The 143,126-nt window shown below is 40.6% G+C and overlaps 19 protein-coding genes across 19 annotated transcripts; 10 read left to right on the top strand and 9 right to left on the bottom strand.

The window, feature by feature from the left end:
• Positions 1-9,951: 9,951 nt before the first annotated feature.
• K441DRAFT_606333 (uncharacterized protein) lies at positions 9,952-14,478 on the bottom strand (the record flags this gene model as incomplete). The annotated part of the gene is made up of 1 exon (XM_067645399.1): positions 9,952-14,478. One exon carries the CDS (start codon positions 14,476-14,478, stop codon positions 10,180-10,182), a length of 4,299 nt encoding a protein of 1,432 aa, XP_067506845.1. The 3' UTR covers positions 9,952-10,179.
• Positions 14,479-14,976: 498 nt separating this feature from the next.
• On the bottom strand, positions 14,977-17,367 carry K441DRAFT_547796 (oxidosqualene:lanosterol cyclase; the record flags this gene model as incomplete). Its single annotated transcript, XM_067642929.1, has 4 exons — positions 14,977-15,067; positions 15,118-16,563; positions 16,620-17,080; positions 17,140-17,367. 4 exons carry the CDS (start codon positions 17,365-17,367, stop codon positions 14,977-14,979), a joined length of 2,226 nt encoding a protein of 741 aa, XP_067506844.1.
• A 465-nt stretch (positions 17,368-17,832) lies between these two features.
• Positions 17,833-18,651, bottom strand: K441DRAFT_675376 (uncharacterized protein; the record flags this gene model as incomplete). Its single annotated transcript, XM_067650848.1, has 1 exon — positions 17,833-18,651. The coding sequence occupies one exon, from the start codon at positions 18,649-18,651 to the stop codon at positions 17,833-17,835; it is 819 nt and encodes a 272-aa protein (XP_067506843.1).
• A 3,685-nt stretch (positions 18,652-22,336) lies between these two features.
• On the bottom strand, positions 22,337-23,080 carry K441DRAFT_606325 (succinate dehydrogenase subunit C; the record flags this gene model as incomplete). Its single annotated transcript, XM_067645398.1, has 2 exons — positions 22,859-23,080; positions 22,337-22,775 (listed from the first exon to the last, which is right to left on the bottom strand). Exons 1-2 carry the CDS (start codon positions 22,951-22,953, stop codon positions 22,337-22,339), a joined length of 534 nt encoding a protein of 177 aa, XP_067506842.1. The 5' UTR covers positions 22,954-23,080.
• Positions 23,081-23,837: 757 nt separating this feature from the next.
• K441DRAFT_656105 (WD40 repeat-like protein) lies at positions 23,838-25,732 on the top strand. Its single transcript, XM_067647958.1, has 5 exons — positions 23,838-24,311; positions 24,371-24,479; positions 24,543-24,953; positions 25,011-25,188; positions 25,248-25,732. The coding sequence occupies exons 1-5, from the start codon at positions 23,978-23,980 to the stop codon at positions 25,476-25,478; spliced, it is 1,263 nt and encodes a 420-aa protein (XP_067506841.1). The 5' UTR covers positions 23,838-23,977; the 3' UTR covers positions 25,479-25,732.
• A 141-nt stretch (positions 25,733-25,873) lies between these two features.
• On the top strand, positions 25,874-26,485 carry K441DRAFT_656104 (uncharacterized protein). The gene has a single exon (XM_067647957.1). It carries the CDS (start codon positions 26,023-26,025, stop codon positions 26,269-26,271), a length of 249 nt encoding a protein of 82 aa, XP_067506840.1. The 5' UTR covers positions 25,874-26,022; the 3' UTR covers positions 26,272-26,485.
• Positions 26,486-27,593: 1,108 nt separating this feature from the next.
• On the bottom strand, positions 27,594-30,351 carry K441DRAFT_548154 (uncharacterized protein; the record flags this gene model as incomplete). Its single annotated transcript, XM_067642947.1, has 6 exons — positions 27,594-28,896; positions 28,951-29,033; positions 29,134-29,227; positions 29,282-29,384; positions 29,441-29,507; positions 29,560-30,351. The coding sequence occupies 6 exons, from the start codon at positions 30,349-30,351 to the stop codon at positions 27,594-27,596; spliced, it is 2,442 nt and encodes an 813-aa protein (XP_067506839.1).
• A 10,975-nt stretch (positions 30,352-41,326) lies between these two features.
• On the top strand, positions 41,327-42,195 carry K441DRAFT_548639 (uncharacterized protein; the record flags this gene model as incomplete). The annotated part of the gene is made up of 2 exons (XM_067642968.1): positions 41,327-42,061; positions 42,130-42,195. 2 exons carry the CDS (start codon positions 41,327-41,329, stop codon positions 42,193-42,195), a joined length of 801 nt encoding a protein of 266 aa, XP_067506838.1.
• A 210-nt stretch (positions 42,196-42,405) lies between these two features.
• On the bottom strand, positions 42,406-44,063 carry K441DRAFT_606312 (terpenoid synthase). The gene is made up of 2 exons (XM_067645397.1): positions 43,869-44,063; positions 42,406-43,793 (listed from the first exon to the last, which is right to left on the bottom strand). The coding sequence occupies exons 1-2, from the start codon at positions 43,980-43,982 to the stop codon at positions 42,870-42,872; spliced, it is 1,038 nt and encodes a 345-aa protein (XP_067506837.1). The 5' UTR covers positions 43,983-44,063; the 3' UTR covers positions 42,406-42,869.
• A 183-nt stretch (positions 44,064-44,246) lies between these two features.
• On the top strand, positions 44,247-46,565 carry K441DRAFT_694501 (cell division cycle protein-like protein 23). The gene is made up of 3 exons (XM_067652726.1): positions 44,247-44,425; positions 44,492-45,191; positions 45,246-46,565. Exons 1-3 carry the CDS (start codon positions 44,325-44,327, stop codon positions 46,443-46,445), a joined length of 2,001 nt encoding a protein of 666 aa, XP_067506836.1. The 5' UTR covers positions 44,247-44,324; the 3' UTR covers positions 46,446-46,565.
• Positions 46,566-49,347: 2,782 nt separating this feature from the next.
• On the top strand, positions 49,348-51,358 carry K441DRAFT_548304 (uncharacterized protein; the record flags this gene model as incomplete). Its single annotated transcript, XM_067642954.1, has 4 exons — positions 49,348-49,425; positions 49,488-49,499; positions 49,555-51,122; positions 51,178-51,358. The coding sequence occupies 4 exons, from the start codon at positions 49,348-49,350 to the stop codon at positions 51,356-51,358; spliced, it is 1,839 nt and encodes a 612-aa protein (XP_067506835.1).
• A 12-nt stretch (positions 51,359-51,370) lies between these two features.
• K441DRAFT_656098 (tRNA methyltransferase-like protein subunit GCD14) lies at positions 51,371-53,204 on the bottom strand. Its single transcript, XM_067647956.1, has one exon. It carries the CDS (start codon positions 53,134-53,136, stop codon positions 51,556-51,558), a length of 1,581 nt encoding a protein of 526 aa, XP_067506834.1. The 5' UTR covers positions 53,137-53,204; the 3' UTR covers positions 51,371-51,555.
• A 249-nt stretch (positions 53,205-53,453) lies between these two features.
• On the top strand, positions 53,454-55,985 carry K441DRAFT_685560 (cysteinyl-tRNA synthetase; the record flags this gene model as incomplete). The annotated part of the gene is made up of 5 exons (XM_067651898.1): positions 53,454-53,555; positions 53,637-53,745; positions 53,829-54,584; positions 54,625-54,732; positions 54,784-55,985. 5 exons carry the CDS (start codon positions 53,454-53,456, stop codon positions 55,983-55,985), a joined length of 2,277 nt encoding a protein of 758 aa, XP_067506833.1.
• A 26,846-nt stretch (positions 55,986-82,831) lies between these two features.
• On the top strand, positions 82,832-84,847 carry K441DRAFT_656094 (uncharacterized protein). The gene has a single exon (XM_067647955.1). The coding sequence runs from the start codon at positions 82,876-82,878 to the stop codon at positions 84,535-84,537; it is 1,662 nt and encodes a 553-aa protein (XP_067506832.1). The 5' UTR covers positions 82,832-82,875; the 3' UTR covers positions 84,538-84,847.
• On the bottom strand, positions 84,835-86,534 carry K441DRAFT_631478 (tRNA-guanine transglycosylase; the record flags this gene model as incomplete). The annotated part of the gene is made up of 3 exons (XM_067646317.1): positions 86,184-86,534; positions 85,098-86,133; positions 84,835-85,000 (listed from the first exon to the last, which is right to left on the bottom strand). Coding segments are annotated over exons 1-3 (1,443 nt in total), but the record flags the coding sequence as incomplete, so codon positions are not given.
• A 2,869-nt stretch (positions 86,535-89,403) lies between these two features.
• K441DRAFT_685558 (MFS general substrate transporter) lies at positions 89,404-93,531 on the top strand (the record flags this gene model as incomplete). The annotated part of the gene is made up of 4 exons (XM_067651897.1): positions 89,404-89,884; positions 90,171-91,141; positions 91,917-92,831; positions 93,019-93,531. The coding sequence occupies 4 exons, from the start codon at positions 89,404-89,406 to the stop codon at positions 93,529-93,531; spliced, it is 2,880 nt and encodes a 959-aa protein (XP_067506830.1).
• K441DRAFT_711382 (uncharacterized protein) lies at positions 93,359-95,450 on the bottom strand (the record flags this gene model as incomplete). Its single annotated transcript, XM_067653903.1, has 6 exons — positions 93,359-94,430; positions 94,592-94,754; positions 94,843-94,910; positions 94,995-95,054; positions 95,230-95,290; positions 95,346-95,450. 6 exons carry the CDS (start codon positions 95,448-95,450, stop codon positions 93,790-93,792), a joined length of 1,098 nt encoding a protein of 365 aa, XP_067506829.1. The 3' UTR covers positions 93,359-93,789.
• Positions 95,451-96,961: 1,511 nt separating this feature from the next.
• K441DRAFT_694492 (UPF0075-domain-containing protein) lies at positions 96,962-97,857 on the top strand (the record flags this gene model as incomplete). The annotated part of the gene is made up of 2 exons (XM_067652725.1): positions 96,962-97,051; positions 97,102-97,857. 2 exons carry the CDS (start codon positions 96,962-96,964, stop codon positions 97,576-97,578), a joined length of 567 nt encoding a protein of 188 aa, XP_067506828.1. The 3' UTR covers positions 97,579-97,857.
• Positions 97,858-99,000: 1,143 nt separating this feature from the next.
• Positions 99,001-101,198, top strand: K441DRAFT_704055 (FAD/NAD(P)-binding domain-containing protein). Its single transcript, XM_067653515.1, has 2 exons — positions 99,001-99,213; positions 99,264-101,198. Exons 1-2 carry the CDS (start codon positions 99,180-99,182, stop codon positions 100,949-100,951), a joined length of 1,722 nt encoding a protein of 573 aa, XP_067506827.1. The 5' UTR covers positions 99,001-99,179; the 3' UTR covers positions 100,952-101,198.
• The last annotated feature ends 41,928 nt before the right edge of the window (positions 101,199-143,126 follow it).

The raw sequence follows: 143,126 nt of genomic DNA, 5'->3' as shown, positions 1-143,126 counted from the left end.
AAAAAGTATAGTATATAAGGTAGACCTAAAGATATAAAGATATATTCTACTTTTACTAAACTAATATATCTTTATATCTTTATATCTACCTTATATACTATATTTTTTAGGTATATTAAAAGATTTAGGGGGGGTAGTAGAAGTATCTAGTAATTCGCTAGCGTACTACCTANNNCTAGGTAGGGGTATTTAGTCTTTAAGGGGCTAGAAAAGGGCGTACCCTTTANTATCCTNCTATTAGATCTTATATACTATTTAGAACTATTAAAGAACTTCTTAGCCTATAAGCTATCTTATTACTACCTATAGGCCTCTACTTATAGAGAGTATTTAGGTAATATTATTTATGCCTATACTAGTAAGTAGCTAGTCCCTTACTAAGCGGTAACTATAGAATAGTAATATATAGCGTACTAACTAAATAGGCCACCNGTATATATATTAAGGTAAGGTATTTAAAATATAGATACTTACTAGCTATATATTTAGGCCTAAAACCTCTATCTATAGTAGAAAGGCAACTATAGATTTTACCTTTATTAGTATTAACTATAGGGTGTTCTTTATAGCTGCGTCTTATATTTTCGCTACTTCCTTCTATTATCGCTTCTATTTAAGATCTGCCTATCTTATAATTAGTATAGTAGATTTCTATCTATATTAGTAACCTTTTATCCTTTATTACTATAATAGCGCTCTACTAGTATAGCATTAGGTCTTTATCTAGTAAGCTAATAGTTTCTATATTTCCTTTTATCTCTTTATTACTTATAGGTAGTAGGCTTCCTAGCTAGTATATTTAGGCATATTACCTCTTTAAGGGGCTATCGCTTCTTATATATATCTCGTTCCATATATACATTTTAGTATTTAGTATATATTTTCTTCTACTAGGTAGCCTTATACTATAACCACTCTCTATATAATAGTTAAGTTAATATATAAGTCTAGTAGTAAATCTACTACTTCGCGTTCTAGTATAGCGCGTAGTATTCTTCTATAGGCCCCTATAGTTCTATATAGGTACTAGTTTTATAGCTTAGCTAATAGCGCTAAGGAGCTTTTTACTAATACCTTACCGCCTAGTCCTAAGCCCTAGATTTAGGAGCCGTATAGTATTATTAGCCTTACTACTACTATATATAGTAGGCGTATATATTTAAAAGAGAGTCCTTATATTAAAGTAGTAATTTATAATACTACCAAAAATACCACTACTTCTCTATAAGTCGCCTATATTATATACTTATTTTAGTTTAACTTAAAGTCTATCTAAATCCCTAGGACCTTAAGGGTAGCTTCTAGTTTTACTTCGCAGCTCTAGATATTCACTATTAAGGCTAGGTNNCTACTTANCCTTTTTTCCCTTATAAAGTAGATAAGCTAGTAATTATCTANTANNAATTTAGCGCTATATTGTTTTGCCTATATAATGTACCTATTATATACCTAGTTTAGCCTAGCATGGTTTTTTACTACTATATTTCCCTATATAATTAGGTTTATATTATCTATAAATTCTAGGACTATTATATCCTAGCTATTATTATTATTATTTATTTATTNTATTTATTGCCNAATTTAGTCCCTTTANTAGGTCTATATAGGCTTCTACCTTCTATTTATAGGAAAAATCCCTAATAAGGGAAAAACCTAGGTGTGTCCTTTTAGCTAGTCTTACGCGCTCCGCCTACGCCTAGCCTATTTACCTTTTATACTATACTTCTAAGGTATCTTAAAAGGTCTAGGGGGTAGTAAGAGGGTCTTATAAGTCGCCTATAAGCCGCCTTTAGCTTAGTAGGGTTATTTAGTCCCTAAGGGGCTAAAAAGGGACGTATCCCCCTATATCCTCCTATTAGATCTTATATACTATCTAAAACTACTAGAGGACTTCTTAACCTATAAACTATTATACTGTTTTATATAGGCCCCTTCTTATAAATAGTATTTAGGTAATATTATTTATACCTACCCTAGTAAATAGCTAGTTTATTACTATATAGTAGTTATAGAAGAGTATTATATAGCGTACTAACTATATAGGCTATTTATACGTATAGTATAGTAGAGTATAGTATTTAGGATATAGATACTTACTAGATATACGTTTAGTTTTAAGACCTCTATCTATAATAGAAAGGCGGCTATAAATTCTACCTTTATCTGTCCTTTATATAGGGAGAAAGTTAATATTATTTATAGGGTGCTCTACGTAGTTCCTCTCTACGCTTTTACCGCCTTTTTTTTAGCATCGTTTCCACTTAATATCTACCTATCTTGCGATGTATATAGTAGATCTCCACTTATACTAGTAGCCCCTATCCTCTATTATTATTATAGTGCTCTACTAGCGTAGCGCTAAGTGTTATAGTAGCTCTTATATTTCCTATTCTCTCTCTACTACTTATAGATAGAGGGCTTTTTAACTTATAAGCTTGGGCGTAATGCCTCTTTATAGGGCCCTTGCTCCTTATATATGCTCTATTATTTAGCGTATCTCCTTCTCTACTGGGTGGCCTTATACTGTAAATGCCCTCTATATAGTAGTTGCTTCTATATATATATCTAATAGCAGTACTACTACTTTATATTTTATTATAGTATATAGTGTCCTTTTATAGGCCCCTATAATTCTATATAGCTATTATTCTAGCTATTATTATATATCTCTAGTAGTTTAGATATAAAAAAAGAATTAGAATTAGAAATGGGGGTAATCCCTATATAACACCTATAGGTATTAGTATTAATTCGCTTTTATAGCCCTTAATTATAATTTTTATAATACGCCTTATTAAGAAGGCTTAGATAAACTTAATTATCTAATTTAGTAGGCCTTTATTTCTTAGGATTTATAAAAGTCTCTTATATAATATATTATTAAATATTCTGCTTAGGTCTAGGCTTAGTATAAATATAATATATCCTAGGTATGCTTACTATACCACTTAGATACTAAAGGTAATTAGGAAGAAGGCTAAAGGGGTTAATCTTTTCTTTCTTACGCCTATTTATATCTACGGTAGTAGCTTTTATACTTCTGCCGCTTCTTATATACGTTTTATAACTACCTTTTTTAAGAGCCTTTTTAGGGTTAGTAGCTTTCTAAAATAGAGTAGTCTTTTTTTATACCTTTTATAAAACAACTATAGTTATTACTTTAAAGTATTTAGGTAGTTATCCCTAGCCTATATAGGGAAAGCAGCAAGAGAAAAAATACTAGGATAGTGGAAAAGCAACTAGCAACAGAAAAAAAATAAAGGAAAATACTATACTAGGATCTCTAGAGGAAACTACTCTTTATCTCTTAAAGCCCCTAAGGATAAATATCCTAAAAGGTTACAATTAGCTTTCTATCAACTAAAACTAGGAAAAGGCTTCTTTAAATCCTTCTCTAAGACAATAGGGAAGGATAAAGAAGGTAGATGCTTTAAGGACTGTAGAGCTATATAGACTTCTAAGCACCTATTACTAGAATGCAGACTATATAGGGAAGAGAGAAAAGAAATGCAAAGATAACTAAGCTCTTCTCTCTCCCTAGAGAAGCTCTTTTATACAGAGAAAGGAAGAAGGGCGCTTTTCCTATTTCTAAGTAAGACAAAAATAGTTACTAGAAAGTGGCTAATAGAAGCAGAAGCTTTAGAAGAAGGTAACTCCTACTAAACTTCTAGTAAATAGATAGTAGTAAGTAAAAGGATAGAAATAAACTATAAAATGTACAGGGGCAGGCGTTAGGATTCGTTTACCGTTTCTTTTACCGTTTTTCTACTATTTTAATACTACCTAATAGTTGTTATAACCTAGTATTTTACTAGGGAGCGGTAAACCTCTAGTTTAGAGGTTTATAAACTACTAGGACATAGCTACTAGTATATATTAAGCTGCTTAGAAAGGATTCATATATATAGAACTATAGCGCTATAGCCCAGAGGCTTCATGCGCAGTATTGTACGTAGTATAATACAATAGATATAAAATAAAATAAAAAATTTAGGTAGTTCGCCTCTCTAAAGGTAGGTAGTTACGACGTTAGCAAATAGTATTACTACCACTTTTACCACGGGTTTAATTGCCTTATTTAAGGTCTTATTTAGCCTTAACGCTTTATTAGTAGGAAGCTTTTATATAGCGTCCTTTATTTCTTTTACTACTATTATATAACTTATATTAATAGGTAATAAATAAAATTAGCTACTAATATTCTATAGGTCTGTTTAGCCCGCGCCTAAAAAGAACCTCTATTAATATTTTAATATTTTCTTATTATTATTTATATACTAGTCCTATTCTATCTAGTAAAGTATAAGTAGGTAAAAGTCCCTTAGCGTCTCTTTAGCAGCTTACCTACTTTACTTTAATATACGTTAGAGTCCCTTATTATATAGTTTAGTAGGGTTTAAGGTAATTTCTTCTAGGAATTAGCGCTAGCTATTTTTACCCTCATTTTATATTATCTTCTTAGGCCTATTCTTTAGGGCCTTATAGCTCTATTAGTAGTAGGCTTTATTTATTACGCTATACTATTACCTTACCCTTTTTGCGCCTATAAGTAGTTACGCCGTTCTAGCGACTATTTACAGTAGGCGTATTTTCTAGGCTAGGCCTTTAGGTAGTATTCTTTTAGGTAGTTACTTATAATCCTTTAGATGTTCTTTAGTAATACCTAAGGTATAGCTACTATCCTATTAGTAACTTCCTAGATATACTTTTTTAAGTTAAATTTCTTAGTAATATATCTTTAGTGGGTTTATTACGCTAGCGTGGCGATATTAAGCGTTATCTATATAGGTATATAGTCTAAGATAATTACTAGCTTATCTACTTTATAAGGAAAAGAAGGGTAAGTAGTAACCTAGCCTTAATAGTAAATATTTAAGGCTATAAAGTAAAACTAGAAGCTACCCTTAAGGTCTTAGGGGTTTATGTAAACTCTAGGTTTAACTAGAATAAGTATATTATATAGACTACTTATAAGGGAGGAGTAGTACTTTTAGTAGTATTATAAATAACTACCTTAATATAAGGACCTCTTTTAAATATATACGCCTACTATATATAGTAGTAATAAGGTTAATAATACTATACGGCTCCTAGATTAAGGGCCTAAGACTAGATAATAAGGTACTAATAAAAAGCTCCTTAGCGCTACTAGCTAAGCTATAAAACTAGTGCCTATATAGAACTATAGGGGCCTATAGAAGAATACTACGCGCTATACTAGAACGTAAAGTAGTAGTTCTACTACTAGACTTATATATTAACTTAACTATTATATAGAGAGCAGTTATAGTATAAGGCTACCTAGTAGAAGAAAATATATACTAAATACTAAAATATATATATGGAACGAGATATATATAAGAAGCGATAGCCCCTTAAAGAGGTAATATGCCTAAATATACTAGCTAGGAAGCCCTCTACCTATAAATAATAGAGAGAAAAGGAAATATAGAAATTATTATCTTACTAAGTAAAGACCTAGTGCTATACTAGTAGAGTACTATAATGGCAATAGAGGATAGGAGGTTACTAATATAGATAGAGATTTACTATACTAATTATAAGATAGGTAGATCTTAAATAGAAGTAATAATAGAAGTAAGTAGTAAAAATATAAGGCGTAGCTATATAGAATACCCTATAGTTAATATTAACTCTTCTCTTATATAAAGGACTAACAAAGGTAAAATCTATAGCCGCCTTTCTACTATAGATAAAGGTCTTAGGTCTAAATATATAGCTAATATCTATATTTTAAATATTTTACCTTAATATATAATAATATTTATTTATTACTTAATATCTAATTTAGATCCCTATTAGGTCTATACGGACTACTTCTTAGTTACCTTAATATATATACCGGTAGCCTATTTAGTTGGTATATTATATACTACTATTCTATAGCTACCGCTTAATAAGGGACTAGCTATTTACTAGCGTAGGCATAAATAATATTACTTAGATACTCTCTATAAGTAGGAGCTTATAAATAGTAGTAAAATAGCTTATAGGCTAAGGAATTCTTTAGTAGTTCTAAATAGCATATAAGATCTAATAGGAAGGACACTAAACAACATACGCCCTATTCTAGCCCCTTAAGGACTAAATACCCCCGCCTAGCTATAGGCGGCTTACTAGCGAATTTCTAGACACTTTTACTACTCCTTTTAGATTTTCTAACATACCTAGGAAGTATAGTATATAAGGGTAGACTAGAAGATATAAAGGATATACTTAGCTAGGCGAAGGCGGAATAAATAGGACTAGCTAAAAGGAAATACTTAGGGTTTCCCCTTATAGGGCTTTTTCCTATATAGACTAAAAGGACCAAATTGGGTAATAAATAGAATTAATAATAATACATTATATAGGGGGTTATATAGCTAATTTAGAACCTTCGTAGTATATTTAGTGCTGTATAGTAGAGCTTTAAAGCTCTATATAAGGTTTTGAGTAGAGCTTCGGAGCAGAAGCTTCGAGGCAGAGGCTTCGAGCAGAGCTTCGAGCAGAGCTTCGAGCGGAGCCTCGCCAGAGCCTTGACCAGAGCCTTGACCAGAGCCTCGACCAGAGCCTCAAGCAGAGCTTCGGCCAGAGCTTCGACCAGAGCTTCGACCAGAGCTTCGACCAGAGCTTCGACCAGACCCTCGAGCAGAGCTTCGAGCAGAGCCCCGAGCAGAGCTTCGACCAGAGCTTCGACCAGAGCTTCGACCAGACCCTCGAGCAGAGCCTCGAGCAGAGCCCCGAGCAGAGCCCCGAGCAGGGCCTCGAGCAGAGCTTCAAGCAAAGCCTCGTGAAGAGCTTCGAGCAGAGCCTCGTGCAGAGCTTCGAGCAGAGCCTCGTGGCAGAGCTTCGAGCAGAGCTTCGAGCAGAGCTTCGAGCAGAGCTTCGAGCAGAGCTTCGAGCAGAGCTTCGAGCAGAGCTTCGAGCAGAGCTTCGAGCAGAGCTTCGAGGCAGAGCTTCGAGCAGAGCTTCGAGCAGAGCTTCGAGCAGAGCTTCGAGCAGAGCTTCAAGCAGAGCCTTGTGCAGAGCTTTATGTAGAGCTTGTATTGGGCTTGTTTTTGAAGGCGTTGTAAACAACTTTATATAGAGCTTTGTGTAGGCTTTCGTGCAAGCGTTCGTGCAGACGTTTGCGCAGACGTTTGTAGAGACATTTGTACGGACAACGTATGGGCAATTGTAGAGACGTTTGTAGAAACGATTGTGAGACTTCCTAGTATATTAGTGCTGCGTGTTAGTAGAGCTTTGGAGCTCTATAGGGCCTTGAGCAGAGCTTTGAGCAGAGCTTCGAGCAGAGCTTCGAGCAGAGCTTCGAGCAGAGCTTCGAGCAGAGCTTCGAGCAGAGCTTCGAGCAGAGCTTCGAGCAGACCCTCGACCAGAGCTTCGACCAGAGCTTTCGGCCAGAACCCTCGACCAGAGCTTGCGAGCAGACCCTCGACCAGAGGCTTCGACCAGACCCTCGACCAGACCCTCGACCAGACCTTCGACCAGAGCTTCAAAGCAGACCCTCGACCAGACCCTCGAGCAGAGCTTCGACCAGACCCCTCGACCAGACCCTCGACCAGACCCTCGACCAGACCCTCGACCAGACCCTCGACCAGACCTTCGACCAGACCCTCGACCGGAGCTTCGACCAGAGCTTCAAGCAGACCCTCGAGCAGAGCTTCGACAGACCCTCGAGCAGAGCTTCGACCAGACCCTCGACCAGACCCTCGACCAGACCTCGACCAGACCCTCGACCAGACCCTCGACCAGACCTCGACCAGAGCTTCGACCAGACCCTCGACCAGACCCCGACCAGACCTTCGACCAGACCTTCAAGCAGACCCTCGTGCAGAGCTTTATATAGAGCTTTGTATAGGCATTCGTGCAGGCATTCGTGCAGGCGTTCGTGCAGGCGTTCGTGCAGGCGTTCGTGCAGGCGTTCGTGCAGACGTTCGTGCAGGCGTTCGTGCAGGCTTTTGTGCAGGCGTTTGTGCAGGCAGCGGAGGAGCAATAAAGCAGGTAATAAGGCCCAGGGTTAGTCTAGATACAATATATTAGCTATTTAGGTGTTTATCTACTATAAATATTAATATAGGAGGTCAAATGTTAAGAATTAGTGGCTCTAGCTGAATGTTTACTGTTTTGGTGGTAATATTTTAGGCGAAACGTAGCGGTAACCACCAGGCCGTTCGCAATAATTTTGGCAGCATTAGAATCGCCCTACAGAGCTCTAGAACATAACGTTGGCCGATTATTTATAAAGGTGTTGGTTCGTTGTTGATTAATGGCTGAAAATTTAGTATGGCGCGCGAGTTTGTATGAGAATCACATACAAATTAGCGCGAGGGACTAACAAATTTCCGAACCGTGTACCAGACGACAACAACATAAGATGATTAATCTGTTATGTAAGCAGCTTATAATTGGCTGATCGTCTGGGACCGAGATAAAATCAGCCCCATGATTCCGATTATTATATAATCAAAGAAAGTGATTATGATTTGGTTATATAGTTATATTGATTACGTTTTTTATGCACGGGCCTCCACGTGATGTTATCTACACGTGAGTCATCATGTGTAGATAACACAATTGCCCCATAGCTTACCCAGAGCCTCCTCCTGAAGCTCTACCTCTCCCTTTTTTTTTTTCCGCTATTTCCGCAGTTGATTATATAGTTATATCTACGTAACATAATCGGGTGCGATTACGATTAGGTTGGTTATGTTCCTATATAATACAACATAATCGTAACTAACTGACTGATTATTGCCATCACTGCTTGAAATGTTACCCCGGTTGGTATCCGAGGAGGCTTCACATTCTGGCTTAATCTCTCACAGCTTCAGTATACCATGCCAAAATCAACTTTGGAGCGCAAGTACTTGCCAGATATTTTTCTTACTACTCCTCGAACATATCACAAATACGCGCCTTCAGAGTTGAATGAAGTTGATACGTCTGCGCTGCCTTCGTTTGGAGATATAACGCCCGTGAACGACTATAACGACTGCTGAGCTGTGCTCTCTTAATCAGGCCTGTTTCAACACGGGTCAGACTGTACCACACTAAATATTCCTGTCTATATCATAGACAATGTCTGTCCAAACCTGCCGCTCGGAAAACCATGACTATCACGAATTCGGATACCGAAGAGCATCTTAATGCATTCTAAGGTCTCATACAAAACAGCTGGAACAATGTCACTATGTCAACCCACCGTCCCTGGAGCTATTGCCGTAAAGTTACTACCGTTGTGCCATCGCATAGCGCAGTGATCTTTTTTGGATCGTGTTAATTCTGGAGCTCCGTGGTGGAGCCATAGTTTGATTGGAGTAGATATTATTAATTTGATTAGTTGGATGGAGTGGATTCGAGAAAGCGGAAGATGCGATAACACGTGAAGTGAATAATTTGATAAGTGTAATACAGGATCGATTCAAACGTCGTTCCTGTATGCTACAGCTGTTCATGGCGTGGCAGTTCCCAAACACTGAGGAGATCGCGTCAAGAGTCTACATTGCCGTGCCCTCTTTCCTAACCTCATCACCCTAACCGCTCTCATATGAACCCCATTCTCGAACCCACCCTCTCTGACCCCTTCACGTACACGCAATCATATGTACCATCCCTATGACACCGCCCGCGCAACGACCCTAGGGCAACACGCAGCCAGCTCTAATGGAATACCGCTTCCGCTTTGTCTCCGCACCTTCTGAATCGCAAGACAGCAATGAAAAGTACTCATATCACGGCACGACAGAATGTTGCCCGCTGGAGCTGCTGAGTTGAACTGTCTGTTGGATGCGTTGATGAGAGGAAAAGAGATGGAGTTGGAAGAATTTTTGTAGGCACAGAAGCGAGGAAGAAGCTAGTGCACATTGGGGATGGATAGGGCTTGGCAAGCGAAGAGGCCCCTTGGACGATCCTGATCCAGTTCGGTTTTTGGAGATGGTATTATTTGATGTTTGTTATGTCATTGTTGATTTCTATCTATTTTACGTATTGTAATTACCCCTATTCAATAGGGTAAATGGCCCAGTGTGAAGTATCAACTCTTCCGCTGCTAATTTCCCCGCTATCCAGTAACACCATGCCCGCATACAAGAGCTTCATGCATCACAATACGTGACGCGACAAGATACACACGTACCACCAGAGTGCTGAACTGCGCTGCCTACCCCCAGGAGATACTCAGTCTTCAGCCAACGCCCCCAGAATCAAGCTCTGCACAACAAACTCATCTCCCGCAACCTTGACCCTCTTCCCGTTCACAATTCCCTGAGAAACAACCCCTTCCTCACTACTCTCCCTCTTTCTCTTCCTCCCCTTTTCTTTCCCACTATGTCCATTGAATAGCGCTCCCTCCGCCTCACCCCTGATCTCCCCATCCACATACACCCAATCCCATACCTTCCTCTCCAGCATCTCCCTCGCAGTCTCCAGATCCCGACACTTACACACCCTCCTCGCACCCAGCGCATGCGTGAGGAACAAGTACGGCCGCTTGCGCTCCTCCCTCCCCTTGCCCTTCCCCATAACCAGCAGCACGTTCTGGCCGCCGAGCAACAACTCCCTGCGCGCTAGCACGTCCGCGAAGCGCGCGTCTGGGCCAGCGGGATCGTACACAGCCATCGTGCGCGAGCGCACCACGCCGCCCAGGAACGCGGACGCACCGGCCGGGAGGAGATAGCGCTGGAAGGGCAGGACGGCGCCCTGCGCGATGCAGTCGCGGACCCAGCGCGAGGCGAGGCACGGTATATTGAGCGCGAGGGCCTGCATGTACTTTGCGCGCCGCGAGTGCGTGTCGGCGATCAGCGCGACGAAGCCGAGGCCTGCCGCCTCTGGCGTTAAGGCGAACGGCTCGTCTTTGCTCGCTCGGGGCTTCTTGGGGGATTTGGAGGGGCTTGGGTGGTTGTTGAGCGCTGGGGACTCGGAGAGCTGGAATAGCGTTTCGAAACCGGGTTCGAGGATCAGGCCGCCTTGGGTGAGGATTAGTGCGGAGATGGAGTCGCGTTCGGAGTCCTGATTTGTGAAGGAGACGGCGAAGGCCATATTAGTGAAGAGGCCGCTGCTGCGGGCTATCGAAGTAACAGAGGTAGTGCGATGCATTGAAATGCCCATATTGATAGCACTCTCCCTGCGAGATCGAGACTTTGGGGTTCCTGGAATAGAGGCATTTATTGACGGGGTTTGCAGTCGCGGCTTGTTTTGGATTGCTGGACCAGGAGAGTGCGTGTAAATACGGTCTTTGAATCGAGGCCACATTATCGAGGTTACATAGATGCTCGTAATAGGTACATCTACGGTTTCAGCTCTAGTCTTTACATCCGACTTAGGAAGACTATCTCGCGGCTTGACTCCCAATACAGCAGTTCTATATCCATGTTGGTCGGTACAGGGATACTCATCCTCACCAGGCACGACCTTATCTTTAAAGCCTGCTACCACATACGTCTTCACCCGCATCTTTGGCAGATCAACCTTTACCAAATCCCCAACCTCAAGGTCAAGCCTCCTGACGTTGTGTGGCTCCAGTTGGTCAATGGTTCCGTCATCAAAGCGAATACGGAAATTGGACCCTTCCACAAGACCTAGACAAGTTGCAGGGTAGTAGGCAATGTTGCGTCCGCGAAAGTGAGCTAGTACTCTACTGGGAGTGAGAAAATCTCCCATGGGTTTTTTTAACATGCTTGTTTCTCCCTTCAAAGCAGCATCAGACTGTGGGGCCTTATTAGGTATATCAGCCTGCGGAACATGAACATGTGCCTGTTCTACAGAGATTTCTATAGAGTCCTCTACAGGGGCAGGAGGGTGGGTTGGCGGCCGCTCTTTGCTCCAAACCTCGGATGGCTTCGATTGTGGAGTTTCAGCAATTTCAAGCGGGCGATGGGAGGCATTGGGTATCACCCGCTTGATGCTAGGACTCGATTTTCCCTGAATCTTGTGAGTCGGGCGGGAGAGCCTGCCCTTCTTCAGTACTGCCGGTTTGCTGAAGATAGCCGTTTCTCGAGCCTGCGCTGCAGCAAAGGCACCTTCCCCTTCCCTCTTCCGTGCGGACGGAGGCGTCGCTGTTGGTAACTGATTCGCCTGTTTTGCCGGCGATCTTAGTGCTTTGGCGCTGTAAACTTTGTTACGCTTCCTAGTGGGCTGAAGAGGAGATGAGCCAGAAAGAATCTTGTTGAGCTTGTCGAAGTCTTCCGTTATCAGCCCGACATCTATATCAACTTCACCAATAGACTGCTGGCTTTCTGGTTCAGCCGCTATGTCGGTGAGTCGGCGAAGTTGGGGGAATCCTAGACTCTCTCTCGTTGAAGGTGGGTTTTGGCTTAGTAGTCTCTTCTGGGGGGATAGTGATATTTGAGAACGTGCTGTTTGGTACACTTCGGTACTATTTGTGTCCGCTTGTACAATACCAGTATGACTAGTTGTAGTGGAAGCATGTATCTTAATAGCCTCTGACTTGTTCATATGTGACGTTTCAGGAATAGAAGATTCTCGGTCGCGTGCTGCATCTGATTCAGGTACTGTAGAATGAACACGTTTTCTAGAGAGCTCTCCGGTAGGTTCCTCTCGAACTACCTGATCGCCGGCGTGAGTCGGGCTGGAATGTATCGGAGCGTATTCCTCAGCACCCAAGGCATTTTCATAGTCTTCTGCGTTTTTGATATCATCGCTCGCAACAAGTTCCATATCCCCATCAGTGTTTGCACCCACGTCGACCTCGCGGTCTTCCTCGCCTCCTGAATGCTCGTCAAATACTATCGGAGGGCTACTAGGCATCCGCTCCGGGCTATGTTCGCGAATAACTGGGCTTGAATCTATTGGTGGCCTAGGAATTGAAGACGTGTCTAATGCACTACGTGGCACAGGCCTTTGGCTTCGATTAGAAAGTTGTGATTGGGAGATATGAGGATTCGACTCGAGCGACGAAGGCTCGACAAGGCGAGGTGGGAGGGGAAAGCTATCTGGGTCAGTTCCTTTCTCCGACTGAGAGTCGGCCACTGCGACATTCTGTGTACCGCCGAGCGCTTTCGATCGCGATTGGGAGAAATTCTCCAGCTGAGACATGGAAGTAGTGACTTGGCCAAGCTTGCTCCCGTAAGGCCTACGTCTTCGAATTAAACTTTCAGGAGATGGACTGCTTTGAGTTTGGTTACCGGAAGAAGTCTTTTCAGGGCGGGAGGAGGTCATGGGGACTTGTATGCCGTTGGCCTGCACTGCCGACAATCTTCTCGATTTGCCAGTGCTCGGAGGTAAGTCACCTAGCTCATCGGTTGATCCGTCCTCAGAGAGGTCTTCTTCTGGTATGTCATCGGATATGTCAATTACCCGTCGAGTCCTTGAGGACCGAGCGGGAGTGATGTAAGCTGAATCGCTTGATATAACCATTGGCTTGGCTCTACTATTGACTAGTAGGTCTCTCCTTGGGGCAGTGAGACTAGCGTATGATCTCAGTGCTTCTTCGTCGATTCTGGCCTTTAGTCTGCGACGAGCAAGTATCTCTTCTGCAACTGTTGGCTCATCGTCCCAATCATCGTCATCTTTAGCCCTCAGTCTTTCCAAATCCGCCTCAGCCTGCATCTGATGCTCTCGGAGCTCCTGCGACTCTTTCATTGTCATGTATGTATCTCGGGGTTCTGTAGTAGCACGCGAAGGATCGCTTCGAAGAAGCTTGGTGGGCGAGGATGTCACTGCCGGCGGGCTCGAGTGCCGTACAAAATTGGGAGAAGGTCGCTGGAATATTGGGTCAGAACGCGGAGCATCTGGTAGAGGAGATGTAGCACTCTGCGTTGCGTTGAAAAGCTGTGTCAGGGACATGGACGGCCCTCCGGTTCCAGCACCGTTAGCAAAGAAGGTAGTTAGACCAGATCCTGGGGTCTTGGTTGTTGCAGAACTGAGCATCTCGCCACGACTGTTGCGTTTCCTACCTGCCATTGCAGGCGTCTCCGGAAGCATGAACTTGACTGGCGCCGTAGTTTGCACCGGAAACTGGGTGTCAGGGCTGAGCTCATCCACATCATCGTCGTTGAAACTTGTTGGCGATGTTGGATCGTCCAGGACATCCTGCTCCCAACGATTGACAATGTCCACATGGCCTCTGGGACCTTCACTAGCACCGTCTAACCCCAAGCCGTCTGATGTGCCATTGTCTCCGCGTAAATGCGATATAACGGTGCTCGTGTAGTGCTTGTATATTTGCGAGTCCGCTTGCGTGTCACCGGGCCTATCTGCGAAGCCTCCAAATGATCGAGCCATTCTAATTTGTGCATGTGGTTGCTGTTCGGTGGCCGTAGATCTTGGAGCAGTATTCGAAAAGTTCAAATGCGGTATGAGATGTTTGTAAGGATTAGTGGCGCGTCTGGCGTTCTTCGGGGTGAGCGCTATGGTTGGTGAATAATTCGTCCCCGTCGGTGAATTTGGAAGATCGGAGACTGAGGCAACATCCAAGCAATCTGCAGGCGGAGTGTTTTCGTTGTCAGCGCGTTGCATGAGGGCCAACGAAAGTTGTGATGGATCCTGTGGCTGTGTCAGTATAATTGTTTTTCTGCACAAAACAGGCATAAAAGCGGTTGGCGAGAAGCTCTAAACGCGCTTCGATCGCCACAACCAGGCATATTCTCACCATGTAAATGTCGTCATTCAGCTGAGCGATATGACCTGGGCTCATATAGTCTATGGGCACGCTCCAAGACATTCTGACAGGCGAGTTTTGCCTGGGATTAAACCTTAGGCTAACACGCAGTTATACGAGAAACTCGAGTCGCGTGAGCATGTGATCATAATATTAGTTTTTCTGCCTCTAAATATCTTTGTCCTGAGTCATCTCCCCGTATGAATTATAGAAAAATTTTCGCAAGACCATAGTGCAAATTATTCTCACGCAAACATTCGTTGAATTAAAACTAATAGATCTCGCTCGCTATTCAAATCTATGAATCGATTTTGTTTACACTAATGATGCCTTTGTTCATATCTTTTGCCCTCTCCTTACAGCAATTTTATGTTTCCATGCCTCTTGGCAAACATACCAAGTGCTTTAATCGGAAAGATGAACTTATAGTTCGGGTATGAAATCATACTATCAAATAGTTAGTACAAGATTTTGAATCAGTGATGACTGGAACTTACCAAGACTTATTGAACACACCCTCAATTGCCTCCTGTTTCCACTCACCATTACTTCTCTGGCGTCCCATGATCATGTTCAGGGCCTTCTTTAGGGGCTCAGGATCCGGATACTCGGCTTCCATCAGGGCAATGCACGCCCAAGCCGTCTGCACCACCTGGCTTTGCTCATGCTGGCAGTACTCGCCCGTCTCACAGCTCTTATAGGTCTCTCCCCAGCCGCCATCGTCCATCTGGTGGTCAAGGAAGAATTTGCACGCGCGCCGCACCCGCTCGCTGTTTTCGTACGACTCGCCGACCGAGGCGAGGGATTCAAGTGCGAACATGCCAGCGTAGGTGAAGCAGATGCCCCAGCTGCCATACCAGCTGCCATCGGGCCTCTGAGCCTTGCGGATATAGTCCACCGCCCTTGCCTTGAATGCTGCAATCTCGTCCTTCCGGTACTCCGGATAGTGCTTCGTGAACATTGATAGTGCACCAACTACCGCAGTGGTGCACTCGGGGTAATCGTACTCAACCATAATGCGGCCGAAGACTTCGGCGGCGTTAAGGTATTCCATGTATTCCGACCCGCGCTGAGGCTCATATGAGGCACAGCCGCCCGAGGCATTCTGCATCGTCAGAATAACATCGATGGCGTCCCCAAGTCTGTCATCGGAGATGAGTTTAGGATAGCCGGGGACCTCTTGAAGCATCATGACTGCTTTGGCGCCTTCTGATGTGCAGTCGCTAACAGTGTAACCCTGTTTCTTAGTGCTAAAAGCCCATGCACCCTTTCTCTGCTGTCGATAGCAGAGGTGTTGGTCTCTGCACTCCTCTCTGATTTGTTGGTCTTCAAGAAATTCGAGAGCTTTAATCAGCATTGGCTTCCACTTGGGATCTGTAGCAAAGCCAGCCTCGATAGCGGCTTGTATGAGGAACGAGGTATCCCAACTTTGCACACCATTCGTGCCATTCATCAGCATTCCCTCACCCTTTACCCATAAGAACTCCTCAAGCGTTTTACGATGCTCTCGTACTGAGTACGCGTCAGGGCCTTCCTTTATGTAGCAACAAAGCGTGTTCATTGGTCCATTGACCGGGCCAAGGTTAGAAAAATTGGTATTCTCATCTTCTGCTTGAATCAACCACCAAGTCCAATCTTCTGCCTTCCTTACTAGAGCGCTAGTGCGGAGATACGGATTCCAGACATTGACGAGTGCCCAATTAACGGTATTCAAGAGCCATAATTTGGGATGGTAGTTATCCCTCGGAGAAATGCTATTGCGATGAGAGAGGAAGTTTATGCTTTCGTAGGGCTGGGTGAACAGCTCTTGGCGTAGCTGACGCGTCAAATCATTGGGTGGGTAGGACCAGCGCTTCGAGTAAATAAACGACATAGGGAGGAAGACCTGGCGCATGTGTATCCACCATCGCCATGGGGCGATTGGTACCCAGTCTGGTAGTAACCTGCACAAAAAGTCTGTTAGCACTCATAGACAGTCTACAAAGGCTAGGGATAGTACCAAAGCTCCGGAGGAACAGGGTTGACAATATCCCATTGACACACACCCAACACACTAAGCCAGAATTTCGCCCAATGTGGTCCGTTGACTGCTCCGCCCATTTTATGAAGTAGACCTCGTGCTTTCACCACTCTTGGTTCCTCAGCACTTGCCCCAAGCAGTCTCAACACTGTGTAGTTCATGGCAGTCCCAAATACTGAGCTCTCCCCTTCAATGTGCAGCCCCCAGCCTCCGTCCTGATGCTGCCTCGCATAGAGGTAGTTCTTGATCTCGATCTTGTATGGTTCTGGTATAGGCGTCTCCGTGACATACCAGGTAATGACGAGGCCTGGTAGAAGGAACATCGGACCGCCATATTCACAGGCCCAGTTTCCTGGAGGCAGTTGGAGGTGCGAGAAGAAGGATAGAGCATTACGTGCGGAGTCGAGTGGAGTTTTAGGAGGAGGAAGGTTTGGTAGGCCCTAAAATATACATTAAAATCTAAAGCCTACTTATACAAACTATAGAAGTGGTCAATTACTGTGTCCATGCCTAGATGGTACTTGTCGGCGATAGTCTGAGGCCATTCTTTGACCTCTTCGTCCGTTTGAAGGTAATGCCATGTCTGGCATCCGGCCTCATCTAGGAGCCTCCACCTGCTGTAGTCTGTCCGCTGGTTGCCTGTTTCGCTAGCAACAATGTTGCCATTTGAAGCTTTTTCCTTCGCAGCACCGTTGCCACGATTCTTGACACCGTTACTGCGCGCCATTGTCGTTGGGTCTAGAGAAAGGCTACGTTGGCGGCTTTCAGCTATATAGAAGCAATCTCGTCCCAATTGGGGTGGGATTGAATCCTACTATATGGCATGCAGGTGTATTCCTTTACGGCATGCGATCGGAGTCTTGGCAGGGGAACTGCTCGGTAAAAACCCTCGAAAGTTATACGGACTTTACGCGTTCGCGAGAAGTGCGAAGACCTCCTCACGTCAGCCAGCGGACTTTATTAAAACTGCAAAGTCATGGCTGTGAGAACACTGCTGCTAGCGGTGTGCTATTTCGCACCCGCTCCCAACCCAGTACATGTACATACATCCAAGAGGGCGACCAGGCCCCCACCAAGTCCACCTCCGGTAAAATAGAACAGGCTATGCGCTTGCTAAATAGCATGTGGACATGGCAGCTGCGAATATGCAATGCCAGAACCCAAAAAAAGATTACGCCGTGTAAAAAATTCCTTAATCGCTCAAATCTGGGTTCGCGATGAACAACCGTCCCGCCCCACTCATCGTCATAGTCCTATCGTCCACGCTACCCCTCCTTCTTAGCTCATCCGACGTTTTTCGATCCTCGTTAACCTTCCGTAACTGATGCTGTGGCATCTGTCCAGGATTTCCAAAACTGTTCTCTCTTTCCCCAGAGCTGCCACTACCTCCAGAGAGGCCTGTGCGACTTGTTTTCGGGAAGTAGTCTCCGCCTCGTCCTTCATAGTTCCCAGGCACAGGTGTCTCCTCTGCCAGATCCTCCATGCCCTCTGAGGGACTGCTTCCGCGGCCGCTCGGTGGTGTACTGCTGGAGCTCATTCGGCCTTGTGCATTCGCGTATGGCATTTTCCTCTCTGATCCTAAAGAGCTCCTCCCACTTCCTGACCTATGGTGATATGGACCGCTTGCATATTGGCTGTCGGCGTCGCTGTCGCCCTCGTCGACCTCGCTGGCGCTTAGCCTCATGGGCACTCCACCACCAGGGAAAGTTGCAGGTGCATAGAGTGATGCTTTAGGTGCACCGTGGTGCCTTATCTTAGACCGTACTCCTGATGCTACACCTGATGAGGACATTGATGTCCTTCCCGCCTGGTTCCCGCCAACAACTTCCTTATTTGCCCTTAGCTTCGCTGCTCGTTGTTGAGCTAGGATCCGCGGATCCTCGTGTTGGGCTCGATCGCACCAAACAGTGGCCTTTTGTTTTCGCATGAGCGCGACATAGCTTGTGGGTGAGTTTCCAGAGCGCGATGAGGAAGATCTTCGAATACCCGAGTTTGATCTAATAGGTACCATATTTTGTCCGCCGCTGGTGTTTGTAGACGAGGTAGAGGCGGTGGCGTTTGAGAGTGTTCGGCGCGTAGATTGGTAATATTGTGTGCCTCCTTGGTATGAAGGTTGTTGTTGCTGCTGCTGCTGTTGTTGTTGCTGTTGCTGTTCCTGCTGCTGCTGCTGCTGCTGCTGTTGCTGTTGCTGTTGCTGATATGTGTATGTAGTTGGAGACGCTGTGACTTGTGGGAATAAGGAGGAAGAGGAAGTGCGAGTGCGACTGTGCATGCTTTGTGTGTGGTCAGGGATGAGGTGAGTCAGTGTTTGGGGGTTATTGATGCTGGCGGCGCCTGGCTGAGCGAGGGGCTTGCGGTGTGGAATCTGCCCATACGGCTGCGGGCGGTTGTCCAAGATGGTTGACATCTTAAACTAAATAAAATAAATAATTTTTAAAAAGAGCAGATGTTTAATAGCGACAGCGAGAGTGGTGCGATAGTTTGGTAGAGAAAGGAGGGAGATTTTAGTGATCTGCTTTTGAGGCGTCAAGGCTAGAAGGGCTGCAAGGTCGAGATATCCAATTGTCCGTGCTTTGTTTCGTGCGTCTATTAGATCGCCACTTTCGTATATGCCTGGATCACTCAGCTTTGAGTGATGGCTTGGGAGTAAAAAATTGCCCACGAGCAGGTATAAGCGGTGCGGGTCTGAGCAAAGGGGTTATGTATCATCGCAGAGGAGAGTTGCAGCGGGAGATATTGATGCCGGCAGCTGGATTGGGAGTGCGGTTTATGTCATGGGTAAAATCGATAGGTAAGGGTTTCGCGCTCACTAAAATAAATCAGCAGGCGGGCGTAAACGAGCAGCCTTTGCTGCGAAAGGAAAGCTGACGGCCGCATCGAGACGAGCCCGTGCTCACACCAACGAATCTCGGAGTGGGAAGGAAGAGGATAGAGATAATTGAGGCCAGCCTTCTACCTTGTCGGATGAGGAATGCCACGGAGCTTCTACGACGGCGTCTAAAGACACCCAGTGCAGCGTGTGCAAGCCCTCGACCTCAGGTGAGGCGCGATTTACGAATGCGCGGACGGCACCCCGCTGTTGTTGTTGTGGATTTGTAGATGTAGCTATTTGTATGTGCTGAGTGCGATAGCCGCTATTGACGACGGCGGCCACGGCAAAAGTAACAAAAATAACCACAAGGAGGAGCAACAGCGAGCAATCCACAGGCTGAAGAGAAGCAAGTCCAGGTATGTACTCCACACTTCGAGAGTTGAAACCGTCCAGGGTTCCACAATAATGACGACGTTGGCCTTGTCCTCAACAAGCAGTCTTCGTGTTCGGTCTGGTGAATGGTAGGTGCAGGCCAATCCACTGCTCGGCGAGGCCGGCCTCAAGGCAAACCGTAATAAAAAAGCGACGTTTCCTTTATGCTATTAATTGCCTCAGGGAAATTGGGAATCTACCAGAAATCCCACTATGAATCCACAAGCGTAGTGCTGAAAAAGCTGCACCACGCCATCATGGTGTCGAAACCTTGGCCGTCCAAGGTACCTCCAAGGCTGGGCCTGGTTGCGCGCGCCTGCAGCCGCCATGAGCGATGTTTTAGGGCCGCAGGCATAGGCAGTCTGCTGCTGTGAACGGTGTGAAAGGTCGTGCATGTTTTGGCGGCGTTTCTCGTAGCAATTGCGCTCGCATCCCGCTATCACGAGCAGCATTTCATGCAATTGGGGGAATCGACTCCGTTCACGCCAGGGCTAGAACTATCTCGCCCCGAAAGCCGTCATGTTTGAGCCGCTGACAGACGACAGGACATGCATGATAGACGCACGATTTCGGCACCCCCGCAGCGAAAATGCTCTGCTGCTGCTTGTTGCTGCTTTCTGCCGTGCAATTTCCATCTCGATAAGCCAAGTATCTAGTCGCCTACAGACTTTATCCGATTTTCCCTTGAACCACGTCCCTGTGCTCGAAAAGAAAGCCACCAACCGTATATACACCACCCTGGCGCATCCGGTAGAAAGCGCGTGTTGGTCACGCTAATCAAAATGCGTAGATTTATACCTAAAAATGGTAAAAATACGTTAAAGTGGCCGTGCGTATTACTTCAAAAGGTACAAACTCTGCCGCGCTTTCAACCGGATGCGCCAGGGTGGTGTACTTCCCAAGCAATAAGAAGAATCAACCAATCAGAATGCCACTGGTGCAACATTGCTCAGCCACGAGGTCTTTCGCCATAGCTGTTGGGCCTATTACATATCACCAGCAGAGACGGCCAGTTCTTGGGCTGTTAACCCCGAGCTTCCAAAACAACAACCATTGACAATTCCTCACTACTGCACCCCACCACTTACACCGATGTTGTCTAGCTTAAAAACGTACGAGTACAGCGATCTAAAATCTAATCTCCTCGCGGCCCCAAGATACCCGCCAACCACCACCACGATGCAAAAATTCTCCACACCCTCATGATTCTCACCGCGGGTGGGGAACCGAAAGAACAAAAGCTGCGTTGAGGAGATCGTTTGAACGCTATCTGTTCCTCAAAAATGCAATGAGTAACAAGAAGATATCACCGTCCTCAGCAGTGTGGCCGTGGTCGAAGATTGGGCAGCAGAGGGGGAAATCTTCACACCGACACTGGAGTGATAAACGTCTGTTTCGGTTAGTACGACTTACCACTTTTGTTTTGCCCTGTGCACTGCTGCACTCATTCTAGTCATTGTATTACAAATTTGGAAGTAGAGAGGCCTCCTGACCGTGGTACATACATCTGCAAAATAAAATCATATAGGTAATCGTATATATGCTCTTCGTTATCTTTTGTGTAGCGGGAAATAGCAATGTAACGAGGCTGGATTTGAACAAGAAAGACACTCTCTTGCCCACCTTCTTCCCCTATCCCATGACACTAACGTTACTATTGGCTACTCGAGATCTTGGCCACTCAGGATCAAGTAGTTTTACTAACCTTACGAGATCCATTCTGGTGTCGAAAGCTTAATTAAGTTGTGAGCGAGTATCTACAAGCTTCTGTCTGGACATATATCTAGAGCACCGTCTTTACGTTATTTCTCTATGAACATCCTACAAATATTTTTCCAATTTAAATACTTGCCAAATAGTCTGGAAGAATCAATACAAGTTGGAACGAATTATGCGTAGCTATCCAAATTGACTCATTAGTTTCTCAAAAATACCCTATATGGAAATCAATAAAACCTGGTCGGGAAATTGCTGATCTAGCAAATATGCATTGTCGATCACCTCTTCTAGAGAAATCAATGTAAAAACAATTATAATTACACTACTTCTCCCTCTTTCGCTTACTATGAAACAACGCTGGCTGGCAATTTAGCTACTGCAAAGGGTCCAAAGCTTGATAAATGAAAATATTGACGTGGCATAGTATGACGACACAGGATGACATTCGTGAAGTCAGTCATTGACTGACGTTTTCGTTGGGTATGTCTTACCGTTGAAACAGAGCATCCAAAAATGACCATGAGGGAGGGTTTTGCACAAATACTGCTCGTCGGTCATGATCTCATCTGATATCCTTACAACTCTCAAAGCAAGAATCAGATAAACCTGAACGGGACCACTGGTCCTGAATTGCCGCAAAAATATACAGTCTAGCCCAGCTTACCCAGACGTAGTAACCCCCCTCAATTCCATCATTCCTCCACAAAAATCCCCAGATACGCATCCATTTCTTTTATACAAGCGCCAGATAAAGCGAGCTCAACACACTCAGCCCCACCACCGTCCACCCCGTCCTTATAACCGTCTTAGTCGCATACCCCACCCCCAAATCCCATATCAAATGCCTGACACCGTTCAAACTGTGGAACGTAAACGGGAATGCTATCGTCATCTTCGCAGCCACCTTCGCAGCCAGCGGCAGCGATCCGAACGCAGCGACCAGCGACGGCGTCTCGAGATGCCAGCCCAGAGCGGGAGCGGCGAGGTATGCCAGGCCGAAGACGTAGAGACCGCCGGACAGCATGACGCCAGTAATGCGGTTCAGCGAGGAGGCGTACCAGGTTATCTGGGGTTGGTAGATGCTAAGGTGGGGTGAGACAGGGCGTTGCAGGCGCTGCTTGACCAGAATTTTTTCAGCACTGGATTCTGGGGCGTGTTCGGTGGCTACGAGTCTGTGTGCGGTCAGCATTGGCTGCGTTGACCGTGCAATTGAGGTGCCGTGAAGGTAGTGGGGGATGGAATTGAGGAGTCGTACCTCTGCTGCATGAAGCGCCCCGCTGGTGAGAATTTGGTCAGGCCAGGTGCCGCGGCCCGGCGCAGCGTGAGATGGAGGGCTCGCTGGGCGGACATTGTGATGAGTGTCTGCCTGTAATGTCCTAGAGGGAGAGGGGAGTGGTGACGATGTCAGGTCGGAATGGTTCCTCACCATGACCTGCTAGCGGCGAAATGGCCCGAGGTCGGTTGTGCGCCAATCAGCACACCCCCAATTGTTATGTCGGCTTCGAAAACTCAACTCGCGGCTTTCCTTTCTCTTCTCTTCCTTCACATGCAGCCTCAACGCCGTCACTTTCCACCGCAAGGGATGAGGACGCGGCGGCTATCTTTACTTGTTGGCATTCTGTTGATGAGTGTAGATATGGAGGCTTCTAGAGGGATGAACCCGTCGTTAATCGCGCATTACGTCGTTTCAATGATTCGGTGCGTTTCATATCCAGGGTAACATTGACTTCATGAAGTCAGTTATACAGCTAGAGTTTGCACTTTCTCCAGATGCATAAACAGCCTTATCAGCCATGGTATATGATTACCTACAATATCTCCGCCAGGCAGTTCTTGAACGGCAATATGAGTCTCAGTGTGGAAGCTTTTTCAACAAATTGTGGACGAAAATAAGGGTATACAGGAAGAGCTAAAGAAAGCATCCGAAGCGACTTATTTTGCTCTTCTAAGTAAGGTTGTTAAGCTGAAATGAAGTTCTATCCTAATGCCCTTGTCCGCGTGCCCCAATATGTATTGCATACGGCCTAGAAATATTGGACAGCAAGATGGCACAACAAGTGTTTGTATTAGCTTAGAAGATACCTCCAATAATATTAGCATGATATGCCTAGAGTTTGACTACATTTAATGTATTAAAGTACTTCATAGACGCTGCAAATGGAGCTCGAAAATTATCTTACAACTTGACTTGGCCCACAGTCCACAATCAGATGCATTTCCATCAACTCTCACCCCCCGATCCTCCACCCGACATGCTCCTAATTCGACAGAGGCTTTTGGCAGCTTGTTTTGTAATAAAACAAGCAAAGTAACTTGTCAGCATTTATAGAAGAAATACACAGTAATCCCACCACTCCGGTATATTTTGCCCAGGATGGGCCTTCTCGAACAAATTGGTTCCTCAGACCTCTCTCTGCCACCGAACTCATATATCTACAAAATACTCTCGACCGCTCGCAGATATGACTCCATCTCATATACGGAAACCAGTGAGCTCGCTGCGATCTCCTCAGACGATTCTCTCCGCTTCTTCGACACGTCCTCGCTCAGGTTATCCCCGAACGGACTGCTTAAAAATGTGAATAAAAGCGTCACGTGCCTTGAACGATTCGACAATGAGGGGCACGTATATGCTACAGCAGGAAGAGACGGTCTTATTCGCTTTTGGGATAAGCGGACCATGTCTCTTGTCATGGAGCTCCAGAGCCGTTGAGTTTCCTGTTTTCGCCGCAGTACTCAAGAAGCTAACAGCGCTATCACAAGTCAGCTAGGAACCAGCCTCTTTCCTCACTTGTATGCAGCTCTAGCAAGAACGCCGTAGCTGCAGGGGTTGAGTTGGAAGGAAATGGCCCTGGCGATGCGCCTGTATTCGTGTGGTATCCAACCCCGAACTCGGAACCCTGAGCTGTGATAATATACTACACTAACCATTGTACCAGGGATACTAGAAATGCTTCTTCGCCAAAGGTTGAGTTCTTAGAGAGCCACACAGATACGATCACAGAGCTTCAATTCCACCGAAGCGAGCCATCCCTGCTGCTCTCTGGTAGTACTGATGGACTCGTCAATATCTTTGATATCGCAAAGCCCGATGAAGAAGAAGCGCTCTATCAAGTTATTAATCACGGGTCAGCCGTCCACCACGCTGATTTCCTCAATCCGAGCAATGACATATACGTTCTCGGCACTGACGAAACACTATCATTCTACGCACTCCAAGACCCGGATGAATCAGCTGAAGAGCCAGCGCCGAATAATTACGGCGATGTGAGGGCGAAGATGGGGTGCGAGTATGTTGTGAAAGTGGTGTGGGTAGATACTGAACCGTATCTCGCTGTTGGAAGTCATAGGTATACCGAGCTCTGAGCCTACAATAGGAAGCTCCCGTTAACTATGCATTCTCTCAGCTCTCAGCACCTCAACTTAGTGCCACTTCAGCAGCCCTTCCAATGGGTGCAAGGTCCGGATGGGGGTAAAATACCTGAAGATATCCGGCTTAATTGGACCTACGATCTTTCTAGGAGTACCCGGCTTCCGGGTGGCCATGGTGAGGAGATTATTCGAGATGTCTTCTCAGATGTCCATGTTAGTTCTCTATCACATTTCCTCACCCTGGTAGTCATTTGGTTGCTCACTCCTTGTAGAGCGGTACCGCATTTACATGTGGAGAAGATGGCCAAGTTCGAGCTTGGAAGTTCCCACAAACCGAAGAAATGGATGTCGAGCCAGAAGAAGAGTCCAATTTTGAAGGATATGAGGTGCCCCTCGAATTTCTCGTACAGCAGGCCGCCCCGAAGGAGAGAACAAAGAAGATTGAACCAAAATCAGCCTCAAAGGGGAAGGAGAAAAAGAAGCAGCGGTACAATCCTTATTAGGATCACTATGTGAAAATTGCATTTTTAGAAAATAACAGCGTCCTGCAGATAGTCAGCAGTAAGGACGGCAGTTACTCAATACCGCGAGCTTACCTTCTTGCACTGGACCTTCTGGTTATCTTCAGAGGCTCCAGCACATTCTAAATATGAGTACGAAACTTTCAAGGGGTCAAACGTTTAAGCGTATACTAGATTCTAAGTCGTGAAATACTTCAACGCCCTTTAAAAAACCCCCAGTGGACAATATGAGATGCAGCCTTCCCGGCGAACTACTTATTTATATCAAGCTGCTCTGAGATATTCTCTATTATTCAAGTCACGTTCAGTCTTAGTCACTCTGCATGACCACCTCAGTTATTTTCGTAAATCACCCATGATTCGCTAACAATGACAATAGGGTTATGTGTATTACAATTGACTGATGAGACTGCTAGGTATAACAAAAATTTACAGAGACAGACCCAAGCCGCTCCTCTGAAACCGAGTATATCCAACCATCAGTATCTCTAGGCGATAACAGGCTAATTCCCTATACTACGAAAGCATGTCGAATCGCTCAATAGGTGCTCGATCCTCAGCGTCACTATCTTCGCTAGCTCCGCGAAAATCCAGGCTCTCCTCATCTCCCAAGTCTACCCCACCACCTCCTCGTCCTTGCAGTAGTAGTGACGCATGCCCATACCTTACCGTCAGGCCTCCTGCTCCAATGGTACCGCACAGACCTGATACCCCGAGGCGCGCTCCCCTTCACTCGCCCTCCTTACCGCACGGACTCAACGACGCCGCCGCATAGGCACCTCTGGTCAGCCGCTTGACTCGATGGTCACCGCAGCAGCACGCTCGCCCACAGTGCGTATATTCCTCACCCATCCGCGCAGGAACGAGCTCCGGTCCTACGCTGCTCTTGGGGGGCGTCTGTCTGGGCGGCGGAACTGCTTTGGAACAGTTGTAACGTGGTGGTATTTCGAGGCTCCGTCCGCTCCAAAAAGCCCGCGTTCGTCATGGTGTCTATGGCGGGCGTGATTAGAGCGGTGCGCACGGCGATCTCTGAGATATCGTGGCCAGGAGCAGAAGCAGCAGCAGAATATGAGAGGTGGTAAAGAGACGAGGACCGGGTGCGTCACCGACAGACTTTTTGTCTGCAGGAGCGGATTGTGAGTTTTCCCCGTGCTCCATATCGCTAGCCAGTTCATGGTATACGGAAACGCCGTGATTACCTGTGCTAATACCCGCGGCAGGAGCCCCAGAAGAATGGTCGGACTGGTCTGCCGCCCAGCGGTAGGCATAGGCCTGGTAAGTTGGATGATACCCGTACTTGTACGCTGCTGGAAAAGGTGCCCGGATCTCGTGTGCGAAGATGTATTCTCAAGCCACTTAGCCCCAGGCCGGTGCGTTTAGATGGTCTATGATATCAACAATATTGATAAGAAGTGGGTCACAGCCCAATAATTCTAGGGCTCCGACTGCGCAGTATCAGCCCAAATATAGCTAGTACAGTGGTATTTGTATAGTCCTAGCGGGGAAAAATCATCGATTCCTGGTAGTAGAACCAGCCTTTCATTCGGGTAGGTCGTTTTAGGGTAATAGTTCTGAAGAGAGGATCGATCGTGTGGATGTTTTCAAGTTGCCTGGAAGTCTGAGTGTTAGTGGTGTTTGGAATAGTGAGTGAGTTTATATAATGTTGAAAGTAGCAGTAGGGGGAAATGTAGAGGGAGGAGGTTAAAGCTTAGTACGGTGTATGTGCTGGCTATGGGAGCACGTTGCCAAAGACGAAGGTTAATTTTTTTTGAGTCAGAAGACTAAGCTATCATATCATTGAGAAGCGAGTCAAAGACATTGACTCCTACACTATCTCAGGCTGGAACACGGAGGTGATTGGCACCCGGCGTAAATATTTGATAGCAGTTGACACTATAGACTGTCGTGATATACGCCATAGTATAGCATTTGCTCCCTTAAGCACTGTGTATAGTGCCGGTTGCGGCTAAAGCAACGTGCTTTTGTTTTGCATCGGGATATAAGTGCTGGGGAAGAATAAAGTTTTTATTGGAATTTGTAGATGGTTGCTAAGGAAACAGTTCTTTGAGATGTACTCAACGAATTTTGGAGATCGACTTATTCACTCGTCTTGACCTCGTAAGGATTTTCAGGGTAGAACTCAACTACTTTTCTTTCCAAGTCAAACTCATATATCCCAATCTGACGATTTGTTTGAGAGTCTTTCAGCGGCGCCTGCAGCTTTGCTCTTTTGGCAGGAGCAACAAGCGCTGGCATTTCGCAGCTACGCTTGCGCGATAACAGTGGGGAGACATCATCTAGTGAAGATATCGGTGGAGTTGGAAGCGGTCCCGCCTGCTTACTTGGTTCTGTGAGCTCCTCAGCGTCCACGCGAATAATAACGGGCGCAGTTCCGGTAAATTTTCTACCGCTTCTTGGGTTTCTCGAAGACTCCTGGGTTGCGGGGGGCGATGAGGATTCCTGCGTCGTTTGCTGTGATGCACTGTACGTCCTCTCAAACCTAGCAATCCGCAGTGCCACCTTTTGGGCGGCACCATCTAGCTCTTTGCTGATAGTAGGGACTTTTCGCGCTTCATCAGCCATTCGACCTAGTTCCTCCAAGCAGACTGTATCTTGCCACGAACGATCTAAGTGTATCTTCTTGATACGGGGATGACGTAGCATGAAGAACTTCTCATTTTGAGGTTTGTCGAATCCACTTCCTAGGACTTCTGCGACGAACGGCTGCCTGAACGCGACGGTCATGGTTGTATCGTATCCATAGCTCCGTAATACGTTGAATTCTCTGAGCTCGCAACTATGCTCATAAGGGACAGAGCGAAATTGGCCATGGTCATTAAGAAATTGGAGATCTTGCCTTTGAATGCAGCTTTCCTGTTTTATAATGGAAACGACTTTGAAGACTGGTTTTGCTCCGAATCGGAGAGCTTCCTTGTTTGTCAGACAACCTAGATAGAAGTTCGTCCAATGGATATTCTTGAGGCCCGATTTCAAGGCCTGCTGAGCGTCGTAGCTCGCACCGACTACCGCAAAATCCGCAAAATCCCGATCGCCACCCATGTCCGTCATATAGTCCTTTTTCACTTTAATGAAAAAATTTGGATCGCCTTTAGTTCCTTCCAGCTGGAGAGAGAAGTAAGGGGAGTCCGCAGGTTTCAATACGAGACCCTCATACAGGTGGTACTGAGAGATTGCGAAGAGCTGAAGAAGGCTATTCTTTGAGTCGGGTCTGGAGAAGTCAAATTTCTTCCAATCCGACCGTATTGCTCGCCCGGCTTCTTCCTTGACAAGCTCTCTTAATGCATCTCGCCGCTCACTAAGAGGTCTCCGCATGATTATATCGTCATCAATCACGAGTACATCGAAGAAGACGATCATGAGATGTTCGTGTTCGTGGGCCCTTTGCGGGGTTAGATTATCTGAATTTTCATAAAATGGTCTGAGGTTAACTTACTGGGAATCCTGATTTGCCCCGATGAGGACTCCTGAGCGATATATATGCTTCCTGATCTTGTGAAACTCCAAGATCTTCTCTTCCTTGGACGTGTCAGCACTGATTTGCCCATTTATCACGAAGTGTCAGGACTATTAGTGGTTCATTATTTTTCGTAACTGTTCAGTAAATATGAAGACATACCTTATCACTATATACTACTAATTCCCCAATCACTATACACTTTCTTCGAAATCTGCAGTCCGACTGCCTAACTCGAAGGCTTTGTCGTATTGTCCTATTCGCAATTAAGGATCATTGCAAAAACATTAATCAAGAGGAGCTCGCTAACTTATGAAGTGCTATGCGGTCAATAGTGGAGTCTTTGCCACTCTTCGAGAATATTCGAAGATCATTCTCCCTGTTTGCTAGATCGATGTGCACCTCGCAATATTCTATAATTAGTTAGTGATTACTACGGAATATGAAATACAAACAGGAGGTTGCGTACCGCCGTCATACTTCCACTCTATAATCCAATTTCGGTTGTCGAGCATGTCAAAGCAGTTTTTCCAGGACTGTAAGATTGATCAGCAAACAAGCTTTTGTCCACCCATATAATATACTTACCCAAGCTTTACGGAAATCCGGACGTCCGATTTTCACGCCAACCACCGGATGAATTTTCTCTGCTGCTTCATCCCTGAGCAACCGCTGAGAGCGCGCGTCCGGTTTTGAATGGTATTGGCTTAGTGGCCCTTTTAGCAGCGCAATCGCCGCACCAAAGTTGTCTTGAAACTTTAGTAGCTCTGGAAGCAGAAAGTGGAATTCTCTCAACACCATATTTACGTCCAATACCACAAGCGAAAATTCTTTAAGTATCAAGCGGATCAACCATTTTACCTCCCAGGAGCGTAGTCTGATGAAGATACTCCCTAGCAGCTTTAATGGACTTTCTGAACCTTCCTGGGCCTGAACTTCCAGACTAGAGAACTTGCATTGGGAAGCCATTTGCTGTAGTGCGTTGTCAACGTCGTCCACAGTGACAGAGGCATTTCCTAGAGACGCATCGACATCCCTTTGCACACGTTCTGCACAAGCACCAAGATCACCGTTGCCTGCTTCGTTCCATTTGCTAAGCCGAGCAGTTTTTGCCTTGTTCAGTTGAAGACAGCGACAAACGATGTTCTCAAGACGTTTGGATCGAATCCCATAAACACGATCAGTTCGACGCTCTGGAAACAGCGTTGAGAGTATGGCGACTCCATTGGCATCCGGCGCATCGAGTGTGCTTCGATGTTGCGCGAACCAGTCCATAACGGTCTTCCTAGTCGCTTCCTGTTTCCGGGATTGTAGATCGTGGCACTTGATATTCTCGAGATTTTCGAGTAGTAGACAGATGTGGTTGAACTTGAAAGGCATGACGACGGAATATGAGTATCTGGAATTAAGAAATTATCCGAATTAATATATAATAGGGGTTTAAGATCTATCGAAAGAGAGGAAGATGATGATGAGAAGTAAATTCGTTAGATTTAGAGCGATAGACCTTCACTGCAGCGCACAAAGGTACTTCAAATCACAGAAGTGAAAGAGGTGATGCGGTCTCAAAGATTCCCACCGACCCTTTCACCCTGAATGATTCCTAACATATGGAATGGACGTGATTGATACCACAAAAAGCTTAGGAGGCTCAAAATCGACGTTTAACGACGGTCCCAAGTTCTGCCAACCGTATACTGATTTCCTAGATAGGCCTAGTCCCTGCCTGCCTGCCTGCCTGCGCTAATATATCCAAAAGGCCAAAAACCAGTGTTAAGAGTGAGCTTAGACAATCTTTCCGGTTCTTGAAATAATGCCACCGAGTAGGCGAAATCCTCGAAGCTGGCCTAAAACAAAGGGACTGCTTGAAACCAACGAGACTGCCGGTAGCTGAATAGACCAAGATTCTGATCCAAAGCCGTGCTACAATCCAAGGGTGATGGACGAATTCGACGACTCGTAGCCTTTTGAGCTACTCTCAATTATGGAAAATGGCCTTTTCAAAATAGGATATTTAGTGGTACGGGAACCGCACCACGGATGTCGATTTTTACCAATTAATGGCAATAAAAGTGAGATTGAGAATCCCACAGCCCAGCTATCAGTTAAGCTCAGGGTTTGCGATGGTCTTGAAAGCGGCAACCTCGCATAAAGGTTGAAACAAGGGCGACGGGACACTCGGGCAGAGGAGCAATGAAGTAGAAACTAACAAAAACGACGGTATGCCTCTATACCAATGAGACGGCAGAGCCCACAAGAAGGATGAATACCGGCTGATTAGATGTTGAAGCTCCACAGCCCGGCCAACCCCACCCAGCGCTATTCGGCTAGAGATCACGAAATGGGAAGAACGAGGAGTCAATGTCTAGGAAATGGGGGTTAAAAGTTGTTTGAAAAGAATACTCGACCAGCAGTGCTTCATGAGAAGGAGATTGACAGGAGGGGAGATCTCAGGAGATCGGGATGTTGTTGAGGCAGTTCTCTACGCGCCGAAATCGCGCCAGGGAGGCACGCTAATGCGCGCCATCACCTGCTTCATTTTATCTTGGTGGAGTTTGTCGCGTTTCTCGCTCTAGCCCACTTAGCTGTGTAACGTAGGCGATAGGGTAGGGTTATGACCGATGCCGTTGGGTCGTGCACGATATGACGGCGTGCACGACCCAACGGCATCAGGAAGGCGGTAGATCTACCGTCATACATAAAAGGTACAAGGGGGTAACACGAACGGGGCAGACGCCTTCCTTGCTAGTATCCCTTGGTACAACTACCCCTGAAGGAGACAGAACTTTTGAAAGAGGAGGATATTTATCTCGGACATTCTTTTAATCGAATCCTAGTCTTTTGTTTAGCTAGTTCCCGCTGCAAGGCGGCCCCTGCGGCCCACCGAACGAAGCCCCGGAGCCCCGATGGCTGCTTCGACCCCTGAACGCGTATCAGTAACACCACCTCTGGACCCGCCAGCAGCTCTACTAAGACGTATAAAGAAACCGAGCGCGAAGGTATAAGAGGCCTAGCAGTTGCTAAGGATATAAGCCTAAATATTAGCACAGTTTAAATAGTAGACAACCGCACTATAAACTAGACTATAAGCTATATAGCATATACTGCCTTTATTCCCTATAGTAAGAGTCTCTACCTCACCCAAATATAAAGAAGGAGGTATTAATTGTAACGAATTTTATCAACTTATCGAAAGCCTTAAAGAAACTATAGTATAGTAGAGCAATATTATCACAAACTAGAATAGCATTATTGAGAGCATTAGAAATAACCTTGTAGACATTAAATTGGAATAGCGAAGCTTTAAAAAGTAAAACGCTAAACTCTAAAAGGCTATCTGGTCCTTATAAGTGTAATTAAATACTCCCTTAGCTCTAATATAATTATAGGCATTAGTAGCAGCTAGTAGAGGCACGGTAGGGTTAGAGATAACCTTGCTATAAATAATAAGCGCTAGGAACCCTAAGGAACCTAATTAGTAGCTAGTAATAGACGTTAGCTAAGCGGGTAAAAAGGCAATAGAGAGGGTAGCTACTACTAAAGCAGTAAAGTAAACTATTGCGTAAGGTATAAAGGATGTTAAGGGGCTTATAGGAGCTATACTTAAGGACTTCCGCGTATAGCGAATAAGCGACAGCGCGAGCATTATTAGATTCTTGGTAGAAAAAGATAAAGAAGCTATATTTAGGTAGACGACTACTTAATGGCTTAAACCGTATATCCCTAGGGCGAGGCTTATTAGACCTAAGTAGTATATAGTTAAGGCAGACTGGGTTAAAGTACCTTTAGTAATGGATATTAATAGTGGAAAAGTAAGTAAGTTAGCTATGGAGCGCTTTAGGGTAGAGAATGGTGTAGAGGTATATATAATAAGATAGCTAAGATAACTAAGGCCGCGCGGCTAGCACGCGTTGGTGATTATTAAAGTGGTAATAAAGGAGAATATAGAGAAGCTGCTTACATTAGATAACGTGTTATTTAGGGAAGGCGTAATTATTATATTACCATTTAAGGAGCGACGCACCTCTATAGCATGCTATAAATATAAAAGGTTTAGATATAGGGCTAGAGACTATACATAACCTAATATATGCGAAATATATAGGCAGGAAGGCCATTTCTGGTATAAAACGGTAAATTTATACTGCGTAAACTGCTAGGGTCTTTACTAAGCCTTATACCGTAAATGCCTAGTATATAGAAAAGAGATAGATAGGATTCTTATATAATAGCGCTATAAATAGAGAACTTTGGATCCTTTAGGCGAATATAAAGAAGTATAGGGAGGCGTAGTATACACTATATAATAACGAAGCGCTAGCGGACTTCTACTTTATTCTAGGCTAGGAGCCTTACTGCTTTCTCTTAAATAGGGAAGTAGTGCTAGCTGGCTTAAATCCCTAGTGGATAAGGTTCGTCCTAATAGGTAGGCAGCAGCGGTATTCCCTAGTTAGGTTATATATCTAGGCATCTAGAGAGCTAGCAGCTATATAGCTGCAGGTAGATTTAGTAGATATTATGGCGGTAATAGCGCACGTTGGCTAAAGGAGACTTATAATTATATCGGTATATATTCCAGATAGATATTTAAGAAGAACTAAGGAAGAGAACCTAGAGGAGCTCTCTAGCAGACTGGAGATAATTAATAGGCTAATCTAAGGTAAACTATTACGCGACCTATATACCGAGGTAGTAATTATAGGTGACTTTAATTAGCACAATCTACTATAGGGAGGAAGTTATATTAGTACCATATTAACGCAGGAAGAAAGCGTACTAATTATTAACTTTATAGCGGATTGGTTACTCCAGAGCCTACTTTTAGTAGGAATACCTACGTTTAAAAGTAACGCGGGGCGAATATTAATAATTGACCTTATGCTTACAACCCTGGGCCTAGTAAGTAAACTAGTAAAGTGCGCTATCTAGGAGTATAAGTATGGATTAGACTATAGAGCTATCTATATTAGCTTCTGGGTTAATATAGACACGTAAGAGAGCTAGGAGAGGCTATTTATTAAAAATGCAAACTAGGATAAGATATAAAAAGACGTAGAGCAATAGAAAGAGATAGGATTCCCTATAGAAGATATAGACGAAATAGTTAACTGCCTTAATAGGTAGGTTAATAAAGCCCTTAAAGCATACTATTAATGGGCTAGACTATTACCGTATATAAAAAGATGGTGGAACAAAGACCTTATAACGCTAAGGAAGTTATATATATACTAGAGGAATAGAAATAGCGCGATATAAAGGTAAGGAAGGGATGACCCTAAGCTACGTAATGTTATAGTAAGAGTAAAGAAGCTCTTCTATAGGACTATTTGGCGATATAGGAAGCTCTATTAGGATAAATTCTTTATATCGGCAAAATATAGTACCCTTTTAATGGCCTCAATGGTTGGTGGTTAACGCAATTAGCGCGCAGTTGAGGTCATTTGGCAACTCAACCGACTAGCCTATGTTGTGTTTTTTTTAACACGCAGCCTGCGCGCAGCCTACACGCAACCTACGCGCAACCTACACGCAACCTGCCAGCAATCTACGCATTTAGCAACCATAATTATATTTACCTCTTTTATACTAATAGCATATTTTAAATAAATAAAAGCTATTTTAAAGCTATTTATAAGGCTAGCAAAATAAATATTATTATTTTAGATAATTTAATATAATATAGCGATGGTTCTCTTCTACCTATCTACTGTACCTATTAACTTACCTACCTGCCTACATTGCCTACCTATCTGCATCTACCTACCTATCTACATCGCCTACCTATCTATATCTACCTGTCTGCATTTNCCTACCTATCTNCATCTNCCTACCTATCTATATTTACCTACCCGTTAGCATCTACTTACCTATCTACATCTGCTTACCTATCTGCATCTACTTACCTATCTGCATCTACCTGCCTATCTATATCTGCTTACCTATCTATATCTGCCTACCTATCTACATCTACCTACCCATTAGCATCTACCTATTTGTGCCTACCTGTCTGTGCTACCTTAATTCGATCAATCAATCGAATCGTTTATAGTGTTGGCTAGCTAGTCGTTGTCGTCTGGCTCTGGCGACGGTCGTCTGGTTCTGGCGACGGTCGTCTAGCTCTAGCAACGGTCGTCTGGTTCTAGTAACAGTCGTCTAGCTAGCGACGGTCGTCTGGTTCTGGCGACGGTCGTCTGGCTCTGGCAAACGTACGTCTGGTTTTTGGTAACGGTCGTCTGGGCTGGCGAACGGTCGTCTGGTTCTGGCGGACGGTCGTCTGGGTTCTGGCGACGGTCGTTCTGACTCTTGGCAACGGTCGTCTGGTTCTGGGTTAACGGTCGTCTGGCTGGCGACGGTCGTCTGGTTCTGGCCGACCGGTTCGTCTGTTTCTGGCGACGGTCGGTCTTGACTCTCGGCAACGGTCGTTCTGGTTCTGGTAACACGGTCGTCCTGGCTGGCGACGGTCGTCTGGTTCTGGCGACAGTTCGTCTGGTTCTGGCGACGGTCGTCTGGTTCTGGGGCGACGGTCGTCTAGCTCTGGCAACGGTCGTCTGGTTCTGGTAACCGGTCGTCTGGCTGGCGACGGGTCGTCTGGTTCTGGCGACGGTCGTCTGGCGCTGGCGCAAAACGGTTTGTCTGGTTCTGGCGACGGTCCGTCTGGCTCTGGCAACGGTCGTCTGGTTTGGTAACGGTCGTCTGGCTGGCGACGGTCGCGTCTGGTTCTGGCGACGGTCGTCTGGGTTCTGGGGCGACGGTCGTCTGACTCTGGCAACGGTCGTCTGGTTCTGGGTAACGGTCGTCTGGCTTGGCAACGGTCGTCTGGTTCTGGCGACAGTCGTCTGGTTCTGGCGGACGGTCGTCTGGACTGGGCGATGGTCGTCCTAGTTCTGGTAACGGTCCATTCTGGTTCTGGCGACGGGTCGTCTAGTTCTAAGCAAACGGTCCTCTGCTGGCTGCCGGTTCTCTGGTTGCCTCTCCCTAAGGTAGGGGAGGATATAAAGGAGGGAAGGAAGGGTAAAAAAATAAGGTGGTTACATTAGGGTAGAGGCACGGTGTAAGAGGGCTTATTCGGGAATATAGCGGGGGAACCCCGATGCAAGAGCTTGCGTGTAAGAGGCCTCTATATCGCAGAGCTTCGCGCAGAGGCCTCGTGCAGAGCCCTCTGTTACGCAGAGCCTCGTACAGAGCCTCTATAACGCAGAGGCTTTTCTCACAGAGCCCTCGTGCAGAGCCTCCTATACGCAGAGCTTCGCGCAGAGCCTCGCGCAGAGCCTCATGCAGAGCCTCGTGCAGAGCTTCGTGCAGAGCTTCGTGCAGAGCTTCGTGCAGAGCTTCGTGCAGGCGCTTCGTGCAGAGCTTCGTGCAGAGCCTCTGTACGCAGAGCTTCGTATAGAGCCTCGTGAAGAGCCTTATACAAAGCTTCGTGCAGAGCTTTAATACAGAGCCTCTATGCACAGAGCTTTGTGCAAAGCCTCTATACGCAGAGCTTCGTATAGAGCCTCGTGCAGAGCTCCAAGTAATAAGACTATAAGATTATAAGATTTATATAAGATTATATAAGATTATATAGGTATTATATAATAGTTAAATATATAGTATATAACTTTACCTTAATCGCACGTTAAGAAATATACAGTTAGCTTTTAAAGTGTTTAAGTAGGTTAACTACATATTAAGTTAGTTAAATTATATATTAAGTAGGTTAATTACGTATTAAGTTAGTTAATTACATATTAAGTAGGTCAACTGCGTATTAAGTTAGTTAAATTGCATATTAAGTAGGTCAACTGCGTATTAAGTTAGTTAAATTACATATTAAGTAGGTCAACTGCGTGTTAAGTTAGTTAAATTGCATATCAAGTAGGTCAACTGCGTATTAAGTTAGTTAAATTATATATTAAGTAGGTTAACTGCATGTTAAGTTAGTTAAATTACATATTAAGTAGGTTAACTACGTGTTAAGTTAGTTAAATTGCATGTTAAGTTGGTCAATTACGTGTTAAGTTGGTTAATTGCGTGTCGAGTTAGTCAAATTACATGTCAATTACGCGAAACACAAAAACCAAAGTCTACTTAAATCTCATCCTGCGAATATTTTCCCAATATAGTAACAGTAATAATATATAAAAAGCGTTAAAATACCTTAATCCGTAGGCTATATCTGCGTTCGCTAGAATATTACTAATTAAGAAGAATAGAGGATAGGGAGAGGTTGTTATAGAGAACCATAATATTATAAGAGAACTACTCTAGGCATTCTTTCTAGTCCCGCCACCGTGCGAATAAGAGGAGGAAGCTATAACTAGCTATAACTAATTAATATAGAAGCCTATCGCCAAATATAAGGTTAAGGCAGCTATATTTAGGGCTAGCCTAGATAAGGCTCCTAGAAGGGACGGCCTACTAGCTAGGGTGTAGCGAGAGCTGTGGCCCGTACTAAGTAGTAAGATCACTACTTTTTTTACTAAATTACTTAAGATAGGAAAGGTACCTTAGGAATAAAAGGTAGTAAAGATTATACCGCTATAGAAGCCGAAGTGGGGGGACTATATAGTAGTAAATAACTATAGGCCGATCTCCCTCCTCCTAACGCTAGGAAAAGCACTTAAATCGCTAGTAGTAAAGAGGATAGTATACCTAGTAGAGGAACACAGCCTACTACTTAAGACGCACTTCAGAGCTAGGAAGTAAAGGTTAACGATATATACGCTATTATATCTCTATAAGGATATATTTAGAGCGTAAAGAGGAAAAAAGACGCTATTTCTAGTATTATTTAATATTAAGGGTGCGTACAATAATATGGCTATAGAGCTGGAAATTAGGAGATTATAGTAGTGTTAGATACCTTAGATAATTATATAATAAGTATAGGACTTTTATATAAACTGTTAAGCCTATATCCTAGTTAATAGATATATATTAGAGGTACAGGCGCTCCCATAGGCGGGTTTTCCGTAGGGATTAGCACTAGCCCTAATACTTTTTTTATTCTTTAACGCGGATCTTATATAAAGCGCACCTAGAAATAGTAGCTCTATAGCCTTTATTAACGACTACTTAATATAGGTTATAGGCCCTACGGCAAAGGAAAATATATAGATTATCTAGGGTAAGATTATACCGATGCTTAAGAAATAGGAGAGGACTAGTAGAGCCCAATTTAAAGTAAAGAAAACGTTATTTATCTACCTTACTAGATATAAAGAAGTAGGCAGAGATGCTACTACGCCGCTCCAATTTAAAGGAAAAGAGATCCCCCCAACTTAGGAAGTTAAAATCCTTAGGGTAATCCTTAATAAGGAGCTACGGTTTAAGGCGCACCTAGTAAATAAGGTAGGCAAAGCCACTAAGGTGGCGCTAGCGTTATATAGATTAAAGGGACTGTAGTCTAAAAGCGTTAAGCAGCTAGCTAAAAGCTTAGTCCTACTAGTAGCAGACTATATATCGCTAATATAGTACCCGCTTGCGATATAAGAGTTAATATAGCTCCTTTAATAGGCGCAGAGGATTATAGTATAAGCTATTATTAAGGGGTTCCGCTTTATCGCCCTACTAATAGCAAAAGTAGAAGCCGGCTTGCTCCCTCTTAAGTAAAGGCTACGTAACTAGGCTATTACGTTCTGGGTATTAATCTATAAACTAGGTAAATTATATCCTTATTAAATAATTTAAAGATAGAGGCTCTATAGATGGCACCAATCGCCGCTTTAGAGGATAGTAGAGATATATAAGGATGTCTAGGTAAATGGGGTGCTGGAGGTTAAACCGTATATATGCCCGCTATAGGTGGCTAAGCCTAATATAATAATATATAAGGACGAAGATTATACTTAAGCTATTATTAAAGACTATAAGCTAGGGTAGGTTAATATATACGTTAATATATTAGTATATAATAGTAGGGCAGGAGTTAGTATATATGCTACGCTATTTAAAGCAACGCTTTTAAAAATGGTAGTAAGCTTTAATTAGGCCAATACCTACCTTATAGAGCTTCTAGCAATTAGTGAGGCAGCTAATTAGCCGTGGGACCCTATATATACGGCTGTTAACTAAGTAGGTTTTTTAATACCTATATCTAGTATAAGAATATTCTCTAACTTATAATTAGCGTTGCTATTAGTATAGAGCTAAAGGGCTAAAGCTTGCTAGGAAATAGTTATAGAGATCTTAAAGAAGCTTTAGCTAAATAATGTCACGCTATACTAGATTTTAGGCCATTTAGGATTTATAGGAAATAAGAAGGCTAATAAGCTTACTAAAGTAGCAATAAGACTAGAGAGCGAGGAGCTACTATAAAGAGACGGCCTCCTATAGTACCTTATAACGTAAGCGTTAAAAAGAGCTAAAATAATAATAGGACCGCTTCTATTAGGAAGACCTAATACAGGTAAGTTTATAAGGAAGATTGACGCAGTACTCTACCTTAAAAAGGCTATAGGATTATACCAGTAGCTAATTAGCTTAGAAGCTGCTATCCTTATATAGCTATAGACTGGTAAGTTATTTCTAAAGGAATATCTCTATAAAATTAATGTATTAGAGACGGCGTTATACGACTACGGGCTTATAGAGTTAATATAGCACTTCCTCTTCTTTTATAGGAGGTAGGTGTAGTAAAGGATTAAACTAAAAGAGTAATATGGAGATTAATTTAGGGATCTATTATATATATTAGGAGGCTACTTATACAGACAAAAAGGAGGTAGGAATATTAACGGCCTAATTAAGCGCTGGAAGCCAGATATTAGCGTAGTTAAAGCTATAATTAAATTTATAAAGGAGACTAGATATTTATACCTAAGTGTATAAAATATAGAGAGTATAAAAGCCGACATTAATAAGCAAAGACTCTTAAGAATTTCTCCTTTAATTATTTAACCGAATATACCGCGAGCCTCCTCTATACGTACCTCTATTGGTACGTTGCTAATTAAAAAGCGTATAACGCTGGAATAGCCCTACGGACATAAGGCATTGAAAACTACTTACTTAGGCTTACCTCTAAACTCTAACTTTCTTTAATAGTAACACATTACTTTCCTTTATTTTTTCCTTAGTTAAGTATAGTATTAGGTAATAGATATATAGTTCTTATAGTTGGCTTCTAAACTAGAGTAAGCATATTAATGGCAGGAAGTATTTAGTTAGCGCTTTGTAACGGCCTATACCCTAGATGGTGTATAGCTATAATAGAATATATATACATATATATATACATGCTAGTATCCCTTAACACGGCAATTTAGGTCTTTATGTTATCGATAAGAATCAACTAATTGGAAAAGCTGGGTTAATATAAATATCTAATTAAATCCAGTCGTTAATATAAGCGAACTTGGCAAAGGGCTCTGCCGTGTTAAGGAATACTAGCAGGATAATACAGCCTCTTCGGCGCCGATAAAAGCGGCGGAATAACGGCACGGGCCACAAACAGTAGATTTTTGGCCACACCTTAATTTCTATATATAATTAAACGCTTAATTTATGCTTAATACTATATTATCTGCCTATTTGCACGCCAGTAATCTTGGAAGTGTTTTAGTGCGCGTATTATTGTTTGTTGTAATTATTTAGGGAGGTGTTTTAGTATTTGTGGCCCGTGCCGTTATTTCGCCGCTTTTATCGGCGCCGAAGAGACAGCCCAACCATTTTGCAAGGGCTCGCTTATTTTAAAACCACACTAGCAGGGAGGGCGTCTGCCCCGTTCGTGGTACCCCCTTGTACCTCTTAGCTGATGGTGCCAGGGAAAGTGATAACGTGGCTGACGGGGTTTTGACCGCTCCCTAGGTTATGACCGATTTGAACACTAAAATTCGTCAAATTGGCCCCCAAATGTCGCCAGTTAACTTGGGTTATATTATTGTCCTCCTGCCCTTCCTAGGGTCCTCTAGCAGAGCAGTTTCTTCTGCCACCTTCTTGGCGGTCTTTTGAAGTTTGCCTGACGCCTAGAGCGGCAGTATACTTTTTAGACAATAAGCTAGCTATAAAAGAAAGCGGTCTACTAGCGCGGTCATAACCTAGGTAGCGGTCAAAACCCCGTTAACCACGTTAGAAGGTGTTGGAGAGGAAGCGAAAGGATCGCAATTGGTGTAATTGATCCAATTGGTCAGACGAATCGCGCTGCTCCAGGTAACAGGAGTAGCTCTTGGCGCACCCGCAGGAAGCATCGCGGCTCGCCTTCAGCTCGGCCTCCGAGTTAGAAATCGATAGATCCTCAAACATCTTATCTTCTCAATCGGTGCCCTGAAGTGGCCATACAACGAACTTGGGATCAAGAGGCCTCGAAACTGCTTCAACCCCCTCTTTTAATCATAACAGTCTAGTTGTACGGACCATTACTCCACAGCTCGCGATGGCGGATTCCGGCAAGAACAGGAAACGGGACCTCATAAGTCGCGGCCAGAAATTCCCTACCGTTCTTGGAAGAGCTCTCTTCGTCGGTCTTCGAGCGCTCGACCCTTTCTTCCAATACTCGATCCTCGCGCACGGCGTCGGAGCATCGGTTCTCCACAAAGTCGGCCTCACAACCCTTCCTCCAGGCCTGCCCACCCAAACCGGCATCTCCCTCATCGATGGGCTCCAGCTATCTTCATACCGTCTCATACTCCTTAGCATGGCTGTGGGCTGCATGGTCAAGCAGAACATCTGGGTAACAGCCATCTCAGGCGAGCCCATGCCCATTCCGGCAGCACTCGCAGTCGGCATCTTCAACACCATCTTCAACAGCGTGAACTCGTACCTCTTCATCTGCACTCAGACCTCCGCCTCCATCTCCAGCGATGCCAGCTTCCCACAAATACCCCTGGTCGTCGGTAGCGCTATGTTTACTGTAGGCATTCTCACCGAGCTCATCTCTGAGATCCAGCGAGCGCGCTTCAAGAAAGACCCCAAGAATGCGGGCAAGCCATATACTGGAGGTCTATGGAGCTTGGCAAGACATATTAACTACGGGGCATTTACTGTTTGGCGAGCCGGATATGCGATCGCCTCTGGCGGCTGGACGTGGGGGCTCGTTACAGGGGCTTTCTTCTTCTATGATTTTGCTACGAGAGGCGTGCCGATATTAGATGAGTATTGCACGAAACGGGTAAGTTACGAATTCAGTGCTTGCTATCAGTCTGTAAATATCTCGCTGACAACGACCCAACGAAATAGTATGGAAAGGATTGGATTGATTTCAGGGCAAAAGTACCGTACAAGCTTTTGCCTGGCATCTACTAGCAGAGTGGCCCTGAGCTATTCGAGGTTGAGCTCACTGTACTGTGCTGTGACTATTGTGTGCTCTAATGATGCCATGCATTTTAAATATTCTTTCCAACTAAAAGATTGTCGTAAGATCAATATGCTCACCCCCACACTTCACTTAGTGATCATAGAGGCCCGAAATAAGCCACTATTTCTAATTATGATTTAACCTAGAAGGAGACCGATAGTTGAGTACTCGGTGTTTCGTGTGGGCATTGAAATACCAATGAGGGGTAGCAATGTGGCCTGGACGGCTTAGAAGGGATTAGGGAAGCCGCCATTGGAAGCCACCATTTGATATTGGTGCGGAATAGCAGATAACCAAGCTAGCACTCAAGGACTCGGGAAGACCGGTCCCATAACAGCTGGAATCACTATACAATCAGCGGGAAAGTCTGTAACAGCTTTGACGATTACAAACACGTAATAAACGTCTAAGATTCTACTCTGATATAAATTCTCCCAAGACTCACAATGGGTAACAGAACCTGATATAAAAGTGAAGTCGGTATATCCTTGAACCCAAATAAACCCCTTGTACAGTGCTTGACCCTTAACCCCCACGTAATCCCTTTTTTTTCCCTGAATAAGAAAAGCTTACCGTATTGCATAAATCATCGGAGGATTCGTTGAAGAAATATCGCGAGTCTTTACTTGGACCTCTTGTAGATCTTCTTGAGGAACACCTCGAAAACCTCCTTCTTGAGGCCTTCTGACTCGTCTACCTTTTCGATCTTCGCCCGCAGATCGGCAACACGCTCCTCCTCCCAGTTCTCGTAGAACTCGGCCAGTTTCAGCTCATGGTAGAGGGCCTTGACCTTAGCCTCGCACTCGCTGTTCTTCTGGCCGTAATTCTCCTCTAGGATTTTCCGCTGCTCTGGCGTTACCTTCCCGAGGGCCTGGTTGATCAACCAGGAGCACTTGTTGTCCTGGATGTCGGTTCCAATCTTGCCTAGTACCTTCGGGTCGGCGAAGGCATCTAAGTAGTCGTCTTGGGCTTGGAAGTACTCGCCCATGGGAATTAGAATGTCCATCGCTGTCTGTAGGTTCTTTGGCGTAGCGAATCCGCAGAAGTGCAGCGAAAGAGCTACAGGGAGGTAGAAGCTGTAGTAGGCAGTCTTGAAGATTACAATGAAGGTGAACTTTTCCATGTTGAAGTTGTCCAGATTGACATCGTCTTCTGGAGCAGTGAGGAGATCGCAGAGCTGGCCAAGCTCAGTCTGGAACGTGACCTCGTGGAAAAGCTCTACGAGATCTACGTATGACTTCTCCTGTCGGAAATGCTTCTTGAGCAAAATGTAGATAGAAGATTCCAACATGAAAGCATCGTTGATTGCAATCATCTTGACTTTTGGCACTAGATACCAGCATGGAGAGCCGCGACGGGTCTTTGACGAATCCATAATATCGTCTGAGACCAGGAAGAACGCTTGCAGGAGCTCAATCATCCATCCCAAAGCGGCAGAGCGAAAATAGTCCTCCCCGGTTAAAGTTCGGTTAAGTAGCATCGACGAAGTGTCAACAACAGACATGCCTCGATTGCATTTTCCGCCAATTGAGTTGTAGTTGAGTTGCTAGGTTCTGAGTTAGTTTCTAAGACGTTTTGCTTCTTATGGTTTCTCGCAGTGATTAGGTAAAGCAGTGCTTACCCTCCTAAACCAGTCTAGGGATTGCTGTGGTAGCTTATATCCCTTACAGTGCCCAGTCAGATCGTCTAGTATGCGCGGCCAGACGCTCTCAAACTCTTGGAGGGTTGTAGGCATGTTGGAACAGTTTCCAAAAGATAGCGAGTAGTTCTAACAGTCAATGGCACAAGATGGAGAATATATAATTTTTGAGAGTTGGGACGGGCGGCTGGCAGAGATTATTTCTATTGTCGCGGGGCCGCCAAGCCAGCAACGGTTACACGGTGCGCCGGAGTTCGGACTTCTCGGCAAAACGTAAATCCGCCATTTGCGCATTTATTGTTGATGCCCTCCAAGTCCTAATTCATGCTATATAAATTTCACAGCGCGTCTTTTCCCTTCCTAAACGCGATTTCTATCTCTCTCGTATCAGAAATGCTCTGGGAGCAAAGTCCGGCTGATTAAAAGCTCTCTACGACAATGGGGACCCTCTCAGAAAGTGACACGGCGCAACTGAAAGCGCAATTGCAGGACGCTGTAACTTCTTGCACTGACCGGTGTTTATACCAGTCAGCAAAATGGTGAGCCTCTCTCGGGGTTTCATGTCTCATATGGGCCAACCAAAACCTGACGCGCCGTGTGCTCAGGGCAGCGGAACTTCTCACATCCTTACCTTCGTCTGACCTAACGTATGGTTCAGACACCGAGGTGGACTCGCCCATGTCCGATGCTCCGCCTCCACAGACACCCGTCCGAACCCCCCCAAAGGATAGGATCGAAGCGCAGCTAGAAGCCCGGGAGATCCACAAGTTCCTCCTCGCCAAAACATATTTCGATTGCCGGGAATATGAGCGATGCGCTGCAGTCTTTTTACCGGGGACGCTGCCTAAAGGGTCCATAAATACATCTTCTCCGCAATCAGCCAAGTCTAAATCAGCTGCAAAGGGAAAAGCGAAAGTTGGGACACCTACAAAGGCAAAGTTTCCATTAGAGTCGATTTCGGGCTTGAGCCAAAAGGCCCTATTTTTAGCTCTCTATGCAAAGTACATTGCTGGGGAGAAACGCAAAGATGAAGAAAGTGAAATGATACTGGGCCCTCAGGATGGAGGAGTAACAATGAACAAGGAGCTAAACGGAATCTCGACAATACTAGAAGAGTGGTTTTCGAGTCTAGCTTCCAATGGCAGACAAGGCCAGGGATGGCTAGAATACCTCTATGGCATCGTGCTGGCCAAGGGGAAGAACGAGAAACAGGCAAAGCAGTGGTTTATCCGGAGTGTGCATTTATACCCATACAATTGGGGTGCTTGGCAAGAGCTGTCAAGCCTATTTGGCACAGTAGAAGAGGTAAGTTTATGCCCTTTTCAGGTTTTATCTAGAACCAATTCTGAATGAGTACAGCTAAATCTCATAACTTCTCAACTTCCTCAAAACCTTATGACCTTCATTTTCCATGTCTATACCTCGCAAGAGCTCTACCAATCCACTGATCAAGTACACACTGAACTCTCCCAAATTCAAGACATCTTTCCCGCCTCGGCTTTCCTCAAAACTCAACGTGCACTTCTCTACTATCATACCAAAGACTTTGACGAGGCAGAGGCCATATTCTCAGGACTCCTCCAGAGTGACCCTCACCGAATTGACTCGCTCGATAATTATTCGAACATTCTGTATGTCATGGGGCTCCGCCCTAAACTTGCTTTCTTAGCTCAGCTTGCCACTGCAACGGATAAGTTCCGGCCAGAGACATGTTGCGTTGTTGGGAACTATTATTCATTAAAGTCTGAGCACGAAAAGGCAGTCATGTATTTCAGACGTGCTCTTACTCTTGACCGGAATTTTCTGTCTGCGTGGACTCTTATGGGCCACGAATTCATCGAGATGAAGAATACGCATGCAGCTATCGAATCCTATCGACGCGCCGTCGATGTGAACCGTAAAGATTATCGTGCCTGGTATGGACTAGGGCAGACATACGAAGTGCTAGAAATGCATAGCTACGCTCTCTTCTACCACCAGCGTGCGGCGTCCCTACGACCATATGATCCGAAGATGTGGATGGCGGTTGGACAGTGTTTCGGCAAGGTCGGCAAGTATCCCAATGGCATCAGGGCATACAAGCGTGCGCTGGTCGCAGGCAGCTACTATGATGCGGGCGCTGGAAGCAGCTTTGGCAGCCAAGAAGGCGTCTCTGGACTTGGAGGCGGAATTCTGGACCCAGAAGTGCTCTACCAAATCGCATTGCTGTATGAACGATTGAACGACTTGCAAGAGTGTGCTGCCTATATGGAGTTAACGATAGCCCAGGAAGAAGGGCCTGAATATGACGAATACAGCTCGACGCCCGGTGAAATGGGCGGCGTAGGTGTCACTCCAACAACTAGTAAGGCGCGAATGTGGCTTGCTAGGTGGGAATTTATGCGCGGTATGTACCAAAGGAGTATGGAGCTAGCCAATGAACTTTGTCAAGATGGGGTAGAAGTCGAGGATGCGAAGGCGCTGGTGCGGGATATTAGGGCGAGGATCGAGAGGGAGAAGGACGAAGGGGCCAGGGCTGCGATAGAAGCCGTGGAAAGGAGATTTGGGCGGAAGACTTGACGTGCGGGTTTGACGCCTCATGTCGCGTTTGTATGATGAGGTATGATAACTAGTAATGAAGCAATCGATACCCTAATTACTTTGTAGCTCGAAATAGCCCCTTTTACTAAGGTAGCCTGCATATTCCTCTTTTTCTGGGCTGAAAATAAGGTTTCATGAGTCTCCTATATTGGCATCATGCTAGCTAGGATGGTCATTTGAAAAGCTTGTATTCGCTTACGAGTGATTCTTTGAGTGTTTTATTGTAGCACAACCGTTCTAAAGCCCCGGACTCTTCCGCGGTCTTGTCAGATATCTCGAGGCTAGATATGACTTCGCCTCCCATTACGCCCTGGACATAACACTCTCCGGCCAGATTGAAGTGATCTTGCTCTTCTCTTAGGATGGAGGGAACTGGAGCTCTAAGGAAAATGCATACAATGCCACCATCTTGTGTCTCTGATGGTGCAAGGCCCATGTGGAGCTCTAAGGAAAATGCATACAATGCCACCATCTTGTGTCTCTGATGGTGCAAGGCCCATGGAGCTATTGTCCGTGACAGGATAGCTGACTATCGCAAGCATCTAGGATCCATTCTCCCTGTCTTTGGTAGCTTGCAGGCATGCCTCTTAAGCAGTTCTTTATAAAGATTGCCGGCAATTTCGCGTGCTGGTTTCCGACAAGCTTTTGTATTGCTATTGTCACAGCAACCTTATACACGATATTATTTGCTACTATAGTCCGCTTGAGTGTGCTCAGCCCCCAGAGCATGGCTGAGTTTGGTTGCACCTGGGACGGGTTCAATATTGAGCGCAGTCTGCTGCCACTGGTGCATGGCAGAATATTCTTGGCAATATCACATTTACTCCCGATCGAGCTAATCTTCCCTAGTCCGATACCGCGTGTCCTGAGCTGCAAGGCTTCTAGACTAACCCTATTCGTGGTCTAGAGTTGAGTTACTGGACATTCATTCGGATTAAAATCACCGCCAGCCCGGAAAGATTGTACGAACGGGAGTTGGGTTTGGCGAAGACCGAGAGTCTCTCGCTGAGGTATATACTCTAGTTAGGAATCCACGAGGGCATGCTAACAAGCTCAGACTGCCTCTGTACCTCGCAAAGGATCTCAACACCCCAATGCTCCATGAGATAGGTTTCAGTATCGGTGGGGACCACAGCTAGTGAGAGACCGTAGTTCGGCGTTAGCTTCGAATCGCGGACAGCTTTTGAAAGCAGCGGCAATAAGGCATAAACTTTATCTCGTGGGTCCGTGGACGCACAATGACGGGTCTTCACCAGTATATTGAGCAATATTTCCTTTATCAGTCTGCTCGAGTCATTATCACTTATCTGACTGATAACGTAGGGTGTACGTTCAACCCAATGACTTGAAATGTTCCAGGTATCGAAAGAGATTAAAGCAGTCCAGGGGACGCTTTTGTCACCGCAGAACACAACTGCTGATTAAGACATGACGACTTCTTGCAAAACCCAGATGCGGTTAAACCATGACCGGTTTAGTAGTGATTGCAACATATCTGTTTCTGGTCGTAGTATTCGGTCTTCTCGTGAGTCATAAAAGGAAGCCTGTATTTCGCTAGTACAGTCCATAGCTAAATCACTGTCGTCTCTGCTTTCGCTAATATAAATAGCCACTTGCTGGGCTTGATTGTATGTTTGTGCCATCAGTCCCAGTTGATGGTTGCGTTCTGGGATATCGGCTTGATTGATACATATTGCATCGATCCATAATGTCCTCAGAATATCTTCAGTGCGTAGTTGGTGCAGAGAAGATGCACAATTCGCCGTGACTAACAGTTGGCTGGCGTGATACCCGGGTGTTTCTTCAAAATATATTATCTTCCGGTCATGCTGAGGTTTCCAGGTATATGACAAAGCCTCGTACTTGGGCGCGTTATGAAGCTTGGTGCTGAGTAAGCGGCAGCATGTATCTTCTTCATCTCTTCCAGGAAGAATTGCAACTAGCCGAAACTCATCTTCACCATTTAAAGTTAAAGTAGGATAGTCATGGGTTTTGTACTGTGGTAATTGGGTGTCTAAGCCTTGTGCACCATCGTAAATCAGACGCTCCGTAGTAGAATTTGGTTACGGGGCAGGGAAAGCAAGGGCATTCGACTCCCTCGAGCGTCTGAGAGCCTATGGGAGTCGTTTTGGATTTTAAAACGCATCTTGAACTAAAACTAACCGACTACCTATATCCAACTTCTCGTAGAATAGAGCTATCCCTTAAAACGGTGGAATTTGTCCTGTAGTTATCGATAAGGAACTGGCCAATTAGAAAGCTAGATTTGTTTGGTTCCTAAGGCTTATGCACGGGCTATATCCTCTTAGGACGCCACCGGGTCAAGGGATAATATGCCGTAACGTAGAGGCGATAGAGAAGATAAAGAGCTTTTAGCTTGTAGTAATTTAGAGATAATTAGACGTAGAGAAGTACATAAGGTATAGCAGTAAAGCAAAATTGCGACAAAATTGCAACAAAACTAGACCGACGAGTCTCGGGTAAAATGCAACCAACCGCCCATATCTAATATTTTATATAATATAGCTACAACGTCGTCATTTAATGCAATAGATAGAGAAGCTAAAGGACTCCTGCCTCATGGTATTTTTATAGTAGCTGGACGTTGTAGAAAGGTCGAGATACGGCAGTGAAAAAGGTGATTTTGGTGTATTTTAACGCTCCGTTACCCGTGCCAACGTCCCCCGAGGGTCTGATTTATGAGATCATGTTCGTCGAGCTAGCACACTAGCCTCAGCACGGGCCATAGCGACAGCGCAGCTTTCAGCTTTCGCATCGGTTTCGTCATCGGATTCTCCGGGCTGCATGTGGAGCTATGCCAGAATAGCTCCGAAATAGCACAGCTCTCCTCCCCTCCTCAAATAATGCCCTGAGACCTTCAATGGCGTCTGCTTCAGACATCATCACCCTCGTCAGCTCGCTGGCCCTCAGGCTTAGCATCTATATTTATCTTCGATGGGTATGCTTGTCGCTGGCACTCTTAAAATTCGTGTGTAACTCTAACGGAAACCATGCATGCAGATACCGACAAGTGTCAGTCTCGAGTCAATATTCTATCCCAAGCCGTGAAATAACCAGCACTCCATAGACCGTCCCGCCGCTTGCAACCGCCTTGGTCTGCGCCTACGTTCCATCCTTCCTTATCAGCTTTAAAGATACCTCTCCCTATGAGGTTCTGTCCGACGAAATTGATGTAATCGCAAAAGAGACGGTTGCCCAAGGGGATACCTCTTCAGAAGACATCGACCTTTCGGAAGGTGCTGAGGATGGGCCCTTAGAAGAGCTTGATGTGCAGGAGACCATCATATACGAAGAGAAGGAGCCTAAGATACTGAGAACACTCCTAACGGGCCTACCAAGCCCCACATCAGCATTATGGAGCTGGATCACGTTCGGCATCAACATGGCGTTGGTCGCTATGGCATTGGATTTGACCTTTCGGGCACCCATATTGTACCCTTGCCATGATTTATCTTTTGCCCGAGTAGGATATGTTTCTGACAGGAGCGCGAAAATCCTGGTCCGCGAGCTTGGCCCGGATGGTGTGAAGGTTTTGTATCGCCCGATCGACATAGAAAAGTGGTCATCTCAATCTGCAACTGCTGATACGCCTCATGTCTGGCTTTCGGATGACACTGACTTCACCACTTCAATAACCCTTAACCACCTTACGCCAGATACGTCCTACCAGTACAGGGTTGAGACTTCTACACAAAATCGAACTGGCTATTTCATCACAGCTCCTCGAGTTGGTGAGATTTCTCCTCGTAACGATAATAAATATACCTTTCTCCACTCAAGCTGCATTAAGCCTAGGGTGCCATACACACCATGGCAACACCCTCTGCATATACCCAGCTTCAAACACCTTGCGGCTTGGATCCCCCGACTCCATCCGTATTTTATGCTCTTTCTGGGTGACTTCATCTATGTTGATGTGCCGCGTCAGTTGGGTAAAGATGTTGAGACATACCGTCGCGAGTACCGTCAAATCTATGCCTCACCAGACTGGCCATCCGTTTCATGGAACCTCCCTTGGATCCATGTTATTGATGACCACGAGATTGCTAACGATTGGGACAAGAACACAACTGGAGTCTTCAAGTCAGCTTACGATCCCTTCCAGCACTATCATGTTTCAGTCAATCCACCTGCAATACGCAAGGGCGAAACTTATTTCAGTTTCACGCAAGGCCCGGCTCAGTTCTTTTTAATGGATACTCGCCGTTATCGATCTCCAGAAACTTCGAACGCTACTGATAGCTCAAAGACCATGCTCGGCGAAACCCAGCTTCATGACCTCCTCGCTTGGATCAAGAAACCTGTTCCACATGGAGTGCGCTGGAAAATTGTAGTCTCTAGTATCCCATTTACTAAGAACTGGCAATTTGGCTTTGAAGATTCTTGGGCGGGGTATCTTCCCGAGCGCCAGAAGATCCTCGAGGCAATGTGGGATGTCGGTGCAGAAGGTGGAGTCGGTGTAGTCGTCCTCAGCGGCGACCGACATGAATTCGCTGCGACTAGCTTCCCACCGCCAAAGGATTCTCGATGGCCCAGCAGTGCGGTAGTACACGAATTTAGCACGAGCCCATTGAGCATGTTTTATCTTCCAGTCCGAACTTATAAGGAGACCGACGATGGCGATGTCTGCATTAAGTACGTTCTGTTTTTATTGTGAACATGGCAGACATTAACAAACAGTTTCCTATAGGTATATCCCTGACGGCAACTCCAAATTCGGCGCTCTTGAGCTCACGTCGCCAGCTTCAAGTGAACAGAGCCATCTCAACTATCGCCTATTCATCGATGGGGAGGAGACTTGGAGCTACCAGATTTCGACGCCGCCACTCAAAAGTGGGAGCCATCGGGCTAAGGATGCGGTTTGGGGATAGCGGGGCTTGAACGATATGTGGTGAAGTATGATGATTATAACGAACAAAAGTATTGCGGCGTAATCAAATATCAGACTTCTCTTGCATATTTGGGTGTGACGGGTCATTAATATAGGACCCAGAGTTCAGAGCTTCAAGCATACTTTGGGTGAGCGAAGATCTATGGGCTATATTCCTACGTTATTCCCTACTGTCTCTTACTTTTTATCCTGTTCCCATTTTTTGCGACAATTTTCCTCATCCTCTTTCGTCCACACTCGAGGTAAGATAGCAAAGACTAAATATGACGTATGCGTCTTCTGCTCTGGTTCCGTTCGATGTACTAATCTACCTTCTTTGAACAAGTCGCGTTCCGAAGCGGCTAATTTTAGGTTCTCAAGTCGCTGCTGTCGTGACAGATGCGCTGCGTCGGTTTCTGGCTTAACGCTTGACTTCCCTTTCCCCTTCCCCTTCCCCTTCCCCTTGCTGTTCTTCTTAGTGGTTTCGGCACCATCGGCAGCCTCGTCAACACCCTCTTTTCCATTTCCGTGTGCGGATGATGCATCCTCTTTCTGTAGCTCGTGAAACGCCCTAAATCTCCCTTCAACCTCTCTAAGCCGCTGTACCGCCTCACCCACTGTGGCGGGGCTCGCATTGGCGCCTCGCAACCCTTCTTCCTGCAGCCCAACCCGTTCGCGCCGCACATCGAGGCGCCGATGCAGGATTTCAACCATGCTGATTTCTACCCAGCCTAGTTGGCGGAGGGTGCTGACGGTGCGCTGGACTTGCTCGATGCAAGGGGAGAAGGTGCAGATGCGGGTCGGCGTAGAAGGATTTAAAGGGCTGCGAAAGGAGGTGGTTTTGGTTGCAGTCTGTGCCTGTAGCGGGTTGGGAGTAGAAGGGGAAGAGCTGGAGTCCACGCAGCGGAGGGCTGATGCAGATAACGGTGTGCGCGTGAGATGCTTGAGAGCGAGCCAGGGGGCCGGGAGGTCAAGAAACACGCAGTCCGCTTCAGGTTCGGTGGGCGCATCTGGTGATGCTGGCAGGCAGAAACCATCTTGGTAGACGTCGCGGTTAGTGATGCGCACGATGGGGCTTAGGCCGTGCTCGGAGATTTCGGCTTGTAGCTGTTCGGCGCGAGGAGCGTGGAACTCGAAGCTGTAGACCCCACCGTATTTGCGTTTCTTTTTGGATTTGGTCACGGTGCCGTTTTGTGCGGTGTCGCTCTCGGTGTCAGCATCAGGGTATCCGTTAAATACAGCTCGCGCAGCTGCGTGTGTGAACGAACCGCTTCCCGCACCAGCTTCAATAATACGGTCGCCCGGTCTGGCGCGCAGCCTCTGAAGTATATAGCTGTAATCCGGTGTGTAAACCACTTGCGTCCGGTGTGGCAGAGAAAGCGTCCAGGCCTCTGGAGTTGGCGGGAGTAAATGCACGAATCCGCTGCTCGCAGTGGTTGCAGCCTGGTTTCTTCCTCCTTTGAATTCCTCGCCATCCTCCTCTACTTCTCTGGGCGTCTCTCCACCCTCTCTTTTCCTTTTCTTGCCTTTGCTAGCCCGCAATCCAGTGTCGACGTTCGAGGCGAGAATTTGCGTACCCCAGGGTTGGTTGAGCAAAGTGCTATGCGGGAAGGAGCCAAAGCGCGTATTGGTTACTTTGCCTTCAGCGTAGTCTGTGTCGGAGTGTATGGAGGATTCAGAGAGAATGGTGGGTATGAGCAGGTCACGTTTTAGGTGGAGGAGGGCGAGGGTGTTGGGGGAGGAGGTGGGCCCTGGGTCTAGGAATGGGGAGGGAGCCATTGAGAATAGAGTAGAGGGCCGATTTCTGCCTTATCAAGTAATAGAGGAACGACAGAAAAAATGGCGCTGATAGTGCCGTAGAAACTCTTCCTTGATAGAAGCTGGGGCAGGGTGGTCCGAAATCTTGGCGCACAGCTCTTTCGGAGGCACGGTGTATTGTTCAGCCCTTTGACTCACCCCCACCATCAGTGTTATATTACCCTCCTTTCTCTCCTCCCTCACTGATGGTGTCTTGCCTGCGCACTTGCTGGAACACCTCACGCTTCTTTTTGTCTTCAGCTTCTCCTTCATTCAAAGTTTATAGATCTGCCCGCGCAATGGCTACAACGTCACGGCAACAACCACCCTGGATACCTCCAAAGAGCTCAGCGTCCCTTCCGCCTCTAAAAATATGGAACTCTCTCACACGAAGCAAAACTGTTTGTCTATTCCCTTTTTTTATTTCTGCCTCAGGTAAAGTCTCGATTATTAGGATTAAATGCTGACTTACAGAACTATAGGACTTTGTACCCTTTGATTTTGAAGGAAAGAACGTTACCTGGTATGCCTGTGGTCCGACGGTTTACGATGACGCCCACCTCGGGAGGACTATTTTGGCTTTAATCTCAAGTTTGTCACGAATGTATGGAAGAAATGCTCTAAGCAATCCGGGCTCTTTCTAGGATGAAGAGGAAGATAAATAACATTCTGAGAACAGACAACCGATGTGGATGACAAGATTATATTGCGTGGCAGACAGCAACATCTTCTTTCTGAGTTTACTAGCAAGCACCCAAATCTCGACGATACGGTAGTCTCAACCGCGACAGAAGCATTTGACGCCTACGTTCGAAAAAACTTAGTTTTCCTTCCTCCCGACCTCAAACCCGAAGCATACGATACGAAAGCAAAAAAGGCATATCAAGCTGTTCTGGATGGCAAGCCACTGGCTGGCAATGGGATTCCTGCTGGAGATAAAGAAGCAAAGATCAAGATGCACCTGAAAACCGCATCTTCAGCAGCAGCCGCATTAAATCTGGTCCAAAACGACAAGGGGTCAGTGGACGTTGTAGAGTTCTATACCCGGACAGAAGACGTTCTGTTACCATACCTTGACTCCCTCTATGGTTCATCCATCGATGCTAGCGACTATAGAATCTTCACTAAACTCACTTCCAAATTTGAGAAACGGTTCTTCGAGGACGTTCGAGCGCTGAATTGCTTAGATCCCGACGTCCTCACACGAGTCACCGAGTACGGTCCGCAAATTGTAGAGTTCGTAAAAAAAATAGAGGCAAATGGATTTGCTTATGTTACGTCTGATGGCTCTGTCTACTTCGACATCTCGACTTTTGAGAACCACGGAAATCATTATGCGAGGCTGGAACCGTGGAATCGGAACGACAAAGACTTGCAAGCAGATGGCGAAGGCGCTTTGACCAAGAAAACTACAGAGAAAAGAGGAGACGGTGATTTCGCTCTCTGGAAAGCCTCAAAGCTGGCACGTAGAGTGCTCAGCAATGGCTAGTGATGTACTTGGAAAGACAATCGACATTCACTCGGGAGGTATTGATCTTTGCTTCCCGCATCATGATAACGAACTTGCACAGAGCGAAGGTAAGGAAAAGAGTATATTGTAAGCAGTAATCGCAGAGCTAACTTTAATAGCTTACTGGTCGGGATGCAATGGTAATAATGAGGAACTTGGTTGGGTCTCCTATTTCATCCATTTCGGGCATCTGAGCATATCAGGGTCAAAAATGTCGAAGTCACTGAAGAATTTCACCACAATTCGAGAGGCGTTGAGGAGAGGCGACTGGACTTCTCGAAGTTTACGCATCATCTTCCTTTTAGGAGGGTGGAAAGACGCTGTCGAGATCACAGATGAGCTCAGAAAGCAGGGAACATCGTTTGAAGGCTACATGAATAACTTCTTCCTGAAAGCCCGAGATCTCGAACGCCAACCTTCAAATAACCCCTCCACCGCTCAAGACTCAACCCTTTGCGAATCTTTTGCAAATGCTCAGGCGAAAGTCCATGACGCCCTCTGTGACTCTTTTGATACCCCTGCTGCGATGCGCGCAATATCTAGCCTAATAACCGAGTACAACTCAGCCGACAGAACAGCTCTCACAGATGAAACTGTACTGGACGTACGTTGGCTGACTAAAATTGTGAGGGTTTTTGGCCTGGACGGGTCTGCAGATCCAAATGACAGCATAATAGGATGGTCAGGCATCGAAATCCCCGAGGCTTCTATACCGTATGTTTTCCAGGTTTCGAAAGAACGAGACGAAGTGCGGCAGCATGTCATTGCTGGGAACCTATCTGATGAAACTCTTGCCGCCATTACATCTAAAGACGTGAGCACCGCACAGCAAGACGCAGCCGCAGCGCCATATGCCGAAGTTCTCTCAAAGTTCCAGGAAGAGATCAAGGCTCTAGCAGAGAAGAAAGCCCCCGCAAAAGATTTTCTCGCACTTTGCGATCAACTCCGCGATGTGCATTTGTGGGACTTAGGAATCTATCTTGAGGATCGCGAGGGCCTGCCTGCAATGGTGCGGCCAGTTGACAGCGAGCTCCATGCTGCCCGGCAGCAGAAAGAAGAGCGCGAGCAGCAGAAGCGTGAAGCGAAAGAGAAGCGCGAGAAAGAAGAAGCCGAAAAAGCAGCGAAGAAAGCAGAGCTGGCAAAACTAAGTCCTTTGGACATGTTTAGAACGCAGGAGTATAGCGGCTGGGATGACGAAGGGTTACCAATTCGCGATGCGAAAGGCGAGGAAATTCCTAAGAACAAGATGAAGAAGCTGAGAAAAGAGTGGGAGAAGCAGAAGAAGCTGCACGACGAATGGATACTTTCAAACAGAAAATGAGAGGCATCACGGCTGACCTAGCATTCTTGAAGGAGTTTCGATGTATGATTGAGGCATTAACGAGCATCTGGAGGATGTTTGGGGGGTGGAAAACTACCTAGGATACGTCTATGGAGTGATATGCTCCTTGGTGGTTAGGGCGGTAGCCGTTCATACCCTAGTCTCTATGACTGATGCAAAATTCATTTTTGTTTTCTTCTTCTGGCTCGTTTCCCCACCCATAGCCGTTTGTCGAAGGTGATTTTCGCTTTGAATGAGGATTCAGGCACGTCTGGTCCTGGACCACATGGGTGGGTCGATGTATTCATATTCCCGGTATCAGTTTGTAAAATCTGTGGAACCTCCCAAGGGTTATATCCCACAGCTGTCTTCTGCCTCTATCAGGAAACCCTTCAGACGAAAATTTAATAGGCGACATGATAGACGAGTTAATCCAGGCTATAACCAGCGTAAATAGGAATTTGGGCTTCGCATGATGATTAGGTTGGTAAAGAGAAATACAAGCGAGGCGTTGGTGTCATGCCTTCATGAACGATCCCATAACACTTCCAAAAATGAAACGAGCTCTACGGTTTTAATTATGAAATTTTTCGAAAGCTTATATCTAATTCTTATCCCTTCCCCTAGTGGTGTCCTACGAAAATTAGAATCAGAACTACGCATGTACTTTACATATATTCAATTAATACAAATCAATTAATTATGCCTACCAATTATACTTCTAATAATATAGACTTTATTCCACTAACTTAATATTTAGTTTTACCTGTTTGGAAGGCGAAAGAACCCCCCCCCCCCCGGGGAGCCATAGCCGTTGCCCTACTTCAAGCCTCTACATATTAACAGCCATGGTACCCTAAATTCTCCTCCCAATTTTAATCCACACGAATCCCTTAGCTACATTTAGGCCATTCTTTACTAATATAATAGTAGACAAGCTTGTGGAATAGATAAACAAGCATATAGAGCTTTATCCTATAGAGGAAACTAAATACATACACCTATAAAAACCGACAAATAGGCAAGAGTTATACGCCTACTTTAGTATCCTGATTTATATAGGTATTACTATAGAACCCGTTATTAATAATTATTAGGGAATTAGAGCTAGTTAGCGCGGCCTATATAGTTAAAAACTATATAAGCCTTGTGAGATTTTAGTAACTTAATTACTACTTTATGGATACAGAGCCTTGGCCAAAGGACGATTCTACGCAGGATCTTCGGCAGGCTCTCTTTAAGTAATCAACTCGCTCACGGGTATACATTTAGGAGAGGCTAATGTTAGCGACTCAGTCAATCGAGACATGAGCACGGCAAAAGGGTCGCGCAAGCCTGTACGATTGGATTGTCTATAAACGAGAATCTAAAGCTAGGGAAAGGAAAGGAGAAGAAGAGCAGCGCCGTTCGGTATTTTATAAGATCTTCGCGTTATATAATCGCAATATGCGGCAATCTATAGCAATCTATGGCAACTTACCGGTGCGAAGTTCTGATAAGTTCTGCCAAGTTCTACTAGTGCCGTAATATTACCCCCCCCTCCAAAAAAGCCTGCCCTTAGGCATTATCGCTAAAAGTCTTAGTAAGAGAATCTAACTAATTAGATAACTTTAACCGCTGGTTAAAGTTCCTAGATATCTTAATACCTTATATAACTAAGAAATTTCTAGGGCATTCTTATCCTTATATTCTTTTAGTAGCTTATTATCTTCGTTATACTAGCATTCTATCTACTTATTTAGGTACTTTATATAACGGAACCTTATAGCAAGAACTACGGTAGGCTTATTATTAGGCTAGGTATATAGGTAATATAAGTTAAAGTTAATAATGTAATAATAACTAGTGGAGTAGTTGCCTAATAGATTAACTCTAGTTATATTCTAAAAATCACTATAAGGAAGGAACTATCTAGGTAGGGACTAAGGGTCCTTAAATATATAACTATACCCCTATAAAATCCTTCTTATACATAATATATATATACTCTATTTACTCTATTATAGATTATATAGATTTTATAGATTATATAGATTATATTATATAACTGTTACGGCACTAGTAGAACTTGGCAGAACTACATACCGGCAAGTTGCTACAGATTGCCGCATATTGCGGTCACGTGACGCGAAGATCGTATATAGCTTTAAGCGGCGCTCCCCTTCTTCTCCTTTCCTTTCTTTAGCTTTAGATTCTTATTTATAGACAATCCAATTATATAGGCTTGCGTAACCATTTTGCTATACTTATGTCTTAATTAACTAAGTCACTAATATTATCTAAAGCTTACTCTACTCTTTCTTCCTAAGAAGGAACTTAAATATATTTATAAGAATATAAAATAGGACCCTAAGGACATTACTAGGACCACAAGGACAGGACCTAAAAGAAAAAAACAGAACCCTAAGGAAAGGACCTATAAGATACGCATAGACTAGAACCCCTAAAGAAATTACCCAGAATTACCTAATACCCCTACCACTATGCTATAAACCATAGTAGTAGGTAAAGCAGCTGTAGGACCCTTAAATACTTTAGATAAAGAAATAATAACGTTTTAACCCCCTAGGCGGAGCTTGCGGCTACTAATACTAAAATTAAATAATTACGAGAGCTGCTTAAAGCTAGAGATACCCCTATATCTAATAATAAGTCATTATTAGATAACTAAAGACTTACTATAGTCCTTTAGGCCCTATCCTAGCGCCTTAGTAGATCTACTAAGGCCTATATAGCACTAAAGCGGTTAGTAAAGGTCGCGGACCCCCTACTACTTATAAACGGAACTAACCCTATATTTAATAATTAGAAGCTCTAATTATAGGATAAGCTTAAAGTTAATGTAGACTACTTCCCTAACGCCTGAGCTAAAATGGCCTATATCTTCGGCCGTACTAGTAGAGACGCCTAGACGTATTTACGCCCGCGATACACTAAAGACTTAGCAGACCCCTTTATCTCTAAAGAAGAAATAATTAAATACTTATCTTCTATTTATAAGGACCCTTTTAAAGTATAGAATGCCCGCCTTAGCTATAAAAGCCTAAATATAAAAATAACAGAGACCTTTTTAGCCTTCTAAACTCGCTTTCTACACCTAGCTGGATAGGCCTAGATCCCCCAGAAAGACCTACTACTAAACCTCTTTAATAAGCTTACCCTAGACCTATAGCGGGCCGTATTACCAGCTTATACTATAGCATAGACGTTAAAGGAACTTATAGACCATTGCCTAGCTATTAACTAAGGCCTTTATTGAATTAAGGTACGCGCTAACTAGCTAAAAACTAGAAACCTTACAAACTAGGCCGTAAGTACTGCGAGTACGGCCTATAGTACCCTAGTATAATTGGCAACTTCTACAGCCAACCCGGCAGCTAGCTGCGTAGCTACCCCTACTACGGGCCCGGTGTATACCCGGCCTATATATAGCGACCCCCATATATAGGCCCTTAGTAATTAAGGAGCTTACTTCTTATATAGTTAAATAGGCCACCCTATAAGGAACTGCCTAATAAAGGCAAGGATAAATAAGGTCCTATTAATTTAGGAGGATAGTACGGAGCCGGAAAAAGAGGAACCCTAGAGGAAGACTTCTCTTTAGGGTTAAAAGGGATTAATATATTATATATTAATCTAGGTTAGCTAGTTAATAGAAGAAGCTGCACTATCCCTTGTACTTTATTTCGCAATAGATATTAAGTTTTAACCTCTACTTTAGCTAACTTAGGAGTAAATGCCTTTACCTTAATTAATATAAAGTGCGCTATAAAACTGGCTAACTTTTTAAATATACCCCTTAAAGAACTACCTAAACTAATCCCTATTTACAGTTATAACGGACGGATAGGGCTACCTATTATAACTATCTTACGGATCTACCTCCGCGTTAACGGACGAAGGTAATATAACGTCCCCTTTCTTATTACGGACTTAGGAAGCCATAATATAATCTTAAAAAGAAAATAGCTAGCCTATTTAGGCTTATAGCTTAAAGTACGGAGTAAACAGCTTATCTAGCCCAAAACTCTACCCCTAACCCCTTCCTTTATAAAAGAAATCAGTATTATAATAAAAAACCTTATACGGCCCTAGATTAATACTATTTACTAAGCTGATGCTATGCGTAGAGACTAGGCCTTTAAGAAGAATATATAGCTTAACCCGCAACGGATCCGTATACTACGCCGCCCCTAAACTACCTATGTCACGCCACCCGCACTAAAGACCTAGGAAGTTAGTAGTAACCTAGCTAAGTTCTCTATGGAGAACCCTATAAAGCTATAAAGGAAAGCTAGGGATATCGGACACTATACTAAACTAATAAATAGGAAGGATAACTTATAGAAAATGGAATGTAAGCTAAGGAAGACTATAAACCCTATACCGCAAACTACGGCCTAATAGACGCCAAAGAAACCTATAGACCTCCCACTAGTTAATGTCTGCTGTATTAGCGCTATAGGATTCTACTAGAACCTAGTTTAGCCTAATACCGTTGCCTTTATAACTAGCCTATACAAAATTAACCAAATAATTAAGGAAAAAGAAAGTGAGCTTAGTGGATAGAAAAGCGGGCTTATAGATAAAAAACTAGTAAAGTAAAAACTGCCTAATCAATACCGGAAATTTAAGGACGTATTCTCTAAGGCAGCGTCTAATATACTTTTACTCCACCGACTATATAACTATAAGATTAAGATTAAGCAAGACAAAGGAAGCACCCTTAGCTTTAGCCCTCTCTACCTATAGTTTATTACTGAATTATAGGCTATAAAGCAGTACCTTATTAATAACCTAAATAAGGGCTTTATTAAGCCTAGCTAAGCCCCTTTTAACTTACCTATTCTCTTTATTAAAAAGCCAAATAGAGGACTGCGCTTCTATATTAACTACCATAAGCTAAATAATATAACCCGTAAGGACCGCTACCCGCTGCCCTTACTTAATAAGACTCTTACCTAAATAAGTAGAGCTAAGGTTTTTATAAAGCTTAATATCCGTTAGGCCTTTTACCAAATTAGGATAAACCCCAGGTCTAAGGATCTTACTACATTCTAGACCTATTACGGGACGTATAAATGTAAGGTACTTCCTTTTAGACTAACTAACGGACTAGCTACGTACCAGCGGTATATAAATAATATACTCTTTAACTACCTTAATAACTTCTATACGGCCTATCTAGATGATATTATAATCTATTTAAAGAACGAACTAGAATACGAGGAGCACGTTTATAAAGTCCTATAACGGCTCCGTAAAGCTAGCCTCCAGGCCGATATTAAGAAGTCGGAATTTAGTATTAAGCGTATAAAGTACCTAGGTTTTATTATTAGTATGGATAAAATTAAGGCCAACCTAGAGAAAACGACCATAATTAACTAGTAGACGCCCCCTCAGACTATAAAGGGGGTGCAATTATTTTTAGGTTTCTGTAACTTCTACTAACGCTTTATTAAGAACTACAGTAGAATTACCTAGCCTCTTAACCGCCTTACTAGAAAAGACCAGCCCTTTTACTTTAACGCTATATATATGCAGGCCTTTAATAAGCTTAAAAAACAGCTAGTGTCGGCCCCCCTATTTACCCACTTTAACCCAGAACGGCCCTTAATGCTAGAAACTAATGCCTTAGACGGCGTGATAGCTAGTATTTTTTCCTAAAAGCAACCGGATGGAGAATAGCACCCTATTATATACTATTTAAAGACTATAATAGATGCTAAACTAAACTACCATATCTATAATAAAGAAATGCTAGCTATTATCTCTAGCTTTTAGCACTAGTGTGTATAGCTAGAGGGGACCCCTAAACCTATTAAAGTAGTGTTAGATTATAAGGCCCTAGAATACTTTATAATAACTAAGGCCCTTACAGCCCAGCAGGTACGCTAGGCGGACGTCCTATCTTAGTTTAACTTCTTAATTATATATAGACTAGGCGCTGCGAACTATGCGGATGCTCTTACTAGGCGTAAATAAGACCTAGGTGACTATACGGCTGTAAAGATCTTATTATGGACCTAGACACTACTATAACTAGAGCACCTTACCCCCGGATATAGGCAGAACTAAGTATAGACCCCTTAGGCGCCAAGATATATCCTATTAACCCTTTAGGACTTAACTTAATTAACGAATTGCTATAGATAAACTGTACGGCCCCTTCTTTACAGGAGTACCGTAAAAAGGCAAAGAACGTTACCAGCCCATGGTCCCTTAAAAATGGATTACTTAAGTATTAGGAATAGCTAGTAGTAATAGAGGAATAGAACTTATGGACTTAGCTTATTGCTAAAGCATATACCTAGGTCTCTATAGCCTACTTTAGAAAGAATAAGACCCGTAGGATTATTAGCGACCGCTACTACTGGCCCGGAATAGTTATAGATATTAACCGCTATATATAGAACTGCAATAACTGCTATAGGTTTATAATCCTATAAAATAAGACCCTAGGACTATTAAAACCCCTTTTAATACTTAACCGCCCCTAGTAATATATCTCTATAGACTTTTATAAGCTACCTCTAAACTATAACGGATATAATATAGTTATAATCCTAGTTAACCGCTTCGGCAAGCGCCCGTTCTTAATTCCCTATTATAAGAATATTAATACTAAAGAGGCAGCCCGACTATATATCCACTATATTTATTAAATTTACGGACCACTAGATACTATTATATTTAACCGCGGGCTATAGTTTATATTAGCCTTTTAGAATAAGTTTACCTAGATCCTAAGTATTAAGCTAAAGCTTTCTACGGCATATTACCCCTAGATAGACGGTTAAACGGAGATTATAAATTAATACTTAAACTAGAGACTCCAGCCTTTTGTTAACTACTTTTAGGATAACTAGGCCAAACTATTGCCCTTAATAGACTACGCCCAAGCGACCCTACCCCACAACTCTACCGGATTTGCCCCTATTTAACTAGAAATAGGTTACCTACCCTATATAAGCTTTAACTAGGAAAGACTAAAAGGGCCCTAGACTATACGCAAAAAACTATTTTATAAGGAAGCCTAGCAGTACGCTAAGCGCTTAGAAGAAGCCTAAAAAGTAGCCCGTATAAACTTAGAAAAGGCCTAGAAATTAATAGAATAGTAGGTAAATAAGTATAAGCGCGAGCCTAACTTTACTGTAGGCGATATAGTCTAGGTTATAACAAAGAACTAGAAGACAGAACGGCCTAGCTATAAGCTAAACTATAAGATAGCAGGACCGTATAAGATTCTTAATAAAGTAGGCAACTCGTATAAGGTTAAGCTCCCAGACTTAATTAAAGTCTACCCTATTTTCTTACTAGATAAGCTACGGAAAGCTATAAATAACCTACTGCCTAGACAAAAGAATAAACCTCCCCTGCTAATTTAAGTTAACGACAATAATAAATAGGAAATTAAAGAAATACTGGCCTATAAACTTGTAAAGGGAATATTAAAGTATTATATTAGTTGGAAAGGATATAACCTAGACCCTACTTAGTACCCTATATAGAACTTTATAGGTAGCCCCTATAAGCTTTAGGAGTTCTATAGCCGTTACCCTAATAAACCCAGACCGCTAAAGTACCTAGATAAGTGGATAGAATGCTAGTATAACGAAGATAATAAGCTACTAGAAGAATATAAGGATAAAAACGCCCTAGAAATTTCTTAGTTATATAAGGTGTTAAGATATCTAGGAACTTTAACTGGCGGTTAAAGTTGTCTAATTAGTTAGATTCTCTTACTAAGACTTTTAGCGGCAAAGCCTAAGGGCAGGCTTTTTTAGAGGGGGGGGTAATGTTACGGCACTGGCAGAACTTAGTAGAACTACGTACCGGCAAGTTGCTACAGATTGCCGCATATTGCGGTCATGTGACGCGAAGATCGTATATAGCTTCGAGCGGCGCTCCCCTTCTTCTCCTTTCCTTTCTTTAGCTTTAGATTCTCATTTATAGACAATCCAATCGTACAGGCTTGTGCGACCATTTTGCCGTACTTATATCTCGATTAACTGAGTCGCTAATATAACCTTAGTTACTATTCCTCGTTATATAGCTCCACTGGCTCCATTCTAAACCGTGCTTATATTAACTAACTAGCTTCTTCTAACTCTTCCCTAAGTAGTTATAATATTATACTTAAAGCGTCCATAATACTATCTCCCTCCTTTTTATCTTCGTCCTTAAAGATTTCTAATATCTCTAAGTCGTTTACTAGAGGTATAATATCCGTTTAATTAATTTAGTTAATATTATTACTTATTATATCTAAAGCAATTTCTTTTTCCTTAACCGCTCGTCGTGCTCGCACTATTACTGCGATATTATCTCTTAGTAAGATTATACTGTCTCCGTATTCTCGTTATTTAAAAAAGGGATTAGTTTATATTACGTTGGCGAGTCCATCTTCGTAATAACCGTTTTTTTACTTAAAGTGTACTAAAGCAAATATTCGTTTGTCCTATAACGTTTACTCCATCTCTAATACTAAATATACGCGACCTATTACTCTTAATAGTCGTCTAGTTCCCTAATTAATTTATCTTAGGGTTTTATATTTAATCTGCTGCTACGCGGCTAGATAATAAACTGTTTATTACTCTAGCGGAGTTATACCGTTTCTATAATGCTAAATAAGAGGCTACTAATGCTTAGTAACGGGCCCTTAAGTCTTATCTTGCGGCGTCCGCTTAGTTAATCCGTCTTAAGAAGGTTTATAAGAAGGTTTATTTTAAGGAGTAGAAACTTATAAAATAGGGTTTATAGGAACTTAGTAATAAAAGAACAGATTCTCTTCTAATAGAGAAGGAAACAAATCTAAGTAGTTCGGTAACTACTCTTCTTAGGTTCCCCTTAGGTAACTTATTCTTTAGTAATTCTTCTTTATTAATATTACCTAACCTAATTTCTTCTAATACTCCTATACCTTTCCTATAACATTTTTTAAATTTTCTAGTAGTTCCTAAGTAGTCTTAGTATAGCCTATTTACTTAACCTTATACTATATTTTATCGTTAATATCCTTATAACTAATAATCTTTAAAACTTACTATTTGTCTTCTTCTTATCCTCTATATATATCTACTTTATAAACTAGTAGCTTAATATTCCTATATACTAGCTCTAGTATTATAATATGCTATATAGGGTAGATCTTTATCTTAGCTAGTAGGTTTAACTTAAATATAACCGGTAAAATCCTTTATATAATTTTAAAGGGTCCTAGTTTAACATAGTCCAACTTCTTACTTAGTTGTTAACTCTTAAAAATTTTATATAGTAGCCACACTTTATCTCCCTCCTTAAGATATAGTCCCTTAAATCTCTTAGCGTTATAGTACCTTTTTATTCTCTCTTATACCTTCTTTACTAATTCTATAAGGTCTATATAAAGATTTATTAACGTCTTTATCCTTTCTTTAGCTGTGCTACTCGTTTTCTTTGCTTATTATAGTAACAACGATATTCTTAGCTTATATCCGTAATTTGCCTTAAATAGTAATATGCCTATTCCTTCTTAAGGTGTTATATTATATATAAACTATATAACTAGTAATAGCAATACCTAATTATTCTATGCGTGATTAATATAATGCCTTAGATACTACTCTAGTATCTAGTTTAATCTTTCCATTTAACCGTCTATCTGCGGATAATATACGGTAAAAGTTACTACTTTAACTCCTTATTCCGCTAAGAATACCTTTTAGAATACTGCTATAAATCTTAAATCTCTATCTAATATAATTTTACTTAGTGCTCCGTGTCTTATAAATACTTCCTTAATATAGATTCTAGTAATATCTTCTACTAATATTTCTTCTATGCATACTATAAAGTATCCCTACTTTATAAGCTTATCCACTATTACTAAGATCGCGTTATAATCTTATCCGGTAATAGGATCTCTTAACTTTAGTAACTTAATAATAAAGTCCTATAATATAACCTCCCATAGTCTCTTTAGTATTTTAATAGGTTATAGCCCTCTATATAGCTTATACCTTATTAGTTTATTTCTTTAGCAATCTAAATACTCTTTTATTACTTTTCTTACGATATTTTAGATTCTATTAATAATATACTCCTCCTAGAGTCTTAACACTAAGCCCGTAGCTCTATTATATCCTTAAATTAACCCCTTATAGAAATCTTCTATAAATTACTCTGCTATGCTTTTTAGGATATACTTCGCTTCTTAATTTTCATATATATCCGTCTATAGATCTTCCAGCTATACTTTTAGAATTCTTTATACCTAAAAGCTTTCTAGTAACTCGTAAACTCTTTTTAGTTTATTACTCTCTTAAATTACTGCGATTTTTAGATAATTATACCTAATTAATCCGTCTATATCTTTTCGCAGTAAAGCCCCTAATGGCTTTTTATTATTCTATAGTTTAGCTTTCTAACTTAGAGTATCTACTTATATATTGTCTATACCCTTAGTATACTAAATCTTAAAATAGTATTTTATAAGTATCTCTACCTATTTAACCTATCTCCGGTTAAGTTCCTTTATTATTAAAAATCCTATTAGGTTCTTATAATCTATTTTAACTATAAATAGTTTCTCTATGCCTTATAAGAATGCTTTCCATTTCTTTAATACTATAATTATACCTAATAACTCCTTGTTATAGATGTTATAATTTAACTCTAGTAGTGTTATCTTCTAACTATAGTATACCACTAGGTGCTATCCATTTTAATATTTTTATATAAAGTACGCCCTTAGTGCAAAGTCTAATATATTTATTTCTATAACCGTCTCTAATCCTAGTTAATAGATCTTAAGAACTAGCTCCTAGGTAAACAACTCTTTAACTTTTCTAAAGAGTTCTTACTATTCCTCTCCCTATACCTATAGTTCTTCTTTCTTTATTAATCGCGTAAATAGCTTAATATCTTTTAACCACTACGCTATAAACCTTCTATAGTAATTACAAAACCCTAGAAACGATCTTAACTATATAACATTCTNTAGTTCTTACTAATTTACTATAGCCTTAATCTTCTTTAGATTTATACTAAGTTAGCCTAGTTTAATAATAAATCTAACAAAATTGGTCTTCCTAGTAAAGAACTTGTATTTTTTAATTACTACTAGTATCTATTCTTCTTATAGTATCTTTAAAACCCATTTAACGTATTCCCCGTGTTCTTCCTTAGTTATTAAGTAGATAATAATAATATTAAGGTATACCATAACAAATTTATCTAAGTACTCTTCTAATATATTATTAATACGCTTCTAAAACGTTACTAGTGCATTTATAAGCCTAAATTGCATAACTAATGGTTTATATAGTCCTTCCTTTAACCTAAAGGCTGCCTTTTATTTATCGCCTTCCTTAATCCTAATCTAATGGTACGCCTATCTTAGATCTATCTTTATAAAGATTTACACGTTACCTATCCTATCTTAGATTTCGCTAATTAAGGGTAAAGAATACCTATCCTTTCTAGTAATGCTGTTTAACTGTCTATAGTTAATGCACAGCCTTAGTTTACCATTTTTCTTTAGTATAAACAGTACTAGATAACCTACTAATAACTATAATAGTCTAATATATCCCTTTTATAAGTTCTCCTAGATAAACTCTTTTAGTACTCTACCTTCTTCTTTAGTAAGCTTATAGATTAGAAAGAACCTTAGACTTATTCCTAGTTCCAATTCTATCTTATAGTCCCATACTATATACTCTAACAGCTTTTTATTTTCCAGTAACTATAGTTTCTTACTATACTTATAGTATCTCTTTAGTACGTAACTTAAGCCTCGCTTAGTCTCTTTATATATTACTCCAACTTAGTACTATACCAACTTGGCTTATTATTATATCTTATAGTGTTAGGTATTTTTAATATTAACCTAACCTGTAATCCAATTAATCCTTAGATTATATTCCTATAACTAAGGCATCTCTAATACTGCCTTATCCCGTCCTAATGGTAGGATATTAAAAGACATCTTAATTTATCTTCCTTTAATAGTTATCTAAATAGGTCCTGTTTTAAGATTAATAATCCCTCCTCTATAGGCTATTAGATCTCCTAAAATCGTAACTAATAAGTAAAGTTATTCCTTCTATCTATAAGGTAACCCTATTCTCTTAACTACTACTAGTAAGATATAGTTCCGCGTTACTTCACTATCTATTAGCGCTTTAAACTGCTAATCTTGCCATTTTACTTATAAATTTAGGTGTCGTCCTTAAATTCCTTTAAGGGTTTAAGGCTCTACTACTAGCTCCCTCTAGTCCTATAGGCCTCTACTTTTCCTAACTATTAGCTACTTAATCCTTATATACTTAGCTTACTCTTTAGCTAATACCTAGTTCGCTTTTTATCTTTAATATACTATAGATATATATTTTCTAGGCATTCCTACTACTATTATCCGTCTAAGTATTCTTCTATAAAGAATCTTCCTAGCTAAAGTATTAAGTCTCCTAACTCCTAAACTTCTATTAGATGCCAACCGTATATATACTTAGCATTCCTATATTATTACTTATTTATTATCCAATATATCCTTATAGGGTATTTTTAATTCTTTTCCTTTAAATTCTTATATATATTATATATGTTATCTACGCATATAATCTATAATAGCGTATAATATGCTAGGTGCTTTAGGTTAACTCTTAGCTTATCTTTATTTTTAAGTTTAAACCTCTATTATATTAATCTAAACATTATAACTTTATTTGCAGGTACTAAGATGCGCCTTTTACTTCTCTAGTCCTCTAATCATTCCTCTAGATCTTTTAACATTATAATTAAGGCTCCTTTAATATAAGTTATCGCCTTTTCTATAATTAGGTGGTCCTGGATAACTTTCTTATCTAACTATATATAGAAATCTTCCTACTTATCGTTGTACCTTTGCCTATACCACTTTTGGTATAGCTGCTAGAGTATATACGGCTTGTCCGTAAGGAAGTATCTTCTTATTACTGTATTATAACAGCCCTTTATATGTCGTTCTTCGAACCTAGTTAAAATCCCTAGATCCTCTTTATCTTCCAGCTTGGTAAGCTACTTAGCTCTTAGTATACCTACCCTAGGCCTATTAGTAATTCTTCGTACTAGTGCTCTATCCCTTATACGTCCCAATATGCTAGATCTCTTATCTAGTTTCTATTCTTACTATGCGATAATTCTTTACCTAAACTCTTCTATAGTTTTTTTTAGTTTGCGTCTTATAAACTAATCCTTAAAGTCTTCTTACTTCTTAATCTTAGTATTAACTTTTTAATCTTTAGGCCGAACGCTATATTCCCCTAGTAAGTCCTCTAGGTCTATATACCTATCTCTTAGTCTAACTACTATTTGCATTATAGATTCTCTAATCTATAAGGAAGCTCCTTACTTCTTACTTATAGGTGTCCTAATTTATACTCTAAATTCTTAGTTCCTTAGATTCTTTAATCCTAAGCTTACTTCTAACTTAAGCTTAGCTCCAGCCTTAGTCCAACTAGGCTTACTTAGTATTCTTATCTCGTCTTAAGAGTCTTAAATCTTACTTATCTTGTCTTAAGAGTCTTATACCTATAGGAAACTCTATCCTAAGCTTATTTGTATATTACTAAACTAAGCTATTACTCTGCTCTATCGGTTATTATCCGTTATAAGTCCTTAAGCTTACCTTATCTCGTCTTAAGAATCTTAGTTATCTCTTATCTTATCTTAAGAATCTTAAGCTTTTGGCCTTTTGCCTTTATTAAGTGCCGAAGTAGTTTACTATCCTACTTCTCTTATATTTCGCGAAGCAATAGACATTATATCTAGTAGGGTCTTAATCCCTACTAATATTCCCTATTCTATAGTGGAATTATCCTCTGCCTCTAGTATAACATCTCTAATAGCTGTGTATTCCCAGTAAACCGCACTTATTGCCTTATTATTACAAAATATTTCGCCTTTATTAAATTTATTATCCTTAATATCCAATCTGCGAACTAGTTTATTAGTTCCTCTATATCTTATAGGTGCTAGCTTCTATAGCTAATAGCTTACGCTATATTTAGCGTCCTTATAAATTTAATATACGTTATTATAACAAAACGCAAAACTTTTAATTAAATATTCTTTTGTTCCTCGCAGTATATTATTATCCCTCTATACGTATATATTATCTACTACTAGTCTAGTTCCCTTTATTATATAGTATCTCTAACTATCTTTATAATCCCTTATAAAATAACCCTGTTTTCCGTAATTTATATAGACATGTCTATGTGGCTAAGCGAGCACTGCAGCAGCACCCCTGCATCTTAGCAACACTAACATCATCAACATTTACAAAATTGAGCCTTACTTGCTTGCTTTCTATATTAGTCTTATTTAAAAGCCAATGCCTTATTTACTCAATTTTTAATAATTAATTGTTACTGTTAATAACTTAACAACCTATATACTCGTCTAAACCTTCATAAATCGTCCGTAAAAACCTTAAAAACTTAACTAATAACGATATACTCGACGAGCTAAACTCCTTAGAGGTTACCTACTAGTCTCCCTCACCTTCCTCTACACCTTTAGACGATACGCCGGCATTACAGTCTCTATCCTCTATAATGGCGCCTCTCTCCGCGGCTTAACGCGAGACTTTAGCTACTAAAAAAGCCGAAGAATGGCTTTAGTAACTACACAAGGAGGACCTAAGGATTAGAAGAGCTTAGGTAAAGGAGGTTAAGGACTAGGCAACTAACTAGAAAATAAGACTTCTTTAGGAACAGAAGGACCGTACTAAAATGCTACGCGTTTAAAAAGAATAGGAAGATTAGGCGACTAAACTCTATATATTAAGCCTCGCTACAGTAACAGCGAGATTAGCTATAGTAGTATTATCCTTAACCCTAATTAATAAACTAGGTGAGTTGCTCCCATCTATAGCTAATATTCTAAATACCTTTTTCCCTAGCGTCCTAAATAAAGAGATACTTAAGGTATTTCGGGGTACTTTCTTGCCTAATAACCTCTCTCGCCTCTAGATACACTAGCTCTAATCTAAGCCTTAAAATAATATCCTTATTATTAATAGCGTCCTTTCTATAAGACTAAAAGAAGGGATAATAAAGGACTACCTGTCCGTTAAAGTGTGGGTAGAGGGCTTCCTTAACTATATAATAATTTTAATCGTTATATATAAGAATCTTTTAGTAGATCTTATTCCCCAAATGCTTGCCTTTTATAATTAAGTTATTTAGCTATCTACTACCTACCAAATTGCTCCCTTAATAACTATGGCTTTAGAGCACCACTTTATAGTTATTTAAAAGAACCAGTTAGAGCTAGCTAACTGGAAGATCTCTAGTAACTTCCTAGATATTTATTATAATCCCAGTACTTATAAATCCGTATCTATCTTAAAACGCGCGTAAGTAAGTACCGATATCTTAAGGACCTGTTATAGCTTTAATAGAGGGAAGTGTAACCTAGGTAAGGATTGCAAGTTCCCACATACCTATAGTAAGTGCGGTGGCCCGTATGCTGCGAGGAATTACAAGTAGTAATTACTAGAGGAAAGTGTTAATAAGAAAAAGGAAAAGGAGGAAGAGGATTTTATTAAGCTATACCTACACTCCGCCGAAACTGTGCTCTACCCTTATAGTACGGGTAGGCCGAATATTATACTATTATTTCCAGTCTTTCTACCCTCCTCTCCTCTATAGGACTCTCCCTCCCCCTTAATTATTTAAGTGTGGGGGCGTTATCTATCCCTGTACCCCGGCAACCTCTAATGTAATATTATTAGTATTTTAAAGTTCGGATGCCAGATTAGGGTAGACCTAGAAATTAAGCTCCTTTTCTAGAAGAACTAAGCCTTAATAGCCGCAAATACGGTCCTAATTTTAGAGAAAATTAGCGCCGATCTAAACATAGGCAGGATTATAATAGTAATATCTCCTATTATATCCTTACTATTAAGTTTAGTACCTAAAGCGGATAGGGGATGGCGCTATATTTATAACTTATCCTCACCATCTAGCCAATCTGTTAATAACTTAATCCCTATAGTATTCGCCACACTATAATATTTAATAGTTGATTAGGTTCTCTAACACGTTATATATATAGGCTATAGTTATATAATTATTAAGAGGGATATTAAGGACGCCTTTTAAAATATCCTACTTTTTATTAAAGCTTAATGCCTTATAGGGTTCTCCTAGAAGGGTATAGTGTATTTTAAACGTTACCTCTTATTTAGCCTTTAAACTACACTCTTTTTATTTAATCTTTTTATAGAGGGATTCCACTAGATACTTATCTAATATATCCTAAATACCGCCTTAGAGCACTATCTAAATAACTTTATCTTTATACTCTCTAACGCTTCTATTCTCCCTTAATTGCTTAGTATATATAACTAATTAAGCAATAAATTAGGCATCCTATAAAACGAATTAAAGAATATTAAAGGCACTATGGCTAAAGTCCTAGGTTATATTATAGATACTTTAAAGTCTAAGCTGCGTCTTTCTCCTTTAAAATAGGCTACTATAATTAAGGAGATTAATAAAGCGTTAAGTGGTAGATCCCTAACGCTAGTTTAGAGTTAAAAACTGGCTAATAGACTCGCTTAGAGTGCCCGGGTAATTAGGCTTAGGCATTTATATAACCGCTTTATTTAGGAGTTTATCTCTACTTTTATAAAGGTAGGTAGTTATTCTTACTAACGGCTAATAGCTAAACTTCGCCAAGACTTGTTATAGTAGAGGGATGTTCTTACCCTTTTAAATAGTATCCTCTTCTTTAATAATATGGATTAAAAACAATTCTATCTCTTCTTAAACGTATCCGGGATTCTTGGTTATAGGGCCTTCTTCTTTTTTAAGGATTCTTAAGGAATAATATAGCCGCCCTATTTGGTATCTCTACCCTAAGATAATTCTTTAAGCTGCTACCCTAATGCAGAATACTGCCTTGCCCTAATTAATAAGTAAAAGGTCTAAGTAATTACGACCTTATTTTAGCTCTAGGCAATATAATAGGAGTATAGCTTAGTCTATATCCATACGGATAACACGGTAGCACTCTTAGGATTCTAAAATATAGTAGTAAAAGGACTAGGTAATTACCCGCTCTATAAGATCCTCTAACTAGCTATAGCCTATAATATTACACTTTATGCGGAGTAGGTTTCCTCTATAGAAAATGGGCTAGCTAATACTCTATTTTATTTTAATCGCGATAGGGTGTTATTACTATACCCACATTAGGATACTTCTAATTTACTATTACTATACGCTTCTTTATTATATTTAATCTAACGCCAAAATAGAAGACCTAGTCCCTCTTAAAGACCCCCTATCTAATTTCTGGATTAAGGTAAAAGCCTCCTTAGAATACTTCGGCCAACTATTATAGTACGGCCTCTCTAATAGAACGAGAGATTTATACTATCCCGTAATTAAGAGTTAGGAGGGCTATTGTAACCTTTACGGAGCGGTAAAGTACCTAGCGCCCCTCTACTACCTAGGAGAATAAATTACCTAATAGATCTTTAGTAATACTAGTTTAGGAATAAGCCGTATTAAGCCTACTATAGTTAGAGCCTATATCTCCGTAATTTAATCCCACTATATTAACGCTAATTATAACACCTCCGTCTTTAATAATTCTATTATTAAGAGGATCCTAGACGGTATAACATCTATAAATCCCTCTACTACGGCTAAAAGATTGCTAATTACTAAAGATATCCTTGCCTAATTAGTTACCCCAAATGCCTAATCCGTTAAGGATCTTAACTTTAACGCTGTTGTCACTACAGCCTTTATAGGATTCCTTTATCTAGGCGAGATTACCTATACTAAGGCTTAGAAAGATAGCTATACCTTTTCTACTATAAAATATACCAGAAACAATATAATGCTAGTAAAGGACCATATAATATTACGTCTAAAGCGTAGTAAAATGGACGTTAATTACTAAGGAGTCTTAATTATAATTGCCGCTTTAGGGCAACCTAAATGCGCAGTTCGAGCTATAAAATACCTATTTAAAAATAACCCCCAACCCAGAAACACCCCTCTCTTTCACTTTAAGAGATCGGCCTTTATAAGCTACGCGGTTAGAAATAAGCTAAAGTATAAAGTCGCCGCTTTTGGCCTTCACTTTAAGCTCTATAATAGACACTTATTTTAAAAAGGTGCTGCTTAATACGCTTAAGATAATGGTTTTACAGACGGCCAAATATAATAACTGGGCCGGTGGTCCTTATAAGCGTTCTAGCTTTACTATTTATTATCCCTAAAAGACCTATTCTGGCTAAGTGTAAACTTCTAATATAAAATGCTAATACCGTTCTTATTGTCACTCGCCCTAGATATAATAGGTAAAGGTATTTAGGCACAACGGCGTATAGGAGTGCCTATTTTGGCACTCTAATATATTAACTTAAATCTCTCCTTTCCCCCCCTTTTTTATTTTTTATTTTTTCTTCCCCCTACTCTACCTTATGTGGTACGGGCGCTGCGCTTCTAGGTCTATAGGTATTACGTTTAGTTAAGGCAGGGCAATCCCCTATAAATGGCCTTGCGAATATACCCATTCTCAATTAATGCCTTTAAGCCCGTACCCACCAATCAGATTAATTAATCCTCTTCTTCGCAAGCGTGTAAATAATAGATAAGCTTCTTCTTTAAACCATCTTTCTTACTATAGAGTCCGCCTAAACATCTTCTACTGCTAAGATCCCTAGTTTAGCCTCTACTCCTTAGACCTCTAATCACTTAATCCTTATCCCCTAGGTTTCTATAGTTGCTTACTCTATCTCTTATAGGCTTCTTTAGTACTACTTAGGTCTATTAGCTCTGCGCCATACTATAGTTTCTAACTTAGCTTTAGTTATTACGTGCTCTACACCTTATACAACTATAGAACTCTATTCTAACCTCTCTTAGTCTGTTCCCTTTAGTAAATCCAATTATTAATCTTAATTGCTTAATCTATTAGTTCCCTTAGGGTATCCGCATCTTCTATTAGGATAATCGCGTCCTAGACTTTAGCCTTAAGTCCCTGTTTATACTATGCCATAAGCGCCCTATTATTCCACTCTACTTATATTACTAACGTCTAGAACTACGTTATATATTTAATTGCTAAGGTTTATTACATAATATCTTGGAGTTTTCTTTCTACTATAGTTACTACCTCTAGGTCTTTAAACATTTATATAAGTTATTCCATAAATCCATTCTAGCTTAAGAACATAAACCGTACCTCTTAGTTTGTTATCGTTATTCTATTTACCTAGATTTCTATAAGGTAAGGCTTAAACCATTTAAGTGCTCTTCCTATTAAGAATAATCCCGTATACGCTATTTGATCTATAGGTATTACCAGCTTAGCTCCCTCTTGCGCTACTTTAAAGTGCATTTATATAAGGAATCCCTTAAGCTTTAATCTCTCTCCTAAGAATCTTTTAATTAATAGTAACTTAACCTTTACTGCGCCTATCCCGTTAATCCTATTTTCTAACGTTATATTATTTTCTATTAACCGGTTAACTATCTCTTATAACTGTCCGACCGTTATAGGTTGCTGTAAGTCAGTGTTTACTATATTAGTGTCGTTACCTAACCTTAAAGTAGTTGCCGCCGTTAATAGCGTTACGGTGGCTGCTTTTGGTAGTATGTTGTTCGACTTTCTATACTTAATACCGTAACTAGGTAGTAATTATATAACGGAACCTTATAGCAAGAACTACGGTAGGCTTGTTATTGGGCTAGGTGTATAGGTAATATAAGTTAAAGTTAACAATATAATAATAACTGGTAGAGTGGTTGCCTAATAGATTAACTCTAATTATATTCTAAGAATTACTATAAGGAAGGAACTATCTAGGTAGGGATTAAGGGTCCTTAAATACATAACCGTACTCCTATAAAATCCTTCTTATATGTGATATACGTATGCTCTATCTACTCTATCACGGATTACACAGATCATGTCATATGACCTCGGTTACTATTCCTCGTCACATAGCTCCACCGGCTCCATTCTGGACCGTACTTATATCAACCAACTAGCTTCTTCCAACTCTTCCCCAAGTAGTCATAATATTGTACTTAAAGCGTCCGTAACACTTTAGCGGTTTAAGTTTATTAGGGTAACGGCTATAGAACTCCTAAAGCTTATAGGGACTACCTATAAAGTTCTATATAGAGTACTAAGTGGGGTCTAGGTTATATCCTTTCTAATTAATATAATACTTTAACGTTCCCTTTACAAGTTTATAGGCTAGCATTTCTTTAACTTCCTATTTATTATCGCCATTAACTTAAATTAGAAGGGGAGGTTTATTCTTTTATCTAAGCAGTAGGTTATTTATAGCTTTCTATAGCTTATCTAGTAAAAAAAATAGGGTAAACTTTAATTAAGTCTAGGAGCTTAACCTTATATAAGTTGCTTACTTTATTAAAAATCTTATACAGTCCTACTATCTTATAGTCTAGCTTACGGCTAGGCCATTCTATCTTCTAGTTCTTTATTATAACCTAGACTATATCGCCTATAGTAAAGTTAGGTTCGCGCCTATACTTATTCGCCTACTATTCTATTAATTTCTAACCCTTTTTTAGGTTTATACAGGCTACTTTCTAGGCTTCTTTTAAGCGCTTAGCGTACTACTAGGCTTCCTTATAAGATAGTTTTTCGCGTATAGTTTAGGGCCCTTTTAGTCTTTCTCAGTTAAAGCTTATATAGGGTAGGTAACCTATTTCTAGTTAAATAGGGGCAAATCCGGTAAAGTTATAGGGTAAGGTCGCTTAGGCGTAGTCTATTAAGGGTAATAGTTCAGCCTAGTTATTCTAGAAGTAGTTAACGAAAGGCCGGAGTCTCTAGTCCAAGTATTAATTTATAATCTCTATTTAACCGTCTATCTAGAGGTAATATACTATAGAAAGCTTTAGCTTAATACCTAAGATCTAGGTAAACTTATTTTAAAAGGCTAATATAAACTGCGGCCTATAGTTAGATATAATAGTATCTAGTAGTCCGTAAATTTAGTAGATATAGTAGATATATAGTCAGGCTGCCTCTTTAGCATTAATATTCTTATAATAGGGAATTAAGAACAGGCGCTTACCAAAGCGGTTAACTAGAATTATAACTATATTATATCCGTCACAGTCTAGAGGTAGCTTATAAAAGTCTATTAAGATATATTACTAGGGGCAGTTAAGTATTAGGAGGGGTTTTAATAATCCTAGGGTCTTATCTCATGGAATTATAGACCTATAGTAGTTATTACAGTTCCGTATATAGCGGTTGATATCTATAATTATTCCGGGCCAGTAGTAGCGGTCGCTAATAATCCTACGGGTCTTATTTTTTCTAGGGTAGGCCGTAGAAACCTAAGCATATACTTCGGCAATAAGCTAAGTCCATAAGTTCTATTCCTTTACTACTACTAGCCGTTCGCGGTACTTAAGCAGTCCACTTTTAAAGAACTATAGGCTAGAACCATTCTTTGCCTTTTCGCGGTACTCCTATAAAGAAGGGGCCGTACGGTTTACCTATAGTAGTTTATTAATAAGGTCCAGTTCTATAGAGTTAATAGGGCATATCTTGGCATCTAAAAAGTCTATATTTAGTTCTACCTATATCTAGGAGTTAAGGTACTCTAGTTATAGTAGCGTTTAGGTCCGTAATAAGATCTTTGCGGCTATCTAGTTATTTATATCCTATTTACGCCTTATAAGAGCGTCTACACAGTTAGTGGCGCCTAGCCTATATATAATTAGGAAGTTAAACTAAGATAGGGTATTTACCTAGCGTGCCTATCGGGCTATAAGGGCCTTTATTATTATAAAATATTCTAAGGCCTTATAATCGGAAACTACCTAAATAGACTTAGGGGTGCCTTTTAGTTAGGCTCGCTAGTGCTAAAAGCTAAAGATAATAGCCAGCATTTCTTTATCGTAAATTGGGTAGTTCAGCTTAGCATCTATTATAGTCTTTAAATAGTAAGCAACAGGGTGCCATTCTCCATTTATCTACTTTTAGGAGTAAACGCCAGCTATAATACTATCTAAGGCATCGGTTTCTAGAATTAAGGGCCATTCTAGGTTAAAGTAGGCGAGTAAGGGAGCAAAAACCAGTCGTTTCTTAAGCTTATTAAAGGCCTGCCTATATACAGTATTAAAGTAAAAGGGCCGGTCCTTATCCCTTAACCCGTCAACTTGGGCACGCAAGTTATCGATAAGAGCCCACCAATCAGATCAGTAGGATCCTGTAGCCGTGCTCAGGAATACAAAATTCGGGGAGTGGCCAAGGCTTCGGGGGGGTTTTTTTCGCCGTCTTATTTGGGGGAATCTTATATTGAGTCTTCTGAACAAGATCTGCATCAATTCTAGCGTGATTAAAAGGCATGGCGGTTGTGTATTTGATGGTTGAATCCTACGCGTTGTTCTGATTCTGGTGTTCGCGCACGGGCCTTCCCCTTGCTCGCCCTGACGGGTCAAGGGATAGGTAAGTAGGCTTAATAGCCGGGTAATCCTACTATAGTTCTTAATAAAGCGTCAGTAGAAGTTACAGAACCCTAAGAATAACTATACCCCCTTTATAGTCCTTAGGGGTACCTATTAGTTAATTACGGCCGTCTTTTCTAGGTCTGCCTTAATCCCGTTTATACTAATAATAAACCCTAGGTACTTTATACGCTTAACACTAAATTCTAACTTCTTAATATTGGCTTAGAGGCTAGCTTCCTAAAGCCATTATAGGACTTTATAGATATACTCTTTATATTCCAGTTCGTTTTTAGAGTAGATTATAATATCATCTAGGTATACTATACAGAAGTTATTAAGGTAGTTAAATAGTACATCATTTATATATTATTGGTATATAGCCAGTCCATTAGTTAGTCTAAAAGGCAGTACTTTATATTTATACGTTCTATAACGGGTCTAAAACGTAATAAGGTCTTCTAATTTAGGGTCCATCCTAATTTAGTAAAAAGCCTAGCGGATATTAAGCTTTATAAAAATCTTAGCTCTACTTATTTGGGCCAAAGTCTCATTAAGTAAAGGCAGTGGGTAGCGGTCTTTAAGGGTTAAATTATTAAGCTTATAGTAGTCAATACAAAAACAAAGTCCTCTATTTAGCTTTTTAGCAAAGAAAATAGGTAAGTTAAAAGGGGCTTAACTAGGCTTAATAAAGCCCTTATCCAGGTTATTAATAAAATACTACTTTATAGTCTATAATTTGGCAGTAGATTACTATTAAAGGGGGCTATAGCTAAGGGTAACCACCTTATCCAGCTTAATTTTAATTTTATAGTCGTATGGTCAGTAAGGCGGGAGTATATTAGATACTACTTTAGAGAAGGTATTTTTAAATTTCTAGTATTAACGGGGCAATTTCTATTCTACTAGCTCTCCTTATCTATAAGCTTACCTTTCTCTTAGGCTAGGGCTTCTTTCTCTTTAATTATTTAATTAATTTTGTATAAGCTAGTTATAAAGGTAATAGTATTAGGCTAAACTAGGTTTTAGTAGAATCCTATAGCGCTAATATAGCAGATATTAACTAGTAGGAGGTCTATAGGTTTCTTTACGGATATTTATTAGGCCGTATTTTACGGTATAGGGTTTATAGTCTTCCTTAGCTTACATTCTATTTTCCACAAGTTATCCTTCCAGTCTATTAGTTTGGTATATTATTTAATATCCCTAGCCTTTCTTTATAGCTGCGTAGGGCCTAAGCTCTCTATTAAGAACTTAGCTAGGCCACTACTAACTTCCTAAGTCTCTAGTACGGGTAGTATAACACAGGCAGTCTAGGGGCGGCGTAATATACGGATCCGTTGCGGATTAAGCTATATATCCTTCTTAAAAGCCTAATCCCTACGCGTCGCATCGGCCTAGTAAATAGTGTTTATCTACGGCCGTATAAGGTTTTCTATTATAATACTAATCTCTTTTATAAAGGAAGGCGTTAGGGGCATAGTTTTAGGCCAGATAAGCTGCCTATTCCATATATTAAGCTATAAGCCTAAATAGGCTAGCCATTTTCTCCCTAAAATTATATTATAGCTTCTAAGGTCCGTAATAAGGAAGGGGATATTATACTACCTTTATCTGTTAACGCGGAGGTAGATCCGCAAGATAGTTATAATAAATAGTCCTATCCGTCCGTTATAACCGCAAATAGAAACTAGTTTAGGCAGTTCTTTAAGGAGTACATTTAAAAAGTCAGCTAGTTTTACAGCGCACTTTATATTAATTAAGGTAAAGGCATTTACTCCTAAGTTAGCTAAAGCAGAGGTTAAAACTTAATATCTATTGCAAAATAAAGTATAAGGGATAGTGCAGCTTCTTCTACTAATTAGCCGACCTAGATTAATATATAATATATTAATCCCTTTTAACCCTAAAGAGAAGTCTTCCTCTAAGGTTCCTCTTTTTCTGGCTTTATACTATCCTCCTAAATTAATAGGACCTCATTTATCTTTACCTTTATTAGGCAGTTCCTTATAGAGTAGCCTATTTAACTATATAAGAAGTAAGCTCCTTAATCGCTAAGGGCCTATATATAGGGGTTACTATATATAGGCCAGGTATACACCGAGCCTACAATAAGGGTAGCTACGCGGCTAACTACTAGGTTAACTATAGGAGTTGCCAATTATGCTAGGGCACTATAGGCTGTACTTATAGTACTTATGGCCTGGTTTATAAGGTTTCTAGTTTTTAGCCAGTTAGCACGTACCTTAATTTAATAAAGGCCTTAGTTAATAGCTAGGCAATAGTTTATAAGTTCCTTTAACATCTATGCCGTAGTATAAGCTAGTAATACGGCCCGCTATAGGTCTAGGGTAAGCTTATTAAAGAGGTCTAGTAGTAGGTCTTTTTAGGGGATCTAGGCCTATCCGGCTAGGTATAAAAAGCAGGTTTAAAAGGCTAAAAAGGTCTCCGTTGTTTTTATATTTAGGCTTTTATAGCTAAGGCGGGCGTTCTATACTTTAAAAGGGTCTTTATAAATAAAAGATAAGTATTTAATTATTTCTTCTTTAGAGATAAAGGGGTTTACTAAGTCTTTAGTATATTACGGGCGTAAATACGTCTAGGTGTCTCCGCTAGTACGGCTAAAAACATAGGCTATTCTAGCTTAGGCGTTAGGGAAGTAGTCTATATTAACTTTAAGCTTATCCCGTAATTAAAGCTTCTAATTATTAAATATAGGGTTAGTTCCGTTTATAAGTAGTAGGGAATCCGCAACCTTTACTAACAGCTTCGGTACTATATAGGCCTTAATAGGTCTATTAAGGCGCTAGAATAGGGCCTAAAGGACTATAGTAAGTCTTTAGTTATTTAATAATAACTTATTATTAGATATAGGGGTATCTCTAGCTTTAAGTAGCTCTCGCAGTTGTTTAATTTTAGTATTAGTAGCCGCAAGCTCCGCCTAGGGGGTTAAAACGTTAATTATTTCTTTATCTAAAGTATTTAAGGGTCCTATAGCTGCTTTACCTACTACTATAGTTTGTGGCATAGTGGTAGGGGTATTAGGTAATTCTAGGTAATTTCTTTAGGGGTTCTAGTCTATGCGTATCTTATAGGTCCTTTCCTGTCACGGATTCCGACCGTAGCACCGCCAAGGGCTCGCCTAGCGAGCCTTGGCACCCACAGTATATAGAGCCACGGTGCCTTCGCACCTCTTTGCACCTTCGTGCAATATCCTGTCGTGTATATAGCCAATGCTACGACGTTCCCAGAGCCTCCTGACCGCGCTCCGTGACATTTCCTTAGAGTTCTATTCTTTTCTTTTAGGTCCTATCCTTATGGTCCTAGTAATGTCCTTAAGGTCCTATTCTATATTCTGGTAGATATATTTAAGTTCCTTTTTAGGAAGAAAGAGTAGAGTAAGCTTTAGATAATATTAGCGACTTAGTTAATTAAGATATAAGTATAGCAAAAGGGTCGCGCAAGCCTGTATAATTAGATTATCTATAAACAAGAATCTAAAGCTAGGGAAAGGAAAGGAGAAAAAGAGTAGCGCCGTTTGGTGTTTTATAAGATCTTCGCGTCACGTAATCGTAATATGCGGCAATCTGTGGCAATCTGTGGCAACTTGCCGGTGCGAAGTTCTGCCAAGTTCTGCCAAGTTCTGCTAGTGCCGTAACAGCTAATATAATACCTTACAAGCGATATTTTATATTATCTGGTAGAAGATTATAAGCTTATAAAGTTCTTTATATAGAGCAATTAGATGTTCTACTCCACTTATATTAAGGCCGGTAGAAAGACTTAAGTATAATATAAAGGATATAGGGAGCCTCTCCTAGATCTCTTACTAAATATAACTCGCAAACCTCGCAATGGTATAGCGTGGAGGCCCTATCCCCCTTGACATGGCAATTTGGGTCAATAAGAATCAACCAATCAGAAAAGCTAGGTTAATATAAATATCCAGAGGACCCTGCCGTGTCAAGGGATAGAGCTCCAAGAATTCTATTTAGCTGCTATTTACCACATACCGTTCTATAGAAAGGATAAGTACTAGCTTCCTCATATTAAGCAACTTATTAACTCTAAAGATTGAGTGTATATAGCAATTATATAAGGAAATCTATGGCGACCACGATCTTGCATTTTCGTTCACGGAGCCTTGATTCGATTGATTCTATTGGCTAGATCTTATCCACCAGGCGAAGGGATAGCATGACAAGAACTGAAAGGATTGGAAGTGATGTTGTTTGGCGCTTGTTTCGGAATCAAATGTGGGTGTTGCTTTGGCGTTCGACGTTTCTTGGCGCTTCGACGCGCCCGCACGTGTTTCAACCCCTCCATGTCACTCAAGTTCCATATCTCTCCAATCTATCACAACACCACCACAGCCCTCACCAAGCAGACAATCCACCATCATGGCATCGAATAACAATGATAACAGAAGTACCGATAAGCCTTCTAAACCGGAAGAAAATCCATTCATTTCCTTCCGCCGCTTCGCCGATAAGCAGGTCTCGTCGCTGCTGCATACTGTCTTAGGTTTACCTTCTGCTATTGTTGCTGGTAATTCTGAAAGACATCAATGTCCTTACAGCAACCGAAATCAACAAGTCAATACGATGCGCGAGGGAGACATACAAGCAGAGCGAAAGGAACTAGACGAGGAAGAGGATAAAATTGATAAGATGCTGAGGGAGCTAGATGAAGCATCCGAGCGGGGGTGGCGTGAGCTCCAGAAAGCTTTGGAGGACGCCGAGAAGAGAGGTAAGGAGGATAAGGAGAAGGACATATCTCAACCGAAGACATGGGAGTGGCACTGGAATTGGTCGTACCCACCGCAGAAGGACGAAACCGAAAATCGCGACAAGAGAAATGTGGAAAGATGGCGTGGGGATTGGGAACCAAGCTCCAGAACTGGCTGGGAAGAATCTGGAAAGAGACCGAACAAGGAGGGGATGCGAGACGGGGAGGTTGGAAAACCGGAAGTGAAGACGTGGCATTGGAGCTGGAGCTATCCTCCCCGTTCATCGGATAGTAACGGCCGTGAAGGCAGCCACAATGAGGAAGGGGCCGAGGGCGCGCAATGGGCTCATCCATGGCATCGCCGCTACCCATATAATCCTCATTGGCGCAATGATCCGGCCCTCCAAATGGACCAATTTTTTGACAATGCAGACAAGATGTTCGACGAGATGTTCGGCGTTTTTACTCATATGCAGCGTCCGCAAATGATGAACTCAGGCTTCTTAGGGGCAATGCATTATCTTCACTACAACCCCTATTCGCCGCTTAGACTAGAAGAAGATTCACAGCTTAGCAAGGCAGGCGTTCCGTGGCGTGACGCTTTCGAAGACCTGGTACGAGCGGAAAGAGGCCAAACCCTTCTCTCACGTGAAGAATTGGGAAAGAGTACCCAGACACATCATGTAGACTGGATGCGAGGTTTATGGGAACGGGGTTCATTCCGTTCGCCACAGTTCCAGGATTGGAATACCTGGAACATAAAACCTGCCAACGAGGATGAGGAAGCTCGCCGCACATACTCCGACTTCGAACCTAACGAAGAGGATCAAGAGTTTGATGAGCACGAAAGTTACGAATACAGCCACGATCATGAGGACCATCATGATGATCACCATGACCCTCCCACTCCACGCCCGGAGACACACGCAGAATCAGGAACAAGTGGTCCGGAAACTGAACTCGAAGCTTACGAGCAGCTTATTGGTCCTACTGAATTTACATCTCAACCACCGGCCTCTACAGTTACAGCTGTAACTCCAACAACACAGAGCCAGAGCGTCGATCCTCGGCCTTCGATACTCTCAACTTTAACAACCACCGAGCGTACAATTCAACCTGATGGCACCGTCACTACGAAAATGGTACTGAAGAAGCGATTCGCTGATGGCAGAGAGGAAAGCTCTGAGACGGTACATACACAGCGAGGACATGGGCAGTCGGGCCAAGATGCTGGCACAGCATGGGGTGATATGCAAAGCGCGCAACCCCCAACCCCTGTTAAAGAACCAGAAAAAGAAAATAAGACTGGAGGCTGGTTCTGGTCGGGGAAATAGAGAGAAGTTAATTGAATTATCTACTTAGTATTTAAGCGGCATGGATGGCTGGATCTGTTACGTATAGGATTGGGCTATTGGAAATCACTTATAGCTGGAAGGGAGCAATGTCGGATACTAGGATTGATCCACAAGTGTGTTTTATAAGATAGTTTGGCGGCTTTGAGCTCCTCTCAGTACAGACGAGTGTCCTCTCCTGATAGTAAACCCTCAAAAATCATCTCTATTCGTTGATATATTAAAGTCTATCAAAAAGTAGAGAGGAACATCTACAGTGGAGCTAACAAATCAGGATCTAGCTGTCTCTGCAAATCCAATCTTTTCTAAATCCTCGGCATCTGCATTAGAATCAGGCGCCGGAGCCTCCGAAAGCCCTTCCTTGTGGTCATTCAGCATCTGATATGCAGGTGGGTTCTTCTTCGACTCGCCAGGACCTTCGGATTTGAATTGGTAGCCGCGGACCCTGCATTATATTTTATTAGCGCTCAGTTCCGCTCGAAGGAAAAGGCCAAGACTTGGAAGTTATATAGGTGTAAATTAGGAGATATTGAAAATCTCACCTTGGCCCCTGGCCGGTCTTCTCTGGCAGTTCAGGCTCATAAAACGCCTCAAAAGCCTTCTTATCCTCTTCGAATGTACCACGTGCAATACTTTCTCGTACACCAGCAAAGAACGCATCTATTGCTGTGTGGTTATGGAACTGTATCAAGACCCACCCAAGCATCTCCTTTGAAGCAAGCAGATGCTGAACGTACGCACGATGATGCTTAGTGCAAGCGTAGCAAGTACAGCCAGCACTGAAAGGTCTGAGAGAGGTGGCATGGGAGGGCTGCCACATGTCTATTCCTAAGGATTTCTTGTTGATTGAAATCTCTGAAGCTGTTTCTATGGCGGAGTTTGCGGGAGGGGGGAAAGAGAAGTCGAGAGCAATTCCAGCATCAGTTGCATCGGCAATGAATGGCACAACGAAGATATCCATGCCTAGCGAGATCTGATATAGTAACTTTTGCGGACTGGATGGGAGGTCGAACGACAGGCGTGGGAGAAGCTGGAGCTCATCTGGCAGCTCAGCCAGCATATGCGAGTCGTATATCACCAGCCCTGAAATTTCTTCCAGCATGTCGTCTACGAGGTGGTCTAGATACCATGACTGCAGTTCTCGGCCCACAGGGAGGACTGGTGCGAAAATCTCATAGCTTGCTTTCGGACTCTTCGCCGTCTTATCGAGCCCTCGTCTGGCACTTACAATATCCCTCGTCCATTTCTCAGTCCTATCGCTCATCTTATCAATTCTCTTGAGTCCAGGCTGTTGCTGACCAAGCGGTATATCACCCAACCCCAGCACGATATCTGGCTGCAGTCTCTGTGTCGCCGCCGCATAATCTTCAGAGGTGATCTGGCGGAATCCCACAGACGTCAAGATGCTAAGCGCTGTATTGGTGTTTGCAGCGGGACAGGGCACAGGAGGTACCCGTCGCGACCCTAAGACTAGCAGTGTCTCTTTCGAGAGCGCTATGAAACTCCGCAGCGCAGACTCGGTGGCGGGGGGCTCGAGGGTGTAGACAGGAGGAGTTTGTTGAGGGAGTTTTTCTATGACTCGCACGAATCAGCTTTATCCCGATGCTAGCAGCACCCTGGACACTCACAGTCCTCGAGAGCCACGTAAACGCCATGTATGTTGGTGTGTTTGCGGAAATTGTCTTGCGATATGTGGGGCACGGCGCCGCGGGATGTGTTACTGATGTAGTGTGGTGTTGAGATGGTTGTACGGCCAGGAAGTGTTAGTCTGCCCAACCGAGGGGCAGTTGAGGTAGAAGTCTTGAGGAGCGTGAAAATGAGCATCTCTGGAGGGAGGTCTGATATCTGTGGGGGAGTGGATTCCGCCATTGCTCTAGACGTAGGGCGAGGAGCTCATAGGATACAGAGAGAGAATCAAATAAAAAGACTAATTGCGTAGAGAATTACGGATCTATATGATCCCAAGAAGATAAACGCATTAGGTCTAAAGAGATGTGTCCCTCAGTTCCTAAGCAGTTTATTAAAACGAAGCAGGCAGGGCACGTGACCACAATTAAAAAGTCCCCCTAACGCATAGATGGCTTAGCATCACTCTTTGGGTAACAACAACTTCAGCTCTCCTAGACTTCCAACCTCACACGTCTGATACGCCATTATAACCACCATGGCTCCTCTCCATGTTCCTGCAAAATCCTTTACCCTCTATCTTTAAACATAATTATATTCTTTTCCACGAAAGCTAGCTTCTTTCGGGAACCAACTCAGTTTGGGCAATTTCAATGGTCTCCGCTGAAATACACTACTCGCGCACTCTATCACATTCTCTCTGCTCTAAGGGCACCCGTAAAGCTCACGAATAATACAATTCGTATTATCTGTATTTCTGATACATATAATAGCACTCCACTAGTACCTAACGGTGATGTCCTTATCCACGCTGGAGATCTCACGGAAAATAGCACTCTATTAGAACTTCAGGCGCACATAGACAGGCTCTCCTCCCTCCTATATACCCATAAAGTTGTCATTGCGGGAAATCACGATACATATTTGGACCCTCAGTCTCGCGCCGCACTCTTCTTAGAAGATCGTACAGGCTTCCTTAACTAGAAAGGGATAAACTACCTCCAGTCCACCTCCTTAACGCTCACCTTCCCTTCCCATGACAACCGTGTCCTAAATGTCTACGGTGCTCCTCATATGCCCCTATGCGGCGGAGGTTCCTTTACTTTCCAATTTCCCGGTCATCTAGACCACTAGACTAACACCATCCCTTCGGATACCAATATACTAATCACACACTCCCCACCAAGGAACTACCACTACAACCCTCGTGCGCTCCCATTAGGGGTCGGCTGTGCTGGCTTGCTACGTGCGTTATAGCGTATGAAGCCGTGTATCCGGGCACGTGCACGCTAATGCAGGTAGGGAATATGCAGGGTGGGATGCGGGGCAAGCTGCATACGACCGTGCTGCGATAAAGAGACAGAGGATTACGAGAAATCTTCTCTCTGGGGGAGTTCACATCTACCATTAGCGTACAAATAGAGCCAGGCTCTCAGGCGGACAGTGATCTATTTGGATTGGCGCCCATTTGGAGCGGCCGGCTGGCGCCTCTCTGCATTGGCTGTGGATCTGGTGATTTTGCAGCCAGCGTGGCGTGGATGTGAGGCCTGGAGCGCCGGATCTATACCTAAAGTAGTTTCTTTCCTGATTAGGTTAGGGTATCACGTGAATTTGAGTTGTTTGCATATGTATCGCGGAAACTAAATCACTCTTATGAAGCCCCGGGTGACCAGACCTCACCAAATCTGATATTTTTCGCTGAATTACTATATAGCAACTGCAAAATTAATTCTATAGCTTTAAAATAGTTATTAGACTTATNGCTATATAAAATCTAGCTATTATAACTTTTTTTTAAAGTCATAAATCTTATAGTCCTTTGTTAAAAGCCCTTATATTTTACCGATTTTTTACTNAACTTACTATATTTAGCATATATTTTCTACTACTAGATATTAAAAATATTTGTTAAAAATCTAATATTTTATAGATATTTGCCATTACTAAAACTCTCTCTATTTAAATTTTTGTTTAAAAAATATAAGAAATTATTATAAGGTTATAAAGCCAAAAAATAGAAAAAAAGTGCAANTCTCTATACAAATTCCAATTTTTTAACTTTATAATCCTATAATAAACTTTTGTGCTTTTAAAATAACATTCTAAATAATACAAGTTATAATAATACTATATATTTATAAAATAATAAATTTTTATCAAAAAAATATAATATCTAGTTATAGAAAATATATATTAAACATTATAGATCTTATTAGGGAACTAATAGGATTTCTAAAGGAATTATCGGTTTAAATTTAAAAAAAAAGTACTAATAGCTAGACTTAATATATAATATAAACCTTAGATAAGTTTTAATACTTTAGAATTAATTACGTAGTTGTTATATACAATTTAGTGGGGTGGATTACCTTAAAAATTCGCTTAGGACGGACACTTATGACACCCCACTGTACCTCTGCTTGACGTCTACGAACTGCCTCTGTGAGCACGCCCGCGCTCGCGCCTGCGCCCACGCGTAGTATACCCGGTATTCTGTTCAAATGCTAATGGCTCGCAACGAGTTGATGTATCAACGCGAACGGAGCCAGCCGGGCGGCCGCGGCGGCGCTCAATAGTTAGAGGAGTAAGGCAAATGCGAGGTGATGTTTTACGGTCGCACTGATGCACATGCTAAACAACTCAAATTCACGTGATATTCTAACTTGATCAGAAAGGAACTAAATTAAATCAGGAGGGGGTGTACCGCCACCCATACGAAGTTCATGCAGGGCGCTATCCGTGGCTGGTGCAATACATAATAATTTTGGATATTATTCCGAGAGCAGTTCAGAACGGAGTATCCAAATGAGATTCGAAGCTTTCTTAACTACCCCTTTAAACCCTACCTAAATTGTTCATAAACTGTACTGAATATATTAAAGCCATTCACGACCGAGAATCCGGTTGGCAGCAATTAAACGACCTGCGCCTCGATGACCAACATTCATCTCTATAAACCTCACCACCACTGCACTGGCACACTAAATCTCCCCACGAAGGCCACGACTACTCTGAACATTTAATTGAAAGTGAGGAGTGATAGCAGGGTTCTGTGGTAGAGATGATTAGGGTGAGCTATCAGGGCTATGTTGTTGCCTGCTCTCTGCCATGTCTTCCCCCACCCCCTTCGTTGGAAGCATAGTGCCTCTTCTTTCAGGCCTTGCGGGAATTTTCTCTTCGATTCACGATTCAACTCAGGTTTCCTTATAATACTGCCTGAATATGTCCGCATACTTCCCCCTACTTTCTCTAGCTGATGAGCTTGTACTGGCTATTATCCAAGAAAGTGCCAACGATCTAGAAACGCTTCGCAGCCTTGCTCGAACATGCCACCGCCTTCGATTACTAGCGGAGCCTTTTCTCTATCAATTCATTTTGCTCCGGACCGGTCCACAAGCTCTCCGCTTCGCTCAATCCATCAGGACGCACCCAGAACGGGCCTCCGCAATCCAGTCTTTAGACATGCGATGTTCCTACCGGCGCAAGGAGGGTATGGATACTCTGGCCCCTCTTCTGAAGGACTTCACAAATCTTCGGGAGTGGACTATTGAGTCGCCTTACAGCAATGAGGGAAATTGGCAAATGGATGTAGCAGTTTCGTGGATTAAGGAAGACCTGGCAGAGTTCTACAGGATTTTGGAACTTGCTTCACCATTAGCCTCAATAGGCGAGCAGCCAAAAGTGCTTCCCTTACTTCAATCTTGTGAGTCATGGTTTCATAGACTGATGCAAATTTACTCAAGAAATCCTAAAGCAATAATCCAATCGATTACCTGCTCCTGTTTTTTCCAGAGGAGATTGACCAGTTACACTACTCTTGAAGTCTCTTCTGATCGAAGGTGTCATTAAAAGGATCTTCAGAAAGATTGAGGGTTTCCTCAGTGGCACAAGATTAAATCTTCGGCAATCTTTCCGGGGGGTGTCTTTTTGTTCAACTTTTGGCATTTATCATCCCCCCCGGTACTACAAGCAGCTTTATATAGACGAAGCTAACATAAGTTGCAAAGTTACTCTCCACTCCCACGGCGTCGGCTCTAGATATTACAACCTCGGAAGACTTGGCCTATTGTTCCTTCACCCATCTCTCCGTAACATCCATCTATCGTGTGCTGAAATTGGAGACGATCTCGACTTTCTTAGGGCTTACTCTAGATCAACTCCATTAGCAAGCCTTGTCTTGGAGGAGTGTGGTGTAACCGCTGCAGGCCTTTCTCATATTCTTTCAGCCCCGCGAGCTCTCAAACATCTCACTATCGGCGAGAGTGCGCATCATTCCCATGGCAGCAAATCTGAGCATATTGGTGAGCAGCCAATACAACTTTTTGCCGCGCTGGCACTACAAAAGCATTCTCTACGGTTCCTCAAACATACTTTCCACGATAGCATTGAAGGCAATGATGAAGGCAACGGTCGGCCTATCCGCCTTGCAGACACTCCCGGGCTATTTCATTTTGAAGCTCTCACACATATCGAGATATCGACCAACTCTATCTTTAAAAGCGCTCTAGAAGCACACTTAGGTCCACGGGATCTCAAATCTATTCGCTTGTTGTTTTCTGGCAGCATTTTGGGTAACTCTGAAACCGCCATTGATACGTACGCTCTAATTTGGTACAAACATCTTCAGAACTTGGATCTGGTTCATTCAGCCACTGCTGAGAATCTGCGCGCTAACGGAATCTGGAACAATGGGCATTCTGAGACAATGTATAAGTTTGCACGTAACCTGAAATCTCGGAATATTAACTTGCAACTCTATCTCGAGGTACTTGGGACTTGTTTTCCACCATATTTATACGGTGAGACGGTGCCGAGGCCTTCGTTAGCCTTTTCCTCGGAGTGGTACAATTTTGGGAGTAGCCTTGAGGATGGTGACAAAAAGGACGGAGAGATGTCGAAGGACGACGTAGACCGTCTCGTGACTCGGATGGAGGAGGTGATTCAGGAGGCTGAGGATAGAGTAAATAACGACAGAAATAGCTTCATTTTCGTCACTGAAGCATGAGCCATAACAGATTCGAGCCAACTAATTGGCACACGGAAGTCTGGGGGGACTAATGTTAGAATAGTTATGTTATTCTTCAGAATATATTTACCTTAGTTCCCGCCACACCATAAGTATTTTAAATAAACTGTCAAAGGCCGTTAAAGTAGATTATTATTAGTAGTAGTCAATTAACTTGCATTTAGAGCTTAAGGGCAACTAAAATTTTAAGAATTTAGATTCTTGACTATAAGTTGAGTTTTGTGGTCCCTTTAAGGGTCTAAGAAAGGCTTTGAAAGCTTATTTGGTTCAAGTATGCATTGCGCGGTGGTAACTAATCAAGTCCCGTTTTGCGTGGGAACAGGCCGGTATATTTACCGCGGCCTTAGATAAGAAGAGCGTAGAGTATGCAATTGCTCACACAGGAGGTAGAATGGACCCCATCAATTGTCGGGATACCGTAAATGTCATTAGCTTACACCCGGAGTCCGGTCTCGGCACGGCTACGACGGCTTTGTCACCTCACCAATGCTTCAAAGGGCTCAACTTCATGCATAGAAAACGCCTAAGTGCCACTACTAGTATCTAAGTCTCCCCAAATGCTTGTAACCAATTCCTTCGACGTAGAAGACCCCGCTATCGGGCTTCAAATGATGATGGAAACGATCCCCCGCCATCTTTTCTTGTGGTTTCCTTTTTCTTCTTATCCGATGGCTACGCATTCATTTTCGCAATGTCTCTACGCTCACAGACTCCAGGAAACGATGAAAAACAAGAAGAGGGGAGAGAGAAGCACAGCTTAGTGATAGGACGCCATGAAACCAAGGAACATGAGCGGAACACCCTGCACTTGTATGAGGATGAAGAAATACAAATTACTGGAGTGCAGAGCCGACTAGATGAAGCCAAATACAACGCTGGTGGAATTATGACCAAGATACTTACTGGAAGGTCGAATGTCTCTCTTAAAGACCCCGGTCCGCCTCCGGACGGAGGATTGAAAGCCTGGACGCAAGCTTTCATGGGCCATCTAGTTCTCCTAAATACCTGGGGCGTGATAACTTCATTCGGTGTTTTCCAAACGTACTACACTTCTCAGCTTGGCTTTGCTCCTTCAACAGTCTCATGGATTGGATCAATTCAAATTCTAGGTCATTTTTTTGTGGGCACGTTCTCTGGCCGAGCGCTTGATGCGGGGTACTTCTACTGGGTTTTCATAGCCGGGGTGCTTGTAGAGTGTCTAGGAGTCTTCATGACTTCTCTTTGCACTAGTTATTGGCAACTGTTCCTAGCACAAGGGCTCTGCACGGGCATTGGATGCGGCCTACAGTTCTGCCCAACGATGTCCCTTGTCACCACCTACTTTTCCAAGAGGCGCAACTTAGCAGTTGCAATCGTGGCGTCTGGCTCTGCTTCCGGTGGACTTATTTACCCTACTGTCATGCGAGAGCTACTTCCTAGGCTAGGCTTTGGCTGGACAGTGCGAATTATGGGGTTCGTCATGCTGGCTGTTGGTGCGTTGACCGCATCATTGCTCAAACCCCGACTACCACCACGGAGAAGTGGACCTCTCATCGAACTTTCGGCGTTTAAGGAGACTACTTACTCGCTTTATTGCGTGGGGATTTTCTTGTGTATTTGGGGACAGTTTTTTGCGTTCTACTATGTGAGTCTCGAACTGTTTTCTTTTGTTGAACGACTACACGATGTATCGAATATGGATTTCATTGCAGTTAAGGGAGGAACTATGTCTGTGTCATAAGCCCTGCTGAGGGGTGCGGTTACTTCTTTTGCTCTCAGCCTTAAACAGCTCCGCCAATTTATTATTTCCAATGTCAGCTGACGTTCCTTAGATTGGCGCTTTTGGCCTCGAGGTGATTGGTGTATCCTACCCTACCTCTGTGAACCTCCTTCTTATCATGAACGGGCTTGGCCTTATGGGTCGCCTGATTCCAAACTATCTTGCGGACCTTAAATTTGGTCCGCTAAACACTATTCTTCCTTTCTCCTTTGTTTCTGCCACCATTCTCTTTGCCTGGTCTGGTGTTACTTCTACGGGTGGCCTCTACGCCTTCGCAGCAGTCTATGGACTCTTCACCGCCGGTTTTCAAGGGCTATTTCCAGCGACTTTGAGTAGTTTGACGACGGATTTGAGCAAAGCGGGCGTCAGGATGGGTATGGGGTTTAGTATTGCGGGCGTAGCTGCGTTGACTGGCCCCCCATTAGCGGGAGCATTAATTCAAGCGCACGGTGGAAGTTATCTGTATGCACAGATGTGGGGTGGAACAGTCATGATTGCTGGGGGATTGACGCTGATTGCAGCGAGGATCTCGAAGACTGGATGGGTTTTGAAGAAACGAGTTTAGAGCGCTGATGGCCACCTTGCTAAGGTGCGTTCAGGCTAGTGTTCGGAGGTGAAACGTACATTTAATAATTCCTTAAATCACTATTTAGAACCTCACATTTTAGACATACGTATAGAATAGACGGTATTACGTGTTGAGATTGAAGTTATCGTTTACTGATATTGATTTCGCGGCCACGGATTCGTGACTCGGTAACGTAACTCACGAGAATAACTACAGCGAACATCAGAAATACGTTGTGCCTAACCTTAGCCTGGATTATCGTCGAAAACTCCTCACGCCTCCATCGCTCTTCCTCCTGACTTCATCAATTCCCCCATAATTCGCCAGGACTTCCCCGCCAGCCGCATAAGCTTTCTCCATATCTCGGAAGAAGGGTCTTGATGGTGCGAACATAGCGTTGATCGACTCGAGGGATCGATTCGCGGTCTCGGGATTAGAGGAATACACGATCGGGATCCAGAGCAGATTCAGGCCAGCAAAGAGGAAATAGGTGCGGCTCTCAATATGCGCGAACATGATCGGGTTGATGAGAACAGTCCAGCCGACGCCGATCACCCAGCCAGTTATGCCAAAACTGTTGCCCTGCGTGCGCATTTCCGGGGGGAAGATCTCCGTCGGGATGGGGAATGCAGCTGTGCCCCAGGTCGCGGCGTAAATGAGGCTGAATAGGAAGAGCATGGTAACTGCAGCAGGTGCGATGGAGGCCGCTTCGGACCGGTTGATTCGGGATGCTTCGTAGAGGGAGGTAGCGATTAGATTCACAGCGAAGAGTCCGAAGGCACCGCCAATGAGGCATTTGCGGCGGCCGAGCCGGTCGACGATTTGAGCGCTAATAATTACACTGACAATGCTAATGGCGTTGAGTCCGCCTGTAAGGCCATTTTGCTTTGATGGTGCTGTAGCCAGCTTGTGAGAGGGGCACGGGTGAGTAGGCAGTTACGGCCTGATTAGATATGTTAGTTGGCATGCTTTTGCTTGGGGGTCTAGGGACTGCTTACAGTAATGCTGGTCCATAATGCCATGATTTGGAGCTAGAGGCAGAGCCATGCTCGGCGACCGAGATGAGGCGCAAGGGAGTTATCTAGACCTAGGAGGACCTTCACGAACCCGATATGAGACGTGGGTTTGGTACTCTCGGACGCCGCACAGGTCTCAAAGAATTCTCGCTCGACATGTTCATTAGGGGACCCGCGGATGTGCTCGAGGGCCTCCTTGGCTTCCTTCGTGCGGCTAACAGAAGCTAGGTAGCGTGGGGGGTCGGTAGCGTCTTGGTCCCTGCTGGAAAGCCAGCAGGAATCGTCAACGGACGGCGGGGTAGCTGCCGTCAATAAGCGCTAGGCCAAATAAGATCCAGTATGCCATCGAGATATCCAAATCTACACAGAGAAGTCAACAGTCATATCTAAGAGGAGATTGCGAATGAGTTACTTACAGTTAGCGATGAAGATATCCCAAGAAACCTCCACGGTGGCTTGCGGTAGAGGTTTTGGACACTAATACTGGCGTAATGCCAGTCAAGGCTATTTAAATCAGTTTAAGTATTATCAAACTATTGAAGTGGATCAAAGAAGCATCCCTCCTATTCCCAGGCCGGTGACAACATATACAACGAGGATGAAACTAGCACTTTGGGTGCTGCTTGCAAAGCGCCTCCGATTAAGGCAAAAATGGCGGCGAAGGATAAGCCATTGATACGCCCGGTACGGTCAGCTGCCCAACCTCCAAGGAAGCACCCTATAATAGCGCCCAGGTAATACTGCATTGCGCGTTAATGAAACAGAGCTACCCGATGGAGAGATTAGCAGACTTACTATGCTCACAATCCCGCCCTGCTTGGTGGTGTCGGTAACGGTTCCATCGGAATGGCTAATTTTCACTTCTTGAATGTAATCCGGCGATCCATTGATACCAACCATAACACCTTAATCGTAGCCTTCGAAAAAGATGGAGATAAGAGAGAAGACCTGGATAGCAATGTTGAGTTGCTTCGGAGAAAGCTTCTTCCAAAGATTCAGCAACGCCATCTCGAAGGTTGAATTGACACGGGTGACTTCGAAGAGAGAATATGGAGTTCAATGGTTGAGTGAACTGCTGGTCTGGTCTGGTGCTGTCGATCCAGGTCGGGTTTTGAAACGGGTTTCCTTACCACCGTCTTACTACTGTCTCGGTCAGCGACCCGGTCAACGACTCGGTCGACGACTCGGTCACCGACGTAGTCTACTGTCCCTTTTTCTTATGTATACATAGAGGCTATAGAGCCACATTTTCAATAGACAGAGTTCTCATTCTTTACTTACTCATCGGTGCACGGACTACCGATCGACAGGTGCCCCGAGGAGCCGGGTACGGGCTCATTTAGTAGCCGAAGCCATGACAATGAGTCTGGGGATGTCGGGATCAGCGGAGAAGCTGACGTTGGAAGGGTTAGAGGTTCAATTCCTCACAATTGTTGCCGCCGTAACTACCTTTTAGACGTTTAGCCATTTAACAGCCTTGGCAACGCATGACGTTCTTTCCAGTCATGTGAAACAACAAAAGGCAAAAACTCGTCGGATCGATGAGTAACGTCTTCTCTTATTCACTCACGCCTTTCAGCTGTGCTAAAGTGCCTAAAGCTATATCGAGGTCGCGAAACGAAGCTACTATCTGAATCACGTCTTGGAACCCCAAAATGCCAGAGAATAATCTACCAACCGCCCTAGCTGGCAGCAAGGTCAACGGAGATTCCAGTAAACCTCTGGAATTGACGATTCTGGGCCTAAATAGTGGAACATCACTGGATGGCATTGATTGTGCCCTATGCCACTTCAGATAGGACAACCCTACTGCTCCAATGCACTTCGAACTTCTCAAGATAAATACTAATGTGAATAAATGAGAATTCATCATTTCAAAGCTAATCCGTCTATTAGTATGGCGAAATGCCTGTCGAATAAACCATTAAAAAACGCGCCATGACTATGATTTACTACAATAAGACGACACCTGATGAGCTTTCGGAAGCCAATGTTCTCCTTGGGGAGACATTCGCGGCAGCCGTCAGGGAATTTTGTAAGGACTACTCGGTCGATATATCCAGTATTGACGTAATCGGATCTGTTGAACGGACGATCAGGAATGAGAACTCTGTTTTATTAAAGAGGGCTCTAGAAGCTCTCTTATATACATCAGGTAGGTCCCAAATACAATGACGACGACGTCGTCATGTAGTAGGTCATAGTTAAGAGAAACAGGTAATGAGACGTTCGATGAGACATACGAGCTCAAGATACGAGACAACTGAGACATAGTTCGTATAGACGATCTAGGTCGTTAGATAGTATTACGATGGTAGTAAGGAACTTTGATTCAGGTCGATAGGATCCCACGGCCAAACCATCTGGCTGCTCTCCATGCTGGAAAAGGCTAGATTCAATCTGCACTCACCATGACTGAAGGGTCGTTCATCGTATCTCGTACTGGTATCACCACTGTCAAAGACTTCCGTGTTAGCGACCAGGCTGCTGGACGACAGGGTGTACCTCTGATTGCATTTTTTGACGCACTAGTTTCGCACCACCTGACAAGTTGAGGGCTTGCCAGAACATTGGAGGGATAACTAATGTGTGCTTTATCCCACCTGATAACAAAGGTAGCATCGATAAATGCTATGACTTCGATACTGGACCGGGGATCGTTTTTATCGACGCTGTAGTGCGGCATTACACCAACGGCGAGCAGGAGTATGACAAGGATGGTGCGATGGGGGCGCGCGGAACGGTGAATCAAGAGTTGGTGGATGAGCTCCTACAGTTTAAATACTTCAAGCTTGACCCGTCGAAGACGACAAGGCGAGAAGTATTCCGCGATACGTTGGCACACGAGCTCATCAAGAAGGGCGAATCGCTAGGAATGACTCCGGATGACATTGCTGCAACAGCCACTCGCATAACGGCTCAGGCGATTGTTAACCATTACCGCCGATACGCACCCTCCCAAGACATCGATGAGATTTTCATGTGTGGAGGTGGCGCGTATAATCCGAACATCACCGCCTCTATCTAGAAGAATGACCCACGGGCTAAGATTATGATGTTGGACGAAGCAGAATTCGCTTGGCAGGCGGTGGAGGCGGTTATGGGACGGTCCATTCCTGTGCCTGGTTGTGTGAAGGTCAGGGCAGAGTATGTTTTGGGCAAGGTAGCGCTTGGAAAGGACTACACGTCATGCGAAAAGGGATGATGTTCGGAGATTCTGCAACCCGGTTACCGCCTGTCCAGGAATTGTTAAATCATGTCAACGGAAAAGAGTTTAGTAATAGTCGATAATAATCATACACCTCCTACTTAAACAGGCTTAGATTATTCCCGTTTAATTTAGAAGGTATCTATCCCTTCGCACGGTGATTTGCGTCCATTTGTTATCGATAAGAACTGGCCAATTAAATCAAACAAATCAAATCGTTCGTGCTTGGAAATTCTGGTGTTCCCGCACGGACCAATTTACAGATGGACGTCACCGTTCGAAGGGATAATACTATCTACCTACTTCTAAGTTAATTAATTATATTGCGCAGGGACCTAAAAGGCACTACGCAAGCTAATTTAGGTGCTGCTACTTACTTTTACTTAACGCCTGCAAACTGCCCCAGCGCCCACGTCCACGTCCACGCCCACGCCCACGCCCGCGCCTAGTGTATGCGGTATTTAAATGCCGATAGCTCGCGACGAGTTAAGGTGTTGATCTGATTTATATTTTGTAGAACTAGCTGCAAGGCTAAATTCACGCAATTTGTAAACCTAAAGTGGAAGGATCTAGGAGGGAGATGTATGCATATTAATTAGGGGTGTACGTATGATAGATACGCTGTAATGTGGAAGGCCTGCTTATGTCTTGATAGTGTGCTACGTTGCCATAGGATGTATCAAGAAGAGAGGGAAATAAATGAATGGACCGATTGTTAGTTATTAGATTTCTGACGCCAGCACCGGCAGGGTCCAGAGCGTGTCCCCCACGAGCCGTGATGGCTAGACCACTAAGAAAGAAATTGCCCTAGCGCCTATCTTCCGCCACACCACCAACCGCACCTATCAACCGCAGCCATTACAGCACAACAGCACTCCCGTCTGCATCTGCTCCGTCTCCTCGAAAGAAAATATTCTAAGGGAAAAGCTCATCTGCGATGATGGCTGTGTTACCCAGGCTGCATCGTCCCAGGACAGCGTTTTGGGTGTGAGCATCAGGGCTCCCAATGTAGCTTACCATGTCCTTGCTGCCCAGATGCCCAATCTTTTTCTTTCCCCCCCTTAAAGTTCCAAGCGCCTACTGTGCAGCTGATGGCGTCGCTTGATGACGCCAATAGGCTATTGTTTAATCTCTCGTAATATTCTTGAAGCTCAAAAGCCAGGGCTGGTGAGCTGACCTTGGCATGCCAGCCAACGGCCGAGGGCGGGTGCCAGCGTGCACTTTTGTGGCGTTGCACCACCTCCTTTTGCATAACTTTTTGCTTATCCCATGCCATTTACCTGCGAAGCCAGATGCTCAAGTTTGCGCATCTCTCTTCTATCTTCATTTCCCACTTGTTGCCTGCATGTTAAAGCTTGTTCAAGGTCACTAACTTGACCCTTTCTTCTATTGGCTGACTCGGTTCTACGTGAACACTCGAAATGGAAAAGTTTGATCTGGTTGTGGTAGGCGCTGGTAAGAGCCGTCAAATCACATCAAGGCATTCGCTGATACAGCCCCAACAGGGATTCATGGCTTGTCACTTGCGAAAACATACAAAAACGTCAATCCTGGGACTTCTGTTCTAATTCTGGATAAAGGCTCCTCAATCGGAGGTGTTTGGGCGCAAGATCGTTTGTATCCCGGCCTGAAAACCAACAACCATTTTGGTACTCTCGAATTTAGTGACTATCCCATGAGCAGCCATGGTTTTGGTGAGGATGATCACATTCCAGGCCAGCATGTCCACAACTATCTCTATAGTTATGCGGAGAAGTTTGGATTGCTTGAGCACATACGCCTGAATTGCAACGTTGTGACAGCAGAAGAGCAAGGCAAAGATGGTTGGCTTCTAACGATCCTAGATGGGCAGGATCCAGCGAAGCCCCCATCTACGATATGGGCGTCCAAATTAGTTGTCGCAACAGGTCTTACTTCGGAGCCGTTCGTTCCCACTTTCAAAGGCCAAGACGAATTCGACGCGCCAATATTCCACAGCAGCGAATTTGCTAAGCAATCCAATGGACTTGGGCCATTTAAGAAGGTGGTAGTCATGAGTGGCGCAAAATTTTCATGGGATATCGTCTCCGCGTACGCCTCTGCTGGTGTGGAAGTTGACTGGGTTATCAGAGCCTCGGGACATGGCCCATGTTGGATGACACCAAACCGCTTGACGCCCCTGAAGATTATTCCAGAGTTACTCCTGCAGACGCGCCTCATTACATGGCTCAGTCCTTGCATATGGGGAGATTTTGATGGCTATGGACTCTTCCGATGGTTCTTTCATCAAACCTGGCTTGGTCGCAAGATTGTTGACGGCTTCTTCTTCATGATGGAGCATAGCATCCTATCTCACCATGGATATGATAAACATCCTGAGACGGCCAAGCTGAAACCTTGGGACGATGTATTCTTCGTCGGTACAAATCGTGGATTGCTAAATTACGACAATGACATTTTCGACCTCGTCCGCAATGGTAAGATTAGAATACATATCGCCGACATCGAACACCTGTCCCATCGTACAATAAATCTCTCAAATTCTCAAACGCTCGCTGCCGATGTGCTTATCTGCGGCACCGGTTGGAAAGACACTCCTCCGATCAAGTTTATCAGTAATAATGAGCTTGGGCTTCCTGGATCTTCTTCTACTACTACTGCAATACACATCGCCCGTGCCGACACTGAGATCTTGTCTTCGTTCCCGAAGCTCGCGTTGCAGCCACCAATCCGATTAAATCCAAGGCAGACATCACTTAGCAAAGAGACTATTACCAAGGAGCCGTACCGACTCTACCGCTTCATGATACCTCCCGCCTTCATCCACCACCGCACGCTAGCTTTCGCCGGAGCTTACCGTAGCCCAGCAACCACAATCATCGCTCAGACCCAGGCTTTATGGATCACCGCCTTCCTTGGTGGTCAAATATCCGGCGTCGCCGGATCTGGCCAGCAATTTGGAGATCGCATCATGTACGAGACAGTGCTGCACTCCCAGTTTGGGAAGTGGAGATATTCGCGAGGCTTTGGTGACAGATTCCCGGAGTTATGGTTTGACTGTTTGCCGTACATCGATCTTATGCTCAATGAACTTGGATTGAACCGTCATCGAAAGACAAGCTGGTGGAGGGAATGCTTCGAAGCTTATTCCCCGAGTGACTATAAAGGGCTCGTTGAGGAGTGGGTGAATCTCCAAGGGCAGAAGCTTCACTGAAAGTGAACGCACAGTATTAGAGTATGTCTCATTGACGGATGGCTCGGACATGAGATTTTGTTAAGACCACTTACACTATTGCGTTTTTATGCTAATTCTAAATTGCCATAAATAGAAGACTGGATCTTGCGCATTTTGTTGATATGGTTATCCTTCTGTCGTTAATAAACTTGCCTTCTCTATGCACTTCAAATAGCTCTGCAACACTTTAATCTCTCCTTTTTTAATGTGCGAGTGATAGCACAGCCACTATACTTTACTACCATTTATTTCCGAGAAGTGGATCAAGTAAAGTTAATCGAATTAAACAAAGTTCTTCTATACATTGGAAAGGCCTGTGACTAATGTAGGCCCATTAAAGGCGTAATGGCGGTCTGTATTGGAGGGAGAGTGTGCCCTGCTGCATCTCGCTCGGTTTGGAGCAATGCGCGTGGAAAATGCGGGTGGCGCTGATATCCAAGGAGCTAATTTGTCCAAAGTTGCAGGAAATAAAGCCATCGGCCTGAAGCTTCTTCCATGGGAATAATAATATCTTCGGATTGGCTTGATGCGCTCGTTGTCGGCCAACATGCCGACACCTGCGCGTGGCGGAGTTTTGCTTGTCGCAGTGATCTTATTGGAGTGGAGTGGAGTGGAGTGGATTTGACCACCAAATCCACTCTATACAGTGAATAGGTGGTGGAGCTCCAGGACTCTAATACGGCTCTAGATCAAATATATACTATAAATAGTAAGTCTTAGTAGAAGGTAAGGAAAAAGGTAAGGAGTAAAGAACGTACTAACCCCAAATTATAAAGCTTCTAAATAGGAAGCCTTGTAATCTTCTACCTTAATCGCCTCCTTAATGACAGCATATACACCCTTATCGTGGCTCTTACATCGGGAAAATATTGGCAGGCTGAAATTCAAACTACCCGTCAAGTCAAAATCGAATACTGCCAACTAGGCCAATCGGCTGCCAAATAGCTGTCGTTGACGTAGTTGACGTAGTTGACGCATTTGACGTTTTTGACACGCAGCTTGCGCGCAACCTACGTAATTGGCGCATCCGACAACCGACCTGACACGCAACTTGACAGATTTTCCTATTTTTCTATTTTCGCTTATTTTCGCTTAAGCTCTACAAGGGGGTAACATCAATGCCTCAGACGCCCAAAAACCGTGCGCAATAGGGGGTATATGCACCCGATGTAGCTCCGTACGATATCTATGTAAGAGTATGGTGCATTGCGGATGCATATAGGGAACTTTGATTTTCGCGATTTTCGCTAAGTCCTACTATGGTGGTACCTTGTGTACGCAGACGTGACCAAGACGCCTCGCAAAACGACTTAGAATTTTGAAGTTCTCGCCTAACAAAATTCCCCTATATGCATCCGCAATGCACCATACTCTTACAATTTACCACTTTGTATGGCCCCCGTTTGCAACAATTACAGCCTCGCAGCGCATCTACTTGCAGCCTTTCCCATTCCTCCTCAATATACTGCCGTATTTCCTCATCCGTCTTAGGAAATCGTTTACCCACCCGATACTTTAACAGCCGCTAAACGTTCTTAATCGGATTCAAATTAGGTGAATTAGCAGGCCATTTCGTCCTCCATAAGTCGTTGCGATCGTGTAAAAATTTCGTGGCTTTAGCTATATGGGAAGGCGCTCCGTCCTCCATAAGAATGACATTTCCTTTGCCTGCGTATTACTCAACCTCCTCTTTATATGCGTATATTATAGGAACCACGTGCTTCCTGTATACGTCTTCTGATATATTACCCCATTCCTTTTTAAACACCACCAATCTTCCCTTACTATATAGGGATATCGTCCCTTATATTATTCAGGAGCTATAGCCACAGAACTTAGGGAAGCAGCAGCTGTCTAAATACTTCTCCTTTGGCCGTTAAGTTATATATACTTTTCCAAAGCCTCCCGCTATAATGGAGGCTTTAACTATCTAGAGGACTTATGCCTATATCTATAGAGGCTAGTTATAGTAAACTAAGGCCTATATAAGACGTGCCTGCTTATAGGCCTTAGTAAAAAGAGGCTTCTCTATTACAGTATAGCGGTGGTCAGTGATGTCACTGGTCTGGTTGAAGTTTTAGTTAGTTAGTTAGTTACGCTTCTAAAATTGCAACCGGTTAGAGCTTTTTTTGGCTTCCGATTAGTTAGTTATAAAAAATCCCGCTTAACCGGTTAACTACCTAAACCAATTAAGTTAGTATAGGGCCTTGGTGTTAAGGTTTTGGGTAAGGCGTACAAGAGCTAGAGCCACTTAATTATTAAAGTTTACCCCCTTACTAATTTGAGAGCCCGTTTATATATTATATTGCACTTATTACGTTACACTTATTGCTTTATCCTTATTACCAATTACCCTTATTTTTACCTATTATTAACTTAATAGAGGCCTTTATTTTAACTGGTTAATTATTATATAATAGGGGCAGTAGTCTTATAGGTAGTAGCCGTTCTATAGGTAAGTGTAAGAGTACATATATTGGATCCCGCCACGCTTACGACAAGTTCGCAAGCACTCTCTGTCTTTTTGGCCGTATGGCGACGTGCGGGCGGGACACGTTACAATTGTGCTTGCGAACTTACTGGAGCCAGGTATGGTCCGTCGCTGGGTGGGTCGTAGGTTCGACTCCCGACGGTCGTATGCTTCGCTCTGGTACAGTCTAACGCGCATCCGTGCGAAGAGGCGTCGGCTGTGTCCGATACGGCTTGAGTTTCAAGCGGCCTTCGTTACTGGGGACTCCCAATATATGGTGCGACTCTTAGTGTGTGGACCTCCTGCGGCTTNGCGTTCGAGGACGAACGCGCAGAGGGGAGGGCAATTGTAAGAGTACATATATTGGATCCCGCCACGCTTACGACAAGTTCGCAAGCACTCTCTGTCTTTTTGGCCGTATGGCGACGTGCGGGCGGGACACGTTACAGTAAGGCTCCTGCCGTCCCTAAAAAGCGCGCCTATTAGTCTTCTTAAAGCTAAAAAAGGAAGCGTTAAAAGATAAAGCTAGATAAAGCTTTAGTAGAGCCTCTTACCTATTACGAAGCTAAGTTTAACTCCGCGCTAGAGCCTATAGTAAGCTAGGCCTCTTAGTAAAAGTAATTTAAAGTCTACGGCTAATAGTATAGGCGTTATAATGAGGTTATAAGGAAGCGCGGAGGCTATATAAAGAAGTCGTATATATAGGAGGAAGAGAAGGGATATATAATGGTTTACGAAGCCACGGGCGTTTAATATTACTACTGCTGCTACTACCTAGATTAGAAGAAGGACCTAAAGTATAAGCCTTTTAGTAAGTTGCTCTGCTCTCTTATAGATATTAGCTGATTTTAGGGTAGCGCTTAATAGTAATTTAACAGTATTAGGTTATTAGAAACGATTTTATTACATTAATTAGTATGGTAAAGTAATTTCACTTAAAGGCGCGATTATAAAATTTATTAAGTAGTAGGATTATATTTAGAAGGCCTAGTTTAAAGCTTTTAAGCTTTTACTAATTTAATAGCTTATATCACGGCACTGACCTGACGCATACTGTTTCATACTGTCTTGTACTGTTTCCTACTGTTGGCTGGCCCACCACTAGCGACTTGGCGGCCGGCCCTACTATTTGTATACAATACCCCCTTTCCACCTTCTTCCCCTCTTCATACCACAACGTAGTTATTCAGTCTACTTCATTGCAGCACTATGACAGCTTATATACTGTTACGTTGCGTTTTACCAGATTAAAAACGCCTACTTTATTAAATTAATTTAGCATCTAAATAAAGGTCTTACTAAATTACTTCTTACGCGAAATATAGTACGTAGATAGGTAATAGGAGAGTTTAAAAAATAGAAAAGGTAACTATGGGAGGACTTATACTAAGCTTAATTAAGTATCTATTTATCCTTTAACTTATAGATATTACTAAATTACTACGCTATTATTGCGATAGTTGCCTATTATATTAATTGCGATAGAGTATGCTAGATAAAGCTTCTTAGATTATAATAGCTTAAGGGAGAGTATAGCGGCGCTAATATAGCCTAGATAGTTCTTAATGTAATTAATAAGTATAGAATTAGCAGTTATCTTAGGTATTTTATGCTTAATAACGCGTTAAGTAATAATATAGCTATTAACTTAATTCTTAAGACTCTTTACCCCTGGATAATAGCCAAGTAGTAGAAACGTTATTATATTTAGTGTCTTAGCTATATAGTTAACCTAGCTACCTAGGCCTTTCTTCTAGGTAAGACTACGGATACTACTTTAGAGGAGCTTAAGTTGGCGTATAGTAGGTAGGATTTTAATACTATTATAGCAATTTAGAGAAAGTAAGGAGCGCTTAGTTAACTGTATAATATAATAAGGTATATTAGGATGTCGCCATAGCGTTATAAGGAGTTTAAGAAAATTATAATTAGTGGAGAGTAGGTAGAGTTTAATTAGCTTAAGGTAAGTCCTATTACCTCCCTATAACGTAATAAGATAGGCATTTAATTAGCTATAGTGCTAGATTATTTATTCCCCCGGGCTAACTACGGTCGCAATATTATTAATATTCTAACTTTTTACTCTATAGTTAATTTAAAGCAATTTAACCTAGTGGAACTTATACTTTAGCTCTATTATATATACTATTAACTATAAATAATATATCTAAAACTTCTATAATAACTATATGCTAAAACGCGGCGAAGGTATAGAAAATAATACCCTTATAAATTACCACTGGTTCCTACTTAAAAAGCTCTCCTTTATACTATAACCCTTCTATAAGGCAACTATATATAGCTAAGACTATAAATATACGCTTTACTATTAATTTACTATAATAGATTGGCTTCTTAGATGTCTATTTAATATAAAGGAAGATTTTAAAGAACTATAAGAGAAATACGGTAGCAGTAAGGAATATACCTACTTAAAAGCTTTAGCTTTTGCTTTATAGGAGAAGTATAAGTAGTACTATAAGTACGCAGATAAGAGCGCTGCCTATTATACTATATAAGTTCTTCTTCCGGATAAGAAATAGGTATAGTTTAAGTAATAATTTAAGGGCGATAAAAAGAAGAAGTATTAGCTTTATGGCGACCCTAAGGATCCTAAAGATTTTGGTATATAAGGCCTTATAGAGGAGCTCTAGTAGGAGGAATATAAAGGTAAATATACTACTGCGGCCGCTTAGCAGTTATCTACTATAGAGTATATACTTAGCAAGACTTTTAGCGGGCTATATTTGTATAAGAAAATTAAATCTATACCTATAACGGGACTAGCCCAGTTACAGTAGGAATGTCTCGGTGAAACACTCGATAGATGAATTCCGACGCTTTGACCAAAATCTGCCAGATCAATTGAATTACCGAAGTCCGTCGATGACCGCGTGCGTATGTGCGCACGCATTGACCACCAAGCCCCTAACTATTTAATTATATGATTCTCTTGTTATTCCTTTCTCTTCTTTACGCAACGTCTTATTCTTAGCGAGAACTATATACCCTTAGATTTAGATAGAATTTATATCATTCCTTTAAATCTTCCCTAAAGTCTCTTTACGCCCTTATACTACGTTGCGTTAATACTAATACCCTTAAAATAGCAAACGAACTTAAATCCGCCACGATAACTATTATAGCCCTAGTTAGGGAATAAATAACTATAATGCAATAGTTCTTTATAGATGCCTTAGCCTAGCAATAAACTATACTAGAAGCTTAATATTAGTAATTAATTAAAGTAATACGCAAAGAACTCTATAACGCTAAAGTACTCACGTTAAAGACCCTAATAGTAACACCTATAAACGAAATTAAAATAACTATATATAAACCCTAAACTAGTAATAGTAGCTTAACCTATACCTATAACAAACCTAGTACTTACTACAAAATCTAAAAAGCTCCCTAACCCTCTAATATTTAATAGAAATTGAAATAACCTATATCCCTTTATAACTAAGCTCCATTTTAAACTTTTAATAAACTATAATTAATACCCTACCAAAGCTAGTAAGATTAGCTATAAAATGTCTCGTTTAAGTAAAGACGCTATACGAACTATAGACCCATTCTTCCGTAACGGCACCTTTATTAATTTTAAAATCTTTATCTCTCTACTAAAATAAACGTATAATAACGCCAGCCGCGAATATATAGCTGTTACTAAACTTAAAAACTTATAATAACGGAACCGAGACTTTACTAGCTTCTTTTCGGAATTTTTAGGCCTTATTAGTAAACTGGATTAGAATAAAGCCGCTAGAGTTACTACCCTCCGTTAAGCTATTTCGGATAAAATTAGAGTATAGTTAGTAGGCAGAGAACTGCTAAAGGACTTACCCAAATTTACTATAATATATTAATAAATTAATAAGGACCTTTAATATAACAAACAGACTCGTTCCCTAAAGCCAACTATACCTTACGTTTAAAACTCTATAAAACCGACTTATATCCTAAAGCGCGATCCATCTCTAAGACCTAAAAGCCCTATATATAACCCTATAGACCTTAACGCCACTTAATTCTATATACCCTTAGGAACTAATAAACAAAGAACANAAGCCGTAAATAGAGAATATTTTAGATATAGAAAAAAGGGACATATTTAAAGGGATTACCAAACTTACCCTTTTAAAAAGGTCCGCCGTAGCTCCTCTTAGTCCTTAAGTCGCGCTTATTTCATAAATTATACTTATTTTATAAATTATACTTAGTCATTATAAAGCGTCTTACCTTTAATTAATTTAGAAAACAAATTGTCCTAGGGCTAAGTCGCGCTTTAGGATAAGAAGTGGAAGAGTATAAATGTCTAGGCTCTTTTAGCGCTAATATATAACACAACTCCCTTAATATACTCGGTAAAATTTAAATACTTAGAAAATAGAAGGAAGTACGAATCCTTATAGATAGCGGAGCTACTAGTATAGGCTTTATCAATACGAACTACGCGAAAACTTAACGCTTAAATTTAAAGAAACTCGATAAGCCCTAAGGCCTACGAGGCTTTAATAGTAAGCCTTTAATATATAGCGAACTAATACACTACGCTCTTATAAAGATGCGGATAGGCAAACACCTTAAATACGTTTCCCTATTTATAACACCCTTAAAGTATTATAAGGTAATACTTAGATATAGATGGCTGAAACGACATAACCCTTTAATTAGCTAGGTTAAAGAAACACTAAAATTCCGTACAATCTACTGCTGAAGTTATTACTTAAAATACTACTTACCCTACGAACATGTATATAACTATTTGAATTTAATATAATATAAATTACCCTTACTACAAACCTTAAACTAATATAATAAAGTTATAACTGCTAATCGCGGAAAAGAATGTGAAGATAATATATTAAAACCTCTTAAAATTTGTATAATATAAGCCGCACCCTTTTATTCGTTAGCAAGAAAATAAGACTATAAGATCTTTACTATAACACTAAAAGATATTAAGAAGGCGTTAGAACCGAAGTAATATATTAACCCCCAACCTCTTATACCTAAAGAATATTATAATCTAATTAATACGTTTAAGAAACAATTTGTAGACCAACTACCCCCGCATTAAGATGAGTACAATTTTAAGATAGAACTTGAACCTAGTATAACGCTAAAGTTCGGCCCGTTATACGGTATATTATAAGAAGAGCTGCTTATAATGTAATAATACCTCAAAGAGCACCTAAAGAAAGGATTTATTCGCCCTAGTTAATTACTATTCGCCTTACCTGTACTATTTATTAAAAAACCTAAAGGAGGCTTAAGATTCTATGTTGATTATTAAGCCCTAAATACGATTATAATTTAAAACTAATATCCAATTCCTCTGCTTTAAGAAACGCTTAACCGCTTAGCGAAAGCATAATACTTTACAAAGCTTAATGTAGTCGCTGCCTTTAATCGAATCCGTGTTTACGAAGGAGATAAGAAGTATACGGCTTTCTATATACAATAGGGACTTTTTAAATACCTAGTAATGCCGTTTAGCGTAAAAAACGGTTCTAGTATATTTTAGTAATACGTTAATAATACGCTTCGCGAATTCTTTAATATATTTATTACCGCGTATATTAATAATATCTTAATCTATTTGTCTTCGCTTTTTAAGCATTAAAAGCACGTTTAAATGGTCCTTAAACGCCTATAAGACGCGGGCTTATAATGCGACATTAAGAAATATAAGTTCTATACGTCTAAAGTTATATACTTAGGCCTAATTATATCCTATAACGGAATTAAAATAGACCCTAAAAAAAATTGCTGCGATTATAAACTAGGAAAGTCCTAGTAGTATATAAAACATCTAAGGATTTCTAGGATTTGCAAATTTCTACCGTCGATTTATTAATCACTTCTTAAAAATTATTTAGCTATTAGTAAACTTAATAAGGAAGAATATAAGATTTAAATAGACTACTAAATATAAATAAGCTTTTAACGACCTAAAATATTGTTTTATAACTACTCTAATTCTTACCTACTTTAATCCAGACCTTAAATATATCGTTAAATTAGACTTATCTAACCATATACTAGGAGGAGTATTATCGCAGTATAATAAGAACGGCAAGCTACGCCCAGTAGCTTTTCTTTCCCAGAAACTTACCCCTACTAAATTAAACTATGAGATATATAATAAGGAACTACTTATAATTATTAGATGCTTTAAACAATGGCGCCTAGAACTTAAAGGATTATTATTCCTAATACGCGTATTAACGGACTATAAAAACCTGCAGTACTTTATAACTATAAAGCAATTAATATAACGCTAAATTCGTTAGGCTGAATACCTTTTATAATTTAACTTTAAGATTATATACTAACCTAGCAAACTTAATTAGAAGCCTGACTTATTAACATAATAATTATAGGACTTACCTATAAACGCCTCTAACGAACGGATTATAAATTAATTATAAATTCTACTACCCCCTAAACGCTTTAAGAAACTATACCTTATATTCCTAGACGCGAAGCTTAATAGAAATAAATTAGAAATTAATAAGTGGAATATGGAAATTAATAAATTAATAGAGCACGAATATAATAATAATAATAATAATAATAATAATTCATTGCTTAACGTCCGATTCGGATCCCTATTAGGCCCACGCGGACTACTCCTTATTTACATATAGGGAGAAAACTCTATTTAAGAAAAATGAGAAAACCCCGTAATCCATCTCCCCGCCTTTAGGACTCGCCTATTTAGCGCCTATAAGTCGCCTATGGTGCTCTACTACCTTACTATTTAACCTCCTTGGGAACCACTACTGCCGTAACAAGCCTACGGACGTGCTAGTATTACAAACTATTACTCTACTACTGTAGAGTTACTAGGGGGCACTTGCTGCTCGCCCCCTTGCCTTTTATTACCATTTCCCTTATAACCTAAAACTAATTTAGCATATTTTAACTAATAAGCCACTGGGTAACCGCCTTAAGGCCTTTTTATATTAAGAGCAGTGTATTATAGTTCTCTGTGCCAGCTGCTAAGAGTATTATTTCTTAATTAGTGCGTAGGGGGTATAGCAGTATTACGTGTTTTGGTGTCTGTCTTAGCCAGCCATATTTGCATCTTGGGCTACCTACTAGGACACCTACCTAGTAAAGCCAATCTTTTAGTCCTATTATTCCTATTCTTAAGAGTATTACTATTATATTTTCTACCTTTATTAGGCCTTCTTGGAGCCCTTAGGTATTTACCCCCTATAGCGTTAACTATGCTATGGCTTGGGTTCGTCTTGCCTAAGTCAGCCTCTGTACCTTTGACTCCCATTCGCCTCTCTAGCGTTAGTCCAACCAGTATTGCATTGCGGTAGATGGTTTCCTAGCGTTCTTGCGTGTTCTACTTTGGCTCCTTTCTCTGTCTTGCTGTTGTCTTTACTGACCTCTTGCGCAGAGCACGAATATAAGAACGACCCCTAGATAGTAGATGTAATAAAAGTAATTTAAATAGGGAAACGGCAATATAAGGATATTACACTCGCTAAATGCGAAATCCGTAATAATCGGTTGTACTATTAATAGAAGATAGTAATCCCAAACTCCAAACCCTTACGATTTAAGATACTCGAATTTATATATAATTCCCTAGTAGTAGGGCATCCTAGCCGTGTAAAGATCTATAAGATTATCTAATGAATATACTACTAGCCTATAATGCACAACTATATACGAAAATACGTTTAAGTATACAGAATGTGTATACGTGGAAAGACCTCTTATGTAAAGAAGTAAGGAGTACTTTAACTATTGCCAATTCTAATGCAAAGATGGCGAGATATCTTAATTAACTTCGTGGTTAATCTACCTAACAGTAATAGGTTTACGAATATTATAGTAGTTATTAACCGTCTTATAAAAATGCGACATATAATTCCTATGGACTTAATTAATGTAATATTAGTAGCCGAATGTTTTATTAAGTACGTCTTTAAGCTACACGGACTTTCTAATTTGATAATATCTAACCGCAAAAGCCAGTTTATTTTAGACTTTTAGTAAACCCTATATAAACGATTAAGTATATAAACACGACTCTTAACTATATTTTATCTGGAGATAGATAGTTAAACTAAAATTGCGAACGTAATTATAAAATAATACCTATAAATATACTGCTCCTACCTGCAAAACGACTAGGAAAAATAGCTACCATTAGCTGAGTTTACTGCAAATAATATAAGAAACAAATTAATAGGCGTAATGCCGTTCTACGCAACTTACGGATAAGACCCTTAACTTAGATTTAAACTATAACCCGAAATCAATATAATAGGACCTATAATTAAGAGAATTTAACTAATTAACGCGTATAACTTCGCTAATTAAATAAAGTAGTTAACGGAACTATTATAAAGTAAATTAGCGTACGCTTAAATAGTATAGGAATAGCATGCAAATAAAGGACGAGCTCCCGCGTGGGACTTTAAGGAAGGTAATATAGTTTACCTAAATATACGAAACCTAAAGACTTAACGACCTTTAAAGAAGCTAGACTAGAAGTTTATAGGCCCGTATTAAGTTAAGAAGAAACTAAGCCTATACGCTTATAAACTTAAACTGCCAACTAAGATAAAAATACATCTAATATTTTACGTAAACTTACTATAACCCTTAAAGGGTAAACCTATAACTTATAAAGTACCACTGCTACCTCCTATAATTGTTAATAACGGCAACAGTTTTTACTTTATTAACTTAATTAATAATATACAATAGAAGATATAATCTAAACGATTTAAACTTCTCGTTAAATGGGAAGGATATAAAATATAAACTTAAGAAACCTATAACTAGATTAAGACCAATGCGCCTTCCCTAGTAAAAGAATTCTATAAGGACTATCCTTTGCGGCCTACTCTAGCTAGATAAATATAATATAAAAGTAAATAATTGCCACCTAATATAAATACACGAAACACGATAGCAAGAAGCTTAAAATTAAAAAAGACTTAAAATACGTTATAACGTTTATAATACGATCACGTAACACGTAAGATGTTAAGGAACTTTAACCGGCGGTTAAAATTGTCTAATTAGTTAGATCCGCCTTGCTAAGACCTACTACAAAGATATTAGTTCCGCTTACCGCCTTAACTAAGCTAATAGCGATTTTTTATCCCGGGGATAGAAAATCCTAATTGGTCTATTTAACGATAGAATTAGTAAAACCCTATACCACCACCTAATATAAAAACATAACACGCGATAAGTTATAAGTCTTAACTAAAATTAAATTATTTGGACCTTTAGCTAAAAGGGGGGGTACTGTAACGGGACTAGCCCAGTTATAGTAGGAATGTCTTAATAAAACACTTAATAGATAAATTCCGACGCTTTAACCAAAATCTGCTAGATTAATCGAATTACCAAAGTCTGTTAATGACCGCGTGCGTATATGCGCACGCATTGACCACCAAGCCCCTAACTATTTAATTATATAATTCTCTTGTTATTCCTTTCTCTTCTTTACGCAACGTCTTGTTCTTAGCGAGAGCTATATACCCTTAGATTTAGATAGAATTTATATTGTTCCTTTAAATCTTCCCCGAAGTCTCTCTACGCCCTTATAATACCCCTTATAAAAGCTAACGCCTACTAAAGCTATATATAAGCAGAACTAGAACCTAATTCGGATCCTTTAGCTTATTGGAATTTGCTATATTTTTTATAGCTAAAGCTTACCTAATTCGCTCTTAATATACTAGCTATACTACTTATAAGCGCTAAATATAAGAGAGTATTTAGCTTTATAAAACACCTTATTACTAACTTTTATAATTGCCTTAAAGCTAATATTGTTAAAGTAAACGAGTGCTTAAAGTCCTAGTATAGGCGCCTAAAGCCTAAGGCCTTTTAGTGAGGCGTTAATCCTAATGTTAACAATTTATATAAGAAAGAAGCTGCTGCTAAAGCTGCCACTAAAGCTACTACTAAGAAAGATTTTAATATAACAGGTAATGCAGATAAGGAAAAAGATAAAGAAAATAAGGAAAAGGATAAGGAATAGGATAAGTAGGAAGGGGAGCTTAATAAGAACGATTGCGATAATAACAACAATAAGAGCGATAAGGGAGATGCTATTAAATATATAGTTATTAATGATTAATTTAACTTAATACTATACTAAGACTTATAATATTTCTAATCTTATTTAGTTTATCTGGTTTAACCGGTTGGGTAACTAGTTAGGGCTTTTAAATGGGCTATTAGTTAGTTACGGGGGCAAAATTTATAACCAACCAGACCAATTACATTACTGGCGGTGGTATTACTCCTTCTTAAATATAGCATTTAGCGTACGCCTATAAGCTTATATTCTCTCTAATTTAGTAATCTTTTTGTATATTATATGGTGGTAGTATACGTTAATTATAGACAACTTTATACGCAGCTTTAAAATTAGCCTCCTAGTTAAAACCAGAAGCTATACTTTGCCTTTAATACTTAAAGAACTCCTTAAGATCCTTTATGCGATTAATACCCTATAGACGGTATATTAATAATATAGGTAAAAATAATAAGAATAATTGGCTTACTAGTATAGGAGTAATTTACCAATTTAGTATAGTGGTGTGATTTGGCCCCCTAGATTTAACATCTAGATTAGGCGTAGCTTTGGGAGAGCCTAGGCCTTCTATAGTTATATAGGTTGGTCTAAAGCCCTTAGAGTCTTTAATAACTTAGGTAACACTAATAGACATACAATTTTCCTTTAATATACTCTTTTTTTTATCTTCTTACTGCTTAATTCTAACTAATTGTGACTGACTAACAGACTAATAGACTAACAGCCTAATAGCACTATTAACTTTCCATCTAAGAGACACCGTACCCTCCTATATATTTTATGGCATTTTATATAGGGACAATAACAAGCTTTTTAGATTAGAAGTCTGGTGCTCTAATATAGAAGACGTATAGGAATAATCTAGAACTGCGATAGAACGACTAAGATAAAGAAGCACGGGCATATTAGCGACTGGTGCGCAGCCACCACTATAAAGAATAAACCAATAATACTTGCTAAGCTCTCTATACGGGAATAGTAGTCGGCAAGTAGCGATAAGAAGGTAAGTACGTAGTATAGTAAGATAAAGGATAAAAGAAAGGACTATGGTACACCAGGAACGGTAGAGGAAAGTCTTTTATATTTTATTTACTATATTTATAATAGTCTATACTATTATTCTCGCATTTATTAGAGCTACTTTTAAATTTATAATAATGGCGATAGTACTAGTAAAGGGATTATTAGGAATGTTAGGCCTATTCTATAATAGTAGTAAGGGCGCTAAAAAGGGAGAGAAAAGTAAGCAGCCTATTAAACCGTAAAGCTCTCCTAAACTAGGGCATGCGATACTAACCCTAACTTCTATAACGTTAGGGACTAATAACCCTTAATAGATAGAGGATAAGGGTTATAAGGTCCACCTACCTATCCCTAGAGAAACTGTAGGTCTATTACCTTCTACTAGACCACTAATAGAATAAGATAAGGTATATATTATGGCCTAGCTTATACTAGCTCTAGGATCCCCTAGGATCCCTTACTTTATAGGATAAAACGTATTATAATTTATTAAATAGTATAAGCGGCTATATATCTAGCACTATATTATGGATAATAAGAAGTATTAAGGACTTCTAAAGTATTGTAACTATTAAATAGGGATATAGATCTAAAGTCTGCCTAAGTTTACTATTAGTAACTAGATAGAAATTATAGGAAAGCTTAAGATAGACTATTAAGAAAGTAATTACTTTTAATAAGTTAAAACGGTAGAATTCTTAAAAGCCTATATACTGTAGTGTAGGAATAATCCACTTAGTAGTATATATAAATACCATAGGCAGTTTATGTTAATCTCCTAGAAGGTTACTAAGGCTAGTAATTTAGAAAACTGTAAATAAGGGTACTAGTTTATAAGAGGACTTTTATTTAAATACTAAAGATATATAATAACTAAAATAGGAGCTAACCCTAATAGGTAAGAGTCTTTACTTTTACCTGCTAAGGAGAGCTATAGAAGACAGGCTTAATTCGCATAAAGGCGCTAATTAGTTATTAATAATAAATCCTAAGGAATAAGGCCTTTATTAGCTAGTTAGATAATTCCGTAATTAGTAACTAGCTATAATAAATTAAAGAAATACTACTCTTTAACTACCTATAGTCTCTTAGCTAAGCAAGTTGGTAAGTACCCATTAAACGACTTAGGAAATAGACCCTAAACTAGAGAAACTTACTAATTAACTCCGGAAGCTTAATCTTGGGACGGTTAAATTAGTAGGCGTTATATCTTTAGTGCCGTTCTTAAATAGGATTTACTAAGATCTAATATAGTATATATAGCTCCTAAATAGGGCGTTAATACGTTAAGAATAAATAGACCTATAACCGGCACTAGGTAATAATAGACCGCAGCTGCCCTATAAGGGAGCGCTATAAGAATAATATAAGCCGGGCCTAGGAAGCTATAGAGGGCTAGGAAACTTTAGCGTATACTAGATATAAAATTAGATATATTATAGATGCGGGGGTGCCTACCGTTTTATTAATTAATATCCACAGCTTTAAGAGTTAGTTTATTATAGTTTCCTATATATAAACGAAAATAACTAAATATGCGCTGGAATACGTAAGCGCCTAGAAAATATAATTCCGTATTTATTAAGCGACAATTAGATCTAGTTCCTTAAAGACTAGCTAAGATAAAATATAAATATAAAATTTAATACACTAGCGATAGGTATTTAACTAAAGGTAGCTTCCGTAAAGCTTATAGAGGATAGTAACGCTAAAAGTAAAGAAAAACTTAGTAAGTCCTAGAAAAATGTATATTAAGTGGAGTTAATATATATTAATTTAGTAGGGGCCGTAACCTAGTTATAGCCTATACTATAGGTATATAATCTTAGGAGACCGTAAGGGGAAGTAAAGGTAATAAAATAGCCTTTAAAACTATCTAATCTATAACCGGTAACGGTTTAAAATATATAACTAGGAGGATATATCTAAATCGCACTACGGCCCTAGCAGCAGGCTTCTTTACCACCGTTAAGCAGTAATAAGGTTAATAAAATAAACTATACTAAATAGCTAAGATAGACGGAGTAAATGGCGGATATAATAATAATAGCTAAAGCATTACAACCAAAGCTAGTTAGGATAATAGATATACTAAAAGGAAACGTCCTAAGCCTAATAGTAATAGGGGATAAGATCTTGTTAAAAACCATTAAAGTTACTATTAGTAACTGCCTTATATATATACCCGAGGTCGTAAGGCTATTCCTTAAGCCTTTCCCGTTACCTCTTATAGAGCCTTACTAATAGAAGTAAGAAGATGTTAAGGTATTTGTATTATTAGCATACCTAACGTTCTATATTAATTAAGCCGGTTTAATAACTACTAAAATAGACCAGATTAAATAAAAAGTAGAATTTATCTGGTTTTAAAGGCAATACCTAAAAGTAGAAGCGTAGATAGGAGATAGAAGGGCTAAATACTTAATTAACTCTAGAGCTAAGCTTAACCTTATTAAGGAAAGCGTAGCCCTACAGTATAGCCTACTAATATTAAGTCTGCCTTTATAGTTATAAGGCGCGCGTTTAATATCTGCAAATAGAACCTAGTTTAAGTTTATTAGGCTAGTATATGCGGTCCCTATAGTAATAGGTAACGTCTTAATATCTACGACGTTTATTGCTATAGGGGAAATGTTATATAAGGTAATACTTAGTAAGCTATAGTTAGTAAGGGCTAGACTAGTAACGAAATAAACTATAATAGGCTAAGTATCTTATATTATTTAATTAAAAGATAGTAGGGTTAAAATAAGGTTCTTAACGTCCTATAAGGATATAATATTCTTTAAGCTAGATAAAGGTATTAGTATAGATAATAGTTTAGGAAACGTATAACCAGTATAACCACTAGGATTATATCTGGGGTTACTTATAACCCAGCGTATTAAAATAAGGAGAATGTTAAAAACAAAGAGGAGGGAAATAAGGTGCGGCTCTAATACGGACATTTACTGTTTTGGATATCCGCTAGGTAGAGCTATTAGTAAAAAGAAGAACATAATATTAGATAGAGAGAGCTTAATAGCAAAACATTAAGGGAAGTCCTAAAGAGATATTTAAGAAAGGATTAGAAGCTAGTATTTAAAGTAAAGGTTAGGTTCCTTATATATTAAATATTAAAGATAACGGATCTATTTATAATGTAAATAGAAAGCTACCGGAGTAAAGCCTAATAAAACGCTATAAATATAGCAACTATATATAAGCGAAAGGCAGACAAAGTCTACCTAGTTAATTTATTAGCACTAAATAGAATAGTTATGAGAGGCATAATAGAATAGTAAAAGGTGGCCTTATGTTAACAGAAGGCGTCTATTTAAGAGTTGCCTCTTAGTCTGTATAACTATTTTCTAAAGCTATAATATACTAAGCTGGCCTATAGGGCGTAACTAAAGCTAGAATAATTAGAGTGTATAATTATAGGAGATATTTAGCTAAGAGAAAGGGAGATCCTTAAGGCTATGCTATTTAACTAAGAAGAGGCCCTAATATAGGAGTTCTCTAAAATGGGTTGTATTAGTAGGGACGTAACTTTACTACTAAAGATTAAGACCGTGCTGTATAAAGTATAGCAAGTACTGAACTTTCCTATACTAAGGGCCCTATAAGGAGAAGTAATAAATATGTTATAAGAGCGACTAGCTTAAGGGCTTCTAGAATATTATAAAAGCCTATATAGGAATTTATGGTTTCTTATAAGTAAGAAGGAACATAAAAAGTACTAACTATTAGGGACGCAAATCTACCGCTATATACTAACGAATTTTCCGAGGAATTTACGGGGTATAAGGTTATATCTCTAGTGGACTTCTTCTCTAGCTATAACTAATTAGAGCTAAATATAGAAAGCTAAAACCTAATAGCTTTTATAATACCTTTAGGACTTTTATAATAAACGACGGTACCTATAAAAGGTATAAATTTTATAGCCTAGTTTATACGGAAAATTACTAAGATTTTAGAACGACACATCCCATACTATACCCTGCCATTTCTGGATAATATTATAGTAAAAGGCCTATAGACAGTGTATAATAGGGAGGGGAGTCTTTTAGGTATGCGTAAATATATTCTAGAATATATTATATAGCTGGATAGAGTGCTTACAGATTTAAAACGAGCTAGGTATATAATCTTAGGCGTAAAGTCTTATTTCTACAAAGACGAGATTATAGTAGTTGGCTACTGCTATAATAGAAAAGGATAATATCTAAAAGAGTTAAAGGTTATAAAGATTATTTACTAAAAAGACTATAAAGACGTTATATTGGCCTAAATATTCCTAGGAGTTGTTATATATTACTAAATATAGGTAAAAGACTTTGCAATTAAAGTAGAGCTAATCTTCTAACTACTATAAGTGAACATTCTATTTATATAGGGTATAGAGCAGATAGCCACTATAAAGACTTTAAAGCATATAGTTACTACTATACCCGTATTAGTTTAGCTAGATTATAGTAAAGGGGCTAGGCTAATTATTCTTGCCGTTAATGGATATAAGAATAAATAGGGGTATAGCCTTATATAACCGGACGTATAAGGTTATTATTACCCATATTAATATAAAAGCGGTATCTAGTCTTAGGCGGAGCAGAAATATAACTTAGAAAAGCTTAAATATTAGGCGTTACTATATGCGTTAAAGAAGTATCGCGTATACTATTAGGACGCCAAGGCCCTAAGGGTATATAGCAACGTAATAACAGCAGCGGGATGTAAGGAGTATCTGGTTCTTAATAAAGTAGAACTGTAAAACTAAATTCTGCTGTTCTCTAATACGGGGTAACTACGTTTTATAGGCGCCTCGTCTATACCTCGCCTGCGCTAAGCTGGTTACGGCTAGTGCGTCTTTATAGCCTAATAATTACCCCCCCCTTCTTAAGCGGCTGTCCTTAGCCGACGCTATTATACAATAGGAGCGCTATTATTGTCCTTCGCTAAATAAAAAGTGTATAATAAAATTTAAGTAAATTAGATAATATATAAATAGGATAATAGGATAATAGGTAAATAGGATAATAGAATAATAGGATAATAAAATAATAGAACGCTAGGGCCTTATAAGGATTTATAAAGGTAAGAGTTCCTACCTAGGTAAGACATTAGATTTCCCTTCTAAGTCTATTCTAATTATTTTAGCCTATGACTCGCCTTCTTTATAATTTCTAATTAATTATAAATCGCAAGCGCTACGCCGCCGGTTTGCCTACTAGTAAACCTTCCGTAAGTATTCTTTATATTAGCTTATAGCTATTACTAACCCTACTAGGCGCCGTTAAAGCTCCTACGCCGCTTATAAGCCGCTTCCCTAGCCTTACTAGAACTAATCTACCTCTACTATACTAAGCGTATAGCTACCGCTAGGTAAGCTACTTATAGTAAGTAAGCTAACTGCAATTATAGGTACTACTAATAACTAAATAAGTCGTGCTAAGTAGTAAGTCTAAGTACGTTAGTTTAGGTTCTAATAGCTAATAGACTAGGTCCCTAAGGCCTTCTATAGCTATATAAACAAGCTACTTACCCTTATTAATAGGGCTAAGCGCTAATAAGTTACTAGTAGGGATACAGCTAACCTTAACGCTCGCGTTGCTGCCGCCTAAAAGTCCTTTACGAAGGATATTAAGGCCTTAGTGCGCACTAGCGCTAAGCATAGTCTCCGCCAGCGCCTAAAGGGCGAAAACTTTCCCCTACTCTAAGTACAGAAATTATAGGCCATCCGTTATACCCTTAAAGGAATTCTTAACATAATACGCGCTTTAGTACGTATTATAGCGTAGGTGTTTTACCATTATAGCGTATACTAATAGTACCTATAGGCTAATATGCCTCCTATTATAAGGGATAAAAAGGAGGATAAGGAGGAGGGAGAGGAGGATAAGGAGGGAGAGAAGGAGGAGAAAAAAGAAGAAAGGGAGGAAAGGGAGGATTTAATGGAGCTATAGAGTATCTATATTTCTATTAGCGTACTACTATCGCTCCGCTATTATTCTATTGTCGCCCCGCTAGTAGGGCGTAATCCTAATTATAATTAAAAATCTTTTATTCTCCTACCTACTTTCTTTTCTATTTACCCCTTAGGGTAAAACAACTATTATATATCTCCTTTACGTCCTTATTAATGTCCTCTATTAGGACCCATTTGTTATACTCTTCTAGCCAGCCTTTCTACTTAACTAGGTACTATAGGGTTTAGTTATATCCCTTCCTTTTACGTACTTCTTCTATCTTATATTAGTCCTTTTAGTCCTCTTAATTATCTAGCTTAATAGGCCCTAGTAAAGGGTCTTTAGTAGTACCCTTATATTATTTATATAGCTCTAGTAAGCTAATATAGAACACCAGGTAGATATAGTAGGACGTAAGTAGATATAGCCGGTATACTTACTTTTTAACTAGTTTAGCTATACTAAAAGGTCTAATAAAGCGTGCTATAAGTTTCTTACTTAGCCTTTTTAGTTTAAGGTTCTTAGTTAATAGTAAAACTAGATCCCCTACTTTATATGCCTATAATTAGTAATAGCAATTATAGTATTTCGCCTATACCTCGGCAGCGCTCTCCTAGCGTTTTGCTAGCGCTTTGCATTTAAGGGATATTTTTTTAATCCTTTTAGAGGCGGCTAGAATAGAACTACTATCGTCTACCTAAACCTCGTATTTTAGACGTAGGTAAAACCTATAGTAGGTATAGAATAGGCTTATACCTATTATGCTATATTTAGTATTATTATAGGCGAATTCGGCTAGCAATAAAAGGCCTGCCTAGTTGCTTTACTTTTTATTATAGAATATATAGAGGTAATACTCTAGGGTTTAGTTCTGGCGTTCTATTTACCCGTCCATTTACGGGTAAAAGGCTATACTTAGCTTATGTTTTATCTTTATAGTAAAGTATAGCTCTAACTAGAACTTACTAGTGAAAATACTACCGTAATTAAATATAATCCCCCTAAGGGCTCCAAAACGGCGTACTACTTCGTTAAGGAAGAGATCCGCGACTTTAGTTATAGTAATAGTTTTTACTATATGCAGATATAAGGCCATCTTAGTATAGCGGTTAACTATTATACATATTACGTTATATACCTTATCGCCTTATTTACTAGGCGGTAGGCCTATAATAAAGTCTATTATAATCTCCTACCACGGCTATTTTGGGTAAGGTAGCGCTTAGAGCTCGCTATAAGGGCAATATTAAGGCGTATGTATATATTAGTATATATTATAGGTAGAGATATAGTTTATAACGTCCGCATTTATACTAAGCCAGTAGTACTTACGCAAAAGGAAATCTAGAGTCTTTTTCTTACTAAAGTGGCTAGCTAGGGCATTATTATAGTAGATTTATAGGAGCTTTATATAAACTACTAGGTCTAGGGGTATATATAACCTCCCGCGATAATAAAGTAGTCTAGTAAAATTAAACTGCTATACTGGCTTTAAGCGGGCGCGTTAATAGCGTCTTATAATATCTACGCTATTACTACACTTTTGTAGTATAAAGTTATCTTTAGTCTAAAGTCCTTTAATAAGCTTAATAACTGTTTCCGTACTAGACTTATAAGCACTCTCTTAAGTACTAGCTTCTCTAACTTAGGTCCTTATTATATACTACCTAATAGTATATATATAGGTTACCCAGTTAAACCGTAATGCTACATAGCCTAGGCGTACCGCCGTTAAGTCGCCGGCTTATAGCTATAAAAACGATACCTTTATAAAAGGCTCGTTTTCTTATATACCTAATAGGACTTTTACCTTAGGTTAGTGGCCCTATATTTCTAAAGTCCTTTAAAGCAGTAGTAGTATAGTGTCTTCTTTTAGCGGACCCCCTACGCTTAGGGGTCGCCTTAACGGCGCGTCTACGGGGTTCGTTTTTCCCGCCCTATACTTAATTACAAAGTTATAGGTAGCTAATGCTATAGCCTATCTAGCTTGCCGTCTATTAAGGGCTTTTACTTTTATAAAACCCTTTAGATTATTATAATCTATAAGCACTTCTAGGTGGCTTAATAGCCCCTTAATATAGTGTCTTTAATACTTAAAATCCTCTATAATAGCTAGTAGCTCCTAATTATAGGTCTTATAATTACGCTCTACTAGCGAAAGCTTCCTAGACTAAAAGGCTATTAGATACTAAAGGCCGTCTTTAAACAGCTGTAATATAATAGCTGCTAGGCCTTATATTAAGGCATTACGTTAGGAAAAAATTTACTAGCATCTGATTTTACTTTTCTACTATTTTAGCATTTTTTAGCATTTCTAGCATTTTCTAGTATTTAGTAGCCAAATGCCGCATTTATAATTAAGTATTAGCATTTAGCTGCTAAATGCTAGAAAATGCTAAAATGGTAGAAAAGTAAAATTAGATACTAGTAAATTTTTTTCCTAATATAGAGGCTCCGTATAAAATTCTATACAAAGTTCCATATAAAGTTCCGCACGAAGCTCTACGCGAAGCTCTATACGAAGCTCTACGCGAAGCTCTATACGAAGCTCTATACGAAGCTCTATATAAAGTTCTATATAAAGCTCTACGTAAAGCTCTATACGAAGTTCTACACGAAGCTTTACGCGAAGCTTTGTATAAAGTTCTACACAAAGCTCTACGCGAAGCTCTGTATGAAGTTTTATACAAAGCTCTACGCGAAGCTCTGCACGAAGTTTTATATAAAGCTCTACGCGAAGCTCTACACGAAGTTTTATACGAAGCTCTACACAAAGCTTTATACGTAGTTTTGTATAAAGCTCTGCACAAAGCTCTATATAAAGCTCTATATAAAGCCCTATATAAAGCTCTGCACGAAGTTCTATATAAAGCTTTATATAAAGCTCTATATAAAGCTTTATATAAAGCTCTATATAAAGCTCTATATAAAGCTCTATATAAAGTTCTATATAAAGCTTTATACAAAGCTCTATATAAAACTCTATATAAAGTTCTATATAAAGCTCTGTATAAAGCCCTATACGAAGTTCTATATAAAGCTCTATATAAAGCTCTATATAAAGCTCTACACAAGGCTCTATATAAGGCTCTATATAAGGCTTTACGTAAAGCTCTATATACGGAGGTTTTATACAAAGCTCTACATACGGAGGCTCTACATAAAGCTTTATATTGGGTCCCCGCTATATTCCTAATAACCTCTACACGTGCCTCTACTAAGTATACCCCCTATATACACCTAGGTAGCCACCTTATTTTTTACCCTTCTTTTCTTATATCCTCCCTACCTAGGGGGACACTAAAACGACAGCTAGTAGATAACCGTTACTAAAGCCAGACAACCGTTACCGGAGCTAGACAACCATTACTAGAGCTAGATAACTGTCGCTAGAGCCATACAACCGTCGTCAGAGCTAGACGACTATTATTAGAGCTAAACAACCGTCGCTAGAGCTAGACAATTGTCGCCAAAGCTAGATAACTATCGCTAGAGCTAGACAATTGTCGCCAAAGCTATATAACCGTCGCTAGAGCTAAATAACCGTCGCTAGAGCTATATAACCGCCGCTAAAGCTAGACAACCATTTAAATAACTAGCCAGCGAACACTATAAATAATTTAATTAATCAATTAAATTAAAGTAACATAGACGGGTAGGCATAGATAGGTAGGTATAGATAGGTAGGTATAAATAGATAGATAGATAGATAGATAGACAGATAGATAGGCGGACGGGTAGGTAGGTAGGTAGGTAAGTAGGTAGGCAGGTAGGTAGATAGGCAGGTAGGTAGGTAAGTAGGTAAGTAAATAAGTAGGCAGGCAGGTAGGTAGGCAGGTAAATAGGTAGGTAAGTAAGTAGGCAGGTAGGTAGGCAGGCAGGTAGGTAGGTAGATAGGTAGATAGGTAGATTAATAGGTAGGTAGGTAGAAGAGAACCGTCGCTATATATTAAATTATCTAAAATAATATAATTTTATACTAACTATATAAACTAAGTAAATACTATTAAGTGTGTAGGAAGAGTAAGATATATAGAATGCGTAAGGAGGGCATTATATATAAAATGCACAAGGAGGGCATTATATATTAATTGCGTATTAAGTATAAAATACGCAATTAGCTACACTATATTATTAAATACGGCAGTTAGTTGCACTATATTGTTAAATACAGTAGTATATAGCAGTATGCTATATCGCATTATTAAATATAGCGGTATGCCGCACCGCATTATTAAATACGGTAGTATGCCGTACCTTAGTCGATACTATATACTATATGTTATAGTACGCGGAATACGCATTTAGCTGCCAAATGCTGCTAAATACTATAAAAATGTTAGTAAATTTTTTCCTAACGCAGTCTCTAATTGGGTTAGTAAGCCCGGCGTATAGTATTATAGAAGCGGCGCCGTTATAAAGGCGTTATAGAGCTGGTATATTGCCTATTTTGCCTTTTCTAGCTAACTAAAAGGCCTAGCTTTACGACCGTTCTTTACTCCCTTAAGGAGATTAGTAATAGGCTTTATAATAGTAGAGTACTTAGAGATAAACTAGTAATAGAAGTTAGCAAAGTCTAGAAAAACCTAGATATCCCTATAGAATTAAGGGCTTTTCTACTTAGTAATAGCTTCTACGTCAGGAAAAAATTTACTAGCATTTTTGTAGCATTTAGCGGCATTTAGCGGCCAAATGCGCAATCCGCGCACTGCAACGTGTAGCGTATAGTATTGACTTAGGTGCGGTATACTACCGCATTTAATAACGCGATATAGTATACTGCTGTATCTAATAATGTAATATAGCATACTGCCGCATCTAATAACGCGATATAGTATACTGCCGTATCTAATAACGTAATATAGTATACTGCCGTATCTAATAACGTGGTATAGTATACTACTATATTTAGCAACGTGGTATAAGTATACTACTACATCTAATAACGCGGTGCAGTATACTGCCGTATCTAATAACGTGGTATAGTATACTGCTATATCTAGTAATACGGTATAAGTATACTACTATATTTAATAACGCGGTATAATATACTGCCGTATCTAATAACATAGTATAGTATACTGCCGTATCTAATAATATAGTATAAGTATACTACCGTATCTAATAACGCGGTACAGCTAATTGCGTATTTATAGTAACCTAGGTAAGTAGTGCCTTTATTCTATTAAGCTCTCTCTATACTTAATACGTAATTAATATATAATGCCCTCCTTACGCATTTTATATATCTTACTTACTTTAAGTAATAGATAAGCGTTGCTCTTCCCGCGCACTTAATAGTATTTACTTAGTCTACGCGGTTAGTAGTATTTACCTATTCCGCGCAATTAGTATACTTTACTTAGTCTGCGCAGTTAGTACCCTTTACTTATTCTATACAGTTAGTACCCTTTACTTATTTTATACAGTTAGTGTTTTTTACTTATTTTATATGCCTAGCATATATTATATAAAAAACATATTTCGACCTAATAGTAGTATAGTATAACCTTAATACGCCTAATAACGCCCTTTAGTTAACCTACTATTTTAAGTTTAATATTTATATAAGTCCCGCCGCGATAATAGTACTATACTATTAAACCCCTAATCGTCTTTATTCTTGCTGTTATTTTCCCTATTTATCCTACTGCCTTCTCTACTCTTATTCTCTTTATTGCCGTTATTTTCCCTATTTATTCCTCTACCTTCTCTACTCTTATCCTCTTTATTAGCAAATTCTAGTATTACTAGTCTATCTCTACTCCGTAAATAGGCCTTTATATCCTTTAGTATAGCACTATCCGTAATATCTATAACCTTAAACTCGCCAGCGAAAGTATGCTATAAAATGCGGTAATTAATTCCTGTTTCCTGTTTATTATTACCTTAAATTTATTTAAGGCGCGCTTAGATAGCGTTAATATTATAGTTATATAGCATTAAAATCGTCTTATTAGTATACTGCGAGAAGGAGACTTTATATGTAGTTTTGGGGTTTATTCTTAGCGACAAATACGCTAAGCTACTACTATCCTATTATATTATCTTTATTAGCCCGTATACAATAATTAAAATAACGTAATATTGTAATATAGGAAACGGTAGTAAAGTGCTATAGTATACAGTGAGTATCGCGATATAACGTTACGATGCGATTAATATAATGTTATATATTTACACTTATAGTATACGGTTGTTAAGTAAACCTATTATTATACTTAAGATCTAGTTCTTTTAGATCTTTTATAGTATCTTTAAACGGATTACTAATTACCTACTAAGTCTATAGCATCTTATCTCTAGTTATATTCTATATCTTATTAACTTATTATAAAAGTAGCCTATATAGCCTTTTATTACGCTTAGGTTAGTAGCTCTTTTAGGTATTCTATAGTCGCTCCCAAGTATCTATAATACGCTTTAGTAAGTATAGTAAGAGGCTTCCTATAGATTTACCTATAATTATAGCGTTAGCTTTAAACTTATAAATAACTTATATTCCGCTCCTATAGTCCTTAAGAGCATATTAAATCGCTACGTATATAAGCTATATCGTATTAGCTATAATAGGCGAGAAGAGGTTAGTACTATTTTTATTAAGGGCGAGTAACCTTAGCCTAGTATTAAAGAACACGCGCTTAATATAACGTGTAATAATTAGCGCCCTAAATCTTATCTCTCTATCCTAGCCTTAGTTAGTTAGGTATAATAAAAGGTAGAGTACTAACTAGGCTACTAAGCGTAAAGCGGTCATCCTTAAGTAGTTCCGCTACTTTCTTTACTATAGCCTTAGTATCTAGTTTAAGGCAGTAATAGCTCCTAGTAACAGTATTACGTACTACGTTTATTATATAACACTAAAACACGCTAAGCTAGTTGTATAGCTAGAAAATTAGTTAGTATAATGCTACTAAATCTAAGGACTGCGAACCTTGCGTACTGCTAGCCCCGGTAGTATACTTAATACTCTATTTATTGGGTTTTTATAACAGTCTGTAATAGCAATTACCTCTTTCCACGTTTGCTTTATTAGTGTATTTAAACCGCTTATATTTATTTTTAGCTAGGGAGAAAGATAGAGCTCTTTAGGTATAGAGCCTATTATTACTTGTATAATAAGATGTGTCTAAGCGATACCGTATATCTTTATATTAACTAGGCTAAGTAGCTGCTTTATACATTGTCTAAGGTTATCCTATAGCGGTTGTTTATTTAAGTAATATATACGTTTCTTTTAAGTATAGGTTTTAAATATCTTGGGGTCGCTTAGGGTTTATAGGCTTTTATCTAATAAGAATAAGACTGTCCGTTAGAATAACATTAATAATAATAATAATAATAGGTTATACTATAGCACATTAATAACAGCCTTGCCTTTTAATAAAGACAGTTACGGTATAGAGCTCAATATTATCCCCTTTAAGATTTAGATTATCTTAGAAGTTACTACTTAACTTATAACGTCTTTATTTACTGTTTTACGGGATAGGTAGAGAATAAGTATATTAGTTTAGTAGAACTATTTGGCTTTTATATGCACTTTACTTCCCTAAAAAACACTAGATAGTCTGGAGTCTTATACCTAATATACTTTAAATAACAACCTAGTTAACTTTTATAATATAAATTAGGCATTTCTTACTAAGTGTATAAAAAGGAGCTTTAATAAACTTGTAATAATAAGTTAGGAGGGCGGCCTAACTGTTTATTAGGCTTTATAATAGGGCGATTAGATTACCTTACTATAGCGTAGGGTCCTACTTTACGTAATATTTTTTCTATACCATATAAAAGCCTAGTTCCTCGCAATATTTACCTACTCTTAAGGTAGATAGTATAGTATATAGGATATAAAGGGTAGCTAGCGCGTAGAGGGCGATACGTAGTAGTACTATATTCTAGTTTATTATAGTCGCGGCAATTTACCCCTTTATTATAATCCGGCGCCGCTAGTTATAACTTACCGCTATTTTAGTTAAGTCGTATTTATTTACCGCTTAGTGCGAGCCTATTTCCTTATATATGCATTAACTTATACCCTATTTATTCGCTTAAAATCTTTATTATATATAGTATTATATATACCCTAATCGCTATAGTTGTTTATAAAGAAATAGTCTATAATATTAATATCCGTTAGTATAAGTAAAATAGGCCTTATAATATAGTTAATGTTATATATCTAAAGGGCATCTAGCGTACGTTTTGTCCTACTATTAGATAGCTTTATACTCTACACTCTAAGCATTCTAGTTCTTATATTAATTTTACTACCGTAAACACCGGGGCCTCAAAGGATTAAAACACGCGGCACCCTAATAATCAACCTACTAACCCAAGAAATGCAGGCTACAGTAGCCCGCAAAGGAGTAGTTATAAATAGCCTCTGGTACGAAGCCCGACTATACCACTACGCGGTAGAAGTTCGACGATGCTTTAGATGCCAACAGTGGGGGCACACCCAAAGCGGATGCGGGAAGGACGCAAGGTGCGGGATATGCGCCGACGCATATAACACTAAGGACTACCGCAAGGACAAGGGAGACAGATATGTAAACTGCGGAAAAGGACACAGAGCATAGCAGAAGACGGCGTGTAAAACCTACCAGGTATACCTAAAAGCTACTATAATAAGACGCATCGAACTATACTGGAATACAGCTACGGTACGGGGAAACGCTTATGAGGAGAAGGAGATAAGTAGGGCAAACGACGTAAATAACGGAACCTGGTTAATCGCACAGCGAAAGAGATCTAGGTTACCTACCCCAATGGGAGCACCCTCTACCTAACTAGTAGCAAAACGGGCCATAGGACGCTTGTAAGGCAGCACTAACGCCACCAGAGACCCGTCCTAGCAGAGAATTCTAATTATAACAATCCTGGATAGGACGCCCCAGACATAAAGGGAAGGCGCTAGTAAGTCACCAGACCAATTACCACTATGAAATTAATAATAATAGTTTAATACAACTGCGGACACTCAAACTACAGAGCTACGCGCCCTTTATTTAATAGTTTGGACCTAGAGGAATACCAGATAATTATAATATAGGAACTAGCATTTAATAAGCAAACCTAAAAACGTACCAACCAAAAGGATACTACCTCCTATATAAACTAGACCCGGCTACCCGCGCGTGCTTCCTAATTAGCAAACATATTAACATACAGGCGTAGAGCTACCGCTCTATTAGCCCTAATATAGCTAAACTATAAATAGCTACAGAGAGGGGCTAAATTAGTATAATTAATGTCTACAACCTAAGTAATAACAGACCCCAGATAACTACGTGGGGCCTACTCTAATAAACCATTAACTTAGCAGAAGGCGAGATAATAGTCCTAGGGGACTTTAACATATACTATACGGTATGGGGAGGACCATAGGCCACAGTGGAAGTATAAGCAACTTACCTACTTAACGAACTAGCAACACAAGATATTATCTTAACTACCTTAACTAGTGAACCTATATGGAAAAGAGGAACCCAAGAGAGTATAATTAACCTTATATTTATGCAAGAAGCGCTTATAGACTAATTAGGATTTTGCGGACTAGAAGATATATAGGCACTAACCGCAGACCATATACCCATACGGATAGCTCTTAACGTCGCTGTCCTAGCGCTATAAACTTACCAGAGATACGCCATTAAAAAACTTAATTAGGAAAAATACTCCTAGGAAATTAATAATAGACTAGCAGCAACCCCTAAAGTAACGCTAGAGGATATCTAGAGGACCATAAGTAACTACCTAAAGGAATACTGCCTAAAGGCCAGGCCTAACAAATATGCTCGGCGCGAGTGGTCGCTAGAGGCAGTACAGCTACTCATAGGCTTAAGAAGGGCGAGGCGACAGTATAGCGTAATAGGCGAGGCCTACTACTAATAGAGCTATAAGGCCCTAAAGAATAGGCTTAAGAAGATAATGCGGAAGGAAAGTAGAAATAGCTAGCGTTGATTTCTAGAGGAAATTACCTTAGATATTGCTAAACTATATAACTAAGGCCTCTGGCGCATATCGAAGTGAAGTAGAAAAGTAGTTAGTAAAACGCTAGGAGACCCCTACCTACCTATACTCCGTAGGATAGAATAGGATTAATACACAAACAATAACGGGGAAAAAATAAAAATACTAGCAGAGAAGTTCTTCCCTAGCGTAGTCCAAGCGGACCTATAGGACACTAGCAGTTAAGAAGACCCTATACCTCTAGAGATAAGCTAGATGGTTATAATAAAGGAGATAAAGGACGCTATATGGAAGCTCCCTAATGGGAAAGTAGTAGGACTAGATAGGATCCTAAATAAGGTAATTAAAGCTGCATTAGAAGCTCTAATAATACCACTAGCCAATATTGCAACTACCTACCTATATAAAGGCAAGCTACCAGAATGCTATAAAGCAATAACTATAGTTGTCCTACGAAAGGCAAATAAAAAGGACTACTCTCTACTAGGAAGCTACCGACCAATCGCCCTTAAAAACACGCTAGGAAAGCTCCTAGAAAAAATAGTTATAGAGCGCATGTAAGAAGCCGTAGAAGTATATAAGCTACTACTACGGATATAAATAGGCGTAAGGAAGAAGCGATTAACCCTATTAGCTATCTCCCTAATTACTTTTAGCGTCTAGGCAGCGTGGCAAGCTAGGCTAGGCTGTGTAGTATCTATGCTAAGCCTAGATATAAGCGGAGCCTTTAACCACGTATTGCACAAGAGGCTCCTATGGATTCTAAGAAAGAAGGGCCTCCTAGAATAGATAATTAAGTTTACCTAATCCTTCTTAACAGGGCGCAATACTAAAATAGTATTCGAGGGATATAAAAGTAAAACAATACCAATACGCATAGGAATCCCATAGGGATCACCCCTATCGCCAATCCTGTTCCTATTCTTTATATCTAAGCTACTAGAGATATTCGATAACGACCAGAAAACAGTAGCCTTAGGCTTTATAGACAATATAAACCTTATTATATAGGGAAACATAGCAGCAGAAAACTGTACTAGGCTAAATTAGGTATATAACAGGTGCATTATATGGGCAAAACGATATGGTGCTAATTTTGCACCAGATAAATACTAGCTTATCCATTTTATAAGGAAAAGGAGGGTAAATGACAACCTAGCGTTGACGGTGAGTATTTAGGGATGCGAAGTAAAGCTAGAAGCTATACTTAAGGTCCTAGGGGTCTGGGTAGACACTAAATTAAACTGGAATGCACATATTATAAAGGCGACCACTAGGGGTGCAGCAGCATTCGCAGCAGCATTACGAATTACAGCCTCGACCTAGGGACCATTATTTAGACGTACACGACTACTATACACGGCAGTAGTAAGACTAATAATGCTATACGGAGCCCAGATCTGGGGCCTCGGACTAAATGGTAAGCTAATAGTAAAAAGCTCCCTAGCGCTACTAGAAAAACTATAGAACTAATGCCTACGTAGAATTACAGGAGCCTATAAGCGGATACTACGTGCCGCAATGGAACGCGAAGCAGTAGTACTACCACTTAATGTCTACATAGATATAACTACTATATAAAGAGTAGCCACAGTACAAGGACACCCGGTAGAGAAAGATATATACTAAGTACTAGAACGTATACGCGAAGCAAGGCCTTACTAGAGAGGAGTAAGGTCCTACCGGAGGCGTAACGCGCCCAAGTATATAAGCCAGGAGGCCCTACGCCTATGAGTAATAGAGAGAGAATAAGAAATATAGGAGCTACTATAACACTAAGCAGAGACCCAATGCCACGCCGGTAGAGCACCGCTACGGTAATAGAGGATAGGAGGCTACCAATATAGGTGGAGATCGACTATATATATCGCAAGATGGGCAGATATAGAGTAAAAGTAACGCTAGAAGAAGGCGGCGAAGATATAGAGAGTAGCCACGTGGAATACCCTATAGATAATATTAACTCTCCCCCTATATAAAGGACAGACGAAGGTAGAATCTACGGCTAGCTTTTTACTACGGATAGAGGTAATAGGGCTAAACGCATGGCTAGTAAGCATCTATGTCCTACAAACTACACTATATTATACGTGCGGATGGCCCACATAATTAGTACGCCACGTGCTACTCTTTTATAACTACTATACAGCTAGAGACTAGCTATTCGCCAGGGCGGGCACAAATAATATTACCTAAATGCTCTCTACCAGTAGAGGCCTATATATAACGGCAAAATGGCTAATAAGCTAAGGAGTCCTCTAGCAATTCCAGACAGCATACAAGATCTAATAGGAGGACACTGGAGGACACGCCCCCTTCCAGCCCCTTAGGGACTGGATACCCCCGCCTAGTTAAAGGCAACACGCAAGCGAACCACCCAACCCTCTTGCTACCCCCTAGATCTTCTAAAATACCCTAGAAGTATAATACAAAAGGTAAATAAACTACAAAGATATACAGGCTAGGCGAAGGTAGAGCGCGTAAGACTAGCTAAAAGGATACACCTAGGTTTTCCCCTAATTAGGGATTTTTCCTATATAGAAGGTAGAAGCCTACATAGACCTAGAATAGGGACCGAATCGGGCGATAAATAGAATTAATAATAATAATTTTACTACCGTTATAAACTTAAAGGGTCTCTACTAACGCACTAGCATATTTTAGGTATTTGCCCTCGCTATCTAATTACCTAGTATCCTAGATTATAAGTAGTAGATAAAGCCTCCCTACTTTATTGCTATAGAGGCTGTTATTTACCTGCTTATATTCTTATACTATTATAGCGTTATAATAGGGGGCTCTAGTATTAGCCTATAATGGGGTATATTAAGCAAATACCTTATTAAGCTTATTAGTGTTAGTGGCGTCCTTTCTAAAGCGAATATAGCATATAACGCTATAATAGATGCTTAAGGGCATCTTTAATACCCAATCGTTATTAGTAGTAATTCTTAATTAACGTCTAATACGGATCCTATCTAGGCCCACGCAGACTACTCCGTTATAGGGGGAAAACTTGTAATTTACAGGAAGAAAACCCTGCAGTTTGGGGGAGGAAAAACCCTATAAGCCACCTCAGTAGGATAAAAAACCCCGGTTTGCCATGTCCGTCCGTAGCGGCGGCCCTGCGGGCCTACGGCTACGTCCTGTCCTCCTTAGATGTTCGAACTCCTTAGGAACCACTACTTCCTTCTCTAGCTTATCCCAGCTAGGGTTCACTACATCCTAGCTAGGCCTTACCGTTCGATTGCTGTACACTTATAGTTGTATTCCGTATTTTAACCACCCCCTATATACTATCTCTTGTTAACTATTGCCATATACGCCATGCCTTCCCCCCCCTAAGGCCTATTGAAGGCGTAAGGGGGATTTATCCATAAACTACTACTATACTAAAAGGCGAGCGGGACGTGTATGCCTAAGTATCTTTTGTGCCTAGGCCCTAGTTACTAGGCCCTCGCCAAGGGTTACCACTCCTTAAGAGGAGACAGGAAAACCATATGGTATTGTCCAGGCTGCTAGGTAGTATTTGCAGGTAGTTATATATTAGCTAGTAATACAGTAAAGTTTAACATACCTACTTATCCAGGCCTCTACCCCAGTTTTCTAGTGCTTTAGTCCCAAACTATAAGCAGTTGGCTGCCACCACCAATTGCGGGGAATTTCACCAGTTCTTTTGGATATCTTATAACGGTATCCCAATCGTTATTAGCCTCTAGTTAGTTAACGTCCTAGCCTATTCGCCGAATTCTATTAATCTATTTACGGCATTCCCTTATAAAGGGGGCTAGTTTAGATATAAGGTCGGTAATCTCTATCTAGCGCTGTACCTCCTTAACCATACGCTAAATAGATATATTAATTCTTTAGTTTTAAAGTATCTAAGTTATATAGTTGTTAAAGTTCTATATATACGAGTAATATACGTATATATTAACTGTAGGGCCTAGTCATATTGTTTATATTGCGCTTATTAGGTCTACTATATTAATTATATTAGTTAACGCCTATAGCTCGAGTTCGTTTTAAAGCATAGTATTAAGATATATAGTATTATATTATAGCATCTACTCTTTATAGTTGTTCCGTTTATTAGTTTTGCGGTAGAATACCTTTTATAGCTTATATACTTACTCTAAATACTTTATATCTATACCTCCAATTACTCCTAGTCGCTAGATACTCTTTAGATAGTAGGTAATAGTATATAGCTTAGGAATATTAAAGTGTAGTAGTCCTATCTTACTTAGTTAAAACGGAAGGAATATATCCTTTATCTTGTCTATTCTATAAATAGCTACTACTAGGTACTAAATAGTTAATTCGTCGTGTAATATATATTAAGATAGTATAGTAAAGTCCATAAACGCCTAGATAAATAGCATAGCGCCTTTATTCTATTTTAGTATGGGTGCTATAGTAGGGACCAATTGTCGTAATAGAGATTTATATATCTTTCCTATTTATTAGCCGATATTTACCTAACTATTCTATACTATTATGTTAGTAAATTATTCCACCTATACGAAGTAGGTAGTAATAAGTGCATTAATATTTAATATCTTCTAGCCATAACTATCTGTGCGCGGGATATTAAGGCCCTAATATTTTCCGGCCTGTATTTTGCTTTATATAAGCCCCTTAATCCAATATATAAGATATTTACTAGTAAGGCCTTTAAGCACCTAGTGTAGGAAATCAGGCGCCATTATCTTGTGGATATTAGATAGATTATAGCCCTATATAAAGTTGCGGAACGGCTAAATATAATTTAAGTTATCCTTCTTATTAGTATTACAACCTTCCTACTATATTTGTATTTAGTCTTTTATTAATTAGTGTATACAGAACTGCCACAGTCGCTAAATAGCAGTTGTTAGATTATGCTGTTTATTTATATATATATATAACAAGTCAAATATTTATAGCCACTTTTAATACCTATAAGCGTGACCTGTTCTTTATAATTAGCCATAAATACAGCTAAAAGTAGAAAGTAGTGTTAATCCTAGCTATCCGCGTATAGGAGATATATTTCTTCTTTACTAGCTTTTTTTAATGCTATAGGCATTATTAGCATAACTATACTAGTAGTAAGGTTGTTGCTAAAGTATATATTTAAGGATGGCCATAAGGGTCTTATATTATACCACTAGTTATATTATTTAGTTGCTAGGTATATAGACTAGGAGGTATATAAGTAGTAATAGGGCTAGTTAATTTACGGATTATTAAATACGTAGTTTAATGTTTCTAATTAAAATATAAAGCGGCTATGCTTTCTTGCCGCCGGCATATTCTGTTAGTTGGGTTTTATTACTAGCTAATATAATCGGCACTATGGTTGCGCTAAGCAGTAGCTACTTTTGCGTCTCCCACTACTAGTCTGCTATATTAAGCTTATTATATATTCTTATTCCTACTAATAAGTACTACCTTATTAGCGAGAAAGTTATATCTCCTTAAAAAGGGCCGTAACTAATAAGGAAGGACATAATCTCTAGAGCATTTTAGTAATATACTAGTAGCTACTAGTCCCCTATAGTTATAATTATTTTAATCCACTGCGGTTAATTACTCTTAGATTGCATCTGTTTTAAAAGTGGTTTTACTTTAATATTATTAGCACTCTAGTAAGAAAAATAGTTAGTAAACACTCCCTAAAGCCTAATATCGTTAAACTACTTATTAATAGCGCGGTTAAAAGTCCTGTAGCTTACTTACTATAAGACCTATATATATTCTGCCCTATTGCTAAATAGATAAAATAGGGGAAGTATCTTATTTAGTACACTACTAGTATGCTTAATACGCGGTATAATATCGCATACTACCGTAGTATTGTCCGCAGTTTATAGATTTCCTTAGTTCTATCCTAAAGGCTTTCCTATAGCGCAGCTAGTGGCCTCTTTAAATATTTTAGTCTAAAAGACGTCTATAGATATTCTAGTTAAAGTTTACTAATTAGTCTTAACTATCGCTAGGTTATATATCCTATTAAACATTACGGAATTATTGTTATAGTGCATATCCGTAGCCCTATTATTTAGCTTATTAATAATATTATCGCCTAGAGCTTATGCGGGTGGCCACTTATTACCTTACTCTAATTTAGCCTTATAATTAGTTATATAATGCCCTTCTGAGGTTTAATAGTATAATGGTATATTGTCGTCCATATATTATATAAGTGGCCACTTATTATATTACTCTAGCTTAGCCCTATAATAGGCTGTCTAATACTCCTCTAAGCTTTAATAGCGTAAGGGTGTATTATTATTTATCTCTTTAATATTAACGCCCTTATATCTACACTTCTTCTATTTCTATTATCTTAAATAATATTGTTTATAATAGGTTAAACCGCCTATACTTTTTACTTTAGTCTTATACTTTCTATATTGCCGCTAAATAGAGCTTATTTATAAATTGCCGCATTAAGCTGTAATTTGCTATAGTTTAGTTAAAAGGGGGCTAAAAATAATATCCGTATGGAACCGTATATTTAAAGTAGTATTTATAGCTTATACTACGTTACAAGCCAGTTAAGATAGGAGGAGTATAGTAAGAGCACGGCGATATCCGTAAACACTAACGCGCTAGATAGCATAACCCGTTATATTTTACGCTAATTTACGCTAAATTACGTTACGTTAGGCTAAAAGACTTTATTTATTGCTAATGTCGCGCTACTTTTCTATTATACTAAGCACAAAATTCTAAATACTACTATTCCCTACTTAGGATACTAGACTATTTTTTATAATAGGACGCGATATATAACAGCAGTATACTATAAATACGGCGTAGTATAACTCTGCAAGCGCTATAAACCCGTAAAAAAATATATAGCTTATTACCGGCTTAGGCATTACTGTAGAGAGACTTAATACTATTAAGCGGACTTTTAAGTAGGTTATTATTAAGGACGGCATCCTATATATTTTATTTCGCGGATAACTAAACAATTTACTACACAAGCAGGCAATTTAGAAAGTTATCCGTTAGGTAGTAGAATGCAAGAAGATACTAGCGCTATAGGTATATAAAGCTATATAGAATATACTAGCCCGTATATAGTCAAATATATATAAAAAGATAAAGGTGCTAGGGCGGCCTAGTATTAACTATATAGTAGATACAAAAAGGGGGTATACGGCTACTATAAACTTATAAAGTTTATCCTAGCTTAACTATATACAAAACTGCGGCTATAATCTTAAACGACTTATTATATTACTTTATAGGCGGAAACTAGATAGTATAAACTTAGTCTTAAGTATAGACATGGCCTTAAGTCTAGTGTCGCTATCTAATGCGCCTTAAGACCTACGCATAGTTAAATATTAGCTACTAATTAAGATGTTTTTAGAGGCCGGGGTAAATTATAATAAGGAGTAAATATAGGCCGCCTATATAAAGACTATACCTATCCAAAATAATAGGGCCTTAAGGGCTGCTCTGTTAAGGGCAGTTTATTATAGGGTGGGCTAGGTTATATTTACGGCTATTTACAGAGATAGTATATAGGTGTCCGTTGTAATTATAATATATTACTAATATTTATTTAGCTCTATCTTTAGCGCAATACGTTTTATCAGGCGGGCTAAGAGGTATTAATTAATTATAGTTAATCTAATTTACGTAGAGATAGTGACTTTAGTTAAGTTTGCCTTATAGTAAGACCTCCTATTATACTAGGAAGCCCTAAGATTATTACCTATAAATATAATCTTAGGTTATCCAGATATAGTATAGCGAATTGCCTTTACTACAGGCTCTTCTATTAGGGGCAACTATATAGACATTATATTTATTCTATGTTTTGCTAGCTAGTAGCTAGTATAGTGGGACAGGTATTATTCTAAGGGCCTATAGCATTAGCGACAAGTTTCTTAAGATATAGTAACAGCGTACTAATACTAGGGATAGTATACCCAATATAAGTAGGAGAGAGCGTTAGGTTATATTACCTTAGCGGCAGCTATAGTAAGAAAAGGATTAGATCCCATTTAAGGTTATTACGGTTTAGTAAAAATAGAGGCTGCCTATACTATACAGAGAGTAATTAATAATAGTTGCGGTTATTAGCGAGATATCTAGACTATAATCTAACTAGTTAAATACTTAGGGAATATTTAGTTATAAGTTTAGATTAAAATAAGGGCTTTAAAATAGAGTTAATCTAAAGCTCTAATGTAATTCTAAGGCGACCGTTCGGTTAAATTCTAGTTTAACTTAACTTTAGCTATAAAATTTTAATATTCTAAAAAACACGCTAAAAGTTACTAAAAAGTTGGCAACTTACTATATATAGAATCTAAACTAAGGTCTTAGCGTTAGTTTAAATTAGGAGCTTAAAGCTCCTTATTTAAACTCTAAATTAAATCTAAAGGCTTTAAATTGTATACGTTTATATAACCCGTAGAGCTATAGACGCGTATTAAATTGGAAAGGAATGCGTTCTTTCTACTAGACTTTTAGTTTAGATTTAAAAGTAATAGATTATAATTAAACAACCCCTTAAAATCTAGATTACGGATTAGTATTAATTAACCACTAGCCTAAAAGGGATAGAAACTAGGATTACTAGGCTTTATAAATTGGGCTGTCTTTACTATAATACGCTTATCTATTTTGGAGATTATAATTATTAAGAGTCTATTTTATTTAGCTGTGATATATAATATTATAATATACCGTATTTTACCTAGTGCTATAGCAAAATTATAAATATTAAAGGCCTGTAGCTACTACCGCTCTTAACTTCTATCTAGTATTCCTATTTAAGGGTTTTACTACTAGTAAAGTCTATAATATCTATCCTTACTACCCTCCTTATATTTTAACACTACTAATATCCTCTCTATTATTATTATCCTTATTATTATTACCGGCACCACCCTAGCCGTTATTATTAGCGCCTTCTCTATTAGCCTTATTTTACGCTTTAGTATAATTACTAGTACTACTAATATTTGCTACACCCGCGAAGTTAGGGATAGTAATATTAAAGTTAATGTTTATACTATACGAAATAGGCGTATAATTGGCTATACGCTAGCGGTAAATATACTATATGGTTTCGTTAACATTAAATAGGGCGATAAGTTGCTGGAAGTGCTCTTTCTGCTTAGGATTCTTAAGGTTAATAAATACCTTATTATCCTTATACCACTTTTTAATTTTATAATACGCGGTATTTATAAAGGTTTTATTACTAGTATAATAATTATAGACTACCTAGGGACTACTAATAATAATAAGGCCCGCTTATAGTCTAGTAATTATAAAAAGGTTTCTTACTATATCTTAAACAAATTTTAGCAGACTAGCAACTATTATACTATATACTAATAACTCCACCTAGCCACCTTAGATGCCGTTAACGGTAAAGACCTTAATCTTGCTAACTACTGGCGTAAATTCCCACTACTTACTACTATCTTATTAGGTGTAGCACTATTCTTTAAGCGCATATAGCGCTGCGGAGTAGATAGTAAGTTAGGCTATATATGGAACGGTAAGGCTAACCTCTAATAGCTTAAATCTAAAGTCTATTAGCGCTATAGCTACTTAGAATACGCGTTAAGCGTAAACTAGGTTATACGTTAATTGGCTAAGCTTATTTACCTATATAGTACTATTAACGGCAAGGAAGGCGATAGGGTGGTTATAGTGTAGCATATTCTTAAAAAAGCTTACCGCTAGCTTTAACTGCTCTTAGTTCTTAACTATTAGGCTTATTTAAAGCTGGCCGTATAATAAGACGGTATTTATAAAATATACAATATCTTTAACGAATTAATATTATAGCAAGAACTATACCGTATCCGTATTAGCCGCAAAAAGACGCATATAAAGGGAGATAAAATTTTAATAGTGGAACGGATTATCGAAATTAGGATTAAGGATTAATTTTAGTTAGTATATATTACTAAGGAAAACCTAAGGTATAGGGTCGCTAGCCTAGATCTATAAACCTCCTTAGATTAAATATAGTCTGCTCTAGGCGAACCTAGTAAAACTATTTAGCTTAGACGCCTTCCTAGCCTTATTATAGAAAACTATATATATAACGCTAATAGAATATACATAAGTCTATAAGACTATATTAGGTATTATAAGAATAATATTAGCCTTCTTAGCCAGGTTTATAATAACTATATTAGCCGCAAGTGTTAATCCTATCTTATTATCTTATATTATATTATTACTAAGCATAAATTAGTGCAAGTATTAGCGGAATTTAGCATATTTAGTTATATTAGGGTCTATAATAGGATATAGGTTTCTATTACTATCTAAAACACTTATAAGGCGTAATAACTACTAACCTTTAGACAAATCTATAACCTACAACCGCTTATTAAAGCCGGTAGTATTACTAGCCTTAAACGTACGGTAGAGCAGGAATGCTATATTTAGCATAGACGCGTCCTTATTAATTATAGTATAGTTATCCTATTCCTTAAAATACTTAAGACAAGTATTAATACCTGCCGCTATTCGCTATATAATAGTATCCCGCTTATAAACCTTAGTTTCCGTTAAGGGCATATAGCGGCGAAGGACGATAGGAAATTTAGCGGGACGGCCTTATATAATTAGTGCCTTATAGTCCTCTATAAGCGTATTATTAATTATCTTAGCTAATATATCTAGTTAGTAATTAAGTGGTAATAGGACCTAGATTCTAGTAGGATCCTACTAAGGTAACCTAAGTTAATACTGGTATCGTACTAAGATAGTTAAGAAGGTTAATTTCCCAATACTACTAGGGCCTTATATTAGCAAAATACCGCCTATTATATATTTAAGCGTAGTATAGGTACCTATTTACTCTTTATTAAGTAGCAGCAAGACGGCCTTAAGGGCATTATTAACTAAGTTCTTCCTATACTTAGCGATATTATAGTTAAAGTAATTAATACGCGGGAGATCTATAAAGTTATTAGACAGCGCAATTTAGCGCTTAATATAGAAACTATTGCCTCCTTACTATAGGTAGCGTAGAGTATTAATTTCTTGGGGGATTCTAACCTTGGGGATACGCTTGGTTATAGGATATTTAATACCTTATGCCGTAATTAGGGCCTTACTTAGGTCACCAACTATTATAAAGTTATTGCTACTTAGGATATACTCTAGAGCAAATACGGGGTTTAGTATAAACTTATAACCCACCTATAGTTAAAAGATAAAAGTATAGTAGTTATAGCCAGAGCTAAAGGAAGTAGTATTAACAATAACTCTTTTCTAGCTGGCCTAGCTATCTGTTACGGCACTAACCTAACGCATACTATTTTATACTGTCTCGTACTGTTTCCTACTATTAGCTAGCCCACCACTAGTGACTTGGCGGCTGGCCCTACTATTTATATACAATACCCCCTTTCCACCTTCTTCCCCTCTTTATACTATAACGTAGTTATTTAGTCTACTTTATTGCAGCACTATGATAGTTTATAGTATCTTTAATTTGCGCCCTGTCGCGATCACTAATTCCTTATACCCTAGCCAATTGACCTCTACCCTAGAGTAATCGCAACCTGCGTACGCCTCTACTAAAACTAATACGTCCCTAGCACAGTCCTAGAACGATTCTTAGTTTTTACCTAGCGCCTAAATAGGCGACACTAATAATGCCAAAATGGCCAAAACCTAGAACCCCTGTAACGTTTTTATAGACCTCTTTATAGAGATATACCCTAACATCGCGTAGATAATCCGCCGCTCCCTAATATACCCTAAGACCTTTAAGCCTAGCAAAGCTTACCTTACCCTTATTAACTATACCAACGAGTTCCTTAATAATATTAAAGTAGGACTATAGTGTATGTATAATATAAACACCGCTAATAAAAACCTTAGTGCCCTTATTACTTCCTAAATAGGAACTATTAACTCCTAGGCAAAGACTATCGCCGTTCTAAAATAATTAACCCCTATAACAACGGTAGTAACCTAGCAGAAAAAACGGAGATCTAAAGACCCACTAATATTTAGCGGAAAAGGCACCTTGCTAGAATAATAAGCTAATTTTAAGACCTGGCATATTAAGATTAAGGGAGTTTTTAACTGGGACTAGGACTACTTTAACATAGTTTAGTCTTAAATCCTTTACATCTTAGATATGCTAGAGGATAAGGCCTATAAGTTTATTAAGTAGGGCTTAGAGCTTATATATAAGAACCCAAATAACATATCTACGTGGAAATGGCCCACTAAGGAAGATATGCTTAAAGACCTTACTGCCTACTATAAGGTCCTTAACACGACCTAGGTCGCAAAAAATAAGCTTAACTATTTCCCTTAGGGCGAGCGTAATTACTAGTCCTGGAAAGGAGAGCTTAATAAGCTAATAGTCCGCGCTAAGAAGATAGACGAATAGAAGGTGGACCTACTCTAAAAGTTTATTTCTCTAAAGATGGAAGAACTGGTACTTGGACTTGCCTATAAAATTAACAACAGTAACTATATAGGTTAGAGTATTACCTCAGCGAGCTTAGACGCGATTTTTTAGCTAGTATTGGAATAACCTACGCCGTCTTCCAAATTGCAAAATCACGTCTAAGAGGCTTTGGCGAGTTTTATTAAAAGTATAAGTAAAATTCGCAAAACGGATATTGCGGA

This window comes from Cenococcum geophilum (genome assembly GCF_001692895.1).
Source record: "Cenococcum geophilum 1.58 unplaced genomic scaffold K441scaffold_10, whole genome shotgun sequence".
In the NCBI taxonomy this organism is placed as follows: domain Eukaryota; kingdom Fungi; phylum Ascomycota; class Dothideomycetes; order Gloniales; family Gloniaceae; genus Cenococcum; species Cenococcum geophilum.
This window is presented reverse-complemented; position numbering and strand designations above follow the sequence as displayed.

Bases quoted from the DNA above. Each gene is read 5' to 3' on its own strand.
- K441DRAFT_656105 (XM_067647958.1), top strand. From the start codon at position 23,978: ATGGGCCTTCTCGAACAAATTGGTTCCTCAGACCTCTCTCTGCCACCG. The intron at 24,312-24,370 runs GTTGAGTTTCCT...ATCACAAGTCAG, and splicing joins TGTCATGGAGCTCCAGAGCC to CTAGGAACCAGCCTCTTTCC. The intron at 25,189-25,247 runs GTTAGTTCTCTA...CACTCCTTGTAG, and splicing joins ATGTCTTCTCAGATGTCCAT to AGCGGTACCGCATTTACATG.
- K441DRAFT_656104 (XM_067647957.1), top strand. From the start codon at position 26,023: ATGTCGAATCGCTCAATAGGTGCTCGATCCTCAGCGTCACTATCTTCG.
- K441DRAFT_606312 (XM_067645397.1), bottom strand. From the start codon at position 43,982: ATGCCTACAACCCTCCAAGAGTTTGAGAGCGTCTGGCCGCGCATACTA. The intron at 43,794-43,868 runs GTAAGCACTGCT...CTCAGAACCTAG, and splicing joins CCCTAGACTGGTTTAGGAGG to CAACTCAACTACAACTCAAT.
- K441DRAFT_694501 (XM_067652726.1), top strand. From the start codon at position 44,325: ATGGGGACCCTCTCAGAAAGTGACACGGCGCAACTGAAAGCGCAATTG. The intron at 44,426-44,491 runs GTGAGCCTCTCT...CCGTGTGCTCAG, and splicing joins TTATACCAGTCAGCAAAATG to GGCAGCGGAACTTCTCACAT. The intron at 45,192-45,245 runs GTAAGTTTATGC...GAATGAGTACAG, and splicing joins TATTTGGCACAGTAGAAGAG to CTAAATCTCATAACTTCTCA.
- K441DRAFT_656098 (XM_067647956.1), bottom strand. From the start codon at position 53,136: ATGGCTCCCTCCCCATTCCTAGACCCAGGGCCCACCTCCTCCCCCAAC.
- K441DRAFT_656094 (XM_067647955.1), top strand. From the start codon at position 82,876: ATGGCATCGAATAACAATGATAACAGAAGTACCGATAAGCCTTCTAAA.
- K441DRAFT_704055 (XM_067653515.1), top strand. From the start codon at position 99,180: ATGGAAAAGTTTGATCTGGTTGTGGTAGGCGCTG. The intron at 99,214-99,263 runs GTAAGAGCCGTC...CAGCCCCAACAG, and splicing joins TCTGGTTGTGGTAGGCGCTG to GGATTCATGGCTTGTCACTT.